We start from the raw sequence: 144,179 nt of genomic DNA, 5'->3' as shown, positions 1-144,179 counted from the left end.
TGGGGGTAAACCTATTTCAGAAGACCATACACTCAAATTATTTCAAACTTACATGAAGTGAAGAAAGACTCTTAACTGTGGGAACAGTTCTCAGGTGAAAACAGGCAAACTTGCTATGAGGGATTTTTATGGGAAGCAGAGATCTTTACAGGAAGCCATGAAAGAGGAAGTGTGAAAGGCTTTTGTTTCCCCTTTACAGTCTTCCTCTATAATTTGTGAAGAGGTTGTTTACTGGGAGTTGCATGAGCTCCAGATGTGGCAATGGCTCAGGACAACTGACATGCGTACATCCCTCTTTCTCACTTAAGTGAGAAAAGGAGTATCACAAGTTACTTGTGCACCCTCTTACGACACTTTGTATAATGCGTGAAAGAGCTCTCAGTGAGAAACTCATCAGAAGGGTAAAGGATCAACCAAATGAGATGACTATGGGTATGAATAAGAATTTTCCTCTGGTATTCACTGGTTGATATTGCCCACTGAGGAATTTTTTGCTCTTGTATTAAGTGTCAGTTCAGTATATACCACCAGTAAGTATTGAGGCTGCTGGATGGGATATGGAAAGTATGGAATGGTGAGACAATGAGCAAGATCAGCGAGAAAGCTCTATAATGAATTTGGCTGAACTAAACCCAACAGGGACATTACATTTGTTGTCCATGGGTCTTTCCTTTCAACATCTTCTTTTTTTTTTTTACTCAGGAAGACAACCATTATTCTCAAATATCTTAAAGAACAGCTCTAATTTTAGTGCTTTTTGGTATTTGGAAAGAACAAGGGAGGTAGTGACTGCTGTGAATGACGAATGTTGTATTTTAGGCTCCTGACCCAAATTTAGAAACGTGTAATATATAAAATAAGCTCTGGTCCCATTCTTTTTCTGTCTTGACTTCTGCTTCCTTTATTCTATTCCTTCTGCTAAAGATGGATTTAGCTAATTATTCTTTCTGCTGAACATCAATAGAAGTGTATGCATCTCTGGGCCATTCCCACTCCCCTCACCCCTGAGTCTAACCATATAGACTAGAGGCATTTATTAAATTGCAGCTCTCTCGGGCTCCCAGAGTTACAGGCCAGCCTGGAACAGAGAAGTATGATAAAGTTTTTCAGGTCCTGTTTAGTTAAGGCAGAAAAGCTGGGCTTCAGCCAATATCTCCACCACTCAAGGCTCTTTTCGCAGTCCAAAATTATTTGGCTTAAACATTTCCAACTGTGAGGAGGTCCCATTTCACTGATTATGCAGTCATTCACTTTTCCACATCAACATCAAAGTCATTAACAACTGAGTATTATTGCATTGGCTGGAATTCAGTTAAGGACTAGAGGGATGTTGCTCTTTATTAAGATAAAGCATGGCTTGGTTATGTCACCCATGAAATAATCAATTTACTGTGTTGGTTAATTTCCTCCTCCTTTGATCTGTGAATTAAATTCAACCAATCATTGTTTCACAGAACTGCCACTACAGAGATGGTTTTTAAAATGAATGTATGCATATTTTCTGTGGAGGGTAGTCTCATAAGTAGACTGCTCAGACATTGCCAACATCCTATCAAATATTTCATGTCGTATTTCCCCCCTATTCTTTATTTCAGTTATTTTCCTCCAAAGTTTAAAGGAAACGTGACAAACTCACAGACACGATAGTGGCACATTCTCTCATTTTGGCCTTGATGGCAGAGGAATCTGCCAGAAAGGGAGGTTAAATTTCCACCTGGAATCCACAGTCAAATGTCTGAAGCCAACACTTCCACTGGGGTGGTAGTGGTAATGCTGTTTGGACCCTATTTTTGGATTTGACAGATGCCCACATCCTTACGCAGTTGCAGGCACTTTATGCTAAGATTGGATTTCTGTAGAGGACCCCTTCTATAGTCCGTCCACTATAAAGAAGAAATTTACAACAATGTTTAAACATTACATTTGTATAAAGTAAATACATAAATGCAGCAGGCAAAAGCCGCCTAAAATGCTCACAGTGCATAGTTGAACTGTGGAATTCATTATCACAAGATGTATCATGGCCAAGAATTTGGATGGCTTAAAAAGTAGTTCAGGAAAAAAAGAATGCAGAATAAATCTATCAATGCAATTTTAGGTTATATTTTAGTGATCAAGATTTAATATATATTTTTAACCGCCGCTATATCTGTATTGTCTCTGTTATACCCAATTGCAATTCAATGTATTCCTGTTGTGTTTTATTATTTTCCTGATATTGTAAGTGAGCCGGAACTGGTCTGTGACCATAATAATAAAATTCAATTCAGCCTATCAGTGGCTACTAGACATAATGGTTACCAACCGCCTTTACTTCCCTCACTCTCAGTTACCTGAGTCTTTGGTGGCTGGCTTGCTAGTGAGGGCCATTGTATTTCTCACTAGAAGCCACAAACTTGGTAAGTGTGTTCTGCATGTGCTGAGGTTTTGCCGACAGTATTCCCAGAGCTTAGTCCCTGGATCTCTGGTATCACGTAGCAGGTAAAGGCTATTGCTAGTAGGCATAGACCAGAGATGAGGAACCTGTGGTCCTCCAGATGTTGTTGGACTAAAACTTTCATAGTCCCTGTCCACTGACCATGCTGGTAGTGCTGATGGGAGATTGACTCCAGCAGCATCTAAAGGGTTACAGTTTCCCCATCCCTGTTTCAGAAATGACTTGGCTGGATGGACCAGATGTCACTGTCCTACTCATAAAGCAGTTTGAACAGCGTCCCTGCCTTCCTCTATCTCTATTTTATATCAGAATTTTCTGCATCTACTTGATATGGCTCTCCCTTAATTACAACTGAAGAAAGCAGTCAAGTCCAATAGTCTAGGAGATTTTTCATAGTAGTGGTTTTTGTGTGTGTATACGGAATAACTTCTGGCAATGTTCTTCAACACTGTCAGTAAAAGCATCTCAATTACAGCATATCCTTTTAACAAGTTTGAAGCAGAATATGCTAAAGATATTGAAAAATGTGCCAAGTATATTACGCCCACTGCCAATTTTAGTCCCAGTAAATTATCCACTGTTTGCAAGTCTGAGCCTGTTGCTGTTCAGAGATTGTATGACTCCGATTTCAGTTTTCATTCACTGCTTTTTGTTTATATGAAAGAATTCAGAGTAAATCAGCACTAAAATATTTGTATATATAAGGATTATCCAGACATGAAAGCAACTACAGAAAAAAAGGAAATCTACTTTATTTTTTCATGTGCAAGGTGGTCAGTGTTTTATACAAGGCATGGAAATATTTCATATTTCACTTGTGACATGGACACCATGTGTGTGGGTTTTTAATTTTAATAAGCATCGTGCTCAGAGAACAAACCTAAAGGCCCTCTCTCTCTTTTCCTATGTGTTACAAAATTCAAAAAATAGCAACAAACTAAAGGAGAGATTATGGTTGTGTGCATTTAAAGCACATTCTAAACACATTATTTGCTTAAAGAATTCAGAGCTGTGTAGTTTATTCCTCACAGAGTTACAATTCCCAGAAAACCTTAAGAAACTAATTATTTGAGGGAAAGAATGCCAAACCTTGTATGTGCAAACTGAGTCCTAGAGGTGAGAATTATCCCGGTGGAGGTAACATTGAAGGCTAAAGGTGTGGGTTGTAGGCCCAAGAAGGAGAGCTGATAAACAGAACATCACCACAGACAGACCTGGGGGACAGTGTTAGTCTAGAAGGAAGAAAACAGTAGGAGGAAGTCAAATTAGGAGTTCAGTGAAATTTACTTTCCTATAGAACAGGGTTTCCCAAACTTGGGACCACTGGCCCTGCTAGCTAGGGTTGATGGGAGTTGTAGTCCAACAACAGCTGGAGACCCAGGTTTGGGAAGCCCTGCCAAAGAATATGCTTAGGATTGCACATTAGAAATGGAAGATCATTTCTGAAAATCCCAGAAAGCAACAAAACAAAGCTAAATACCTGAGTTCAGATATGAACCAGAAATCCAATTAAATTTATTTATTTTTCTTTTCATTTCTGCAATTAGTGGAAGAGTACATCTAAATAAAACCATGAGCACCTCACTCATAAATATACACTTCCAGACCTGTATGTCAATTACAAAAAAATGTCAAAAGTGTGAATGCTATTATTATTAAAAGTGTGAATCTATTATTTATACCCCACCCAGAGTAGCTGGGGAAACCCAGCCACTCTGGGCGGCTTCCAACAAAATATTAAAATACAATAGTCTGTTAAACATTAAAAACTTCCCTAAACAGAGCTGCCTTCAGATGTCTTCTAAAAGAGGATAGATTACAACATTTACTTTTACTGTCTTTCTCATAAGTATTTGGGCTTTTTTTTTTTAAAAAAAGAATCCTAGACAGCTTCTTTTCTTTCTTTCTTTTTACTCTCTTCAGAACTTAGAATTGAAGGGTATCTAGAGGAGAAAACTCATCCATTTGACTGACATGTGCCATGTTGATGCTGATGCCTGGGCCAGCCAAGATGAGGACTCACCTCAACAATTATCAGGAAGAGTTTTATACTTAATGGAAGTAATATATTTAAAGAAATGAAGCATTGTAACACATAATAAATGCTCCTTTCTACCATAATTTTACCAACATAAGTAAAAAGACTGTGTCTGCAGCTACTCATGTATGTAGAATCTCCTGTTAATTGAGTCAATGATTTATCAGAGGAAAAAGCATAATTTTTGCAATGGAAGAGATCCAATGCATTAACTTAGTGGCCTTTTATAAAGGGGGGTTTCTTCCTTCCTTTGAATGTGAAATATATCACAAAACGTACCTTATTTTAAAGGGATTGAAAAATGAATACCATCACACTTTAGACCATTATAATTAACATTTAGGGTAATTATGAGCATGATGATTCATATTCCGTTCTTAATTAATGTATATTTCTTTCTTTTGTGCTCAATTTACCGGAAATGCCCTGTTTCCATCCACACACCCTCTGGGCCAATAAGCTGAGAAGGAATTAGGTAAGGAACAAAATGCGATCTTCTGAGTATGTCCAGGGAAAGAAAAACTTTATATCTTATATATGTGGGAAAAGATGTTCATAGAAAACTCACAGATCCTAATAAAAGCAGTTTTCATTTCAGGTACTAGTTAAGCAAACAAATTGCAATGTGAAATCATATGCGTACAATAGTAACACAGCGATTTGCTTACAATGTGTAATACTTATTTAGGAAAAAAGAGTCCAGACTATTGAAAGTTACTAGCGTATAATTGATGCTCTACCACAGTAATCAGACTAGTAACCACAGCCCTTTCATCTGTGTGTTGTATTATTTTTCACTTGCATTTATCATTTTGTCGTCAGCTGGGTGTTTGCCTATAACTACAGAAAAGTGGACATATGGTTAGGATCATGGTAGTCAGCAGCGGAAAAGACTCACTACATCAACAATTTTGGGTCAGGTTTCTCGAGAAAGGAATCAATTAGCTACAAAAATAAAATTGCCAATTGTTTCTGCAGAGAGACAGTGCAATGAAAGGATTCTTAGAATGATAAAGTTGGAAGGAACCTCAAAGTTCATCTAGCCGGCCCACCTGCCAAAGCAAGAAATCTACTACAGCATACCTGATAGATGACCATCCAGCCTCCATTTAAAAATACCTAACAAGGAAAACGGGACGCGGGTGGCGCTGTGGGTAAAACCACAGTGCCTAGGACTTGCCGATCGCATGGTCGGTGGTTTGAATCCCCGCGGCGGGGTGAGCTCCTGTCTTTTGGTCCCAGCTCCTGCCCACCTAGCAGTTCAAAAGCACCCCTAAGTGAAAGTAGATAAATAGGTACCGCTTTATAGCGGGAAGGTAAACGGCGTTTCCGTGTGCTTTGCTGGTGCTGGCTCGCCAGAGCAGCTTCGTCACGCTGGCCAGGTGACCCGGAAGTGTCTCCGGACAGCGCTGGCCCCCGGCCTCTTAAGTGAGATGGGCACACAACCCTAGAGTCAGACACAACTGGCCCGTACGGGCAGGGGTACCTTTACCTTTACCTTTAACAAGGAAAAGTCCACCACTTTCCATGTCAGTTTGTTCCACCCTTGAGCAGCTTGGAGATGAGTGGAGTTTGTTTTGACTCAATCAACTGGAATTGGAGGAAATAGTTAAGAACATAAGAGCCTGGCGTATCAGGACAGCATCTAGCAGAGCAACCTGCCCTCAAAGTGACCAACCAGAAGACCAGGAAAAGCTTGTAAACAGAACCTGAGCACAAAGCACTCCTTTCCAGTGACTTCCAGCAACTGGTATGCAGAAGAATTTACTTGGGTTTCAAATTTCAGTGGTGCTCTGTGCAACACCAACATTTGGTCCCCTTCCATTCCATGTCGATGTGTCCCCTGCAGCGCCCCAAGGCTCCACACCCAGCACTCCCCTAAATCTGCCTATGACTGCTGCTCACTTTTTCATATTCTATTTGAGTTGCCACTACAGGCAAACTCTACAAAGGTTTGCTCTTTTGATTGAGTGGGAGTTGTTCTCTATATTTCCGTGACTATGTAGTGTGGTCTGCTACTTATGCTCTGTGTGGGGCTACCTTTGAAGGTGACCTGGAAACTACAATTAATCCAGAATGCAGCAGCTAGACTGGTGACTGGGAGTGGCCGCCGAGACCACATAACACCGGTCCTGAAAGACTTACATTGGCTCCCAGTATGTTTCCGAGCACATTTCAAAGTGTTGGTGCTGACCTTTAAAGCCCTAAACAGCCTCGGCCCAGTATACCTGAAGGTGCGTCTCCACCCCCATCGCTCAGCACCGAGGGCCTTTTGGCAGCTCCCTCACTGCGAGATGTGAGGTTACAGGGAACCAGGCAGAGGGCCTTCTGGTAGTGGCACCCTCCCTGTGGAACGCCCTTCCTTCAGTTGTCTAGGAAATAAACAACTATCTGACTTTTAAAAGACATCTGAAGGCAACCCTGTTTAGGGAAGTTTGAATGTTTGATGTTTTATTGTGTTTTTAATATTCTGTTGGGAGCCGCCCAGAGTGGCTGGGGAAACCTAGCCAAATGGGTAGGGGCATAAATAATAATTATTATTATTATTATTATTATTATTATTATTATTATTATTATTATTATTATTATTATTATCATCATAATCTTTTAAATATATCAACTTTTGATAAAGGTTTTTCTTTTCTTTTTTAAAGCATTGACAGTTATTTTCCTGTTTTGTTTTCGGTGGAACTCAGCAACAAGGACATTAGTACTGGCAGCCAGAGACAACTTGTCTGTTATGACTACTGCTCCCCTGTAACACCTCCCACCCCCACTAAACTTGGTGTTGACCACATTCAGGGTACACTCTTAGTTGGCTCTGCATATTGGCATAGCCCTCAACTGTCACAGAAAAACTGGTACATCCCCCCACGAGAGCACAGACCTACATTTTGGGTGCCGTGATATCACTCCCCCCAAATTGCTTGGTGGGGGGGGGGTTGATCTTCCACAGATCACGTGACTCACCCTAGAAGATGGTGTCCTGGTTTTTCATTGGGACATGTTGGAGGATATGCATTGGGCAGCTCAACGGACTTCAGCATTCAAGATAGTGTTCCCTATAATGCGTTCTAGAAGCTGCAGCAATGTGCAGGGGTGCCACAACCATCCAACTGACTCATAATGTTTTCCAGGGCCTAGGAATTCAAGCAACCCTGGGCTATGGCGATGTTTCCATAGATATATCAAGGCAACCATTCTATGGAATTGGATTTTACACATCTCTATTTTTTTTAAGCCGGCTTTTTCTTTTTTAACTTGGCAAGAGTTACATTTGAGGGTATTTGTGACATGTGGGATCTCACTTGTAATGTTTGCTCATCCAAAAAAGAAACTTGCTGGAGCACATCCTTAGCAAGAGCGTTGGGGAACATACCAGTAATGTGTGAAATCATACCTTCAGGCTGAACATTGTGTCCAATATCTATGGAGCAGGAACTTGGCAATCCAGTTAAACTGCAAGTATTGGTTGTCTGCCAACTGTACAGCTCAGTGTACCTTCTAGGTGAACTTTAGTCTGACTAGATCAAACGATTTTGCATTGAATGATGGAATACTGTTCTTAGGATAAAGACAGTGGCAGGTCCCTGCAATATATTCTTTTCTGCTCAATGACCTGCATGCTGGCAAAACATTGCAGTTGTCAGCTGTTCTATGTAGTACAAGACTGCAGAGCCCCAGTGAACAGATGGAGGCACACAACATTTCACCAGAAACAGGACACCCCTCCTGTTCCTCTTAAACATTGGTCAGAGGGTTGTAGTGGATGTTGGAGAAGCAAGGCTTGCAAAAGGATTCTACTTTAAAAAAATATGAGGTTTCCTGACAGTCTTTTTTTAATCTGCCTCCTGGATCTTTTGGGTTTTTCTTTCTTCTCTCCTTCAAATACTAGTTATGGCTTTGAATGGAATGATAGTTTGGGGTAGAAGAGTGTTTTGTTCTGTCCACTTTTATTTTTAGGAAAACTGAACTAATTTGCACTTCCCAGACACCATGCCTTTAAGGCACATTTCCCCTCCCAGAAACCTCCTGGGATCTGTAGTTTGCCCCTCATAGAGGTATAGTTTCCATTATCCTTAATAAACCACATGGTTCTTTAAGAGAAGCCACGTGCTTTAAATGTGGCTTTCTGGTGTGGATTAGTCATCAGTATAGGCCAGTTTACGATTTGGACTAGACAGAAACCTTAAAGGTATGGTGTGTATAAGTCATAGGTCATTCCTAAGTCATAGACAGGAATGTAATTATCCTTCAGATTTTGTGCTTCGGATCAAGGGATGGATATCCCATAATTTTTTCAAGCTCTATTAGCTAATTTTAAGAAGCTGGGGGCAGGGGCTAACATTTGGAGAAAGCAGAGGGTGAGGCGTGCAGATTTCATAAAAAAACCCTTCCGACCTGTTCCTTTATAATTTGAGCATTGCCTGCTTGCTTAATGTTGAGCTGCAATTTAATCTTAGTTTTAAAATAGGTGCTGTTTATGTTTTTATGCGTTGTTCTATAATTTATTGTGATCTACTTGTGTATTCTGTTAATGAGCACTCACACTTTACATTGTGGGTGCCCTTTGCGGGATCACGAGTGGTGCTACAGTTCCCAGGGAGCTTACTGGCAAACGGGGCTGGCTTGCCTCTCAGTGTTAATTTTGGAGGTTCATGCCCGGCCTCAGTAATCAAGTTTATTGCTGGGAGGTGGGGCCAGCCCCATTTATAAATAGGGGTGGAGCCGACAATAGCCTTACGGTTGTCTTTGGAGATTCCTGGTCACGCAATGAAAAGACCCTCCGAATGAGCAACCAAATACTATAAGAGAGTTTAGAATTGGTGATTTAAGATTAAAAATCTGTATGTATTTTGGGTGGTGTGTCTTTGTAGGTATGCTGTATTGGCCAGATAATCTTCCTTTGATGAAAGTTTGTAAGGGACCCTTGCAAAGCCGAAGGCTGGATCTACACACAGAAAAAACACATGCTATAAATAAGTCAAAAATTAGATTTTTATAACAATGCAAAATTTGAACCATATAACTGGCTGAGTATAGCTGAGTCCACAGTCTAATCAGATCTGTTTCAGAACAATAGGCTTTCCCCACATTCCTCCCACTGACCTCCCACAATGGGTTGTTGGGGGTGGGCAGGAAACAACACCCCCCCTGAACAGAACACAGGGGAGAAGAAGGGGCGTCTGTCAGGAGGTTGTTGGCTCTTCTTTCATTGGAGGTTTTGAAGCAGAGGTTAGATGGCCAGCTGGCATGGATGCTTTGAGATTCCTTCATTGTAGGGGGTCAGACGAGATGACCCCTGAGGTCCCTTCCAACTCAACGATGCCATGATTTCATCTAGCAACCTGAATACAATTATAAGATTGGTTAAACAATCAATCCCTCTTCCCATATTGCTCTTTGAGAAGAACAGAGGTCTCCTAACAAATCTCAGCACCCTTTACAACTGCAGCTGCTAGGATTCTTTAGGCATGTATTTAAAGTGGTATAACAGGGCTTTCAATATATGGTGCAGATGAGTCCCTAAGCTTGTAGTTTGAAAGACTGTGAGATCTGTATTTTCCTGTGTGATATACACTCTCAATAACTGCCAGTCTCAGAGTTCCTTGTACCTGATAGGACAGACCAAGCACTATAATAATCGGGCCCAATGGTCATGTTGCCGGTGGGATTTACACTATTCTGGGATTATGTGCCCTTGTAAAAAAGGTTTTCTTATAGGGTAAACATATACATACCTGTCAAGTGCCCTGGAAAAAAAGGGACACCCCACTTTTCCGCACAAGATCATGGTGGCCATTTTGGGTGTCGCAATCTCGCACGCTTTTGCCCTAGAAAGATTTTTTTCCCGGGGTGAGAGCAAGGCACGAGTTACATTGCTCATCTGGGAGCAGGTCCTGGAAGACATGCATCCGGATTGGGGCTTTAAAAGGTTGGACGGTATGCATGTATAGGGTTGACACCATACTGCAGTGCTTGACTATAAATCAGGGCAGCTTCTGAATCCTTAGCCCTTTCCACTCAGGCATGTGACATAGCAACCCAGCGTAAGTTAAGTTAGCAAAAATGGTGGTGTAACTCAAACAGTATTTCAAAGGCTGGTTTTCCCTCTGCCAGGCTTAGGCTGGCACAGCCAGCAGACCCTGATCCTGAAGAGAGTTTGGATCTGGGGTACTTTATGCCAGCAGGCTTAATTTACAGCAGGCTTGCTTTACGCCAGCCTCTTGTGAATCATATCGCTCCCTAAGAGAGGAACGAATTTTTTTTTTGGAAGCCTCAAGTCACAACCTGCCCAGTGTTGCTTCTGCTCAAGCACCATTCACTTCCATGGGACCGATTTGAAAGCAGCGCTCAGATGGCTTGCATTTGCTTTAAGCTGCACGATCGGAGAGGGAAAATAATGAATAGTTTAATGAAGCCTGCCTGAAGATCTCTCGAGTATATCAAAAAAGCAGCGTGAGACAGTTCCTTCCGCTTACTGTGTGAATCCCTCTTACATGAGAAATCGTGTTAGCCCTCATAGCACTACATTGCGGCAAACATGTTTTTATGTCACAAAAGCCCAGATTTTACAAGTGAACTTGACCTAGCTTTTCTTCCTCTTGCTTGTTCCCCTCCCTCCCCTTTCTTTCCCCTCCCAACCTTTGTGCTAAGTGTGTCGAGGTAGACAGGGCTTGCACTTCTCAGCTTGGATTCAATTTGACATATTATGGGGAGCTCTGGCAGGAATCTCTGCTGCTAAGTAGGTCACTACAGAGTTCTGATCATTAGCATATTGGAGGGCCGCAAAAAATGGACTTATCAGTCACAAGAGGACAAGCAGAAGACACGGAAGAGAACTGTGGCTTTGGTTTTTGCACTTGTAGCAGAATCAACCCTGTGTTCTTCTACAAGGAAGTCCAGCACATTTTTATTTTTATTTATTTAAGAAAACACACACACACACACCCAGAAACGAGACTCTTTCCCTCCTCTGCTGCAAATGTTTTTAGCCCCGGGCATTGCCTGAGGCCATAGCTAAGGAAAGTTAGCCCAAAGCTCATGATGAATGCTTGCTGACTTCTGTGGTCAATGTTCCTCGGGAGTAAATGGTAAAGAACATAAGGGCTGCACTTTGTGCTTTTAGCTTGAAGGGCTGAGGAAGGGAAGGCAACGAGAGAACAAAAATGCATCTCTTTTTGAAAACATTCAACATCATGATCCTTCAGCTGTTTTTAAAAACCTATTCGCAGCTGTAGAGGAGACAGATGTTAAATGTGTTCTTTTAGAGCAAGGAGTTAAACTCAGGCTTTCTTATCTGGCTAACAAATAGGAAGATAAGCATCCATTTGCAAGTGCAAGTCTAGTCTGGTCTCCTCAAAAGTAAATTTGATTAAGTTCAAGGAGACCTATGTGTATATAGGATTGCAACCTTAGAGAATAGAACCACCCATCCTGAAAATTATGGCTAAGAAAACGGTCTTGGGACCCTTCACTTGATCCTAGAGATTGGCGCAAGGTAGGTATGCAGCAATTGGCTTACTTGATGGCCTTTTCTCTACCATCTTTGTTCATTTTCTAGAGGCCTGCCACTCATGTCAAGTCTCATACTGTATAAGGAAATCTATGTTCATGTAACTTGCATACCCATTGAACCTATTCACCAATACATCTGAAGGAGGAGTTGAAGGTTGACTCTTAATGGCCTAGGGACCAGGTTATCTGAAGGGTCTCCTTCTCCAATCTGAACAAGCCCTGTTTTAGTCATCTTTGGGAGGGCCCCTTCTCCCTGTCCAAGATGAATTTGGAAAGGATGCAAGTGAGCACCTTCTCAGTACCTTCCCAAGGCTTCTCCAGTGGCCTTCCACCAGCAGATGCTGACTTTTATTTATTTATATACAAGCCTTTGTCCTGTAGAGCTTGTCGGTTTCTGTTTGTATTAATTCCTGTTTTATTCTGATTTATCTGCTCTCTTTAATCTCATTTCTTGTGTTTTGTTTTGTTTTGTCATGTTGGGTTATTTTCATAGGATCAGAGGAAGCTGCCTTCCACCAAATCAGATCCTTGGTCCATCTAGCACAGTATTGTGTACACTGAGGGGCTGCACTTCTCCAGGTTTTCAGATAGTTTTCTTCTCCCAGCCTTACCTGGAGAGGCCAGGGAGCCTTGGACCTTCTGCATGCAAAGCAGATTCTCTGCCACTGAGCTATAGCCTCTCTGCAACTTCCTGAAGTTGTTTTTCTTTTAAAAATAAGTAAGTTGAGGCTCCGTTTCATATCTTGGCATACAATGTGAGTTAAATCCAAAGCTAGACATCAACTTCTTGAACTGAAATAAATGAAACTCAGACATCTCATATTTGCTGATGCCACTTCTGGAAAGTCAACTCTTGAAGAAGAAGAAAATCCATTGGTTTAGCTTGAAAACAACGGCTAATGAAAGTTACTGGCAAGTTGCCTGAAAAACTGGCCTCTGCACAGTTTTATTTGCTGGATGCCCCATCTTCTCGCACACCTTTCACTTAGCCCCTTAGAACCCACATATCTTTCCTGCCATGTCTTGGAAAGGAGCTGATGTGGGGAATTATCCCAGGGTTAAGCCCCCAGCTAGATATACAGCCTCCAGAGCTCCAGTTCTGCAAAGTGGGGCTGTACCATTTCTGTGTTTTCTGCTTCAGGACCTTTACATTTTTGGGGGGGAAACAAAGAAGGTTTTACTAGGATGCATCTTGCCATCCATGAGAGAATTTATTTATTTTTATTTATTTTTGAAATCCTCCTCTTCAGCTGGGTGACACAGTAAAATGAGCTTCTGCTTGAGAGTCTCTGAGAAATTCACAAAGAGTGTGTGATAACGCTACTCCAAGGAAGGGCCTGAATCGTCCCCCTTCTCTGCTTCTGAGTTATGAGGCCACATCTCACTCAAAAGATTGCACGTTTTATCTCGCAGGTCATTCCATTTTATTGCAGCATTGCCTTGCTTAACGCTATACTGAAAGTTCTTGTCAGTGATTCCATTACAGACCTCCTATTTTGCTGAATTTATATCTTGGGGCTAAAAATTCCCTCTGGGTTAAAACTTGGCAAGTGTAATGCTAGGCCTTTTTATACACGGAGAGAATTTACCCCCACCTGCCCACCCACCCAAATTAGTCAGGCTGTTTGATGTAGATGTCAGCCTCTAACCATCTACCTGAGATGTGATTTGTTGTAGGCCATATTTCATTTATTGAAATTTCACAGGCAATTAGTTCTTAATACAAAAGACTTCCACATTATAAGTATTTAGAAGCAGGCTGGCACTATATATTGCAAACTGAACAGAGAAGGCGCAAGAGAGGGGGACTTTGTAGCATTTCACTACCTGATATTTCATCAAGTGCACTTTGATGCAATGGCAATCAAAGAGCTAGACTTCCCTGAAATTAATATGGTTTGATTACTTACAGTCTTGTACGGCTTTATATGATAGCAGGCAGTCTTGTTCTGTTAAAAGTATAGCCTGTAGATTTCCAATAAGGGATAGGCAGGTTTATGAGCAATTTCCCTAGCAGGTCCTCAGACACAAACCCTCTTGAAGAGGCACTGCTTAGAGACCCCTTAGGAGACATTGATTATGAGGTGGAGCAGGACGTCCTCTTGTTACGGCCTGGATCCAAACCACATCATGTCCCTTTTTGGCCTATGAGGAACGCCATAGTCCTTTGCTCTTTGGATAGGCCTCAAAGGAAGGTGAGAAAGTCATCCTTGGGGCATAGCTATTCTATTTTTCTTCTTACATTTATATCTCACCATTGCTTCAAAGAGCCCAAGGTAATTTGCATGGCTTCCCTCCTCCTACACTCAAAATAACCCTGCCAGGTAGGTTAGGCTCAGAGACTGTGAGTGGTCCAAGGAAACCCTCTGAGATTCATGGTTGAGTATAGATGTCTCCAGGTCCTAGTCCAACACTTGAACCTGGCTGTACTTGACATTATGAATTCTTAATGGTTCTCAATGAAATTTTTGCTAGTATGTTGTGGGATACAAAGATTTAATTGAATGAAAGAGAGAAAAAAGGTTATCACAAAGTATATGTCACTGGAAAGGGGCCATTGCATGACCAGACGGCAACAGCCCCAGTCCTTAGGTATCATATGGAAGGAATAAAGACTCTGAAAATGTTATATGGAATTAAGATTAAGTCACAACTTTATTAAACTTCCGAATGTAGGAAGAACTTAGCTTAGGCCTTGGGCATGTATCCCTTCCAGTCCCCCAGCCAGGGAGAACTGGGGCTCATCAGGGTAAATGGGATATGGGGATGCTCTGTGAAATGTAAGTGTAGCAGGCAGCCAAGCCCATATCTCCACACACAGGGTAGTTCACTGATGACCTTTCAGTGTAAGGCCAGTGACACCCATATATATAACCCATTTAAGAGGAGGACCCTGGAATCGCTGCTGCAGGGGGGTAAGTCATTATCCTCCCCCCCCAAAAAAAAAATAGGGAAGAAAGGACTAAAGGATTCCACCCAAGGCCATAACCGCCAAAGTTGTGACGAATTGCTACGGGGAAGACAAAACCTGCCAAAGCAGGAAAATTTCTTCCCGGTCCTTCAACAGCAACCAGTCAAAGACTGCACCAGCGCCCCCTAAACAGGAAGAAAAAGTTAACCTGCAAACAACAAACATTAAACAAAGGGAGGGTAGGGACTGAGGCTGGACGTGAACCTCCAAAAATTAACACTGAGAGGCAAGCCAGCCCCTATTTGCCAGTAAGCTCCCTGGGAACTGTAGCACCATGCGCGATCCTGCAAAGGGCACCCACAATGTAAAGTGTGAGTGCTTGCTCATTGTCTGCATTGTAAAGTCCCTCAGATAATGGAAAATGGCCATTCATTTCACTTTTGTACTCTGCTCTTCTTTTAAGTCAAACTTCAGGTCTGATACCAAATGCTGACATTGTCAATGTGTTACTTACATTTTACCACACTCTTAAAGTAGTATATTTGCCTCCAACGCTGACGTAACATTGAAGTTTATGATACTGTCTTCCTGCAGTAGTCAATACAGGCCCTTAATGCTAACGTTTAGGTAGGACCAGTCTATTATTTAAAGTCTTAGCAGAATGGCTGTCAAGGACTGCCTCTCCCCAGATGAACTGACCTGCACCCTGCGATTATCATCTGAGGCCCTCCTTCATGTGCCTTCTCTGCAAGAGGTATGGAGGGTGACAACATGAGAAGGGTCTTTTCTGTGGTGGCTTCCTGTTTGTAGAATACTCTCCACAAGGTGCTCACCTGGTGCCTTTATCACATACCTTTAGGTGCCAGGCAAAAACATCCTGAAGGAGTATACCTGAAGGAGCGTCTCCACCCCCATCGTTCTGCCCGAACACTGAGGTCCAGCGCCGAGGACCTTCTGGCGGTTCCCTCATTGCAAGAAGCAAAGCTACAGGGAACCAGGCACAGGGCCTTTTCGGTAGTGGCGCCCGTCCTGTGGAACACCCTCCCATCAGATGTCAAAGCGATAAATAACTACCTGACATTTAGAAGACATCTTAAGGCAGCCCTGTTCAGGGAAGTTTTTAATGTATGATATTTTAGTGTTTTTTGGTTTCTATGGAAGCCGCCCAGAGTGGCTGGGGAAACCCAGCCAGATGGGCGGGGTACATATAATAAATTATTATTATTATTATTATCCCTCTTCTCCCAAGCCTTAAACCATCTATGGCCTTTTAAATGGGGGTGGGATGGAAGGCTAGTATTGTTTTTGTTTATAACTATGCTATGTATTTTTGTGTTTTTATATTGCAAACCGCCCTGTGATTCTTGGATGAAGAGCGGTATAGCCATGTAATAAATAAAAAATAAAGAAAATACGAAAAATCCCAGGAACATGTTTAAGCCTAATTAGCAATTTAACTTGCTTCACCACCACAGAGTACCTACTCAGAAGTTTGGCACTAGAATCACAAATGAAAGCACTACAAATTAGCTGTGGTTATGTGCTGGATTAGGGTTGTTGTTAAAAGATACTGATTCACTAAATAGAAAGAATATAAGGGCACTCAGTGTAGGGTTAGTTGCTCATATGTACATAAATCTAATAATGAATAAATGAGGACTGCTTTGTTGGGAGATCACTAATCCAGCAAGTTTTGCATCATGCATGAATATACCCTGGTAGCCAGTTAATGTTTTTTGTCACCCCAAAAGATGGAATCCGCTGGGCTGTCCAGCAGTGCAAACATTTTTGCCACCCAGCTCTTTGTCACTTGCTGCCTCTGTCTCTCATATTTATCTTACATTATATCTGACAATGGAAAACATTAAGATTGTTGCTCTTATAAGAGTACAATACAAAAAAAGGTGAGAGATAATTAACTCTGGCCAATTAACAGTGACAAGCCTTGCTTCCCAGCCTAAAATAATATCCAGTGTTACTCTCCCAATTCTATGGATTTTTGAGCCTTCGAGATCAGTTAATCAATGAACAAGTTGTTCAAAAATGAGCAGCATGCTGCAATATGGTACACACACACACACACACACACACACACACACACACACACACACACACACTCTTATTATTTTGGCTGGCATAAATGGAAGTCAGACCAGACCTCAATAAATTATTATTGCAGTTCCTTAAAAGATATATTTATGGTTACATAGGCTGTACATGCAAACGTTTTACTTGTCACTACCAGCTGAATATCCCAAATGTGATGATTTTAGCTTATATGCCAATCTGAAATCTGTAAAGGATATGTTTAATTGCATAAGGTCTGAGAACCAAGGGCATGCAATTCCAGGGCAACATAATTAAGTAAATGAGGGCTCTTTTGTGCACCTATGATTGTTCTTGCTTGGTTAATATCAGTCTTACCTCACTGAACTTGTATGAATTCTGCATTCTTTTTATTTATTTATTCCACATCCCCACTTTTCCCCTTTCCCTCCCACATACAGTGTTCTGCTATACAAGAAGAGACAAGCAGAGGAGAATAATAACGAACTTGAAAATTGTGCATTAAAAATAGCCTTTCATAACAAGGTAAATAGAGATTATTATTTTTTTTTACTCTATTTATGCTGTCATGTGTCAGGAAGAATCAACTGCTCTCTGAATTCTGCTCCTACTGTGCTTCCCTGCTTAAAACATGTTGACTATCGAACTTGGAAAGTGGCTTTGCCCTTCAGAACATTCATTAAAGCACAAATAATGCTCCTCCCCCTTTCCTTTTTCTTTTTTTAATTGCTCCCCCAACGCAACCCGCTCCAGCACCATATAATTAAATGCCCGTTTTAAATGGTTTTCGTTATTTAAAAAAATAATCAGCAAAGGCAGATCTCCAAGTTTAAGACTTCACTTGAGATGTTATTCACTAAACTTATAAATAGAAAAAGTGTCATGTCAAACATTATAGCTGCCAGATGATTTTGCCTTTTACCCAAAGTCATCCTCTTATTAATGACTCATGATTTTATATTATGTTATTTAAATATAATGTAATTATAGATTGTTCTGGAATAATTGGGCATATCTTGCATTCATATCTGTACATATTAATTAAATCCAACATATGTATTTATAATATGCAATGTGCCACCATTGTTCAGGATAATCCCTTTAATCCTGTTTGAATAGCAAGATGTAAAAAGTTAATCCCAGTAACATCTTTATAAACAAATATTTAAATAAATCCATTTGAGTCTTTGTTCTCTATAGCACCTGTTCTGAAAAGGCTGTGAAAATACTCTAGCCCTCCATTAGGAATAAATAATAGGGTGCTTAAGGACAGCATGCAAAATAGGTTCCTGTATATTTTGAGTCATACTGGCAAATACTAGTACCAAGATCGCCCCCCTCCCCTTCAAATTTGCTTAATATAACAATGCTTCAAACTCAGTTCTGTGCAAGAATATTTATGGATCCTAGAAAGATCTTTTTAGAAATCTCTTCAAGGTTGCCTGACAATAGTACAAATTAAATAGTGGAAATTCGGATACATATTGAACTCCATATCCCACAGAAATGTAATTATGGGTCTTGGAACCCTCACGTTCTTTTTATTCTGCCTGGCACCTGGCCAAAATGCTTTAGTCTAAGGAATCCACACTGAATCCACAGTTTTGGATTTGCATGACTGCACTATGACTATGGTTTCTACATATGGCAAGACACCAGGAACTGGGAAAGAAGCAATTGTTTTTCCCCTGCTGTGAGCAATGGAATTGAACATGCCTCACATTGTTTTCATGCTGGGATGTCTCCACCTTCCTGAAAAATATAAGTGCAAGCCAAGCTTATTAAATTCCTTTGGGCAGCAAGAAAAACATAAGCAGGCTTGCATGCACATAGAGTGTCCTTGCAGTCATGACAGGCGATTTTGTTCTACGTTCAGCAAAGAACACTGGGTAACAGTCTACTGAGTACAAATCTGAAGTGAGGATTGTAACACATCTGGTTCAGAGAAAAGTAGTACGGGAAGAATTCGACTGTTACTAAGAAAAATACTAATAAGTCATTAACACTGGACCAGAGCTGGTTAGCATGGTGTCCTTCAGATGTTGGATTCTAACTCCCTTTCTTTGGAAATAATTTTTATTGGTTTTACAAATACAAAATAAAAAGTAATAAAAAGTATATCCATATAAAGATATTCCTCTGAATCTCGGGGCTTCCCCCCATACCCTTCATGGGGTCCCATTATAAGCATTTAATATTCCATATTCTTCCATACTCCAATTTTTATATCAAACCATATTATCCATATACATGGATCATCCATATACAAATGGAAGTCCATGTTGTATCTGAAGAAGTGTGCATGCACACGAAAGCTCATACCAAGAACTAACTTAGTTGGTTTTTAAGGTGCTACTGGAAGGAATTTTTTAATTCATATTATCCATAGTAATTGTTAAACTACTAGTGAAATCAAAATCCTGCTAATGTTTCCATCTGCTTCCAGTGGTCTCATAAAGAACTTATAATCCCCCCCCATTCTTTTATAAAGTTTTAATCTTCTTGGTTTCTGAGTTTTGCCATCTCGGCATAGTCCATCAGCTTAGTTTGCCATTCCTCTCTGGTAGGGACTTTATCTTCTTTCCATCTCTGGGCTAGTAACATCCGGGCAGCTGTTGTTTCTTACATAAAAAGTCTTTTCTGCTCCTTTGGGATATCAGTACAGTGGTACCTCGGTCTATGAACAGTCCTGTTAACAAAATATTCGGGGAACGAACTCCGTAAAACTGGAAGTAGGTGTTCCGGTTAGCGAATGTTGCCTCGGAAGATGAACGGAAGACGAATGGTGGAAGGGCACCGGCAGCGGGAGGCCTCAGTAGGGAAAGCACGCCTCAGTTTAAGAAAGTTTTGGGTTTAAGAACGGACTTCCGGAATGAATTCAGTTCGTAGACTGAAGTACCACTGTACCTGTAATTCCTCCTATCCAGTCCCAGGGATGACAGTGATTCATCTGGCACCAAGGTGTTTGTGTCTGACCCTAGACCATTTGTCAATATTTTATTTGTTTATTTATTAGAAGGTATACCAACCTCTGGCTTAGAAATTCTCCAAGTGGAGTGCTAGTCCAATTATACTTATTTATATATATATATAATGTGTGTATTGCTTTGTCATGAAAATATATCAAAGCAATTTGCGGCAATAAAAGCATAAAACCATACAATAATAACCGGGGGGGGGGGGTTAGTTAAAAATGGACCTCAGTTAACCACTGTGGAAGGATGTATTCTTAATTACCTGCATAGGTCTGATGGAATATAAAAGTTTTTTGGGGGAGTTTAAAAGTTGTCACAGAATGTGCCTGCTGAATCTCTAGTGCCAGAGAGTTCCATAAGACTCGGTTTGTGACGCTAATGGCTCAGTTTCTTGTTGTCGTCAAACGAGCCTCACCGTAAAACATGACTAAAATTCACAGTAAATAAAATAAAAACCCTATATATTAAACCATCATCCAAAACAAAGATAAAACATTTAAAGCAAAGATAACTAAACCATATGCCTGGATAGGCTTTGCTGAAGCAGGAAAGTTTTCAGCAAGCATCCTGCACTGCATAGATATGTGGGGCCAGAAGAAAAAGTGGGCAGAGCAATGAATGTTAAGTTCATCTTTGTACAGTAGGCTTGTGTCACACTTCTATGCATCCATGTAATCAAGAAACAAAGTTCAAGAAAGATTCCAGCCAGGCAAAATACTCAAGGAGACTCCATAACTGGTTGGTGAGGGGTGTGTCCTGGGGAGAGAGGGTGTGGGTGGGCCAGGCTGGTTGGCGTCAAGAGAGACCCAGGGGCCAGGTAGTGAAGTCTGAAGATCCACATTTCATCCCCTGAGGTTTGATATCCCTGCCCTAACTCCATGTCCACCCAATATCAAGGGATTTCTGAGCTTTTAACACTATGTTGGCTATAGCCCACCTCTCCCATGGGTGGACTGGTGGCCTTCTTGCTGCCACCTAATGCATGTTTCATAATGGTTTTTTCCTTCTCCCATCAGGAAGAGTCCAACTCCTCCCTCAAACATGACCAAACTGCTGGTTTGCTTTGCTTGGTTTGCAAGCTTTTAAAACTCCAAGACAATGAGGGGAAAAACTGCTCACTGCATTCCGATATTCATAGAAGCCTTTAGGCGGAATGTCTTCACACATTTGTTTTGATTATTTCCCAAATGTGTATAGAAACCATTCCCTCTCAGTTTTGGTCTGCGAGCAGCAGTAAAACTAAATTTGTATTCTCCATTACGAGATTTTATAGTCTGTTCATCTTCTCTCACTTTCTTTCATTCAAAGACAACACAGAATAGCAAATTCCTCGTCACACCCAGGCTTTTTCAGAGTGTGGTTCCGTTTGAAACAGAGGATTGAGTCGACCTTGGGTGATTTCTGTTCAGACCTACCAAGTCGGGACTACGACTACCACATAATTTTATTCAAGCAACGGTCATAATTCAGACTGGAACCGGCTCTGTGCACCAAATATTTCTTTTCCCTGGTTGTGTTCTAACTCAACCCTATTCTCTAGGTTTGATTCAAGTAGCTATGCTTATAAACATTATAAGTTGAAACTGAATTGGAGTAGGAACTTCATTATAAAGTGCAGATCTCTGGTGGACAGCAAAAACCAGGCGTGGCTGTGTGCGCCCCTCTGTTTATATTTCCTGCACATCTACAAAAGCGGGCAGTTCCATTTATCCCTTAACCATGTTTGTGTACCAGCCCACTAACTGCTGTAACACCATTCCAGAACAAAACTTGTCAAGCTCACGATTAGTATATAGATCACTGCTTTTAGTATCACTCTCTCTTTTTCCTTTGATAATGATGGAGGCAGGGATGGGAGGGGGTTCCTGAGGAGAAAGTACATGCCTCCCACCCCCCACCCCGGTGAAGATACTGAAGTGGGGGAAAGAAATTTCCTCCTCAGTTAATAAGAGCAAATTCCTCAGAGTAAATCACCTCAATGTAAAGAAAATGAAATGCTGTAGCAAGGCCAGCATCTGCTGCGGGAAGGTGAGAGCCTTTCCAAAAAAAGGTAAAAATTCAATTAAAAAACCCCACACACACAGCTGAGTGCCCATCCTCCATCTTTTGTCAAGCTGCTGTAATTGCTACTTATTCCCACAAATCAGCCCAATTAAGCATGTTATACAAAGAATGCACAGTTGAATGCTAAGACCTAGGGGATATAAAATGAACAAATGGAAGGCTTCCATGGAGTGCTTTTGACCAATCATCTCATCGTCTTCAGAGTCTGTCAAGATGCTGAGACAGAGAAAGGCTGAATTCAAGCATATATTTAAGCTGCAGTGACAATAAGTGCTTCTCTAATGACAGTTCCCTTGTGTTCCTGCTCTCTTTCTCCTGGGCCCAGTTGCAAATCAGAAGGTTCCATTTTCACAGGGGTTTTATGGCGAAACATTACTGCTCAATGAATGCCATGGGACACTTCTTAAACAAGTAGCTTTCAGAGGAGCAGAGCCAGTTAAAAGAATACGTTTCCTCCTGATGATCAGCCCCTATGAAATGAACACCTGTAGTGAATGTTCCTGAGCATTACAAAGAGCATGTTGCTTGCTCAGGGAAATGACCTAATAACACTTTCAATGTGTCAGGCAAAATGGGGAAGCGTTGAGTTGTTGGGCACATTTAGAGGCCCTTGCTAACAACTGCTAATTGTATAATGGAAAAGTTGAGAGAGGAATTAAACTTCTGTCCTCTTGAAACATCCTTTAAGTTAGCGGTGCTGGTTGATAAATGAATGTAGTTGATTCATTGGTTGTTCCTATTTTTTTTCACTTAATGAAGCAAATTTTGAGCATAGGGGACATGCTTGTTTATTTTCTAAGGGCCAAACTGCAGGTTAATTGTACTGTTATCCCTTTTTTGGTATTAAAGAAAAGCAGTCACAAATGATTTTGAGGTTGACTGGAGGAGGGTTTGTGTGTGTGAGGGGCTGCCTAACCCTTTCCCTACCATTGATTTTTCTGCTCAGAATTGAGTTGTTTTGAGCAGCAAATAGATGGCATAAAAATAATTAAGCCGTTTTCCTCCCTGAAGTTTCTTTGCACTTATTTTTTTTTTTAAAAAATCTAACATCATGTGCAGTTTGGCTCAATGGCAATTTTAGCTGTGGTGTGCTAACTGGGAGAGTATGGGTGAGCTTTCCAGATCAGCAGGAAAACTGAATATACATTATATAGAGGTGCACACGTACTTCCTACGGCAGGTAGGTAGCCATGTTGGTCTGACGCAGTCAAAATATATATAAAAATGAAAAAAATTGTCCAGTAGCACCTTAGAGACCAACTAAGTTTGTTCTTGGTATAAGCTTTCGTGTGCATGCACACTTCTTCAGATACACTGAAACAGAAGTCACCAGACCCTTATATATAGAGGGAGGGTGGGGTGGGGTTTTTCTCAGGAGGGTAGTAGGAGATGGGTGATTGACTCAATGGGTATAGTAAACCTGTTGACAACTGTTAATGACTGTTTCCTACAGCAGGTAAGTGCTGGTGATGATGAGCTTCTATTAGCCACATTCAGGGATGTGTGTCAATCCATCTGTGATCAGCACAGCACTCCCATGTACGAGAGAAATGTATCATCATATTCAGGGGCACCACGAGGCTTGAAGATCTCCTAAAAATATTGTAAGGGCAGCATACATGCCCCAAAACACTTTAATCCAGGGATGCTCAATTGCCACAGAATTCTGACTGTCTGTTGGGGGGAAAGCCAGAAAACCTGGTCAGAGGGTCTGGAACATGGAATGGAGTATCTTGCAAATGCATGGTTGGCTGGCACTCTCCATGGGAGCACTTAGTTCACAACATTTTGTTTCAATTCCCACTTGTAACAATAACAGTAATAATGGTAAAATACTTGTTTATGTCTAATGATGGTGTCAATGCTCTGTAATATTTATATGCTGCCGTTTGTCCACGGAACATTTCTCCCTAGAGAAAAACACCAAAGACAGTGGAAGTCTAGTTTGAAAAACTACAGAGTCTGCATCAGCTTCAAGAATTTGCCATAAAATGCACAAGATCCTCAGGGCTACGCAGAGCCTGCAGCTGCTTCTGTCTCTGCTTCTATGTGTTACGGAGGTATTGTATTTCAGCATGTTGTAGCCAATGGAAATCTTTCCATTGACAGCAATGAGTTTTGAATTAGGTCCCTAATTATCTGCAACCAGCAGACTGTGCAAAAAGAAAAAAAAGAAAAGAAAAAAAGACCAATCTAATTATATAGTATATACCCAGGGCTCTGTGTAATCTTTGCTCAGGGAGAGGGAGGATACAAATCTGCATTGCCAAATTTCAGACTTTTCTGCTTGCCATGAATTATGCAATCATTTACTTTAGATGACATTGTCTACTTCGAAGACGTAGTTTATGGAAAGTGTACAGAGTGCCTTTGGCGAAGGTGGAGGTGGGAAAGGGAAAGGATCAAAGGTAATGGAGCCATAGCAACTGAGTATAGGGAAAACATCACTTCTGACCACTGGAACACCATCCTGCTTCTGCAGCACTTCTACCTACAACTTTCTAGGCTGTTACATGCAACCTATACGGTAGACCCAACAAACACCAAAGGCAAAAGGATTATCACTCAGGAAGAGCTCCATTCTTATGTGGAAATCTGCATTGCTTGGGCTGAATGTAGGAAGCCTGGTGTGAATGCAAATGTCTATTTTATCAAACTAGGAGGAGAATCTGGTGCAAGAGTTAAGTGTGCTTATATCCCACCGCCTTCATTGAGATTTAAGTATGAGTAACTGCACACTGGATGGTACCCGTCCCTTTGAGGTCTGAGTGTATTAAGAGCAGCTAGGCAATTATCAGCCTCACATAAAATCCCCACTGGTTGTCTCAGCATGTAAGCTATAAAAGAGAAGAGCAGATTTTATTATATATATCACCAGAAGACAATAGAGCAGAAAGCAGGCAAAAAAGAAAAATGGTCACCAAGAAATTTAGTGCTGAGGAACGCGTACTATATTTTTTGCCATTTGCCATATTTATTGAAAAATCAATGACAGATCTCCCACAGTGTGAATGTTGCCTGACAAACTCTTATTATAGGCTAATATTCTATTACCCCAGTTCATTTGTGTAAAACTTTTTGCAAGAGTGGCAAATATTGATAGCACTTCAAGTTGAAAAGCAGTGCCTTCAGAAAGGGAAAGAACCATTTGACAATGTAGCTCATTAAGAAGCACAAAATAAATGTGTTTTGGGTGATTGGTGGGAGAAAACAAATGAGTCAGGAACAGTATTCCAAGGGGCAAATTAATTCAGAATTCTAATAACATACCAAAAAAGCCCAGTGTAATCCACTCAGTATTTCAAATTCACTTTACCAGGTGTAAGAAGTAATTCACATAAGCAGCAGTATTTTTTTTGTTAGCAAGATGTTTTATTTAGATGTTCACTGTTATCAATGCCTGTTTATATCTCTTCTGTGTTAGATCTTTGTGAGGTTTGCTTTTCTGTTTCATGTGGATGGGAAGAAAGGACACATAAAAATAACGCTATCTTCAACCCTCTTGTGTATTTTCTTCTTCCCATGCATCTTGGCTGCTGTTGTTTCCTTGACCTGCTGCTTTTGTGCAAATATGTGTGCTTGTGGTATTATTTTTGGCTTCGTTCTATGATCCCATTAGTGAACATGATGGTTCATTACCGTAACACATAGCCAATGAGATTTAGTTACATGATGTAATTTGCGCAGAAAACCAAAATGCTCCAAATGCCCTTGCTCTGAATGAGGAGAAAGAGGGAGCGCAAACCTGTTACCTGGGAAGCCTGCCTTGATGGTTCCTGCCCACATTTACAGAGCAACCAGGAAGGTGAGAAAAGTGAATTACATGTTGCAAATGGGAGTTGAGTTGTGAGCAGACTACATGGTAATGCAACCACATGGAGATTTCACTGCATAATGCAAGCATTAACTGGGACTGGGAGTGTAGGGCATATTATTACTATATAAGCAGGTACTGTACTAGCCTGGCTAAGCCAGATGAGGTAGCTGATGGGTCTCAAATCCTCGGTGAGTTAGGGACTTCCCCTGCATGTGAAAACAGGCTTCGGTGGGTTGAACAGACAAGACCAATAGTGGGTCAACGGTCAAGAAGGCTGTTTCTGTACATGTGGTACAGGAAAGTGGGGGGCAGATGGGACTCATCAACCTGGGAAGGTAGCCCATCTAGTCTGCCTAAACCTCTGCTGCCTTGCAGAATATCTTTGAGAGAAGAAAAGGCTAAAATTCCAGGGCAGAGTTCCTAAGACGGTTGGATGGCACCTTGTACACTTCCTTCTGACAACTCCTGCAGCCAAGTTGATGCCAAATGTATCACTTTGCTTTCCTCTGAACAGCATCAACAAGGTCTAGTTATCTGGGCAGCCCCGAACCTCCATACACCCTGCTGGGATTGCTCCCCGGGGAGGTCACTTTGGTGCTGCTAATGTAAGGTTACCAGATGTCCCCGTTTCCTGGGGACAGTCCTCGGATTTACAAATCAGTCCCCTGACAAAATCCTATCATTCCTACTGAAGCTGAAAAGCGTCCCCAGATTCATTGAAAAAAAATCTGGTAACCTTATTCTAATGCATTGGGTTGACTTCATCCCCAGAAGCACACTCTATTGTCTTTCAAGACAGATGGATGCCAGAAAAATATTGTTTTTCACACCTTCTAAAAATGTGATCCAGCAAGCCTATCCAGACACATACTTTGGTTGTATATACTTGTTTTTAACAATCGCTGATTTTCTCTTTCTTGAATTGATATTTGTTTTATGTTCACAACTTACTGGAGTTTTTGCTTCGCAATTCATATGTCTTTCTAAATACATAATTTAAAAGCAAAAAAGCAAAATATCATGCCAATCTAAATCTGGCCCCTTCCTTTTCCCAGGCCCTGAGGCCCTGGCAGCTGCCCAAGGCTGCTGAGAGCTGGCACTAGTCCTGAAAGACAGCATAAAATACATGCCGACATTGAAACCTGGAGCTGCCACTAAAACAGAACTCCTGTTGTGTGTCAAGTACTCCTCTCTCTGTGTAACCTCTAGTTCAGTTCACCTGTCTGTGCATCTCCTCTGTGCTTCTCTTTGCTGGCCACATCTGGAGGATATGGGGGAAATTCAGCAGGACCCATCTGAACAAGGAGTACTTTGAACAAGGAACTCCATAACTACAGAATAGGAAAGAAGAACTTGATACAGCGCTGGTGTTTTGGGCAGCAGCACTGAGATCTATGTAGGCATTGGGGAAGAATTCAGTTCAGTTCACATCTAAAGGGGCACTTACATAATTTGCACTTTCTGAGACAAGATGCGAATCGAAACACAGCCATCCTTCGAAATTCACACTTCTCTGGATTTTGCAGTGCAATTCTCCAACTCAGTAATAAGTGTTGTGGAAAGATGCCTCTACTGGGGAGAAGTATGCATATAAATGTATATATCAGTGCATACAAATATGCATTCTGTTAGAGGAAATTGCTTTGCAAAAATGTGTATAATAGGCAAAATTGCATCCAAAAAATGTGAATATTGTGAGAAATTCACACCAAGATGCTGCTGAATTTTCATGAAGACTTAAAGAAATGTCAGTTGATGTGGTGATGCAGAGAACTAACTCAAGATTGGGGGGGGGGGATGAGAAACTGAAACAAAATTGACATATTTGCCCATCCCTAGTTCTTTGTAGCATGTAGCTATAGGTTGTTTAGATGGTATTCTAATACTCCTCCTATGCTACCTCCCAAAAAATCAAGACATAGTTTTTTCTTGATGCTTTGGGGCTATTGCATGAGAGGTACAGAGCAGGCCTACACTGCTGATAATGACAACATATATCTGATCTGAACTGTAATTAAATCATCTAATTTTCTCTGCTGGATCAGCATCTAATGGGGTGCAGAATGCAGAGGTGAAAGATGGATTGGCATGTTTTTTTGGTTAAAAAAGGGAGAGAGCAGCACTTAAACAGCATCCACTAGTCAGTTCCACCTGTGTGTTGAACTACTTTAATATTAAATGCTAGCAGCCTCCCTTGTTACTATCGGGCATTCAAGCTGGTATCCTCCTGACACTTGGAAAGTGGCTTTGACCGTGTTCAACTCCTTTCACTGTGGGGGGTTAATCTCATAAAGATTTCAGCCACACAAGCACTGGTGTCAGGGGTATAATGATCACTTTGAAGTTTGTTTGCTTTCCAGTGCATTGAAACAGTTTAAATGTTCTAGAAATAGGATTAGATGCCCCAGTGAATTCATTTCATTTACCCCCAGCAGTGGTTTTCCAATACTATATGGTGTTTACATGGTATCAATTTAGAGGCATGCTGATTTCTAAGATTCATCCCCTCCCCTGTCAATTTTCTACTATATCTTGCCTTGCAGTTCTAGGGTAAATGGTGTGTGCATGTGTTTTTAAGAGACTTTGGATTGCGGTGAGTTCTTTGTTTTTAGGAATGCTGTAGTGGCCTTTGTGAAACTTTTATGTTATCTAAGCAAATGAGATGAAGGTATTTTTTATTTGATGATGGTTATATGCTGCAATTAAGTCTGTGCCTTCCATGACAGAATACATTGAAAATAAATTCTGAAGCCAAACAGAGTCAGGAAAACAAAACCCAGAGCTCTCTGGAGGAACTGTGATGGTGTCCAGCGAGAAACCTCTAAATCTATTAGGAAATGGGAAATATTTAAGGATATCAAACCATTTAATTGTGGATAGTGCTCCACTGCTCCAGCCTAGATCAGAATCAAGCTTTGATGTTAAGAATATTTAAACCAAATAGCAGAAAGCCAAAAGGTGTTGAAGATTTTAAAGTTTTGTGTTGTCGCTGTCAATTTTAGCTGATTGAGTGTACCAGGTTAATTATTCCCGTATTTCACAAATGACATTCGCTGAAGAATTGATGCTTTTGAATTATGGTGCTGGAGGAGACTCTTGAGAGTCCTATGGACTGCAAGAAGACCAAACCTATCCATTCTTAGGGAAATCAGCCCTGAGTGCTCACTGGAAGGACAGATCGTGAAGCTGAGGCTCCGATACTTTGGCCACCTCATGAGAAGAGAAAACTCCCTGGAAAAGACCCTGATGTTGGGAAAGATTGAGAGCGCAAGGAAAAGGGGACGACAGAGTACAAGATGGTTGGACAGTGTTCTCGAAGCTACCAACATGAATCTGACTAAACTGCGGGAGGCAGTGGAAGACAGGAGTGCCTGGCGTGCTCTGGTCCATGGGGTCATGCAGAGTCAGACACGACTAAATGACTAAACAACAACAAAGACAGTGGGTTGGATCCAGTGTACGTGTGTGTGGAACTCCACTCATAGCACTCTTTCACTTGAGGAAGGGGAGAGATGCTGGTCAGCAATTCCTCCTCCCTCCTATAGCTCTCCATGCCTTCTGAAAAAACTTCTCTGGAAATCTGGGGAAACATGCAGAACAGTGTAGGCGGTGTTGCTGCAGAGGAAATAAATTTCTCTAAAATTGCCTTTCCCCTCCCCATGCTCTGCTTCAACTGTTGGAGGCAGGATACCATTGAATGCACTCTGCATCTATATCTCTACCCCCCCCCAAGTTTTTACTTTATTTTTAACAATATGCAAGCAAAACAGAACAGGAAAAGGGGGAGAACAGTCAATATAATTTATTACATTCAACATAGTAAATAAAGAAATATCCAAGTATTCTCAACAAAGCATATGGATTTAAATTTTTGTTACATTAGTACATGATGAAAAAAGCCATTTTTTCCAACAAAGCAATCATAGTTCTGCCTTCTCTCTCTCTGACCTGGATCATATTTATCATTTTAACCATGGTGGCTATATCCCAAACTTTGGTCAGCTAGCATGGATTTTATTCCAGTTATGGGCAATGATTGTATGAGCTGTACTTAATATGAAGTTCCATCTCTTGTCCTGTTTTGGGGTATGTGTGTGTATATATATATTTTACTCCTTACCACCAAACTCTCATTGTAGTGGGTTATGTGTGTGTGCTCAAATGAATAAGTAAATAGTTGACCTGATTTTGTTGAATAAGTAACTTGAAAATCACTTCTGATTTATGATCAAGTTATAGTCCCAATGATATGGAAAGCTGGGGGAGGGGGACCTCTACTGTGGAGCTTCCAAGGTCATTTAAGGTGGAGTTTAAGCATTCTTGATTTTTGCCGTTGGGATTTAAGCCATCAAGGAAATAGCATTTTAACACTGGCCATGTTTCACAATACCTTTTATGTCTACTCAGAAGTAAATGGTCAATTCTTGGATCTGAACAATGCATAAGAATTAAACAGGAACACTCAACTGAGAAATAGCTTAGTGTAAATAGCTTTGCTCTCTGCGGCATTTACACCACCAATGATTTCTTACATTATAAAACAGGGCATGAATTTGCAGACTCAACTGAGACAGGTTTTTGTGTTATTATTTTTGGGAAGAAAGTATTTTTCGCTTCTTATCACTTCTGGGAAATATTAGGGAGGTCTTCAGTTGCACATGCTGTATGAGCAAACACCACTTAAGCCAGGCTTGGCTTCCTAAACAAGTATTTAATCTCCTCATTAAAGATATATGAAACTAGAAATCAATGAGCACTGGTGGTTAGAGCTTTTTAGCGGAACTAATGGCTACACCTTGTCTAACATTAGAAGCTTCACTTGTGGTTTACAGCTGCTACACATGGAGAAACATGAATCCACAAGAAAAGATCTTAGGCAGTTTTAATAATTGTACTGTGAATTCTGAATAGACAGGTCACATAAATATATAACCAGTACAATAAAACATTTTCAATTCACATTTCAGCATCTTAACTGGATACAGTGAGCTCTTAACCATATGGCACTGGATGACAGGCTGTAAAATAAGCTACACCTTAGATACAAACTTCACAGAGACGTACTATAAATTGTAGAATTATACAGTGCAAATAATTGCTACACTCAGAAAACAGTGGCATCGTGAATTATCCCAAACTGGAAGTCGTTCAACAAGATCTTATGGAGCCCATGAAAAATAGAGGATCTATTTAGGTTCCAAGGTTAGCAATATGGTAAAACAACATATAGCTCCATTGTGCTAATGAAAGACCTCTGAGATGATTTTGGCCCTTCAGCTTTGCACATATCTTTATTGGCAGGGTTGTTGTTGTTGTTGTTGTTGTTGTTGTTGTTGTTGTTGTCGTCGTCATTGTTGTTGTTGTTGCTGTGTCTTGTGTTTCAATGCTGGTCCAAATAATTAATAGAAGTCCAGCCAGCCAGATGATGTGTGTGGGGGGAAATCTCTTCCAATTCTGCCCAACTATCAAGAACTCCTGCATCCATGTGCAGTCACCCCATGTGGCGAACCACTAACTGCCGGTGGCAGCTTCTCAGTGAAGCAACTTTAGTCCCTCAACTGACTTGGCTCATCCAGACTAACCATTGGATCCTTCATCTTCCAGCTGGATCTTCCTCAAGCAACAAGGACTTTTGGGGAAAGGGTAAGGGAGAGAACTGGTAACGTAATCCCGAGCTGAACAGATTACAAACTGTGTCAACATTAGGTACAGGTACATTTGTCCATCTAATTCTGTATTGTCTCCTTTGACTAGAAGCTGTTGCAGAGGAAGAGCAGAGATCTTATTCACCTCTTACTCACTGATCGTTTTCAACTGAAGAGGCCACAAACTGAACCTGCAAAGTGCAGAATGTGTGCTCTGCCACTGAACTAGGATCCTTTCACAAAGCTAAAGCCTAGCACTGTTTTGATCATTGCACCAGACAGAATCATCCTCCCCCTTTCCTCTTCTTCATGTGGGCTGTTCTGGTGCTTCTCCTGATCCCCCAGACCAAGTGGGGTAAGTTGGGGTTGCAGGGGGATAGGCCTGTTGCACAAGCAGAAATCCTTGTGCAGGGTGCGGCTGATGGGACTCCTTAGTTGAATCCCAACCACAGCTTCATTTCCAATTAGTGCATATCCTATAACTTCCCGCTGAAATCCTGTAACTTTTCATACCACAGAAGTTTGGAGGGTTGTCCCACTTTTATGGTGCTACAGTGCAAGGATGCTCCTCCAGATGGCAATAATATGGGGATACTGGGAAAACACTGCTGGGCAACTGATATAACAGGATGTTGTGTGGATGTTCTGGTATAAATCCACTACTAATGTCGTCTTTTGCGATCACTCGGAGCCGAATAAGATCACTCAGAGCTGAATAAGATTGGCTTCCATGAAAATGGCCTTAATGGTAAGTGACTGTGGAGGCCAATTCTGGATCCACATGGCCTTCCACAGTGGGGACATGGGCAAGAGTTGATCATGAGTGTTTGCCAAGCATGCCTTCCTCTTAGCTCATTTTTCCCTTTTGTCCTGAGTTTGAGCATCTTCGAAGTCCACGGTACCTTTGGTAAAGGCTGTTCTCCAATTGAAGCACCATTTTTGCAGAACCTCTGTGTGACACTTGATGTTGCTACAGCAAGAGTCACCACTGTAATGAAGACATTTCTAAGATGAAAACGACATCTTATCTCCTCAGCAGTGGGGACTACTACAGGGCAAGCCACAAAGAAACCTCTGGCTGTATGTCTGTTTCTGGCCCATATTAGTTGTTTGGCCTACACCCTCTCAAAACAGAAGAATAGATTCTAATGTCTGACTTCTGACCCAAGTTTTAATATGGCAATTTACAGATCACTGACTGCATTTTACTGGACGCTTCTGTGCACAAGATAATTTTTTCCTTGGGTGGGGAAGGAAAAATGTTTTCATTCTTGCAAGTCAATTTGTCAAATCAAGTCACATATGTTCAAACTGGCAGTTTCCTGCTAAGGGGAAACAGTAGTCTGGTGCCAGAAATAAGGGTGTTTGTAATGCAGTTTTCCATGGTGACCCTTACTATTTTTCTCCAGCTGCTCTGCATCATGTATCTGTAATCACAGATGCACTACAAATAACATAATTGGTTGCAATTTGTTTTCTAATGATGAGAGAATTCAGGCTGAATCAGGTTATTCTGCCTCTTTCCACTACAGTCATGTACAAAATTGTTGATTGCTCATTCCAAACTAGCTTAATTTGCCACAGTTTGAGTGTAATTATGTTAAGTTTCTGCCAAAATAATCCAGCATGCACTGTGAATTTGCTTAAAGCAAGTCAGGGAACATTTCTGCCTTTCTCTCCTGTCGTCCTGGTGCAATGCTGTCTAAAGTGAGGAGCCAGTTTATAAATGCAGGCATTCTGGAAGCATGACCTCTTGCAGTCTAAAACAAATCACTCTTCCTTCTGCCCTTTCCACTGGCTGTTCACATGCATATCAAGTAGATGGGCCTCTTCCTGTGGTGAAGTGAATGCTCCACACAGAGGTCTGGATGCATGGAGACCCAATTCATTTTCTTTCTAGAACAGATTTGGAGAACGTTTGGCCCTCCAGATGTTGCTGTCGTCCCTGGCCATTGGCTATGCTTGAGAGGGCTGATGGGAGCTGTAGTTCTTTGACTAAAGGGTGGGATACTCAAACAAACAAACAAACAAACAAACAAAATCTGCAAAATGGCTATAATCTGGCCATTGTGAGGAAGATGTAGGAAAGCAATGTTTAGGCAAAGGACTTGAGAAGGCTGGTGGAAGGGAAAGGGCTAAAGTTCACATGCTGATTTGAAATTAACTGCTAATATCAGCAGCACTTAGTTGTAACCCACACTAGACCACCGCCAACATTTCTGTATCTCTCTCTTCCTTAGCGCAACCCTGCAAGAGAAGTTATTTTCCTTTTGCAGATGAAAACCACACAGGAATGCAATTATGCAATTATCCTGTCCATTTCTAATAGGTACAGTTAACCAGAAAGGATTTCTTCTTCAAAACACACACACAAACATAACCTTGAACATAGAAATCTATTAAGATAAATTCATTAAGCTAGTCTACTATTTAAAAACTACTTATGCAAAGATAAAAGCCCCAGTAATGCATTATGGTCAAAATGTTAGAGAACAACTTCCTTCGGTGCAGCTAATGAGAGCTATTGCGGGGGTGGGAGTGGTTTCTTACAGGCAACCCATGCTTCTGTGAACAATGCTACCTTGAAGGATAGCTATTTCCTTTAAAAATTGCCAGAGGTCACAAATTCTGGCAAAGGACAATGATCAAGACGTCTTTCTTTCCTTGTAACAGGTTGCAGGAACCTGTGCCCCGCCCCCAGATGCTGCTGAACTAGAACTCCCAAAGTTATTCAGTTCTTTATGCTTAAGCCAAGAAATTGTTTCTGTAAAGCGTGTTCTCCTTCATGGAGAGCATGTGTTGTGGTGGGGGCCGCCAGGACACTCCAAAGTTGTGGGGCGGGCTAATTGATCGTTGGCCACTGATGCGATTGGGCTTCCCTTGTCGTTGGGAAGAAGTTAATGTTGCCATTTGTTGTTTGACAGCCAGAAATGCTAAAACTCCTTGCATGAGGCTAGGGCTTCCTCTTTTTGCCCGTGCATCGGATTGCCCGTCCCCCCCTCCCTAGAATTAGGGTTGTTCGCTTTGACCTTGCTATGCCTGTCATGGGGTCGTCTGCTCTTGGGGCAGGGACCCAGTAGGAATTTTGTCCATCTGGCTGATTGGCTGGGGTCATTTGGTTTTTGCCTACTGCGTAGCAAATCATCACAACTTGTAAGGTTGCGGTTAGGCATTGGTTTATGGTTTGGTTGGTTGAGGGGCATGGATTGGCTGTGCCTGCTCCTCTAATGCTGCTGCTGCAAGGGATTCCGTTAAAGGAATCAGGGGCCAACTATTGCTTGTCCACTCTGTCAAGGGGGCTCGGGCCATAGCAAGAGCTCCTGGTTGCATTTGGGGAGGGCTGAGGGCAGGTTCCCTGCTCCGTCGCTACCCCCAAGTGTATTCCCCTTTTCTGACTTTCGCATCGTGCAGAATGTCAGTCTGTCCCCCATGGGGGGGCAGATAGTCGCAACCAATGCCTAAGCAACCACTCACATTTTTGTATTTTAATAAAGTTGTGGCCAAAATTATGCCAAAAACCTTAAACAAAAATTTTTGTGTGATGTGTGAGTTATTGGGGTGGCCCTGGGGACCTCGACACGCAACTGCATTTAGCACTAATAGTCACATTAATGGCTCGAGACTACTGAGGAAGCCCAGAAAACTGTCAGCCAACCCCAATAAATTGGCCCTGCCAGGGGCAAAATAGCAGCTCTTCAGCTCTATGGACTGCTAGGGCGAAACGGGGATAGAACGCTGGCACCCTGTCTTCCATCTGCACTTCACAGCTACCAGGAACATCGTTGAACTTACCTACCTTCTTCTTGAACTTACCTAAAAAACAAGAAAAAACAAAAATTGAGTCAAGAAGTTGTAAGAACTTAGTAAAATCTGATACTGCAAGTTCACGTTATCTTAGATAGCTTATAAGTTTTCATGGTGCTTTGTAAGTAGTTGTCTTATTCTCACAAATCTGATAAATGGTGAAAAATTGTTTTTGAACCAGAATATTAATTGTGTGACTAATTGTTGCCTATGTGCTGTATGGGTTGCACAATCATTATTAACGGCACAGGTTGTATTTCTTCAGCAGAACTAGAAATCCCTGGCAATTGACCATGCTTGCTTCTGGGGCTGGTGAGAGTTGTAGTTAAGCAACATTTGGGGTGAGGTCAAAGGTTCTCCCCACGTGTGCTATGGGATCAACTCCATTCCTTCCCCACTGAGTCAACAATGATAATTAGGATTATTCAGTAAGAGATCGAGAAATTTGTCAACCAATAAGAAATAGACAAAGAAGCGATAAACACATTCTTAGACCTTAAACACTAGAACGTGTGGGCATCCAATGAAGCTAATTGTTGAATGTACATCTTCATGTAAGGTAAATGACTCCTGGATGGTTAAGTCCAGTCAAAGGTGACTATGGGGCTGCAGCGCTCATCTCGCTTTCAGGCCGAGGGAGCCGGTGTTTGTCCACAGACAGCTTTCCGGGTCATGTGGCCAGCATGACTAAACCACTTCTGGTGCAACAAAACACTGTGACAGAAACCACAGTGCACAGAAACGCCATTTACCTTCCCGCTGCGGCGGTACCTATTTATCTACTTGAACTGGTGTGCTTTCAAACTGCTAGATTGGCAGGAGCTGGGACAGAGCAATGGGAACTCACCCCGGCGCGGGGATTTAAACCGCCGACCTTCTGATCAGCAAGCCCAAGAGACTCAGTGGTTTAGACCACAGCACCACCCATGTCCACATCTTCATGTAGGGCATAGCTAAACTATGGAACTTGCTTCCATAAGAGACAGTGATAGCCACCAGCATGGATGGCTGTAAAAGTAAATTTGATAAATTCTTGTAGGATAAGGCTTTCACTGGCTGCTATTCATGATGGCTGTGTTCTGCCTCCAGAGTCAGAGGCTACAGTGCTTCTGGATACTAGTTGCTGGGAACCCTAGGGGTGTGGGGGCACTCTTGTGTTAGGGTCCTAATTGTGGGTTTCCTGCAGGCATGTGGGTGGCCACTTTGAAGGCAGGATGCTGGACTAGATGGACCACTGGCCTGATCCTGCAAGCTCTTCTGAAATCACCTAGGGGGTTTCACAATAGGAGAATAAAAAGTGTGCTGTGGAGCAAAGATAGGGAAGACCAAGCCCAGAAGGCCAAATGTGGCCCATCTGGTGTCTCTAGACACTTTTCTTGAGACAGTCTCAAGACTCTTTTCTTGGTTGCTATTGGTAATTTCCATCCAGCAGTTAGCCCTTGTTGTACATTTTAATGGGCTGCGTTATATTTTATGGATTTTACTGATAACTGAAGATCCACTACATACCATTTGTAGTGCTATAGCTGCTGTTTTTCTGGATTTTTTTCCATGCTTCCACATGACATTGTTATCATTCCGTTGCTATTCTGGAATATTTTTCTTCTACTGCCCCAAAGCAGACATTTGTGAAAGATCCAAAATGATTCTGCAATCTTTTCTTTCTGTGGAAGGTATTTCACGCAATTTTGTGTGGCATTCAGGGTGTGTTGTTTAAGCAGCTTCCATTTCACAACTTAATTTAATTAACAATATTTATGTACCACTTGACTGTAGTAAAACTTCTAAGTGGCTTACAGGAAATATTAATATTCCCCACTTCCTCTTCTCATAGGATTATTATTTTTTTTTTGACAGGAGGTTATCCATAGCTCAGGACCAAAACAGTGACCTCCCAAATTTCTTTTCATTTAATCTTGTAATTTCACTCATGAACAGAATACTGGAATACTAGGTGGTTAATACAATACATAACTCCAACATTTACTGATTGAATGAACAAAGGAACAGGTATGTGACTACAGTCACACAATTTTTCTCTGTTCTAACACATTTCATCATTGACGTGAATGGGGAAAAGTGCCGTCACCTTCTGAAAAAAGTGAAATGTGACCAGTGGTATGCAGGGTCCACTACAATTTTGCTCCATAAAATCTGGAGAAAACAGAAACTTATAGCACCTTAAATGGCACATCTTGAAGGGTACTACTGTATGTCAGATGCACTGGAGTACATATGGCAGTTGAGGAAGAAGTTTAAAAGCAGATCAGGACTGTAGAAGTATTTTTTTTTATAAAATTTTTTGTTGGTTTTTCACAGTTTTTATAAACACAAACAAACGCACAAAAAAACATGTATAATTTCATATCCCTTTTTCTTAAACCTTACTTCACCGACTTCCCCATACCTCCCCTTTCTACATCCCAATTTCCAAAATTATTTCAGCAAATCCTAACAGTTTTGTCAAATTTTCCCATTATTCTTTTCTTTTACTTAATCTTTAACAGCTGTAGTCTCCTTTTTTTCCCCTTAAAACCTCGACATTTTAGCATTCATTGATTTTACAATGTTTCTTAAGATAAACTTTAAATTTCTTCCAATCTCCTTCCGCCGTCTCTTTCCCCTGATCACGGATTCTGCCAGTCATTTCAGCCAGTCCCATATAGTCTATCACCTTCATCTGCCATTCTTCCAGAGTGGGTAGATCTTGGGTCTTCCAATGCTTTGCGATGAGTACTCTTGCTGCTGTGGTAGCGTACATAAAAAAAGTTCTGTCTTTCTTTGACACCAATTGGCCGACAATGCCCAAGAGAAAGGCCTCTGGTTTCTTAGGGAAAGAACATTTAAGTACCTTTTTTCAGGACTGTAGAAGTATTGCACGATTTCTTCCAAAGTAAGGAGCTTCATGGCGAAAGTGCATGCAGACTTTCAATGTTATATTTTCGTCCTTTCATCTCAAATCTCTATGGCTGCAGGAAGAGCTGCCATATTGGCCTGCTTTTTAGGCTACATTCTGTACTTGGGATTTTGAAACCTAAGTACATATACATATCATTTATCAAAAGTGTGCAGACGAGCAAATCATTCTTAATCACCCCACTATAAACACACTTTTAGTTTACTCCTTAAATGTAATATAGTGCCGCAATTGACACACAACCATGCACCCTTTGTAACTGCTGCTCTTAGTGGGCATCGTGCACACAGATATTGGAACCCGAGTCCAGTAGAAAGTGTCTCAGAGGAAGCAGCCTTTAGTTGCATTCATTTCAAAGGGATTTAAATTTTACGTAAGTATGCTTAGATTTGCAGCCCCAGGCGATTTTCTGTTGCTTTCTTTTTGCCGTGATTTAAGGCCTTCACATTTCAGTAACACCTTCTCATTTTCAGTCTCTGTTCAACAAAATTGTTTTGCTGATAAGTCAGTTGGCTAATTTTATTATCCCTAGAGATTCTCTCTCTCTCTCTCTCGCCTCCCTGCGTTTTTAATGTTGTTTCAAGATAAAATCAGGATATCAGTCAGTCTCAGTTATACTACATCTCAATCCTATAGTTGTGAGTGAGGTCACTGAACCTATGCTTGCAAACTTGGCATTCAGTATTCTGCAAAGCTAGATCAGCACAGAAAGAAATACCAGCATACAATTAGTTTATATATGTCACTAGGCAAAATGAATCCACAGTTACTGCCTATCAAACCCATGGAAAAGGCACTCTGTACTAGGCATCCTCAACATGGTGGCCTTCAGATATTTTAGACTACAACTCCTATTATCCCTGACTGTGCTAGCTGGGGCTGATAGAGGTTGTAGTCCAACATATCTGGATATTATGTGTGAAGGAGCCACAACTGAGACTCTATTTGCAGTTTAAATTCATATTTCAATATGTTTAAACTGCTGAGAACTGCATATGAACATTTGGGGGAAAATGGCAAAATCTGGTGAATAGCAATGTTCCAGTCCTCCCACCTGGCAGCTGTGGATCACACCATTTTTTCTTGAAATTTGTGAAGATCAAATTCTTAAAGCATCCCTAAATATGCAAGAAGATATAAAGTCAAAACCAGACCCAGTATGCCGAAGTGTTTCCGTTTAGGGGTTTCCCCATAATTTTATTTAACAGCAGTTCCTCAAATGCTTCAAAGTTAGCTTTCAAAGCAGCTTCTGCCGAATTCTGAGAGATGCTTGTCATGTAGCTGAGTTACTTTTAGAAAGGGATTTGGATGAGCCACTACTGTCTGCATGTGGGGCTCAACACTTTGGGATGAATTCAACGTCACTCTAAAAAAGTTGTTCCATTGGGGCAAGAATTGGGGTTTGCCAGATGGAACAATTCTTCATCTCCTCCCTTCACACCCACTGTTCCAGGGGTTCTCCCTACCTCAGAGCCAATTGGGGGGACACGGGGAGCACATGGGGAGAAGGGAGGAAGCCCCACTGCTTAGGCAAAAGTCTTTGCACAGGGCATTTGCTAACAGGACTCATTTGCTGAAACCCGCCCATAGTCCTTGGAGTAACTTGCCCAAGCATCAGTTGAGACGGCAGGGTTAGTATCCCTTGTGAACTTTCAGGATATGGTGCAATGATGCTTCTCAGTTTGCATAGACTAATATTCAGTAGAAAGAGGATGCTTTAAATCACAATCATAATAATAATAAGTTAAACTTGGAAACAAGAACGGAAATGGATCAATGGCAGTTCTTATCTCCTAGCATGGTATTTATATTCATTTTGAAAACCATCCATCCAAGCATTAATACTCAGCTTCCATTCTATTTGTATTTGCAAGAATACCATTCTTTGTTCGGCTTAAGCTTTCAGCAAGGTGACTTTTGTTTCTGACAACATCAGCCTCTGAGAATCACTCGAGATAATACTAATACCCTTCCATCATAAAGAGTGTTGTCAGAAGGCCAGGCTGGCATGCCAGTCTCATGATGGAAAGCAAAACAAACCCAACACCAAAGCATCTTTAGCAATAAGTTTGACCCTGGGATGATCCTGGCACCTGGGTCCCTGGTAGAGCCCCTTGATGTACAGTATCTTGCTGTAGAGCTACCATTGCTGTTTTGACACTGTAATGGGTATGAGTTACTCGTGCATAAACTGGTGCCTTTCTCGGTTAATTTGCCTTGTTAAACCTTTCTGACTGCACAGCCCCTTCTCATGGTGGCTGCCTCAGTCACTGGCAGAATCCGTCAGTGGGCGTTTCTTGAACCTCTTCCAGCATAAAAGTTGTTTGACACCCAGTCTCCTCCTCCTCTCACTGCGCGGGAGTCTTCTGTGTAGGGAAGGCGTGGGTAGCGGAGGACCTGGGCTCTCCTCACTGATGTCCAGTGAAGAGTCCTGGAGCCCTCTCTCCAATTCCCGTGTCTGCCCCCCTTTATCCCTGGTGTTGCACTGATTGGCTTCCCCCTCTACTGAGCTGTTTCTCCCCCTGCTGCTGGGTCCTTCACCAGCATCATCTGGGAGCCTCCCCTTCTCTTCTCGCTCCGATGTCAGTTCCCTGACAGACACAATAGCAATTATCTCGCCCATGCCCACAGAAGCACTCCAAAAGATGATTTCCAGTGCAATCCAATGGCTTCAAGTTACAAGAAAGGAGATGTTGACTTGAACATCTAGAAGACCTTTCTGACAGTAAGAACTGCTTGACTGTGGTATGGACTCCCATGAGAGGTTGTGGACTCTTCTTCCTTGTAGGTTTTTAAGCAGAGTTGGATGGCCTGAGATTCCTGCATTGCAGGGGGCTGGATTGGATGATCCTTGGGCTCCCTTCAAAAAATTCTGTGTTTCTATATGCAGTCGTGCACGGATACCTGTCCAGGGCTGGCAGGTGCAGGGAGAAAGCGGAATTCCCGTTGACCTGTGAGACTTAGTGCAATTCTGTGCCAGCTGCTATTGAAAGTGAGGGTCTTTGGAAACGGCCTCCTGGGCTTAACATTTGCCAGGGAGATAATATGGCAGTAGTTGTGCTGTGCTTTGCTTGCTAGCTCCTCCTGCTGCTGCTGGTGAGCTGGTGATCTGACATCCTGAAAGGTAAATGATGGCTCAGCCATTAAAAGTGAAATGGTTGGTGGCTGATAGGATGTTGTTTGAATGAGACTTTGTCCATAAATACAAAGGGAGAGAAGCAGTAGTTAAAGATTGGAAGCTATGGCTACTTAGGGGCAAATGCTTCCCTCTTTGGGACCCTCCAACTAGAAGCTAAAGAGAGTGAATGTAATGAAAAACAGTTTTGAGGACACCAGAGAGAGTTATTGCAGCTGTATGGCGTTTTTCCCCTCGTACTGCCATATAACTGATACCTGCACTTGAGGCCCTTTATGAGTCTAAGAGGTAAAACATAGGATACTCATAAAACATACACACATCATTTCACTGTGGGCAGTCGTTCCATTCTGGGATCTAGTCATGAACAGAAAAGTTCGCTCTCTCCCCATATATTTTCAGGGCAAGTTAATGTAAATGAAATAAACACTGGAGCTATGTAAAACAAACCAAATCAAAATCACAGCACATTCTCTTTTATAAAAGCAAGCCTGGTTTTTCCCTGCTTAAGACAATTCAGGGCATAGTCTCATGTCACAAAAAGTGACCCCTGATGGACCAGTAAGATAGCTTCAAGTCTGATTTCATGGGCATGAATAAATTCTCTGTTATTTTCATACACCAAGGCTGGCTTGAAGAACACTTACTTTGGACTAATATGTGGCGGATTTCATGATATTAAAACATAATATTATGTTCTTTTTTCCAGTTGCTAAATAGGGTGTGGCTATTCACCTTTCTTTTCTGATCCTTTCATAGTGATGAAGTTTAAAATACTTTTTTTTTAATTTAAAGAAAAAAGATTCATTCCAGATGTGCCTTAGAATAAATCAGTGACAGGTTTCTATGGTTGTCATTTGCTATTAAAATTTGGTAGGGCACACAATGTCAGGGATTCCCACTTCAATAATTCACCTACTAATATTGAACAACTGTTAAGGCTTTGAACAGTATTTGTAATGCTGTTTAAAGTTTCACAGTAATTAAATGTGAAACTTTAAACAGGCGGTCTCCAGGGCCACCTCACCCACAATGCATCACTCTGAGTAAGGACCCTTCCACATCTGGATGGCATGGAGCCCCCTTTAGGAACACCACTAGTCACTTTGCTGCAGCAGTAAATTGACAGCAGTGGTCGCAGGCAGTCACTGCTGGCCACTTCTCCATGGACTGATTTGTGTTTGTCTGAGGGAGGTCAATGGCAGCAAGTGAATAAATGAGTGAATGAATGAGAAAAACAGGGGTGGCAGACAGATCAGGAAGTACCAATCAGCCATTTCTTCTTATCCATCACTTCAGACAAGCAGCTTGACTTGGCTAGGCTAAATGGAAGGTTGGCCCTGGAATGAAGCCTTAGATTAGAAATATAGTTGATCAGGGTTGAAAGGAGACCCCAAAAGTTCATTGGGATTCTTTAGGTGAAGCCATGACTGTTTAAAATAGTTTAAGACTGCTCTAAATATATAGTGCAGATGGAGTCTAAATTAGTTTTAAGATTTGGGAACAGTGCATTTACTGATCAGAGAGCCTTGTCAATCAACATTTTGCAAACTAGTGCTGGTGGTTTTTTGTTGTAACTTGATTTACTGTGGTGTGTTGTCAGTCATTTTTTAATCCAGACTAGTCAAGATTGATGTAAAAAAGGCTTTTTGACCGAGTTTTGTCAGCTCCGTTGGGGGAAAACCCCCTATAAACTGCATAATCCAGTGTAATGGTGAATATTTAAGATCTATTGATTTTAATTAGAAAGTTAAACACAAACTTAAATATTTCCCATTGTAGTGATAAGATTTAGATCCCATTGTAATGATAAGATTCCACTGAATAGATCATTCCTAAATCTTCTGCATTTCCAAGTATGAAGGTTGTTGCCAGATATCTTGATTTTATTATGCCTTATTTTGTTTTTTTTTGTTTGATACGGCGATTCTGTTAAGTTTGTGGAATCATAGAATTGTAGAGTTAGAAGGGTCATCTAGTCCAACCCCCTTAATGCAGAAATCACAGCTAAAGAATCCCTGACAAATGGCCATCCATCTCTGTTTAGAAATCTCCAGTGAAAGAGGCTCCTTCACTTTCCGGGGTAATCCATTCCACTGTTAAACAGCTCTTACTCTCAGGTTGGAATCTCCTTTCTTGTAATTTGAATCCATTGGTTTCAGCAGGAGACCCTCTGGAACAACAGGAGACAAGCTTGCTGCCTCTTCCATGTGACAGCCCTTCTGATATTTGTAGATGCTACCTCCTAGTCTTCTCTTCTGCAGGCTAAAAATACCCAACGTCCTCAACCATTCCTCACGTTGCTTGGTTTCCAGACCTTTTATCATCTTGGTTGGCCTTCTCTGCACACATTTCACTGAAAACAGCAGATCTGTTGTCTTCACAATGACAGAAACAGCTTCAAAATATGAATCGTAAGACATTTAACCCTAGAGTGAAATTATATCTTACAAATTTAAAATACATCTCATGCACTTAATCATGTTTATTAGTGTGAATGGTTCCTGTTGGCATTCCTGAAGTTGCTTTAAGAAGTCACCTGCAGACACTGGGTTTGTGTATGCTAGCAGGATCAGATGAAAGAACAGGGGATATTGACAAGGAAAAAAATGGAAGCATACAAAGGAATACATAGGACAGCTACTTGGAAAATGATATCTACCTTCGATCCATTAAGAGATTTGGGGTGGGGTGAGGAAACAAAATTGGGTTTAATTTCACCATTGCTATTTGATGTTTCTTGTCATTTAACAGTTGAGCATCATAGGCATCTACTACTGATAATATCTTGGGAGATAGAGAGTGCTGCAAGAAAGCACTTTTGTGGGTATTTTGAGCTTAGAAAAACGGGAAGATCGTATAAGCTCCTCTTGCTGGCTGAAAGCTGGAGCTTGTGTCAGGCTTCACTAAGCACACAAGGCTCTGATTTTGTATCATTAAAGACTCATTATCTCTTTTAACTTCTGTTGAAAGCATTCATCCATAGCCATAGCTACCTCTGAAACAATAGAAGCTACCAGCTTAGTAATAATGCATTTTTGCCTGCTTAAAAAGCCTTTAAAGATGGATTGGATTTCACAACAAAGGAACAAAAAGCCCTTGTATAGAAAAAATATATATATGAAGGGTTATTTCTACAAATGACTTAATTCTTTAAAAAAAAAAAAAAGAAAAATTATAGCAGGTTTTTAAAGATCCCTCTAGTTTTCATAGCTCTCAATTTACTTGGCTTATTGAGAGAAAATGGATTTTGTTCTAAGAAGAAAAATATATATGAATGCCTTTTTTTCTAGTGCACACCCATGAAAAAGTTTTTTTTTTAAAAAAAATAAAATAAATAAGAATGAACCACAAATATTATATTGGCATTCCATATTTTTGTCCATTTGTACATAGTCATTGAGCAAGAAACCTCTCCCTTGAATTCAATAGTGGATTATATAAACTGTTATTTCTATATTTACAGGTTTTGTTTATGCATTCACAATACCTCTACTACATTATCTGATGCCATGATATAGTTTTCAATCTTATAGCTACCATAATCTTCTCATGTATTCGGTACATCTGAGTCGGTTTGTTGGCATAAGGGAATTTTGAAGGTTATATTGCAGTACATGAATCAACGGAAAATGAAATGCACTTGAGACACGATCAGCCAGTTTTAATTCATTGCAGAAAGTTAGAGATACCAAAATGCATTTAATGTAATCTGATCTCTTTATTCAAGCCTGAATTTATGAGCAATTCAACAGGAGTAGAATGACAACTTTGTTTAAAAAAATAGTAGCCTACAAATAGTAGCCTACATAGTAGCCAATTTAATATCTCACCAGTATATTTACACATATTGCTCAAGGAAAAGAATATTTAAGGGTAAACACCTCTTTCTGCAGGTAAATGAATTCTGGAAAGTATATTTTGTTTCACTGATTATGTCATTCTAATGTAGGGTTAAAATACAAAAATCTCCAGGAGTACCATAAAGCAGGTCCTTAGTCCACAAGTCAATCACTATTTTATTTGTGGGGGGCGGAGCTTATGGATCATTGACCACTTGCTTATTAATGACCTCTTACTGACTGACCAACTAGTTGTCTATAGCATAGGTTTATTTCATACACATAGGTCTCTTCATACCTAGGGATTTGGAACAGATAATTACCATTCTTCAAAGAGAAAAAGCATATTGTATGAATGTCAGATGTGGAATTTGGGAAGAGAGAACCAGGTTGGTGACATAGCTTTCTCCTTCTTCCACCCTGTTTTTGTATATAATAGATTGCCAGTCATTTATGACACACTTGGTAAATAGTTGAGGTTGCTGCATTGCAGGGGGTGGAACTAGATAACCTTTGGGTCCCTTCCAACTTTACAATTCTGTGGTTCTTTGGTATCACCACCCTAGCCCTATCCCTATCCAACCTGGTATTCCTGGGCTTAGCAGCCCCTTCTTATTCATTTTGCCTTGCTGTGTCTGAAGCCTGGTGTATAAAGAATAAGGTAGGGATAAGGTGGCAGAGCATAACAGTGGTGGAATTAACCATATCACTTCAGACTGCAGATGGGCAAATCACATGCTTAACAACACCAAGGTTCAGCCCCGCCAAGACCTCAAACCTGAGGTCTCCTCAGATGAGGAGCAAAGAGAAGAGGATCCCCCAGCAGATCTCCACCCGGCCAATGACCCTGAAGAGACATTGGATCTGGACAGCCCTGTATTAGGAGTGGAGGTCCCCACACCAGGTACCTCAGTTTTTGGATGACTCTTAGCCAGAAAGGCTTGGATATAAGATACCCATCTGAGCTGCTACATTAATGAAGTAACAACTCTGATCCAAGCTCCAGTTTGCCTGACCGAGGGAAATGGATGGGAGGAAACCAATATCTGGACCTATTTCAAACTGGGTTCTGCTTGGGTTTGGGGCTGAATTAGCCTTGCCCACCCTGCTGAATAACCTTTATTGGGAGGGGAACAGGAAGAATATGTTCCTCTTGCTCTTGCCTGATCTCACAGTGGCTTTTGGAAGCAACAGCCATGGTATCTTGCTGGTAGCAATGGCAGTATCAGTCAGTTTGGTTTTCTCAGTTTCTCATTTTCCCAAGCTTAAGTTCGGTTTGTCACATTTCCACATTTTTGTGTGTGTGAATCTTTCTAAAAGAAAATTCCTCATGAAATTTCACAAGCTTTTTAGTGCACATCTCTCCTGATAGTCACATTTTTGTATGCAATTTTGCCTAATATACACAAAATAGAATATAAAAAATTCTGTTTCCTGTTTTAAGTATTTACAGTTTTATTTCCATTTCTTAATTTAATTTATAGAAACCCCCCTTCCTGCCCCCCAATTATAAACATTCACAATTTAGATCCTGAATTGACTGGTTGTCAGGATACATTTTAAAATAAATAAATAAAATATCACACCCATACTACTGCTTTTCAGAAAGCTTGACAGTTTATTTTACTTCACCTTTAAGGCATATTTAGTCACTGTCCTGTAGGCCACAATAAATGTTGTGTAGTGTTCTACAGTTCATGAATTTTAGCAATGTTCATCTACTTTTGCCTTAAAATAAAATAAAGCAATGCAAATCAGTTGTTGTCTAAGCTAATACACAACTGTTGTCTAGCCCTACTCAATTTTTTTGACATTCTGCTGGGGAATCTGATGCAGCCTCATAATTATGTGTTATCACCTCTTCACCTGTTCTCAGAGCAAAGGTTCCTAACCTTTGAACTGAATGAAATAAGGTTCCCTTAGGGCCTATCAAAGCCACTCTGTTTAAAGTATTCACACATTGATTAAAATATACCTTAATCAATACTGCAACAGTGTTCATACATAATATGAAGTGCTTCCTACAACAGCTCTACCTCAGATAGGCTTTTCTCCTCTAAGAGCTGAATGTGCTTCAATTTTCTCTGTAGGGGTGTGTGTGTCAGTTTCAGTGCAATGTATTTACAGCTCTCTTGTCGAATTTAACGTTTGGAAGCGATGAGTATGTTGCAAAACCTCCTGCAGACCTGATGTCCCAGAAAATCTCCATGCTTCTGGAAGGGATTGTATCTTGGTGTTGCAAGCTGGTGGTAAAAAAGAAATGTTGGAAAGCACAGAGGCCATCTTATCTCAGCCTGCTTGGGATAGTAATTGGAAGAAAGAATGAGGGCCAGACAGGCTCCACAAGTCTGCCAGTACAGGAATAAACAGAAGTATTTGTTCCTAATGAATGCTTTCAGTATCTCATTTGGATGAGAGAGAGAAAGAGAGCTTCTTCTACTTCTACACTGCTTAATATGTGGTGTAAAGTCTAAAAAAAGAAGAACAATTCTTTTTTTTTAAAAAAACCCCACAACCTAAAAAAAGATATTGAAAGCCTCGTTATCACCTCATTCATCCATTGCCCTGCCACTGTGGCAGTTGGCCTACTTGCTTCTACTGCACTTCACAACCCCCCCCCCCCATTACATAACTGCTTACACACACATCTTGGCCTTGACCCCTGAAGTAACTGGGTATGTTTCTGAATGGAGGTAGTGCTGGTAAATGCAATTTTTCGGTCTAGGTTTATTTTTCATTTCAAAATATTCATTTAAACAACCTTAAATCAAGGACTTCCTTTCTTCTCTTTCCGTGGTTCATTTTGCATACGATACATCCCTGCATATTTTACATGAACTAAACCATTCAGTAATCCATTGTTACATCCATCAAAACTGATTTACACTGTTGAATTTATCTTAATGCTACCAGCATTTTTAAATGAACACAGTTTTCACCCATATATTCATTCAGTAAACATTTTCCAGTCTTCTTTAAACATACATTCTTCTTGTTCTCTTATTCTGTATGTTAAATCTGCAAGCTGCACGCATTCCATCATTTTAAGTTGCCGTTCTTCTTTGGTTGGGACCTCGCCCATTTTCCATTTTTGGCCTAATAAAACATGGGCCACCACAATGGCATACATAAATAGTCTTTTTTGACACCTGGGAATTTCCCTCTGAATTATCCCCAACAAAAAGGACTCTGATTTTTTTGGGGGGGAAAGGTACTTTTAAACATTTTTTCCAATTCATTATATATCTTTATATATCATTTCCTTGGCATTTTCACCCTGCAGAACTGGACTTTCTGGGTCAGGCAATGGTATTGCACGTTATGCCTTCCTAGATAACCCGTTGCCGAAAACAACTTTTGCTGCTGCTTCATCTAGTTTCTGTGTATGTTTCTTTCTCAGCTGCTCTTGAACTACGCAACTTTAATCACTGCCAGGTGCTCTTCAGCACTCAAGTGCTTCTTCAGAAATCCATAAAAAATAATTTTGCTGTTCGCAACCTCCCTCAGTTCCCAACATAGGTTTGCTCCCTGGCTTGCAGGTGTACCTGCAAGGAAAAAAAACAGTACATTGCTCCCTCACCTGGGTGTTTGCCTGGTACTGAGATACACCCCAAGGCTAGTGGAGCTGGATTCCTACAGCTGTTTAGGAAGAGGTCAAGAACTGATCAACTCTGAAGCCAGCATTCTTGCACACTGTAGTGCTATTTTGGTTTGCTGATAGTCAGAATATTGGGTTCTGGTCCTATTTTGTTCATTTCATGCAGTTTCACTTGTAATGGTATTGTTTCATTTCATTTCATTTTTTTTAAGGCAACACTTGGGCCAATAGCTGCACAGGAAAAAATATATATAATGTCTGGCTCGAGCCTTAGCTGACAGCTCCAACTGTGCAGTTTAAAAGGCAAGTGGACCCCCTTACTGTCTTCCGTCAATCAAATGTCAGTCAGCTGCAGAGAAACCTACCCAACCTTCCCATCACTAGAAGGAACAGGCATGCATGGCATCTCCTTAAGTCAATATATAGCATAGCAATGATTCTCAAAGTGTCAGCCATCAGCATTTCAGTAATTCAGATTCCTACCTGCTGGAAATCCACGTACAGATTTTACTATGTCCCTCTATTTGTAAGCCTTGTGGAGAAGGCTTCGTGCCATTTTAGTTCTCCAACATTCTAGAAATAGATGGGCATATCTCCACTCGTCAAAATGAGCAGAACAAAGGCAGTCAGGACCAGGATGGGCCTACCCTTGAGGCAAGGTGAGATGACCACCTCAGGCGGCAGGATCCACAGAGGCAGCAGATCCCAATGTAGAGCTTTATTTACCCTTTGTTCCTTTATTTCACCCTTTCCCCCCCGGCAGGAGGGAGGGATTTGTCATTTTGTGGCTTGCCTCAGGTGTCAAAATGTATTGGGCTGGCTCTGGTCAGGACTACAGTGTTTGTAAGGCCCAAAGTACATGGGATGACAGCAGGCTCTAGTCCTTAGAAAACAGAGCTGCCATTACAGAGTGGGGGCTTAGGTGGAGTCTTAAAGGGCTTAAAGAGGCATGGGCAGTGTCAAAGTAATGCATCCCGTGAGTGAGAGGCTTTCTACTTGCACAACTGAACTCCCCCCTCCCCCTGTGTGTGCCCACACTTCCCCCAAGTCTGCTCCAGATGGCTCCTAGAAGTTCAGATTTACAAGGCATACTGGGGAAGGGAGGAGTCCAGTTGCACAAGTGGGAATCTGGTTGCCTATAGGACATGTTACTCACTGATACTTTGGACACAACCCTATGTTAGTGGGTAAGGCTGGATGCTCTTTCCACCCATTCCATCTTCTCAGGATCTGAGAGAAAGAAAGTGAGCTTAGCTGTGAGAGAAGCACTGAAGTGGGAGCCACAGGTATTGACGGCCAGCCTCTCTTGCACACATATCCTAGAATCATAGACTTGTGGAGTTGAAAGGGACCCTGAAGATCATCTGGTCCAACCCCTTGCAATGCAGGAATATGCAGCTGTCCCATACAGGATCGAACCTGCAACTTTGGTATTATCAGCACCACGCTCTAACCAACTGAATATCCAGGCCATCTTTTGGTACTTTGAAATGCCATCCACGCCTACTTCGTACATAAAGGGGATGCCTCAATGCTTAAGGGTACAGGTGGACATGTAATTACTTTTTGCAGTAAAGTAAATTGACACACGCAGTAGGAAAAAGCAAAGACTTGCAACATCTTGTTCTGAGAAAATCCCATTCAGTTACATTAAAACTGCATTATTATTTTTTTAATAAAACATTCACTAGCATGTTTGTAGCAGTGTGTTGCTCAACTAACCAAGTCAGCTTGACTTGTTATTGGCATCTGTCTGTCTTGGAAGACAATGGAGGAGTGTGCCTTTGGGGGTGAAGTCAAACTGTTGGAAGGTTGCAGCGCCTGCAGACCAATATGGGAGAGATATGCTTTGTTACAGCAATTAACCAAGCAATCATTTCGAGCAGTATTTTTTTTTAAGGAATCAGCATACAATCTTAAAGGTGCGACCCAACATTCCTTGGCAAAAGTGATCTGGGGTAGTATGCTGGATTTGTACACAGCCCAAGAGCTGTGGCCCAATATCATATATGAAATTTCATGAGTCTTGGGGGCTTGAATGGGGAAGGCATTTGGGGCATAAAACGTCCTGTTAATTCAGGCAATTCTGCATCCTAGGAAGTCAGCAGTGGAAACAATAAATTGAAAAAAAATGAGTGCACAAAGAATTGAACCAAGAAACGGAAGGCATTGAGAAATCAAATTATATGGGGAATACTTGAGCAAAAAAATGACTAGGCTGGATACAGCACATGATGGATACCAGATGATGATGAATGGAGCACAGCAGATATGAGAGAGAGAGAGTGATAAAGAAAAATATGTACCTAGAAAGAGGCAGATGTGGAAATCCTGAGCTTAAGAAGAGTCAAAGAGTCATAGAGTTGGAAGAGACCCTGAGGTTCATCTAGGCAAACCTCCCGCAAGTAGGAATATGGAGCTGTCTCTTATGGGAATCAAACCTGTGACCAACACCATGCTCTAACCCACTGAGCTGGCAAACAAGTAGATAGAGCAAAGAGGAGTAGTTGCCCTCCAGTTCCCATTATTCCCATGGTCCTTGGCTGGGATAATGGGAGCTGTAGTCCAACAACATCCAGCTAATCAGGTTCTCCATCTGTGAGTTAGAGATATAGGGCATGGCACTGAGAAATACGATGATTAAAATAATGTTCACGAAGAAAGAAGAGGTCTGAGCACAGATGAAAGTAGCTTGAGAAAAAAAAGAGGGGGGAGACCCACTAGCAAGGAGCCACAGCAGTCAACTTGAGAAACAAAGGAGAAGGGATCAATAATTCAGAAACTTTAGGTAGCTGGACAACTCAGATACTTTTGAGGTTTGGGGGATTAGTTTAGAAAACCATGGGCACCAGTGTATGTATTGCTCACTTTCTCCTGCAGGCATGCATAGTATCTGTGAATACTTCCCCACTCCGGAACACTCACTTTTTCTTTTTCTTTCCAAGCTTAGAGTGGTATTCATCTTGGAGGAATTATAATTCATAGCAATTATATACCGAGATATCTCAGAAAGGAGGTTAAATGTAATGATACCACTGGTCTCAGGTTACTGAACAGACTATAATTCAGTTATTTGGGATTTGAAGACAAGAATATGTTAGCAATAAAAAATTGGCTTCCAATGTACACATTCTACTGTACCTCAAGAGGAAATAGGAATTCAAAATCAAATATTAAGTTGTAAGCATTGGATTCTGTATACAAATTCTTGCTTAGGATAGAGGTGAATCTGAAGGCTTGGAAAAGGACCTAAGGTTTTCTTTTCTTATTATGATGATTACTTTGATTCATCTGATTTGCCACACAGTATTATTTTCCAGTTTGGTGGGCTTTCTCCGTGTGGAAATCCCGGGCAATATATTCAAAGTTCCCTTCAGAATGATTTGTGCAAAAGAATGGATCCTAGCCACAGTCTTGTATCCCCAGCATCTGAGAAAGTTCACTGAGAGCACAACAGCATGGAACCGCTGCCTTTCTCATGAAAAATCCTATGCAGGCCTATGATCCCCTCTCAGGGACCCACAGGCATTTCTAAGGAGCAACGATTTTATGAGTGCAGCTTGAACACAGCTGTCTATGGCTCTCTTTTGGTCTATGGCTAAAAGACAGAATGCAACATGAGATTTTTAAGCATTCCAGAGCCCATCTGCCATGTAACCCACTTATCTTTGTGGCTGTGAGTTTATTATTGATCCAAAATGGTGAAAGAAAGAGGCAACAAAGGGGAGAAATGCAAGGGAGAATAACCATAAATCCATTCTTTTGTTGTTCTTCCAGCAGCATCTGTGAGCAATTGTCACAATTACTATCAAACTGTATTTGACTGGTTGCCAACATGAATTTTCCCAAAAAAACCAAATGTAAACAAACTCTGCAAGTGCTTCCTCATTTGCCAAGCTAGTAATTATTTACTTTGTTTGGGGCTAGCATTACTGTCAGCTCAGCTTTACAGCCCTGTAATGTGTTTGCTAATGAAACCATGAGGTCTAAAGCTACATATTAACCTTGTCACCCTTCAATTTTGATCTCAATAAAGTTTCACCATGGTTTTGTAAACTAGTGTTGGGGGGACAGGCAAGTGATTAATTATATTTTTCCGTTTTCCTTTATCCAAGCAAATTGCTAATCCTTAAACCTGCCTTGCCTTCGAAGGTTAACTCACTAAATCAGAAGCCCTCATTTACAACTGTCAAAATTACAATCTTTACTCTGGAGCTGAAAGTTGGCAAACATACCTACTAATAATGAACACCATCAACTAAAAATCCCATTCCACATGAGAGTTGGTAATACACTAGAAGCATACTAAAGAACGCATCTTGTCTCAGGAACTCCAAAGCTTCCCTTGAAGACCTCGGAGGCTGAGTGAGGCCTAGTGAGCTATGATTCATTGCATGTGGCTTTATTTCAGAATCACTTTCTGTCATAGAATTGATACATGTAATGGCAATAGGGCTTGCCAATCAGAAGGTTGGTGGTTCAAATCCCCGCGACGGGGTGAGCTCCCGTTGCTCGGTCCCTGCTCCTGCCAACCTAGTAGTTTGAAAGCACGTCAAAGTGCAAGTAGATAAATAGGTACCACTCCAGCGGGAAGGTAAACGGCGTTTCTGTGCACTGCTCTGGTTCACCAGAAGCGCAGAAGCAGCTTAGTCATGCTGGCCACATGACCCGGAAGCTGTCTGCGGACAAACGCCGGCTTCCTCGGTCAGTAAAGCGAGATGAGCGCCGCAACCCCAGAGTCATCCATGACTGGACTTTAAGGTCAGGGGTCCCTTTATCTTTACCTATAAAGCCTTTGGGTTGGCCAGGTCTTGTATAAATACTGAGCCCTTTGCTGAGCCTAGTCGGAAGAGATGTATATGCTTATGACTGTACTTAAGGTTTCACCTAATGGTCTATGAGCTTGAGAATGCATCCTCTGTGTCTCCATTTGAATATAGCTGTCCAAGGTCACTTTCATCCTGTAGAAAAGTTCTCGAGTCTTGGGTATGACTGGTTCAGGACTCTTTGAGCTCAACATAAGGGATATGCCAACCCTCACAATACATGCCTAGTTCTGAGATGTGAATGTGGTGCCACAATTCCTCAATTGTTAACAGCCCCTACAGAATCAAGTTACTGTATGTAATTTAACTAGACAGCTGATGAAAACAGAATGAGCTTTTACTTCTTAAAACATTTAAACTTGGACACAGGATAATCAAAGCACAACTTTACCCTAAAGTCTTCCTGTGTTCAGTACCATAAGGTCACAAATTCAAACGCCAGATCCCTCATTCCAGCTATACTGAGCTCATCTTAAATCAGATGGGTTTCCTTCCCCCCAAAGCAAGAAGCATTCACGGAGATCTGACTAGAATCAGAGTTAGCTTGAAGGGTATTAGAGCAATTTCCCACCAGCCAGTAGGGTACAGTAGTGAGCATGTTGGTTTGGATGCAGAAATGGTAACTGCAGATTTCAGCTCATTCATAACATTCAGAGCAGGGGAGGTTTAACTCGACTATGGTATGGTCTATTTATTTTTAATGGAATTCCTGTGACCCAGCAAAGCAAAAGCACCTGTAGAGTCTCTTGATAGGCATGGGGGTGGGGTTGCCGTTTGGGCTTCTCTTTAGGCAGCAAAATATCTTGAGCCAAAATGCCTTGAGAAGTGCTTGCGATTAGCTTAGCAGCCTTAGCTGATTTCTGTTGTCCTTGTATCTGCACAGTGTCCTAGTCTAGTTTTGTGATCTGGATTGTTTCAGAGATTATTTATTAAGTTTGTTATTCACTTTATCTTGCACAAGGCTACTCAAAGTAACTTACAGGGCTCACTCCAGAGCGGGGGAGGCGATCTTTCCTCAGAGAATACAAAATACTGTTTAAACAGGCACTTTCTAGGACCACTTTACCCACAATGCCTCACATTATTATTATTATTATTATTATTATTATTATTATTATTCGTACCCCGCCTATCTGACTGGGTTGCCCCATCCACTCTGGGTGGCTTCCAGCATACAAAAATATAATAAAACATCAAACCTTAAAAAGCTTCCCTATACAGTGCTGCTTTCAGATGTTTCCTAAATGTTATATCAGTGTTAGACACTGAGATCTGAAAGCTAGGAGCTAAATGGCACCTTAAACCTAGGTTGTGGGTGCAACAATGGAATGTCCAGGCATGCTTTTTTATAACAAGAATACAAAGCTGAAAAATGAATGAACTGCAGCTAAAATATCGTGTTCATTTTTCGCATGGTCTAGTTCTTCCCTTGCCTGCCCACCTCATATTCTTAAAAGGGTCTCTTCTCCAATCTTCAGAGAGTAGCTGGAAGTGGGGTGGCAGAAAAGGATATTCTTTTCCTTCCACTCTGCAGTTTTAATCAGAAATCTTAGGCGCACTACTGCGCTCAGAGCTCAGAAGCGGCTCGTGCTAATGAAATTCCCTGTTGCAAAATGTGCCCAGAACAATGGGACTTTTGAACACTGTGTTATATAATTACTCATCTCCTTAACATCTGATTGGAGGGAATTCCACAGGGTGGTGCCACTACCAAAAAGGCCCTCTACCTGGTTCCCTATAGCTTCACTTCTTGCAGTGAGGGAACTGCCAGAAGGCCCTCAGAGCTGGATCGCAATGTCCGGGCTGAACGAAGGGGGTAGAGACGCTCCTTCAGGTATAATGGACCGAGGCCATTTAGGAAGGTCAGCACCTACACTTTGAATTGTGCTCAGAGACATACTGGGAGCTGATGTAGGTCTTTCAGGACCAGTGTTATGTGATCTCAGCAACAGATTACATTTCTTAGATCGAGACATTTAAAATTTACAATTCTATGATTCTATGAAAACTAAAGGAGGTTATTGCTCTGGGCAGTGCCTGAAAGGTGATGGCAAGTTCTGGCTGAAAAAAAGCCCTGGCTCTGGGTTAGATGGGCCTGGGTGATATGTGGAGAATTATATAAAGAACTAATCCTACTGTTTAGGTCAATGGTGTCCAAACTTTTTTCAAAGAGGGCCAGATTTGATGAAGTGAAGAGGCGTGAGGGCCGACCAAAGTTGCTGACCTTTTTTGAGAATTGTTGTTGTGGGTTTTTAAGGATTTTACCCCAGGAAATAAACTGCCACAGGGGCAAGATTAACCAGATTAAACCAACCAGTGGGGCGGATTAGGCCCCCGAAACGGACTTTGGACATGCCTAGTTTAAGTGAACCAGGAAGCCCTTATTTCCCTTCAGGGCTCCATCATGAAGCAACAGATACTCTTCAGGTCCTGAATTATTTTGTGAATGGTTGGAAACCTTATTTAGCCATTCTAGTGATTTCATTTGCTACTTTCTCAGCAGCCCAGTCCTTCCTGGCCTTGCTCCACCCCCCTTCAGCTTTTCCCCAGTGTTTCCTGTTATACTTTCTGAGCTACTATCCTGCAGACGCCACATGCACCTTCACGCTGGTGTCTTCCTACTTGGCAGTGAAGCTCAGATACAGAAAAGGACACATTTATCTCCATAAACAACATTCATTTTGAGAGGAATATTGGCAATGATGTTCTTTTTCAACAATCCAGATGCTTGTAAAATAGATTAATGCTTGTGGCACTTCAGAAATCTCACACTGAATAATTCAATTTCATAAATCCTTTTTTTAAAGGAAAGATATTGAATCCTAGGAATGGTAACACCACGTGAGATGGCACCCTACCACATCCATTTTAACTTCCTTTTAGAGCTGCAGCAGTTTTGCTGATGGTTGGATTTTTGGGGTTGTTTCTTCCAGCTTGTTGATAGTTTTTTTGTCCTCCAGATTGATAGCTGGCCAAGACAAGGAATTTGGTAGCATCACTAAAAAGTCCCACTTTCAAAAAATAAATAAAAATAAAAATAAAATAAATGGTGTGGCAGGAAAGTAACAAGAAGCACTTTTGACTAATTGGTTTGTTATCACTCCCCCCCCCCCCTGCCTTCTACCATTCTATAAGAGTCCTGCTGGGTTGGGCCAAAGGCCCATCTAATCCACCGACTCATGCCCTGCTTACAGATTTCCTGTAAGATCTGGGTCCCCATTGTAGGAAGTCTGTAAGCAGGGCATGAGTGCACCACTTGTGATTGCCAGCAACTGGTATTCAGAGGCATATTACCTTCGACTGTAGAGGTAGAACATAGCTACATAATGGCTAGTAGTCATTGATCCTTATCCTCCATGAATTGCATCAGTACAGAGTGTTTGGATATGTCTTATGCTGCATCTTATCACCACGCATAGGGCCAAATACAGCAAATCCCCAAACACAACTTGTTCCTATGTATTTATCGGAATTGTTTGTTATTTCTGTATTTTGTGCCTTCAAAGGCTTGTGAGATTGAGTCTTCAAGTTGCATTTTTGGTCACGGAAGCCTTCCTAAGAAAACGATGTGTGACTCATTTAATTTCAGGCTACAATGTATTACCTGTTGAAATGGTCATTTCCTTTCATCTTCTGAAAAGGTGCGAATAAATCTCCCTTAAAGGAATAAGTTTGTTTAGAGTCAGAAAGCAATGGTTGGGAGTGACTAAGCACAGGAATTTAGATGCATTTTATATTGAAATCAATATGAATCATGGAAGCAGTCTAACATTTTGTTATACTATAAGGGTTTTATAGTTGGCAGTAGAGCTATGACAATCTGTTCCACAGTACCTATACTACAGAAATAGCAGGTTATAAGAATCATAGAATTGGAAAGGCACCCCAGAGTCATGTATTCCAACCCCCTGCAACGCAGGAATCTCAGCTAGGTCATATATGGCAGATGGCTGTACAACCTCTGTTTAAAACCACCCAAGGAAAAAGCGTCCACCACCTCTCAAGGGAGTCTGTTCCATTGTTGAACAGCCCTTACTCTTCTCCCTGATGTTTAGTTGGAATCTCCTTTCTTGTAACTTGAATCCATTGGTTCAGGTCCTAGCCTCTGGAGCAGGAGAAAACAAGTTTTCTCCAACCTCCACGTAACAGTCCTTTAGATATTTGAAGATAGCTATCAGATCTCCTCTGAGCCTCCTCTTTTCCAGGCTATACATACCCACTTCCCTCAACCATTCCTTATAAGTCTCAACATGTCTACTTAGAAGTACACCTACTCCCAGGAAAGTATAGGATTGCAACAGTGTTCAAAGCCTAATAGCCTCCAAATATCTGAAAGACTGGTTCCTTCCCTATGGACCATATCTGGTGCTAAGCTCAGCCGAGAGGGACCTCTTGGTAGTTCCACCTCCTGCAGAAATTCCATGGGTGATGGTCCAGGTGAAGGCCTTTTCTGTGGCCACTCCTAGGGGGAATCCAAAAGCAACCATAAAAGGGGCAAGTCTTCTGGTAAAAATGGATGGGGCACTTATCACTTTTGAGTGATGGGTCCTCTATTCTTCTTATGGTTTCTGCCATATGCTGAAGACACACCTCAGGATCCAGCACCAGCACACCCATGAGATGAGGCAAAGTGGTGGTCTCAGATGGCAGATCTGGGCCTGACGGATGTGTTGCTTGCCTCCTCCTGCCACACAGGTGTGCTTCCTCCTCCAACATGTTGTTGCCACAGCAGCACTGCAGCACACGGATGGAGTGGGTGGCAGCAGGGGCATGGCAAGAGCATGCTGTGTCCACACTCATGGCAGCTTGCGCCCATGCCCATGGAGGGCACATGAACAGCAGCAAGGGTTTTTTGTCTCAAGTGGCAAAATGGCTCAGGCTGGTCCTAGCCTGGCTTTTGATGAATGAGATGTCTGTTTTCAGGACCCACCACTGTATTCCTCTGGTTGCAATATGTTTTTAATATTGAATTTTAAATTGTTGCAGCCCACTCTGGGACCTGATGGTGAAGGGCAGATGATCATTTGGAGTAGGAATAATGATGATGATGATGATATATTTATTGCATTTATATCCTGCCTTTTTCTCAGATGTGTCTAAGGGTAGTTTTCCACCTACTAATCTGATCCCCACAACAAACCCATGAGGTAGGTTAGGCTGAGAGGCAGTGACTGCCCCAAGGTCACTCATTGACCTTCATGTCTAAGTGGTGATTTGAACCCAGGTCTCCAGGGTCCCAGTCCAACACTCTAACCACTACATCACATAATAATACTAGTAAGAAGAAGAAGAAGAAATTTATTTTTAAAGGGAAATCTGCACTCTTATTCTTGTGTTCCTCCTCACTGCACACAATGCCAACCAAGGGGGTCATTCGTAGCACTTTCTTCCCCCACAAGATATCATCAGAATGCTTCGAACAGAAAACACCAACTTTCTGTTCAGCGGAGGGAGATCCTTGGTGGGGATGTGTAAGTGGTCACTCTTGCCGTGAGCATTCCGGGAAGCCCAGTTAAAACAGCAAATGCTGAACCCACCCACTGTCAGAGTTTTTAGCCTTTCTCCCTCTGAAAGCCTCCTCAAAGAAAACGGCTTGGCAGTGATTCCAAGCAACATTCAGGCTTTGGTGAATCTGTGGGGTGGAGATTTGACAGTTGGGGGAAGCTGTTGAGAACCACCTCTAAGCTGGCATGTGCCTGGCATTTTCAAGAGTGCTCTCAACTGATCTGAGGGAGAATGATAGGACAGGAGAGGCAGTGATCTCCTAGGTATTTAAAAAACGTGCAGGCAACAGTAGCTGACTGGAAATCGTACAAACAGCCTGTTCTGTGACGTAATTCCTCCTGTGCTTTTTCATGAATTTCTTTTTGAGTATTTTCCAGTTTGTAGGCTGAAGTTTGTACAAACAAATCCTCCTCTGAAACACAAATCATGGGCAGAAGCTAAATTTGTTGTAATTGGATTGAGCTATGAGCTTAAAGATGAAGGGGACAAAACCATGTCCCAAAGCAGTATTTGATGCTCTTAGCGTCTTATCGTTGGATGTTTTATACCAGGCATGAAGACTGTTATTTGTTCACAGTGATTTGTACAATTTACAGTGACATTTTATTTCAGCTGGAATCATGTAGACAAGCCATAACACACATCTACATTTAGTTGTTTTCTCTGTTGCTTTTGATGAGCTATCACAGGAATACCTCTGCTGAAGACGATGCTTGAGAGGCAAGGATTTACTATATAATGCCAAGATGAATTTTGCAAAGGACTGAGGATAAGGGACTACAATAGAGAGCAGCAGTAGGCTTGAATCAGAAGTAGCTTATAGAAGAGTAAAGCTTCAGAAATCCTGGTTGCAGGGTATTGGGATCAGTCATTTGAGCTTGCATACATGGCACAGAAGGGAAAGATTTCTCTCCCTCCCCCCCCACCCCAATTTCAAATAAACCATCAGAAGGTTGCAGAGAAGGGAAGCTGTAGATAAATGGGGATTTATTTTTTTTAGTTCCACGCTTAATTCTTAATAAACATGCCAACATCATAACAAACAAAAATAACACATTTTTTAAAAAATATTTAAGGAGCAATAGTATGTTTGGAAACTAAAATTAAACGTTAACCAGTTTTTGCTTTCTCTTCCATACAATTTTAGCTTGTGTGCGAATACTGACAATATCAACCTCACATATCTTTCTTAACCCCATATCTACTGCTGGTTGACTATGACTGTTTCAGCATTCAGTCTAGCACAGTTGAGTTTTTAAACAAGAATTTTTTATGTATAATTTAGACAATTTATATGCTGCTTCATCCTTCAGAGAAGTCGCTGGATGGTTTACACAATAAATGCATCACAAGTAAATGCAAAATAAAAATTCCACATTTTAAGTAACAAATAAGATCCTCTTAAATCTCATCAACACATAGAGACCATAATGACAAAATACAGTGGTACCTCAGGTTAAGTACTTAATTTGTTCCAGAGGTCCGTTCTTAACCTGAAACTGTTCATAACCTGAAGCACCACTTTAGCTAATGGGGCCTCCTGCTGCTGCCGTGCCGCCAGAGCCCGATTTCTGTTCTTATCCTGAAGCAAAGTTCTTAACCTGAAGCACTATTTCTGGGTTAGCGGAATGTATGTAACCTGAAGCGTATGTAACCCGAGGTACCACTGTATAGAAATACAGCGGAGACAATCAGCCTGTGTTGTTTTACCCACCAAATAGAACAGCATGTATCTATAGGTAGCACTCTCACTTCTGTTCTTATATCGCCGAATTAAGCTTGCACAAAAATGTGGGGCAAACTTTCTCCCCAAAGCTCTCTCCTCTCACCAGGGAGCACCCACAACAATATTTTCTCTCCCCCCCAACCTATAAAAAACAATAAGAATTGGAGTGGAGCCCTCACCCCTTGGTGGAACCCCAAAGGGTGATATGCAGCAGCACTGATTTTAAGTCTACAGGCTGGGCATGTTCCCAAGATATGTGCCTTGGGACTTGTACTTGAACTTCACCCAGCACACATGGCCACCAGCTTAGTGGGCTTCAAAAAACAAATTCATGGAGGAGAAGGTTATCTATGGCTTTGCTCTGCCTCCATAGTGCTGGAAAGTATTGCTAAAGATAAAATCACCAAGCAGATAGAAGAACAATGCTTACTTAGGAGAGGGCTATTAATGGCTACTAGCAACAATGGCTATGCTTCATCTCCACAGTTGGAGGCAGTGCTTCTGATTACCAGTTGTTGGAAACCACAGAGGGGAGAGTGCTCTTGAGCTCAGATCCTGCTTTCAGGTTTCCCACAGGCACCTTAAAAACAAGATGTTGGATCCAGCAGGTTCTTCTTATAGTCTTATTTCTCCAATCATCTCCTCCCATTTCAGCCCAAGCTTGTCACTGCCCAGCCAGCAAGGCTATAATCCAGCAGCAGAGAGCCACAGGCCAAGAGACCTTATGCTCCTGCCTCAAGCAAGCTGTGGGACTTAAACAGTTGAATACCTGGAGAAGGAAACAAACACAAAACATTCAGGCGGAACTGCCTCAGGTGAAACCACTGTCTCCCCAGATGTTTTAACCATCTTCTCATTTGCTGCCATAGTAACTGGAAGACACCAAGAGCCTCCAGCATTGTATTTGTGGTGGGCAGTTTCAGAGAAAACCACAGTGGACTGTGGGTGGCACATAAAGGAAATGCACTGAACAATGACCCTGCTACTTGTTCTCCCTCAGCTATGTGGCTTGGTGCTCTGCTAGAATCATCTGGAGGTATTTTGCTTGGACTGCTCTCTGACTGAAGAACATTGCAATCTGGATTTGCATATTTGTGGGTGGGTGGTCCTCACTTATAGAAGGAAGAGATATTGCTCGCTTCACAAATAATGTTTTCAATGTCCCCATCAAACACTCAGAAAGGTTCTTCAATCTTTTGCATGTTCAATATGGACACTTTAATAACCCCAATGTATCCATTACTCCCCTTCCTAGCTTATTCCCACAATTTCCCAAGAATAGAAAAGAACACTCCTCCACCCATAGTTCTTACTTGAGCCTCTGTCTCCTTTTCTATGCTTTACCGTCCCATAGCAAGGATACCCTAAAATGCTGATCACTGTTCACAGGGATTATTTTCTTTTCTAAATTTGAGAACTGGTATGGTATGGAAATGTGGAGAAATCAACTGAAGATTGGGGAGGGGGATGGGACGAGAAGCTGAAAGAAATCGAAATCGACAAATTCATCTACCCACATGGATCACCTTAGTTTGCTACCCCCACCCTAGTTAGAGTTTCCATTTCAATTAAAAACAGCAGCAACATTTTGAAGTTTGAAAGCTAACACACTTCCACCAACTGATGCTTGACCAGTATACCTGCTAAAGTTACCCATTTGGACTTGTCCTTCTCTGGGACCAGAATGGCAATTATGTAGAGTATATAAACCCTGATGGTACTTTTGGACTTCAATAATTCATTTAGCAATACGTTCCAGAATTTGTGATCATTCCCTTTTAAAAGGGATATTAACAAATGTGTATTATAAATGGCTCCCCCTCAAAGAGGGAAATGGTTATTCCCGCATTTGATTTCCCTTTCTGAAACTTTCATAAATAAAAGAAATATGCCATTCAGTTACATGATTAGCTTGGGGATATGTGGGAATTCAGAAACTTTGGAAACCTTCAGTAGAATTTTAATACAGATTTCCTGCAGTTAAACGAGTGCAGGATGCCAAGATCTTTATTTTGCCTGCATTTATTTATTTATTTCATTTTATTTCCCACCCAATCTCAATGACTCAGAGCAGGTTGCAATATATCGTCATCTGATCTTAGCCTAAGAACAAAGGCGTGATGCCCTTCGTTCCAATTGCAAACATTTATAGGCACAGCATGGATAAGTCCTTCAATGTGCTTTCTTAAAGCCATGCTCACTTCAAGAAATAATTTACTAAAGAACATGTAAAACTAAAGATGAGCCAAAATTTCCCTCCCATTTCGTTCATGAGCTCCAAAATGAGGAGTTTGAGTTATTATTTGGCAGGGAGACAAAATGCAAATGAAATGGTTGGGAATTTCTAGCAGTGGTGGCAAGAAGATTTCTTCTTGGTGGCTGCCAGCTAGTGGCCACCATACCTCCCCAAGTAATCAGATTTGCTTGCTATAGTTGTAGTTATTCAGCCTTTCCATATATCCAAAGGCACACTGTTTAAACATTACTTCCCTTCTTGTAAAACTGAGTCTTAGAATTAGAAATGAGTTCTGGAGGTAGATCCTAAACAGAGAAACAGGGATTCAGAAAGGGCAAAACCAAACAGTTTAGAGAAGAGATAGGGAACCCGTGGCCCTCCAGATGTGGTTTGTCTACAGCTGCCATCATTGCTGGCCCTAGGGCATCCTGGCTGGTGCTGATGAGAGCTGGAGTTCCACAACATCTGGAGGTGCAAAGGTTCTCCATCTCTGCTTTAGAGAGTGGGGTTTCTTAACTCTGTCTTGCTATTCTCCTTGAAGATTTCTTCAGTGAAGGCTGGAAATAATAAAGGAAATCTATGAGCTAAATTCAAACTTCTCGCAGAAGATTTGAAGATCTTTGATGATAAGTGAGGGAAAGCAGCAAGGGGTGCCTCATATTTTGGGGGCACACTGGAATCTGTTAATAACTTTGTTATCCTGCAAACTGATGATTGATGCAAATATGTGGGTGCCACAAAGACCCAAGCCCCCAGAAAGCAATTTACAGTGTAGACTTCTGCCTCCCAAGTGCACTAATGCCACAAAAAGAAACTCGGAACCCCCCTATGCAGTTCCTTCCACTCGATCAGCAAAAAAACTAATACAAGCACTTCCATATGGAGAAAAAGTCACTCCAGCCAAAACAAATTGTTCAGCTTGTTACAATCAGTATGAATCAGTTCATTGAAAAATTTGGCATGGCTGCATTTTCTTTTATTTAAAGGAACTGATCGTGTTTTGATCTTCCTCATTTAAAGAGATCTTTTGAACACATAAAAATAATGGATGTGTGAGGCAGTAAATAATACTGTGCTATGTAAAAATACAGATGGATGTGAGAATTTCTAAATTTGGTTGGGTGGGGGGTGGAAATTAGAGAGGAAATTCACAGCTCTTGTTTTGTTTCTTCCAGAAGGTACAAATGTCTTCTCTTTCCTTCTCAGATAATTCCAAAGCGTCTTATGTTTGCTATATGACAGTAAAGAGTGAAATACAACATCAAGAAAAAAGCAAACAATTTCTGCACAACATCCTGAAACAAAAACAACCATTGCAAATTACATGCCTAGGTGATAAAGCAGAGAGATGCTACCAGCCTCTTATGATCTATCTATGCGCAGCCTCTTATTATCAGCTTGCTTTGTGGGTTTGTCATGTAATCAGAATGAAAGAGAGGATTTCTTGAAAGAGAATTTATTATTCCCATTGGTAGGTTTGGACTTCATATATCCTACCTTAAAAGGGGCTGCAAAGTAGAGGTAAGGGAGAAATTCATTTCAGTTTGCTCTTAAAGCAAATTTATCAAATTTGCACTTTCCAAAGCAATATCAGACCTGATACACAGACATTCATCAAAATTCGCACTAATATGAATTTTGTGATGCAGTTCTCCAGCCAACAGATGTTCACAAAAATGCATATATTGAGGGAAGTATGCTTAAAAGTATGCTTAATATAGTTGTGAAAATAACATACAAGAATGTATTATATTGGGGCAATTGCTTGCAAAATGTAATCCTCCGTCCTGTAAAGGCTGTTAGGAGCAGGTGTCATGAGTAGGTTAGCAATAAAAAAAAAAATGGTGTCAGTGAAATAAACTCTATATTCAAAGAAACTAAAACAGCACAGGCCTGGTGATCACAGCAATTCTGCCCTGTAGGTCTTGCCCCAATGAGACAGTTGGTCCTTCCCACTGTTGTCTAAGGATCCTCCCCTGGTTCCTTCCCCAGCTGCCTAAGGCTCTGTTGTCTTGACTCTCGTTGCTCTGCCCTAATCATTTCTTTGTGTCTTCTGGGAAACCAGGTGATAGGGAACTGGTTGCAGCAGGAGGGGGAGACTCCCTGGATTCTGCAGCAGCCTGCCTTCTCTCTATCAGCTGCTTGCCCTCTCCTGCTTCTGAGTCTAGAATGCTCTCTGCCACAGCCTCTTCCTGCTCACTAAACCCTGTTGCCTCTTCAGCTTCCGACACCTCCTTCTACCAGTCTGCTCCCTCTTCTCCCTCTGACCCCTGGGGGTTCCCTTGAGTGTTCCCCAGCTGGCGCCTCTCACCACCCCTTTGCATCCAGTCAGTCCACGACACCTCCCTACGCAGTACAGACTTTGCTAGTTGCCTGTTTGGGGGCTGAGTAGGATTTTTTTAGGGAGCCAAAATTGGGATTGGGACTCCTCTCTTTTGCCCACTTCATCCTGCTGGGAATCCTGTTATTGGAGTGGTATTTTTAATTGGTTTAATCGGCTTTTATTCCGGGCAGGAAATACATGTTAAGATCTGGTGGGGGTAAATAACTGAGGAAATATTGCATTAAGGGCACTCTCCACGTTGCCTTGCCATTGGGCCCTTTAGACTTGGTGAATGCTGACCCAGCAGGGCCACAGTGTGCTTGTCAGGCTTGCATACTTAAGTTTCTTACGTCAAGAAGGAATAATTATTTCCAATCCTTTGCCATGGAGCTGTGGGTAGAGCCTGTAAATAGGCCCATGGAGGAACCCAATTGATCCCACCTAAGGGAACCTCCCTGTCTTGACTATATTTTAATCCAGGTAATTGTTTATTTGGTTGGAATAAATACAACCTTTTCTACCACAACTATGGTTTCTTGAGTCTTCCTTAAGAGTGTGCTTGCTATAAACTCTTGTTTATTGTGACCTCTGAGCACAACCACTATGTGCTCCTGATCTAACACTACAGTTCAAAAATGACCAGAACAGGACTGAAAACTGACGCCATGCCCTACCAGTCTAATTCCAACTGTTGGCCAGAGCAAGCCATGTTTACCTAATGTGTGAGAAGTAGAAATTCGTAGATATCTTGAAGTAGTGTATGGGGAATCCAGCGCAGGCCAAAGAAGACATCTGGCTAAATTTCAGACCCAGGAAAGATTTCTGTGGTTTGGGATATCCAAACTGAATGTGAAGTTTAATTTCATCAACAATTTTAGCTATTGCCTGGGAATGGGAACTTATCATTAAATGTCTAGAATTTATCGTCCTGCACCAAAACCTGTAAATCATGAACCACAAGCTCTGTCAGTTCTCACTGAGTGCAGTACTTGATCTTATTATGGGCTATTTACTGAATGCCTCAGTTCTTTTCTTATTAATATCAACTTTGGAATGTCAATGACTTGTCAAAATGTGTAAAAGATGTGTGGCATTTATAAGGATTATACCTCCCAAAATCTGATGAGAAACACTAAAATATTTAATATTGTTGGACCTTTTCCTCAGAGGAAGAAGCTAACATTTTTCCCCCCTGGAGCAAAAAGTAAAGAAATGACATACGTAGGAAAAAACAAATACTTTCTTTATGGGATGTACCATATTCATCATAGTCTAAAATTTCACGCCAGGCAAAAATGTTTCTCTATTTCCAGGCCTTTGTCTGATTAACATTCTGTGGCCTTTTAAATGTGTTTTTTTGGGGGGAAGGGGGTTATTGGTTTGTTTTTGTTTTATTACTTATTTTGTGCTCTCGTTTTGTATTTTTATGTTGTGAATCGCCCTGTGATTTTGAAATGAAGGGCAGTATAAAAAATTAATAAATAAACATGATAATGAAGTGTGGAACTGATCTACACATTATACCAAGGGCAGGGAACCTATGACCCTTGATATATTTTTTGGATAAGACTACAGTTCCCATAAACACTGGATGTTGGCCATGTTGGCTGGGGTTGAAGGAAGTTGGAGTTCAAGAACTACTAGAGAACTACAGGTTCCCCACCTCTGAATTATGCTGTCAGTGGTCCCCTTCCTACCTCATGCTGGCAGAATGGGAGTTGCTACAATGAGGCTCCTCCCTCTGTCACCAGGGTAATGTCATAGGGAAGGACTGTGCCTCAGTGATAGACCCTCTTTGCATGCAGAATGTCCCAGGTCAAGTCTCCAGCATCTTCAGGTTCACTGTCTGAAGCCCAGGGGACAGTCAGTGAACTAATGGTCTGACTCAGTTTTAGGCAAGAGTCCCAGGCCATTTGGAAAGATGAGGACCCCATCCTACGGCTTTTCCTACAGCCAATGCTGCCCTTTCTAAAATGCGGGCCTGGGAAGAAATTGCAGTATGGGCTCCTCCCACATTATTCACATAAGAATAAGTTGCATCGAAGCACCTTCCACATCACTGGTATGATGGAATCAATCCACTAAGGGTAGGGGAAACTGTTTCTTGGTGGCTCCTTCCCGCCATGTTGTAGAGCTGTTGCTCATGCTTGGGGTCACCTCAGTTTAGCCACAGCAGCCATTGTGATAGTGCAGAAGTTTCTCTGTGTTCGTCAGCAACTGAATTAGAAATTGTGTGTGCAAACAGGTCCCGTGTGCACCATTCCTGCTCCAATTCTGTAGCACAGACCAGAGCAGATGCGATCATCACTGAGAACATTGATTGTTGGGAAAGCAGGAGAAGACAGCTGTATTCAGCTCCTGGCCCTGAAACTTGTTGAAAATGTACACTGTATTAATTTATCAAGGGATACATGCTCTTAGCTGCTGTATATGCCACCAGTTGGGCTAGGGACATGCAGTAACTTCTTGTCACTCCAAAACATGGTTCATTTTGACAAATTTCAGTCCAGACTTATTTGAACTTGAAATTCAGCTTGGCAACTCTCAAGAGTATGATTCACAAACCAGTTATTAAGATGAAGCACTTGGATTTTAGCCAGTTAAGTGGGTATGTCTTATAGCTCTGGAGTTGAGTATTCTAATGGATTTTCATCACAATACTTCATTTCTGTTTAAAATTGCTACAGATTTCTTACTACTACCTGGCAGATAGAGCGATGGGGAGGTTGCACTATTGTTTTCTGGGATGAATGGATAGTTTTATTTGATGGTTTCATTTGTGCCCAAATTCCTTCCTTTACATTGGATGATAAAAACCCCATGATTTGAAGTTTTCAAGACCCTAAATATTAGTGAAGCTTCTTTCTAACTATGAGCCACATTTGGGTTTGAATTTGTATGTTGGGTTTGAACTTGTATTTATTAATGTATATTTAATATTAGCTCACCAGCAGAGAAGATCCTATGGCTTCTTAGCAATGTAAACGCTTCAGTGACTCAGAAAGTTGCCCTTTTTGCTTTGGCGGCCAAAAATATCAGAAAGAAGACCCTGGACCTTAGCAGTGAACTGTAAGGGACACACAGAGATCTAAATAGAGGCCATTATTTGTGGCACAACACCCCTTTTGCTTGTATTTATTTTTGATTCACATTTGCCATGACCAATGGATAGTACAATAAAGTTACTTGGATTGGATAGTTAATATTCTTTCATGCTTTATTTGTTATGATTGCTTAATTTATTCAAAGCCATTTCTTAAAAAAAACTTTTTTTTAATTAAAAATTTTTTTTCCCCATGGAATATGTTAGAGCTTCCCAAAGTCGTATTCAGCAAAGTCTTACTCTGGGGAGACCCATTGGATAGCCATGACTAACTTAGGTCCATTAAATTCCATGAGTTTACTCTGAGAAAATGTTATCTGAATACAACTCTCTCTGTTTTGCAGGTTGGGTTTTTTTTAATAGAAACTATTCTTAGCTCTAATGTGAGATTTGTCTCAAACATAGATGGAATACTGTGCTAAAAATAATGTTAAAATACCACAAAACAAAATGTTGGCTTATTTAAAACACAGTACATAATTATATTAAGTGGTAGACATAATTTATTTTTTTATTTTCTTTTGTAACCTACCTCTCAGCAAACTTGTTTACACGTATTCTAACACAGTCATTTTTCTTAACCAACTTAGGAGAACTGCAGTGTGAGCACAGATGATTAAATATGCATCCCATTAAGAACTATATATCTTGTGTCTAGACATTTATTATGTTATGAAAGGGAAAGATGAATGGGTGGAACTCTAAATCAATGCATGTGTCTGTGAGTCAGGATTCCCTTCTAAGTCAAGGGAGCATCTTAAATTAGATAGTTCAGTTCAAAAAGATGGTCCTAATATTTCTGAGGTTTTGAAAAAGGGAATGATCTCCCTCTTTTTTCAAGTAATATGTATGTCGGTCTGTCTATTGATAAATGTGTGTAAAAAGACATACACAATAGATTAAAGGTTTTCTGCACAGAGGCGGAGGGTTCTGAGCTTAGTTTTCCTTTCTCAGGGGGTTACCCCTAGTGTCCATCTTTTGTCCTTCCAAACTCTTGAACCTGGATGGGGCAGTGTGGACCGTGAGCACCTTCCAAAGACAAAAGACACAGTTCTGGTGGTTCTGGTGGTTCTGGTGGTCTGATGCTAAGGTTAAACCCATAGCTCTCAATGTGGTGGTAGCTGGCCCAGTCTTGGCCACTGTCTGATTTCCTTTGTCTGCTGACAGGACCATGAAAATGAGCTTTTGGCTTATTTGAGGATGAGCTCCTCCAACTATTTTCATCCATGTCCAGATAACTTGTTCTGGATCCAAGCAGAGATGGATGGGTAAATCTAGACAGGATGATTCCAAATATGTGGAAATAACTTAGAAAAACCCTGACCCAATTAACTTTTCAAATGTCAGGCCAGCTGCCAGGAGCTGGATAATGATGTGGCTGATGGACCTCTCTTGGAAGGTATTCCTTAAAATAGGTCCCACAAGAGAAAAGGCCCTATCCTTAGTAGTAGTAATAATAATAATAATAATAATAATAATAATAATAATAATAATTTATTATTTGTACCCCGCCCATCTGGCTGGGTTTTCCCAGCCACTCTCTGCTCAGTGTGTGAATAGATCTATAGTAATTTTCAGGACAAATATCTTTCCTACTACTGTATTAGATTTCCCTTCTTTTTATCAACACACCAGTGTCTCCGTGGATTGAAATTAAACTCAGTAAGAAACAAGAAGCAAATAAACAAAACGAAGCATCTAACCAGTGACATCTTGGATCCCTGCAAAGGCGCAAACTGTGGATAAGGAAAGGAGGCCATGTTTTATAATTCCTGAAGTGGTCTTGATGTCTATGCTTCAACCTGTTTAATGGTTATTTAGACTCTGTTGATGTGACACAATAAATTATGGCTATGGCTATGGGGGGAAAAAGATTTAAAAGGGGAAACCTAGATGTTTCTCAAATATATTTCATTGTCAGATTGGCAGTTGGCATGAATTTTAACCCATAATTAATCCCCCCCCATCGGTGAGGAAATGATTACTCTCTAATGATAAATAATAACTGAATTCCTGCATCACTGCAGTATATCCAGGAGTTCAGCAACGCTCATGTGTTACACTGAACTGGAGGGGGAAGCTGGATTAAATTTGCTATTCCTAGTCTCCATGAATTCATAGATCCTACAAATATGCTGATGTATGAAGGGAATATATGAAAAATAGTTGAGAGATGAAAAAATTCAGTGAATGCTGAAAATCTTTATTTCCTCTTTCAGTAAAGTCTGTTTGGGATTTCTGAGGGGAAAGATTCCCAGTTGTTGTTTTTTAACAAACCAAGTTCAGATATTTGTTAGAGTTTATCCTTCTCATATAAAGTGGGATGGACAAATACTGAAAAATTACAATATGCTGCGTTTCGAAAGGTGGATGTTAAAAAAATCTGTCTTTTGGATTATTCCCAATTACCATTTTACTTTTTCCCAATCGCTATCAACTTTCCTTAAATTGGTTTAGGTTTATACAAGTGCTATATAGCTAGCTATCTTGCAGTTATCTGGTGTGATTATCGTAAGAAACAACCAGTCCTAAAATAATGGTGATGTTAGTGGTAGTAAGAAGCAGGGGATATATATATATATATACATATATATATATTCCTATATAATCCTGTAGGGTTATACTTGTGGTTGTTTTTTACTATGAGCTAGTTTGCAGGGTGGGCAAAATACATACCGGTAGTTTGATAGTTTGGGTGTAACAACAAGCTATGGCTGCCACAAATTAGGAAGTGACTAATTCAACTGGAGTGCATGAATGGGTGGCACACAAGGGAACATGGAAGTCTGAGGTTTAAAGCCAAATTATGGTTTTGGCATTTTCTATGAACTGGCCAAATCTGTACGGTGGTGTCCCGTTGCTGCCATATTCCTGGTTCTCACGTTTATTTAAATACTAATGTACTAATGTACAATTAGAACCTGAAAAGACTTCCTATATGTTTTCATGGGCTTGACTCTAAACAGGTATACCTATTGAAATCAGTGGGGCATAAATTAGTCAGTTTCAGTGGGTCCACTCTATATGTGATTAAACTTAGAGCCAACCCCATAGTTTGGGAGTATGTCCATCACAGTTATGAATAGTATATTTGGATGTACTGAAGCATCTGGATCAGTTCATTTAGATGGTTGGTAGGGATTTGTTACCTGGGACGCGGGTGGCGTTGTGGGTAAAACCTCAGTGCCTAGGACTTGCTGATCGCATGGTCGGCGGTTTGAATCCCCACAGCGGGGTGAGCTCCCATCGTTCGGTCCCAGCTCCTGCCCACCTAGCAGTTCGAAAGCACTCTTAAGTGCAAGTAGATAAATAGGGACCGCTTTATAGCGGGAAGGTAAACGGCGTTTCCGTGTGCTGCGCTGGTGCTGGCTCGCCAGCTGCAGCTTCGTCACGCTGGCCACGTGACCCGGAAGTGTCTTCGGACGGCGCCGGCTCATGGCCTCTTGAGCGAGATGAGCACGCAACCCTAGAGTCGGACACGACTGGCCCATACGGGCAGGGATACCTTTACCTTTTAGGGATTTGTTCTGGCCTTAAAAGTTATTCAACATATTAGTTTGATTCTGCTGAGTAGGAATTCTATAGACCTAAGACTTCTGAAGACAGATCTCATACAAAGGAAATCTGAAATCACAGCAACATTAAGCAAATATCTATCACCTGTCATCGTCCGGCTTTCCATTAATTAGTATTAATTCCATTAATTAATTAATTAATTAATTAGGTCATCAAAAAGTTCACAATATACTTTTAAAAAATCCTTGCGCATCAAAATGCATAAGTTGAAGGACTTGCTGCTATAGTCACTATGTTACATATTTTTATCACATCCAGTCACTTAATTTTTACTTGCTCAATCACATTTATTGATCAACACCTTTCTATTACAGCTAGAGCCATGTAGGTTTAGTACTTTAAAATGTAGTAATTGAACTATACACTGTGATCATCTAATTATATATTTTATAGGTTGAGCAACTTATATTGATGATCTCAGTAGATGATACGGCAATTTTCTAGCAGATCTGCTTATTTTGACCGGGCTGAATATCACTGAAGCCATTAATTTTGGAAACTGAAGTTCTGTGTGGTCATTTAATAATTTCCCATGAAGTTGAAGAACTGAGATGGCAGTGGGTTTGGGTGAAATGCCACATGCCTTCTTGCCAAAGGAAACAAACCTGGAAAGAAGAGGCCTAAAAAAGAGCTATCTTGAGGAATTAGAAATATATTTTATTTTATTTTATATATTTTATTTATTTTAAATGATTTATTGGCTGCCTTTCTATGCAAAGTGGCTTACATAGTACAATTAGAATATCAACAATAATATATTGTTGATATTGTAGCACCCACTGGAGAATTTGTAGGGCCTCATGACAAACCTGAATTTGCATGAACAAGGTGGACTAAGGGAGCAGGCTTTTAAAATAGCCATGGCCATAGCATGGGATGAGAAGGAGGGGGAAAGTGATGATTTGAGTAGCACAAGGATAGAGATGGAAATCACAGTTAAATACAATAGCATAAGTTTGAGTAAAGTACTATGGAATATTTGAGGGCTCTGAATTCTTCAACTCTGTCATATGAGGTAGTCAAAGCATTGAAGAGGGAGGCGTTTGAGTTCAGTGAGAAAGGAAGAAACAATGAAGGGGGGGAGTTAGTGTTCTAAATATCTGCAGAGGTTTGAGTAAAACAGGGATGGGGAGATACTGAGAGGAAAACAACTGTTTCCATAGTACCGTATTTTCCCATGTATAACACACCCCCATGTATAAGACGACCCCTATTTTTTTGGACCGCAACAAAAAAAAATGGGGGGGGGAATTGCCCACAGTTGTTGAGCTTTTTTGGGGGGGGGGTCACTGCCCCAAATTGCTCTACAGCCTGCCCAACAATGAAAATCCCATGCATTGTTGCGGCCACCAATTGCCTGCACTCTAGCCAACAAAAGCCCACCTGCACACTAAATGCAACCATAGCCGATTGCACACACACCTCGCCGAGGCCGTAAATTGACCGCCCAATTGCCACAGCTTCAGCCAATCATCAGCAGGCCTTGCAGCAGACTGGACCATTAGGTACAGTCGTGTCCGACTCTGGGGTTGCGGCGCTCATCTTGCTTTATTGGCTGAGAGAGCCGGTGTACAGCTTCTGGGTCATGTGGCCAGCATGACTAAGCCGCTTCTTGCAAACCAGAGCAGCACACAGAAATGTCGTTTACCTTCCCGCCGGAGCGGTACCTATTTATCTACTTGCACTTTGACGTGCTTTCAAACTTCTAGGTGGGCAGGAGCAGGGACCGAGCAACGGGAGCTCACCCCGTCACAGGGATTCGAACCGCAACCTTCTGATTGGCAAGTCCTAGGCTCTGTGGTTTAACCCACAGCGCCACCCACATCCCTAACATTTAGCATATTTCAATGCAATTATTTGGAGGAAGGAAAGCTGACACTGGACCGCATTCAGACAGCCCCTTGCAAAGGGGGTTTAAATTCCCTCTGATTCCCTTCTCCAGTTACAGCCCATCCTCGTTGCATACCATGCTGTTCTTGACACTCCGCCAACCCTTAGCAATGGTGTTTCAGGGACAGAAGGCGCTGAAGCCAGAACAAAACAACAGAAACCCCTGTTGAATGAGTGGAACTCCATGAGTGTTTCTTTGGATCTTCCCAGTTGTAAAGGGCTTATCAATTAGCCATTTAAACATGAGCAAAATTGGTCGGCCATCAGCCCAGCAAGTGCTGAACCTCTTCCCCGGTATCAGCTTAAATCCTCAGCAGCAAATGTCAGTCAAATTAAGGGTCTTAGGTTGCATCTGCAAACTGCAAATCCTCTGAGAGCATTTGAACTAATTTCCACTGATTTCCTTGGGGCAATGCCCCCCGCCAACCTATAGTCAAGCTTGAGTTGATAGCAGAGACCATTGTGATGCTGTTTTACAAACCCAAGGAAAGAGGCTGGATAAGACAGAGGGGAAGATTATGGGATGCAGAGGGCGGAGGGAAGATTGGCATGTACCAAATGCCTACTTGCCTTTATTTACAATATTAATATTTCTAGTTCCACAAATCTGATGAGAGAATCCAAACTACCAATTGGCACCAACTTTCTGTAGGGAACTGATATCTATAGGGTAAACTGTGGCTTTTGCTAGAGGCCCCTGTCCAAAAACGTTTATATGGAGACTTTCCAATATCTTTAATCTCTATTGGCCGAAAACCTCATTGAAACTGCCAATTTTGCTTCATTGAATTTTTCCAGGCTCAAATGGATGACTACAAGACTTAAAAAAAGAAAAAGAAGAACTACCGTCTGAAATAAATTATTAGATGCTAGGCTGGAGAAAACAATCCACTTTATTATTCATACATATTTGAACTGTTAAGGGGGGAAAAAATAAAAGACACGAAAAAGTAGATAATCATTTTATTTCAAAATCTCCTAGAGCAGCAAAATTGCTAAGCGTAATACTTTTGTACCAAAGGCCAGATTGGACAAAGGCAAACGATGTATTAGACGTCTTATGAAAGTGCTGAAAAAGTACACACACTGAAAATAATAATAATGATGATGATGATGATGATGATGATGATAATAATAATAATAATAATAATAATAATAATAATAATAATAATAATAATTTATTTATACCCCGCCCATCTGGCTGGGCTTCCCCAGCCACTCTGGGTAGCTTCCAACAAAATATTAAAATACAGTAATCCACCAAACATTAAAAGCTTCCCTAAACGGGGCTGCCTTCAGATGTCTTCTAAAAGTCTGGCAGTTGTTCTCTTTGACGTCTGGTGGGAGGGCGTTCCACAGGGTGGGTGCCACTACTGAGAAGGCCCTCTACCTGGTTCCCTGTAACTTGGTTTCTCGCAGTGAGGGAACTGCCCAAAGGCCCTCGGCGCTGGACCTCAGTAGAACAATGGGAGTGGAGACGCTCCTTCAGGTATACTGGGCTGAGGCCATTTAGAGTTTTAAAGGTCAGCACCAACACTTTGAATTGTGCTTGGAAACGTACTGGGAACCAATGTAGGTCTTTCAAGACCGGTGTTATATGGTCTTGGCAGCTGCTCCCAGTCACCAGTCTAGCTGCTGCATTCTGGATTAGTTGTAGTTTCCGGGTCACCTTCAAACTACATAGAGCACATTGCAGTAGTCCAAGTGGGAGATAACCAGAGCATGCACCACTCTGGCGAGACAGTCTGCGGACAGGTAGGGTCTCAGTCTGCGTACCAGATGGAGCTGGTAGACAGCTGCCCTGGACACAGAATTGACCTGCGCCTCCATGGACAGCTGCGAGTCCAAAATGACTCCCAGGCTGCGCATCTGGTCCTTCAGGGGCACTGTTACCCCATTCAGGACCAGGGAGTCCTCCACACCTGCCTGCCTCTGCCTCCTAAAAACAGTACTTCTGTCCTGTCAGGATTCAACCTCAATCTGTTAGCTGCCATCCATCCTCCAACCACCTCCAGACACCTATTAATGTCAAGTCAGGAACTGGTGTGTCATTTTGAGAGGTTTGGGAATACTTTTGAAAGTGTTGGTTCTTAAGACTGCAAAATGTCCTGGGCTGGCACTTCCCAGCTTCTCTGTTCTTTAAGAATGTAAGATGAGCTTGCAGGATCAGACCAATGGCCCATCTAGTCCAGCATCCTGTTCTCACAGTGGCCAACTGGATGCCTGTGGGAAGCCTCCAAGCTGGACATTAGCACATCTGCATTCTGCCCACCAAGGATTCCCAACAACTGGTATAATTTTCATTTCCACACAACCTGAGGCAGTGACTCCATGTCCCTGTCTTCACTCAAAGGGCTTCTCTGGTGACCAAATGATAGATAACATTGGGTTGTATCCATTGATGCCTTTCCATTAACAGAAGGCTCTTTAATCCAGCAGAGGCTTCCAGGAAAGGAAGGGAATGGGAGGTGGTTTTCACAAATACCTCCTTTTTCCTGGAGTCAGACTCTCTGAGGAAGGGGCCACATCAACATTGACATTGCTACATTTTAACAGCTCCCCATGTCCACCACCCACCCAAATCTCTCTAACAAAGGCAGTTTAGCTTCATAAAGTTAATGGGGAAAATCACCTAATGAAATCCATTACGGAGGGGTACTTTGTTTTGCCATGACAAGATGAGCAGCGATGCTTGCAACTGCAGACATTTTAGTTCCATCAGGCTTTCCCAGCTGGATGAATAGGTCGTCTCTGCCACAGCTGTCCATTTTGTTTTGCTTTTAAACCCACCTTCTGTTATTTTTGTAGCTGCTTTGTTAGTTTTTAGAGCTGTTTTTACATTGCCTTGGGACATGTGTGGAAGGCAGTAACTAACTAACTAACTAACTAACTAACTAACTAACTAACTAATTAACTAATTGCAGCAGCCCAGCCATAACCTGGCCTACCAAGCTGTCCTCCAGGCTCTCTGCTCCTTTCACCACCATATTCTGATCGGCTAACGGAAGAGAAGAGGAGGAGAGCAGTTTGAATTTGACACTACAAACAGAGAGGATGGAGAAAGAGCGTTCTCCACTTTCCAAAGTTTTGTTCTCTGATGTTTCCAGGGGTTAGGCCATCATTTCTTGAACATGGAGACACTTTCTGCTGGCAAGTCATGTGAATATTATGATAATGGCAATGCCTGAAATTATCTAATTAGACATTCTTTTAACTGGGGCTGTGTTTGTGTATCTGTTTCTATATATGTGTATGGAAGTCTCTGCTGGTTCAAAGAGCCCTCTGTGAATGGAAGAATCCTAGCCTGAAGCCTATTTAAAAGTTGGCTGCAAACACTTTAAAGAAAAGGAAAAAGCTCTTTATTTTTTTTAAAAAAGTGGGAGATGATTTCTGGTCTGGACTGTGTATGCACGTTTGCTTTACAGGACAGTATTTTTTCTTCCTCGAGTGTGACTGAAGGACTGGTGTAGGAAAAATATTTCTCTCTCTGCCATGTGAAGTTGCCCCCACCTGTCCTCCAAAGAAACTTTAATTGACCAAAAGCAAAAGAATGGAGTGGTGGTCGGGGAAAGAATCCTTTAAGAGAAAGAGGGAAGAAAAGAAACTCAGCACAAAAGCTTTCTGCTCTCAGATAGGCCTGTCAATAGTTGTGTATTACTCTTTGAATGAAAACTGCAATGTAAGCAACATCCTGACACATATCATATTTGAACTAGGCCAGAATGGATGTGAGTAATAAAGTATCAAAAAGTATAGCAATCCTATATTGTAAACTCACACCCTGCAGCGAGAGATAATAAAGTAGTATGATACATCAGCTCTCTAATCCAGGTATTTCTCTGGAATACCTCATAATTATCGGACCGGACAAGGAGATTGCAGGATTGACAGGTAGTATGCATCTCTCTGAAGTTTCCCCCCTCTTTTTTCCGGAGTGTTGATACGTGTACGCTTGTGCTGATAAGAGTGGTGACTGAAACAGAAAATCCCCAACCGCTTCAGGGCATGGAAAAGAGGACTGGGTAGAAACACCTTCCTCTCTCTGCCCTTCTTCCCCGTGCAACATATCCCACATCAAAAGGCAGAAAGAGCTTCTCTGTTCTCTTCACAGCTAGCCAGAATTCCTTTTCACTCATCTCAGAGAAATGCCCCATCAAAGAGTCACCCCTCCACTCCCAAGTCTGTCAAACAGAGTTGAAAACTTCAAATCAGCATCCAAACCTTTTTTTTAAAAAAATAAAAAATAAATAAAAATAAAATCTTTGGAATGTCAGAAGTTTTCATTGAAAAAGATCTATGAAATAGATTTCCCTCCTAACAGCTGTGTTTATGGCAAATGCTATCTCTCCCTATCTTCTTATAAGCCAGGCATATAAAACCTTTCAGACGGGTATTACTCAGCAAGGGATTAATCTTTTCAAACATCACATCCTCGACCTGAATGTTTACTTTAGCAGAGGCTATAATGATTACTTAGCTTACACTGTGTCTAAACAGTCTTAGATGCATATTCAGGACTTCTTGGCATGGTGACAAATATGTGTGTCAGGTAATAAACATGTATTTCCCATAGGTTAAGACTTAAAGGTATTAGAACCTTGTAATATATCTGAGCATGAGGCTTAATTTTTCCTAACCAGGTGAAGTCTCAACATAGGGTTCATTATTATTATTATTATTCACCTCAAGACACCTGCAATAACATTCTTCACAGGGGGACAGAGAGACAGGTTCTTGAGAGAGGCTATGACATCTTATAGGTTTTACTCCAGCAAATTCAGTGCATCTGAATCCCAGAGTCCATAGGTAAAGGTAAAGGACCCCTGACAGTTAAGTCCAGTTGCGAACAACTCTGGGGTTGTGGCGCTCATCTCGCTTTACTGGCTGAGGGAGCTGACGTTTGTCTGCAGACAGTTTTTCCGGGTCATGTGGCCAGCATGACTAAGTTGATTCTGGTGAAACCAGACCAGCACACGGAAACGCCATTTACCTTCCCGCCGGAGTGGTACCTATTTATCTACTTGCACTTTGACATGCTTTCGAATTGCTAGGTTGGCAGGAGCTGGGACAGAGCAATGGGAGCTCACCCCGCCGTGGGGATTCAAAACCATCGACCTTCCAATCAGGAAGCCCAAGAGGTTCAGTGGTTTAGAGTCATGGCTAAAATACAAAGCCAAAGAAAGAGTTTCAATCCAGGATGCCTTCGCCTCAAAGCTCCAATGGCAGAAAGGCCTCTAAGCCAGCACAGTCTCCTGAGCCTTTTGTGGGAGTAGCTCATAAATTGTTATAAGATCTATGCAAGCCACAAATATGCTGAAATAATATACAATAAAAATGTATCATGCAACTATCAGTTATGGGCAATGTGTTTGGCAAAGCAATATATTTTGACAATTTGGTTTTCACGTTTGCTTTTGCATTGTGATTTTTCTTTTCTTTTTTTGAAGTATTGTCCTGTCACATCTTTGTGTTCAGATTTCCTCTTCCTGATTTGCTCATGGAACAGCTAGAACTGCAGTATGAAAAGTGTCCAACAACCTGTGGGTTGTCCTGGTGGCGTTGGTGTGCTCCAACCCCCATCAGCCCCACTTTATATGCTACAGCAGAGCTTTCCAAACCAAGTGTCATGACACGTTAGTGTGTCAGCTGCAGTGTGTAGGTGTGTCGTGCAAACACTCCCCATGCTCCTCCTAGGGCTGGGAAGAGTTTGGTTTAACCCAATGCTTTTTTCTGGGGGGATGTAGGGGTATGCATACCCCTAAACATTTTGTGAATCTAAGTTTGGCCTCATTGAGGGGCAGTATTTCAAAATGAGTAGGAAAATGGGAGTACCCTTAAACATTTTTAAGGGGAAAAAGGACTTGTTTAACTTCCGGTTTGCTAGTAAAACTGAAATACTGTGTTGCGAAATGATGTATGTCAAAAAAGTGTGTCACCAACATGAAAAGTTTGGGAAGCTCTGTGCTACAGGGCCATATAAAATAAGAGGGTTTAAGTTTAAAGATTCAGAAGGAGCTCCTAGACATAAAAGCAGTTCCTCAGTTGAAGAAGACACCTAGGGAAATGGAAACTATTTAATGCATGTTTTACACATGTATTTTTATTATTTATGTTTATTTATATTATTACAGTGGTACCGCTGGTTACGTACGTAATTCGTTCTGGAGGTCCGTTCTTAACCTGAAGCACCACTTTAGCTAATAGGGCCTCCTGCTGCTGCCGTGCAGCTGCCACACGATTTCTGTTCTCATCCTGAAGCAAAGTTCTTAACCCGAGGTACTATTTCTGGGTTAGCGGAGTCTGTAACCTGAAGCGTATGTAACCTGAAGCGTATGTAACCTGAAGTGTATGTAACCCGGGGTACCACTGTACTTGACGAGTACAGAATCATGTGCTAGCCTGTGTAGAATGATTCATGTTTCACTTCACACCACCTCAAGCACAATTTTTCCCCCCATTGGAATGGATTCACAGATTCAGAACTGTGTCAGGCAGAGTGGGGACAAGAGCGCTGAGCTATGCCTGCCCCAGCTCCAACTTCCACAAGAGTTGGAGGCAGGCATCTATGAGGAGCAGCTTGCTCTGACTCCCTGCACCATCAAGGTTCTAAATCACATAGGAAACCTCCATGCGTAAAAAGAAGGATTTCTGCTTCAAAGGTTATCTCTGCATCTTGGGGAGATGAGGGATGACTGGAATTTGCTACTGCAGGAAGCAGCAATGGCCGCCAACTTGGCTGGCTTGAAAAGAAGATGTGATAAATTCATGATGGCAAAGGCTATCAGTGGCTGCTAGCCATAATGACAAGGCTCTGCCTCTGGAAACCAGAACTCTTTTGCTCTGGTCCTTCATGCAAGTCTCCAATAGGCAACTGGCTGGCCAGAATGCTGGACTAGATTTTTTAATTTTATTTATTTATTCAACTTATACACCGCCCTATACCTGGAGGTCTGAGGGCAGTTTACAAGACCGCAACATATAAAATCAAGCCAAAAGCAGTAACCCAATACCCGCCCTCCAAAAAGCCACACTCTAAAAGGGTGTTGGATGTCAATAAGATTGCCTGGTGCCTAAAGGTGTATAATGAAGACGCCAGGCAAACTTCCCTGGGGAAAGTATCCCATAGGGAGCCGTTGCAGGGAAGGACCGTTCTCGTGTTGCCACCCTCCTGACCTCTCAAGGAGGAGGCGCACGAAGGAGGGCCTTAGAAGATTATCTCAGGGTCCAGGTAGGTTCATATGGAAAGAGATGGTCCTTGAGGTATTGTGGTTCTGAGCCATTTAAGGATTTATAGGTCAAAACCAGTACTGTGAATTAGGCATGGAAACTAACTGGTAGCCAGTGCAGTTGGATCAGGATTGGTGTAGAGTGGTACCTCTGGATGCGAACGGGATCCGTTCCGGAGCCCCATTCGCATCCTGAGTAGAGCGTAACCCACGACTGCGCATGCGTGGTGCGCGATTCGCCACTTCCGCGCATGCGCGTGACATCATTTTGAGCATCTGCGCATGTGCGAGCGGCAAAACCTGGAAGTAATGCACTCCGTTACTTCTGGGTCACTGCGGACCGCAACCTGGAAATACTTAACCTGAAGCTACTTCAACCTGAGGTATGACTGTAATATGCTCAAACTGTCTTGCTCTGGTGAGCAACAGGTCCGCTGAATTCTGCATTGGCTGAAGTTTCTGAACCGTCTTCAGAGGCAGCCCTACGTATAACACATTGCAGTAATCTAACCTTGAAGTTACCAGAGCATAGACAACAGTAGTTAGATGGGCCATTGGCCTGATCCAAGGGTTCTTCATATGTTCTTATGATGATGTGGGACTACCATGCCAGTGCTCATAGTGCTAATTGTAGCCCTGAACCATTTGGGCGAGGGATGGTATCCATACAGGATAAATATGTAAAGTTACAGTAGTCGTTAAATGGTACACTAGAGGAAAGCATCTTATATATACCTTTTCAGAACGGTGTGGAATGCACAAGGAGTCTTATCAAAATTCTAATGGCTTCTCTTGAAAACCAGTTACTTGCAGGTGGACATCAGGGCCCTCCAAATGGTTGCAACCTTAACCAAATAAGAGTGAAATCCATGCATTTAATACACAAAAAAGCCAGTCAGATTGGATTATATGTACTGTGGGTGACAGCATCAGGGAATGAATTCAGCTGCTAGTGCTCGGCTGAAAGGATAATTATTTAAAGCCTTAGACTTTATTAGCTGTTAAACTATTTGAGTCCCTTCTATAATTATAATTCTTCTTTAAATAAAGCTGTGCTTGACATCCTGGTTGCGCATTTTATAGTTTTTCCAATGAATTTTAAAGCCTCACCTTTTCAGCGAGAGGAATGTAGCCGCCACACCAGGGAATCTATGGCTGCCAGCCTCTCCATATGTTCTGTCATTCCTACACTTTTAAGCCCAATTGCAGCATTGCTTTCATAACAAATGTAAATACAGTTCTGACTGGGAATTCTCTTAGTTGAATAAACTTCAAAGGATGTGGCCCCAATGAAGAAGCTTTTTGTTCATCTGCCGCTGTTCACCTTTTGAAAACGTCCCATTTCTCAGTGTAAATTATGCAATGGTTGCCACTTAAAATTTAAAAGATGCACTCATGATAGAGTCGGCATATGGTCTTGTAGACCACAAAGGACCAGATTATGCTCTTCTTAACATAAAAGCCCAGTTTACATGTTATGGTGCCAAGTGCTGGCTGCTTTGCATTGCCCCATGTGGTAAAAATGAACTAATCTGCAAGGTGAGTCATTCCACTTGGACATCTCACCACCTGGTTGGAACTTCCACGCAGGAACATAGGAAGCTGCCTTACAACTGAGTCAGACCAATGGCCCATTTAGCTCAGCATAGTTGACGCTGACTGGCAATGGCTGTCCAGGATTTCAGACCAGAGTTTCTCCCAGCCCTATCTGTTGATCTCAGAGATTGAACATAGGACCTTATGCATCCAAGGCAGATGTTCTACCTCTGAGCTGCAGCCCTGTTTGAAGCAAGGACATAAATCCATAGCAATCTTCACAAAGCAACCAAAGTGTGTGGGGAGAAAGAAAGGCTTTTGAAAAGAATACTTCTATGTTCTTCGGTTCTCACTGTTGTCTCACCCAACAGCACCCACAAGGAACAGCCACCCTATGATAACTTCCAGTCAATCTGTGGGAAGGTGGTCATGTGCCTGCCTGCACTGGCATAAGCAGGATATACCGTATTGGTATATACAGTGAGAGCTGGACCATAAAGAAGGCTGATTGCCAAAGAATTGATGCTTTTGAATTATGGTGCTGGAGGAGACTCTTGAGAGTCCCATGGACTGCAAGAAGATCAAACCTATCCATTCTTAAGGAAATCAGCCCTGAGTGCTCACTGGAAGGACAGATCGTGAAGCTGAGGCTCCAATACTTTGGCCACCTCATGAGAAGAGAAGACTCCCTGGAAAAGACCCTGATGTTGGGAAAGATTGAGGGCATAAGGAGAAGGGGACGACAGAGGACGAGATGGTTGGACAGCGTTCTCAAAGCTACTAACATGAGTCTGACCAAAATGCAGGAGGCCGTGGAAGACAGGAGTGCCTGGCGTGCTCTGGTCTATGGGGTCATGAAGAATCGGACACGACTAAACAACAACAACCGTATTGGTCCGAATATAAGCCGCACCTGCAAATAAGCCATACCTTTAAAATTTTGTGGCTTGGGGGAGTCTTGGGAGCAGTGGGTGGGCTGGGCACTGTTGCCCCAAGCTCCCTGGCTGCTTCCTGAGAGAAGAGTCACACCGCTTTGCCAGCAGCATAAGGTCGCGAATATAAGCCACACTTTAACTTTTCAAGATCGGAATTTGGAAAAAAACCTGTGGCTTATATTCAGGCCAATACAGTAGGTTGGGCATTAAATGTGGGTTAATGGTGAAGTGCCATAAATTGAATTCAGGTTGACTCCTGCATATGCTTGCAAGTTTACATGAGTAAGGTAAAGGTAAAGGTACCCCTGCCCGTATGGGCCAGTCTTGCCAGACTCTGGGGTTGTGCGCTCATCTCACTCTATAGGCCGGGAGCCAGCGCTGTCCGCAGACACTTCCGGGTCACGTGGCCAGCGTGACGAAGCTGCTCTGGCAAGCCAGAGCCACACACGGAAATGCCGTTTACCTTCCCGCTAGTAAGCGGTCCCTATTTCTCTACTTGCACCCGGGGGTGCTTTCAAACTGCTAGGTTGGCAGGCGCTGAGACCGAGCAATGGGAGCGCACCCCACCGCGGGGATTCGAACCGCCGACCATGCGGCAAGTCCTAGGCGCTGAGGTTTAACCCACAGCGCCACCCGCGTCCCTACTTACATGAGTACCTTGCCATAAAAAGACATACATGGAGCACAATCTGGGCTTTAACTTTTCTTTGTGGCTGCCCTTGGTGAATGTGGTCAGGAGTCCGAGTTTGTATTTGGGTTACACTTTACTAGACTAATTTTAGATCAGGTAACCATAGACTCTTAATGACTGAGTGGACCCAATGAACCATCTAATCTAATTTCCTGGCCCAATATAGTATATCTTGTCACAACTGATCTTCTCCAAAGTGTTCTGTTTCCTTTTACACAGATTTCCAACAGTTTGCTCAGTGGATGAACGGCATGAGTGGGTAAGTAACCTTTCTAACTATTTGATATGGCTTTCACTTTTTAAATACATTTGATACGGCTTCTCAGTTGAAATAGTGAGAGATTGTCTTGATTCTTCTTTCTGAAGTGTGCATGCTACAAAAGAGAATAAATAGAATAAAAATTAATCTTCCATTGTAGGCAAACAAGTATATTTTAATGAATTATGCTGGGAGTAGGGTTTTTAAAAATGCATATACAAAGCACAAAACTTTTCACTGTACCTGTAAAGTCCACAGCCACTTCTCTTAGGATGATTTCATCCCAAATTGGTAGTGACAGATTCAGGATAAATGGCAAATAAGCAATGGCATGACATCAATAAATATTGCATACGACAATGTTATATGTTATTGTTTAAGCAAACCAATATATCACAGTTACATACCCATTCCTGGTTAACCGTGATAGTGCACATGAAAACATTATTCAGTTCAATGAAACTTGGGAGATAATGACATTTAACAAAGTGCATTCATAAAACCAAATTTAAGCCACTTGCCTCTCTTTGAAGGAAAAGAGGCAGTCCTAATTTTGATTATACCAACTCATCTAGATTGTGGGCTAGGGTGTTTCTCATGGCCAGTAAATGTGATAATTTCAGATGTCCTATATCTAAATGTACCCTGAGACAATTAAAGGAAAGTGCTGTTGGTTTCTGCTTCTGTCTGCAAGTGCTATACACCTCTAGGTAATGGTAATGTGAAGTTAGAAGGGTTGCCTTTAACCTTAATGGCAGGATGCTTCCCTCAAGTGCCTGCTCTGGTTATGGATGGACAAGACAGTGGCTGTAGCCTGTTGGAAGTCTGGCTCCGAGTCTTTGCTTACTTTCCAGTTGTTCATCTCTGATGCATTAGAATCTGTGCATTGATCCACAATTGTTCTATTAGAGCTACATAGGCTCTATATGTATAAGGTCTGTCTTATGGGACTGGCCTCTTTTCATGGTATGTTTTCAATGAAACTGGAATTAAAAATAAGACATTTTGGGACTGTCAAACTATAAATTATGGGAAAGCAAATTAAAGTTATGATGAGAACTGCTCAATTCTCTTTGAAAGGAATTAATTAATTGAATCAATTAAAATGCCTACCTCTATTTCCATTAGAACAGGGATGTCCAACAGGTAGATTGTGATCTACTGGTAGATTGTGGGGGGTCCATGGTAGATCACGGGACCCCCGACCCCCCCCAACTAAAAAACAGAAAGAAGCTCAACAACTTTGGTAGATCACTGCCAGTTTTTTTATAGTGAGAGTAGATCTCCGTCTCTTGAAAGCTGGACATGCCTGCATTAGAATATTGCAGGTACTTGCCTTTTTAGAGGGTGAAACTGAATTTTTGCAAATTTCTTCAGCGAGGGGTAAGACCTCACTAAAGACCCCTCACTGAAGAAATTTACAAAAAAATGCAATTTTTAAAATAAAAAAGACACCTTCCTATTAACAGACTATTTCATTATTTTAACAAAACATTTCTAAGCTCACTTCTTTACAATCCGAAGAAAATATTTATTTCCTAAGAGCTGAACGATATTTTATTATTTTAAACCAAATGTGACAGCAAGATTCTCCCAAGATTTCCTATCACTGTTAACTGGCCACGTGAATAGATCACAAATGCTGTTTTTTTTCAGAACTAGGCACAATTTCAAGATCTTGAATCCAACTATGCTTCCTCCATTTTTCCTCATGACAAACTCCTGCCAGGTTCTACTTAAAGTAGCTGAATTTAAGTAGTATTACTACAATTGTCTTCAGCTGAAATCTGCTTGAAGTCGTTTCACCTCAACCAAGTTGTTGACTGGACAATGGTATCCTATTCCAGCTTCTGCTGAGAGAAGCCACGCATGACACCACTTTCCCGTTGGTCAACCACATTGCCAAAATCCAACTTACCCCATCTGTTTTTCCCCCAAGGATACACATTGACACATCCTGGCAAATGTGCTTATAAAACCCTGAATTGTTTTTTTAGTGAGGCATTTATTTAATAAATTTTTATCCCACCCTTCCTCCCATCTAAGAACACCTTAAAATGTTTTAAAACATTAAGAATGGACTAAAAATGGTCTGACCTCTTCATTATTGACCTTAAACTTGATTGCACAAAAGCCCTAAAAATATTATTTGCATATCAAGAACAAAAAAACTCCACACTTCCTGTATAAAACCTGTCTGAAGTTTCTGGCGAAATACTGCAGAGTAGTGTTCTGCAAGTGCAGTCCTTTAATAATACCACACTCACGTCCTCACGTTAATATTGGCATGTGGCTGTTTTAATTTTGTTTAATTTTGTTCCCTTACCTACAGTAAAAATTTCCGATAGATCTTTATTTTAAATGTCTAGCAATATTGCTTCTGTCAAATGTGAATAGAACTGCTTGATGGTTTTATCTGCAAAAGCAGATGGTATGTCAGAATGCATTAATGACCAACGTTTTCATGAGAAGAAATCAATTGCTTGTTTTAGCAAAATGTGAGCCTTTGCACATTCACTTATCCTAATATGAATTGCCATGGATTTACTGCTAAAAGTATATATGTTTTTCTTTTAGAAGAACTGCAGAAACAAAACAGTTCTACTCTTTTTCCTATTGTTTCAAAACTAATTCATACTGCCACTGGCTTACTCACAATGGTCATCTAGTCTAACACTCTGCAATGCAGGAATTTAAAGGCAAATTCTCACTTAATGAAAAAATTGTCCTAGCTTCTCCCCAGCGCATGCAGACATTGTTACTCAGAAGTCCAAGATGAGTGAAAGCCACATTTCCAAAAGGTGTATACAGTGGTACCTCAGGTTAAGTACTTAATTCGTTCCGGAGGTCCGTACTTAACCTGAAACTGTTCTTAACCTGAAGCACCACTTTAGCTAATGGGGCCTCCTGCTGCTGCCAAGCCGCCGGAGCACGATTTCTGTTCTCATCCTGAAGCAAAGCTCTTAACCCAAGGTACTATTTCTGGGTTAGCGGAGTCTGTAACCTGAAGCGTCTGTAACCTGAAGCGTATGTAACCCGAGGTACCACTATATCAGGCGAAATTACATAGGAAAATGTGTATATTAGGAGAAATTTGCTGTAAAATGCTGATTAATTTTCAGGATAGCCTTTTTAAAAAATGCGAACTGATGAGGAAATGTGGAGAATCAGATTTAAGATTGGAAAAATAAGAAGCTGAAACCAAAATTGACAGATTGGCCCATCCCTAATGGGTACATGGGATGCTTCGTTAAGTGGCCAAAACCTCAGTATCTCCAGCCCACAGAGAATGTGGCAACTGTAACTGACTCCTTTCCTTAGTAGCTAATGGACTGTCTGTGAGATATACTTGTGGCCTGGCTCATTCAGGTTCACTGCACAGTTTCTTTGTTACTTTATGATAAATTAAGCATGTATATTATAATGTATATTATAAATATTAATGTTACAAACAACATGATATTGGAATGAATTTGCAGGGAAACAGTAAATTAGGATATTTGTGGCACTCCAGAGGTTGTTGGACTGCCATCTTCCCTGACCATTGGCCATGCTGACTGGAACTCATGGAAACTGGAGTCCAACATTATCGAGAGGGCCACAGATTCTCTAGCCGTGCTGTAAATTCAAGGATGTTGCAGTAGATTTCCTCTGTCAGTAAGGGACTGGACAGGATGACTTTAGAAGTCCTTTCCAGCTCAATGATTCTATGAAACTATGCAACCTGTTTTGATGCTATTGTGTTATTTTATACATATAAGTTGCTTCTGAAGCAGCAATTTCTCTCTACAAAATTCTGCCCCCACTTTTTTGATAGCTTTACCGTGAGAGGATGTGATTTCTTGCCTCCTTTCATTTCCCTGAATGCTAGATGAGGGAAGAATCTCACGAGCAGAGCTGTCTGAAAATAATATTTTCAACATCTTCTTTTTTTGTTTTTGTTTTGAAGAGAAATGTGTCCCAATTATCAACCGAACAAGTTCTTTAATGGCCAGTGAATAAAAGGCTCATCAGGAATTTCAGCTGAGAGGAATCAGGGTTTCACCTGAACAAGAACAATTAATTTGCTTCCCTACAGATCATTGCTTCAAAAATGCAAATGCCCTGCCTCTTATTTTGCACTTCCCCAGTGAATTCCAGCTTGAATTGCCTACCGAGGAAGGGAGGGTATTTATCTTGATAACAGGTTATGCAAAAGTCTATATGCTATAATTAAGTTCACTGCTGGATGAGAACACAAGCCGAAGCAATTTCTACTGTTTGTCTTGGTGCCATGGATATAGTATATGGCATGACCTGAGTACATTCCTGATAGCTCTTGCATACGTGCAGTTTTGGAATTCTTCTAGTTTATCAGGCTCATAAATTGAAAGACACACAAAAAGAGCAGATGAGAAATGCATTCTGTTTGTCAGCCAATCTGAATGACATTTCTTCATGCTGTTCTAGAAATTTAGGCTCAACAATGTATAATTACAACAATGTAATTTTCCACATTTTTCATTCTGATATTTCAATTGCATGAGGATAGAAGTTCAAGACTGCTAGTTTCAACACTTCCCTTGTCAAAGACCATGGAATGAAACAATGAAATGGGTACCTTTTCAAATGATTCAATTTAGCATCCCGTAGACAATTTGCTGAGAAGATAGCATGCATGGAAACATTTTTATTTAACGGAAAAGAATTAAATTTCACCCTTCCATTTCCATGATAATATTCATGGTATTTGACCTATCTAGCAAGGACCATAGGTCAGATGTAGAGCACATGCTTTTTGGACACAGAAAATCTTAGGTTCAATCCTGGCACCACCGCATGGAGTGAGAAAGATTCCCATTTGAAACACTTGGTCCACACTGACTGGCAGCAAGGTTTCATCTGACAACATCTGGAGGACCGCACGTTCCTTATCCCCCGTGTATACAGTATTGAGCCAGGTAGACCAATGAGGAGGAGTTTGGATTTGATATCCCGCTTTATCACTACCCGAAGGAGTCTCAAAGCGGCTAACATTCTCCTTTCCCTTACTCCCCCACAACAAACACTCTGTGAGGTGAGTGGGGCTGAGAGACTTCAGAGAAGTGTGACTAGCCCAAGGTCACCCAGCAGCTGCATGTGGAGGAGCGGAGACGCGAACCTGGTTCCCCAGATTACGAGTCCACCGCTCCTAACCACTACACCACACTGGCTCTCAATGGTCTGATCTGGTGTAAAGCAGCTTCCTTACCCATCGAAAAGCAACTTTCTTTTGTGTTGGAGAAAGTGAGTTACATTCTGTATACAAACCAAAAATACTATTATGATGATCAATTTTAACACAGAAGGGCATAGGCACAGCTTATGTGGCCGCAGAAAAAGAAAGAGAAGAAATGTTCACCTGTCATTGCTTTCATACTTTCAGTAGTGAAAAATTATTTGACATGTAACAGGATTTTTAAAGGCCTCTGATGTGACTTAAAATGGAAAGAATTCAGTGGACTAAAATATGGATAGGTGAACAATCCAAGCTGTAATGCCTCAGAGCATCACCACGTTCACAAATCAAAAAGTTAAAGATACAGCGAAGTACACATTTGGAAATCAGACACTTGCTCAACTGCTTTTCTTGACTAGCCAGAGAAAGGAAAGGCTTTTTTCCAAGTTCATAACTTACAAAAATGACAAGTAAACAACACTCCTTTGGATTATGGTGGGCCAACTGGTTGAAAAGTTCAAATTCAGTTATATTCTCAGATTTGTCTTAGCACAGAGATTGCTATTTTATCTGCACTTTTTCTGAAAAATATAAACAGCAGGCAAACTTCGCGAGCTATGACCTTATATCGAGTTAGACTATTTGGTTCAGCAGAGCAGCATTTTTTACACTGACCAGCAGCTCCTCTCCAGGGTTCCCAGCAGCTTTATTCTACATCTACGCCTGGAGATGCCAGGGGTTAAACTGCAGACCTTTGACCTAAAAAACATGTGCTCTGCTACCGAACAATGGTTTTACCTCCATGACAAATTCATGGAGGATAAGAGTATCAGTACCTACTAGTCATGGTGGCTATATGCTAACCATACAGGATCAGAAGCTGCATGCCTCTGAATACCAGTTGCTGAGGAACAACATGAAACAACTGCTATTGTCCTCACCTTTGTCTTGTGGGGTTCCTAGGGGCATCTAGTTGGACACTGTAGGGAACGGGATCCGACCCAGCAGTACTCTTCTTATCTTTTTCATAGCCAAAAAGTGCTCTTTCGCTGCGCAAGTGGATTCACTCACAGAAGGTTTCTGCCCATCCCTTCTCCCTATTGCAACCTTCATTGCCCCATCCTGTTCCACTCTGGAGAATTTCCCAACCTTTAAGTACAGCTTCCGGATGGCTGTGTGTTTGAGAGGGCAGATAAGACCTTTTGCACAAGTTTCTTTTTTTAAATCGCCAAAATTAAAAAGCAGGGCTAGCCAACCTGGTGCCCTCCGGATGTTTTGGACTACAACTCCCATAAACCCCAGACAATCTGATGAGAGTTGTAGTCCACAACACCTGGAAGGCGCCATGTTGGTTGCTGTTGCTTAAAAACATCTAACAAATGCTACTGATTCCTTGAAACATACCAACAATCTTCTTCTTTGTTATTCTGTATATGCAGAGGAAATATCAGCTAGATGTCAGGTAGTCAAATGTCATGAAGTTCTGAAAATCCATGCCAGCTATATTCCCCAGAGTTTGTTTATCCCCCTGACGCCATACACATTGCCCTTTACATTGCTACTGCGTTGGGAGTCTGTAAATCATATGCTGAAAATCCAGATCTGGAGTTTTGTCTATCCGTTGCCCAGCTCTGATATAATTCATGGCAGCGAATGAAGTCAAAAGGTCTGATATGCCAATATGCACTTTCTTTTTCACCCCTTAAAACTCCCCTTGCCAATGAATGTAGAAGCCCTTTGCACAGGAGGAAATTGCAGGCAGCCTAATGCATAAGCCCTGCTAAGCCGAAGGGCTGGTTTTGCACCACTTAAGCTGACTTTCCTCCATTGTTTTGCAGCCTGGGTTATAAAGAAGGTTCAAGTCAGTGATGATTCTGGCACAGACAATCTTAATACAAACAATTATCCAGAATATCCATCTCCGTCACTTTTCATGGCCTCTCTTTCTCTCAGTTGCCCACCAGACAGTAATGTCCTTAGATCAAATATTCTCTATAAATTGAGGGAACATTTAACTGATTTATGAGGCTTTTAGCTATTACCTACTTACCTATCCAATAAAAGTGGTTACATTATATGACACACACATGGTACTCCCATAGCTCTGAGCTTCACTCATAAAGTGACACATGCATCAAAGTGTAATGAGTTTTCCTGAAGCAAATCTATCATCATAGGACAAAAACAACAAGCCTTCTGCAGCAAATATTCTCTTGTTCTTTCATTAATTGTGAGAAATCTTGTCAGTATTTTTTTCATATGGTTTTCTGCACACAAGAAAACTTCTGTTCCAGTTGCTGTTTGTCTGAAGAAAGAATTGTTGAAAAAAATAATAATCTAAAAGCAAGACGAATAACAGGCTTTCCTTAAAAACCAAGCATGCTAATAATAGCAAGCCTTCCCCTGCTGTTACACTTTGCTTTTGAAGTGCAGAAAGTGCTAACTGACAATCACCTAGGCAAATAATAATAATAAAAAAATATCAAGCCAAACCAAACCCAGTTGATTCAAACCTGAGGGTTTGGGAACCTCAGGCCCATGGGCAATTCTTGGCCTGCCAGGTGGTCCAATTTCCCTGTGATGCTATTTTCATCTAACCATCCACATCAGCTTGCATCACTGGTGACATCAAAACCTTCTCATTTAAGCAAGCAGTAGACAAGCAAGGTAAAAAGAACATGCACAATACAGGCTTTTGGGGGCCTCCCATCCCACTGTCTGCTTCAAGGGGAGAGGGGTACACTGCATCAAACAGCGCTGCACCTGTCAATCCTGCAATATCCTAGTGACACCATGTGATTGACAAGTGGATTGTCCACCCACCTGTCCAAGTTAGCCTACGACATGGGGCTAGATAAAGTTAAATATCTGGTCCATGGATGTCTTGTAGTACTATCTGGATAGGCATTTGGGTTCAACCCAGAAGACTAAGCAGGAGGGGTCTCAAATGCAGGATCACATTTTGAAGTTAGTAAAGTAAAACATATTGGCATCTAAAGTGCCCTTCACTTGTCACCTGTAAGACCATTCACAGTGCAGTCCTAACCATGTCCTAACCTGAGCTTACTCTCAGGAAACCGGAGTTAGGATTGCTGCCTAAGTCCAGAGTCTAAAATTACCAAATTGCACCCTGTACATGCTGGAGGGAACAAGTACAACAATATGCAAAACAAAAGGAGTAGCAGCTGCAATGGTATCCCATCTGTAGTTTGAAAATAAAGATGGTTTTTAAGATGGTTTTAGCAGTTAGCAGCCTCCTGTATTATCCTTAACAGTAGGAACTGGGCTGGCTACAAACCCATCTATTTTACCAGAAACCACACATCTTACAAAAATGGGTTGGCATGGTATCTTCAATTCCTTTGCAGTCCAACTTCCCCCTCCTTGCTTGTAACCTTTCCTTTCCTCTCTGACCCAGCCCTTAGCCTTTCTTGGTGAGCTCCAGAAAAACTAACCATAGAGATCCCCTCTCTGCTGATGCTGCCCTGCCTGTTCCCTTGGGGGAAAGGCTCTTCCGAGGCAGATCAATAAACAGATAAATCAAGCAGAGACATGCATAGACACATCAACAGTGGGATTTTTAGTCTAACTTATAACTTCTCCTGTCCACACAAACTAGCTGTTAATAGTGTTCGATTCTTCTTCTGCTACAAAATTAAACATTAATTTTTAAATGATAGTTCCAGACAAATCGGGGGGGGGGGGGAGTATGTGTTTGGGGGAGGGCAGGAATTGGCAGCACATCATTCTAGGCATTTATTTTTAAAATTGTTTTCCCAGTCACAGAACAGGGCTGTTCTGTATATTAATAAAACTATAACTCAAATTAACAAGGGTCACATTAAACTAAATTATGCTTTGAAAAGGGGAATTTCAAGCTGACAAATATTGGCTGCAATTGCTGCTTGGTGGTTTTTTCCCAGTTTTCTTTTTGCATGTTCAACTCACCTTTACAAAGTGACCATATGTTCCGTCTATGCTTCTTGGCAACCAAAAGAGATACAGGCAGAAACGTTCCCTTGCTGAGACTCTCTTTTCATTGCAGTGCCTCTGTCTTGAGGCATCATTTAGTGAACAGCTGTAATGGTGTTATTAAAAGCACTACAAGTATTTTAAAACAAAATAGCAGGCATATGTGCCTACTGTCAAGGCAGACAAGTCTCTCTAAAATGTCATGTCGAGTGCTGGTGCGGCTGGAAAACAAAGCTGCTTTCTTCACTCATGTTGCTCAATCCAGCTTCCAATCTGCCTGTATTGTGCCTCGTGAAGTGTGATTCCATGAAGAGCAGGTACTAGAGACCGTAAGTGAAATATACTCAGAGTCGCAAAGTGATTTCATGCTCTTTATTCAACTCATAGTGGTGAGGAGGAATGAATAATAGTCCCCTCAAAGTATCTGCTTTATATACATTATTTACACAATGGGCTGCACATGATTGGTTAATTCTGGAATTCTACTGTAAGCCAATCAGGTTGTTGATTCTTGCAGATGACACCAAACTGGGAGGGGTGGCTAACACCCCAGAGGACAGGATCACACTTCAAAACGACCTTGACAGATTAGAGAACTGGGCAAAAACAAACAAGATGAATTTTAACAGGGAGAAATGTAAAGTTTTGCACTTGGGCAAAAAAAATGAGAGGCACAAATACAAGATGGGTGACACTTGGCTTGAGAGCAGTACATGTGAAAAGGATCTAGGGGTCTTGGTTGACCACAAACTTGACATGAGCCAACAGTGTGACGCGGCAGCTAAAAAAGCCAATGCAATTCTGGGCTGCATCAATAGGAGTATAGCATCTAGATCAAGGGAAGTAATAGTGCCACTGTATTCTGCTCTGGTCAGACCACACCTGGAGTACTGTGTCCAGTTCTGGGCACCACAATTCAAGAAGGACACTGACAAACTGGAACGTGTCCAGAGGAGGGCAACCAAAATGGTCAAAGGCCTGGAAACGATGCCTTATGAGGAACGGCTAAGGGAGCTGGGCATGTTTAGCCTGGAGAAGAGGAGGTTAAGGGGTGATATGATAGCCATGTTCAAATATATAAAAGGATGTCACATAGAGGAGGGAGAAAGGTTGTTTTCTGCTGCTCCAGAGAAGCGGACACGGAGCAATGGATCCAAACTACAAGAAAGAATATTCCACCTAAACATTAGGAAGAACTTCCTGACAGTAAGAGCTGTTCGACAGTGGAATTTGCTGCCAAGGAGTGTGGTGGAGTCTCCTACTTTGGAGGTCTTTAAGCAGAGGCTTGACAACCATATGTCAGGAGTGCTCTGATGGTGTTTCCTGCTTGGCAGGGGGTTGGACTCGATGGCCCTTGTGGTCTCTTCCAACTCTATGATTCTATGATTCTATGATATGATTCTATGATATCTGGAGCATGATTGGGTGGTTCCTGTCAACCAATCATACTGCTGCATTGTTCTTGGACCAATCAGACTGCTGCATTCTGAATCCTATTGTTCTAGGACCAATCAGACTGCTGCAATTTGGATCCTATTCAACTCAGTACATAACAGTAAGAGTAGCGAAAGAGCTCAGCTGGGTAAGACCCGTCTAGGCCACATTCACATTTCTGGTTTAATCATCAATCCTTCTTCACAGGGAACTCTGGGAAATCTAGCTTTGTGAGGGGAATTGGAACTCCCTTAGCAGACTACAGCTCCCATAATTCTCTGGGGGAAGCAGTGACTGCTTAAAATGGTATCATGGTGCTTTAGGTGTATGGTGTGAACGTGGCCCTAGTCCAGCAACCTGTTCTACCATTGACCTAGGTCTCAAATATAAACCAATGGAATGGTGAGTCCATCACTCTGAAAATGTTCATCCCTCTACTCTCTTTTCTCTCTACTGTTCCACTGTTCTACATCTCCGTGACTGGGATGGCCCCCTGCATGGAACAGCTATAAAGCTTCTATCTTGGGTCTTTCTTATGGAAGAAAGCTGCCTAGTACCAAAGATATCTTATGGGGATCTGTGGCTCAGTGGAAAAGCACATGCTTTGAGTACAAGATGACCCGGTACAATCTCTGACTAGGGAAAAGGGATGGTGAGAGATGCATATGTATGATTGTGAGTCAATGTAACTGGCATATGGCTCAATAAGATGCCCTCTATTTTGCACAGTGCCTTCATCATATCTGGACACACACACACACACACACACACGATTACTGCTGTCTGGTGGTTATTGTCCCAGAACATCATTTGATCAATCTCTCCTTCGCCAGTCTGCATTGTGTATACGCTGCTAGGTAACACCAGCTGTAATTGGTGTGGAGGAATTAGGAGGCTGCTGAGATGATGGGACGTCCCCTTGCGTACACGCATGCACACACACACACACACACACACACACACACACATACTTGTTAGTCTTCCGTTGTCAAGGCCAGGCCTAAGATGCCAACTGTCAACCCTGTTGTGAAGAATCTACTGGCTACTTTCCACATCATGGAAACATCTGAGTTGAGCAAGGGTTGGTCTTCCATCTGCTTACCAACAGAGCATTCCACAGATGGGGAGCCACCACAGAAAACGGTTTTATCAGGACAGTACCAATTCATGAATGAGCATAGGAATCCTACTCATTTCCCATCCTGTCTTGCCAGGCCCTCACATTTGCCCAGCCTTGGCTTGTGCTGGCAGAGACTAACCCACATAAGCATGAAACCAGCACTAGCTTCCTGCCCCTGCAAGGATATTGCCATTGTACAACCCCTTAGGGTTAGGAGCAATCTCTCATTCTGCCTAGCATTATAACTTGAGGATAGGATCACTCCGTACATTTTGAAAGCAAAATATTTAAACCAAGGGTAGCCAACGGGGTATCCTCTGGGTGTTGTTGGACTACAGCTCCCATCATCCCTGATCATTGGCCTTGCTGGATGGAGCTGATGGGAGTTGTAGTCCAACAACATCTGGAGGGCACCACATTTGTTAACCCTGATTTAAATAATCTTCCACCCCCTGCTTTACTGCCTTCTTTCTATTTCTTTAATTAAAAAATAGTAATAAATGGAAAAATGCATAAAATAGATAAGATACATTTTTTTAAAAAATCCAAATTTTTGAATGCTCCATAGCCCTATGGGATATTTTTTGCTCTTTAAAATGAACAGATTTCAGTTTAATGGTGTTTATTTTTTCCCCTTTAGAATATGCCAAGTTCATTAGTTCTCCTCCCATGTATAAATCTGGTCCATCAAACCACAATTTGCACTGTCAGCTCCTATGAGTGAAATCTATTGCAGCTACAGAGCTGTCCCGCTTTTGCCTTTGTAGCAACTTTTAGACCACAATAACCATCATCACTTTAAAAAAGGCAGATCCATTACATTTCCTCTGTTCCTGCAGCCCCACATTAAGCTAATATTATCTATTTCCCAAGTGAAAAAACCCCTTCCAGTCCTATCAATTATTAATTCCTTGCTTGCAGCTAATGTTTTGTTTGAATTATTTAAATGCATCTTCATTTATCAATAAACATAAAATGTTAAACAAAGAATACTGATGAAGGGCATTATTTAAACCATAACATTTTATGAGATTATTTCAAGCGCCTTTTTTGATTTATTAGCACAATATGCCTTATAATTATTTTTCCATTTCTTAAAACAAAAACAATGCCAAACACAAAAGCCTGTGTTTCTGGGTATCACCAAGAGATCTGGAAGTTTACTGAGTGCTTTCAGGAATGCTACATTCTTGCATGGCTCCTTAAAGAGAATATAAAATATAATATACAGCAAAGTCCCAATCCATTTGCAGAGAAAATTCAAGGCATCGTTAAGATACGAGATGCCTATGATTTACAACGGCAAACCAGCTGCAGATTCTGACTGCAGTTTTTCAGGCTAAAATCTATATTTTTTACTAAATAGTCTGCCTGTGTAGTTAAACAAATTATCAACGCTGCCGTCATTGTTGCATAGTATTTATTATTATCTGAGATGTTGTGTGCTCTGGCGCTGCAAGAAAAGAAGGGAGTTAATCTATTTAATGTGAAAAGATTAATGCCTCTAGCTTAAACGAAACAAGGGCTATCAGAATGCTTGCTTCTCCCATTGCGTCCCACCGGTCTGGTTTGCGCATCAAGATAAACCAAACTATGGCTTAGCACGAACACATGAGTATGTAAGTTCTGGGAAATGGGATTGCAGCCACTTCACGGCTCTGTGGTTGTTTGGCTGCTGCATTTCACTAAACTAAGGCATAGTTTGTCTTAGTGTATCACTGTGGTTGCAGCTTGTGATTAGTCTGGGGAGACCTAAACCAAAAGTCTGGGGTTCATATGACTTTGCTAAGGCAAACTATGGTTTATCACAGCATAGCAGAACAGAACAACAAGGGAGGATAGACGCAGCCACAGGTTCCTCTCCAAGAGCCTATGTACTAATACGTAGTCATGGTTTGGCCACCGGTTTACTTTAGTGCTTCAGTGGCGCTCTGTGTGAGGTCAGAATTCTGTACTGCCTCCAACCTTTTGCCTTCCATTCTCTATGTGCACCATGTCATTGTTGTGACTGTCATGGAAATTCTACTCAGTATTGATCCAGAGCAGAACACAGATGTATAGTTAGCAGAGTAAAAATTTAAACACATTGCAGATTTCCAAAAATAGACCAGAAGCAACTGTATTTCATCCAGCAGAGCTTTACTGCTACTGAAGGCAAATGAGCATAATGGTCACAAATCCAATACATTTAGGATTGGCACTGTCCATAAGAAATCCAGTTGCAGCAGACTTAAATTAAACTGACAATACCTTATAATAAATCTAAACCTTAACACTATAGCATGCTATGTACAGAACACCACACCAGAAGGAAAAGAGATAGAGAAAATGAAACCCAGGCTCCTTCTGGCCTATTTTTATAATCAGCATGACCTTGACTGAAAGAGATAACAAAACCAGTTGAAACCAGCTGTAATCAGCTTCTCTGAAGATATAACCCAAACATCATGAACCTTCTGCTTGTTTCTTTCACGCAGAGAAGCTTCCAGAACCCTCTTGAAGAATAGGAAAGATCTCTACACATCAGATCAATACTTTCTGCACTAAGAAATGCAAACTGACAGTGACGCCCTGCACCGCCCACTTCGGCTTGGTGCCCAGTGCGGAAAAACTGGCCTGCTCTAAATCCACCTCTGGTTTGGCTTAGTACCTTGTACCAGGTTTTTGTCTGAAAGTTTGTAGCACATCAGGCATTGGGAAAGAATTTTGCCGTGGCCCAGCTGTGTATGTGTGAGCAAGACACAGCAGCATAATTACAAGTGCCAACTGTACCAGTGAGCAGTGGCTTGGTTAGGGCTGGTCTTTGGGGCCCAAGTCCAATGCTCCACAGCTTGGGGTGCTGCTCCCAGATGACTACCATTGGCAGTTGATGCGGAAGTGGTGGTGCCAGGAAACAGGGCATATGGGAGACCGTATGCTATGGCTGACACCACTCACTGCACATCTTTTAACCCCACACCACACCAAAGAACACTTATTCAGTGTCTGATGTGGCTCCACTCATCCCAACCATCTTCATCTAATTATGGTAACTTACTTATGGAACTTACTCCCAGGTAAGTGGGAATAGGATTGCTGCATGAGTCAATGTACAGAATAAGGGAAGGATGGAAACACCCATTGCAAAGAAGCCTGCAAATATTTTGGAATAAACCTCAGCCAGAAAGGGAATGATGGAATAAACAGAACAGTGGATTCTTTGGAGAGATGTTGCACCATAAAGTGCAGGTGAGAATTGTTATGTTACAGCATATATTTTCCTCTGAAACTGGGTTTTTTAAAATTTGAATTTTATCAATACATTTTTCCAGGTACAGACTAGCATCATACACAAAATTGCAAATGTAAAAAGAAGAAGGTCTTGAGGTAGTCTTAGTTTGCAAGTAATTGTATATAATTTATATATTGGTTGCACATAATTTTAAGGCATTGCCCTCCACCCTACCCCCAATGAACATAAGGTATAAACTTGTACAGTCGTGAAAGAGGTTTGAAAGGTTTTTTATGTGTATTATGTACATTACTGTTGCAAGTGACATGTTTCAAACAGCAGGAGAAAGCCAATATCAAGGTCAAATCTAGCCTTCCTGCACATTCATAGAATCATAGAATTGAGTTGGAAGGGACCCAAGGATCATGTAGCCCAAGCTTCTGCAATGCAGGAGTCTCAGCTAAAGCATCCATGACAGATGGCCATCCAGTCTGTAAGAGATTCTGGATATGGTGTTAATTTGTAATAGTAGCAGCAAGAGAATAAGTGTGATGGCTCTTTAAAGATATACATGTCAGCCCAGCAAGTATGATGCATTCACACACATTCCTAACAAGATTGGGACCTGTGTGCATGAAGGGTTTAGCGCATTCATGGCTTCCAGGCTTGGAATATGTTCATTCAGTATTCTGGGCTGTATGCATGTCCCTGCTGTTGTACCTGAGACTGGCTCAAAAATCTCCTATGCTATCTTTGATACACAACATTTGGGAGGTGGAGGAACTAGATCCAGCCCCATGTTCCTCAAACTAGAATGCTAAGGAGATCCAGCAACAGGAACAGGGAAATACAGTGGTACCTCGGGTTACATATGCTTCAGGTTACAGACTCCGCTAACCCAGAAATATTACCTCGGGTTAAGAACTTTGCTTCAAGATGAGAACAGAAATCGTGCAGCAGCAGCACAGCGGCAGTAGGAGGTCCCATTAGCTAAAGTGGTGCTTCAGGTTAAGAACAGTTTCAGGTTAAGAACAGACTTCCAGAATGAATTAAGTTCTTAAACTGAGGTACCACTGTATAGCAATTTCAATATCTCTGCTTTTCTCATTTCCCAGTCTCCAGTTCTCCACATTTCCACAATATGTACACCATTCAGCATTTATTGGTAAACTCTTTCTTATGTTTTCATATGGTTCCAATTGTCCAAAATTGTTTCCCATTATAATTCTTACTTTCCCATTGTCTATTATTATGGGTAATTTTCACGATTAGAAGTCATTTTTTGACTATTTGTATATGTTTATTCTTTGAATGTTTTGTAATCAAAGTGCATTCTCTAGTTATTAAACTGTTTACCAAAATGTTAACAAGTTGTTTAACTGTGCAGCCAGGCTATCTTAAGGTATAATAAAAGATAAGGCTGTCGTCATGCAACCGTTTGCAGCCAACAAGTAGTGCTGCAACCTGCAGCGTGATGACAGACTTCTGAGAACTGCTGAGCAGCAGCATTGGAGGGTGAGATGAAGGCAAGTAGAAGAGGAAGACAGAGATTGAGGCAGGTGGCTGGGTGGCTAAGGTGAGCTGCAGAGAAATAGTCAGAACCAGCTCTTTTGCAACCGCTGCTTGTAAATTTTTACATTGAAATTTTTAGCTACTTTGTTGTCATAGATTATAAGCATCATGTGTCTTGACCATGCCAGATCTGTTCCAACAAAGTTGTTGTATCAAAAATTCATAGAATTCGAAGGGACTTCAAGGATTATCTGGTCCAACTTCCTGCTGGCACAGGAAACCCTCTACTACAGCATCCCAGGATAGGCCATCCCACCTCTGCTTAACAACCTCTAATGAAGAGGTGCCTGCACCTTCTGAGGTGATCTGTTCCACTGTTGAGCAATTGTTACAGTCAGGTTTATAGGTCCAACCTTCCTGAGAGGGAGGCAGGAAACGACCTCAGGCCAAGGGCCACATGTAGGCCTCTCTATCTGTGGTTTAGAATCATCCCCATGCAACACCCCTCACTAGCCTTGCTTTGCATGTTGAGAGTTTTTGCCTAGCTACTGTGTATCCTTAAACTCTGATGATTCCTTTGATTGCCTGGATGGAAGATAGAGAGGAGTGTGTGAGTATGTACAGAAACCAGCCTAAACATAAAACTTGACTTTCTGGCTCACTTATTCCTCTGGCTCCCCACTCCACCAATGGCACATGGCCCTCAAAAGGCTACCCAGAAGGGTTGTGCCCCTCGGGTTGAGAAAGGTTGCCCGCCCCTGCTATGTAACAAGTCTATGTGACAACCATTCTAATATTTGAAATAAGCTACTGTCTCTTTTCCAGGATCCCCTGGATTTATCTTCCCACTTTCTCTCCCACCTTCAATACTAGCATGCACATGCAATGCTGGCATGCCTTGTGCTGCTATTTTGCTGCTGTTGGAAGATCTCATCATAAGTAGTGGCCCAGTAATTCCTAGGATCTGTCCATTAGATTTCCCATTTTTCTGTTCATGTGGTGTGATCAACTGGATGCAGGAGTTTATCCATGTTGAACATCATGTTAAGTTTAATTGTTTAGTTGCACACTGAAATGGAATGCCTCTATTGTATATTGCTGAAGGGTTTAACATTGGAAAATGCCATTTGAATATACTAAACTAGAAGAGAGCTCTCTGAACTCTAGCTGGGTTGATAATTAACTGTTGTTCTCTGCTAGCTTTCACATGGTGTTTAACTTTAGATCACGTGAGGGTATGCAGCTACAAATCTCTGTCTTGAAGGGAGTTGCCCAGTCTTTCTCTGGATGCCACGGGGAACAAAAGGATGTGATAATGAAGTCTCTCCAGGAGCTGCATATCCTTAGGCTGGATGCAGGCTAATGCAGGCTTTGGGGAAAACAGAGTTTTGATTTTTGCTCTGATCATATTTATATTATATATTTAAGAGGAAGAACATTTGCTTTAGTGTGCATATGCTTTATTTATTTCTTGAATTTATATACCGCCCTATACCCGGAGGTCTCAGGGCGGTTCACAGAACAAAATCAAAATATAAAACCACAAATATATAATCAAAATAAAAACAACAACCCAATACCACCCCCCAAAAAACCCCCACATTTTAAAATGGCATAGGATGTCCTTTATACAACCTTCCAGATGCATCATGGATTGTTTTGTACCTGTTTTTGAAGAAGTTCTGGTCAGTAAAGCTTTGAATCATAATTATGGGCCTGGACAATTTTTATTCAAAAGGGAGTCAGTTTTTATGCATCAAATTGCTTCGCGCTGCACAATATTAATATCTGCAATACGTCAGTGTGACCTGCAAAATGCTCTAATCCCGCTAGCATTTCCCTCAAAGAACTAAATATTTTAAAATGTTTGTTATCCAAAGACCTATGCACAAGTTTCCGCACGTGTCCCCTCCCACTGCCTCCGACCGCAAGCCCTCTCACAGCATCGTAATTGGGGCCGGAAAAATGAAATTCATAGAAAGGGGCATTAGCGTGAAATTTGATGCCTTACAAACAAACAAAGACACCACCTATTTTGAAGGAGCTTTTAGTCCTGCTTCTCCTTTCAGAAGTCATTTTTGTATATCTCCCATGGGCAACAAGTCTGAAGATGCTGAGTGGTCTGAGTGTGTGCTGGACTCTCCAGACTGCAGCAGACAATAGAAGGCATCATCGTAGCTTATTATTCCATTCCCAGAAGTGATAATATACCATATCAATATTTCCTGGAACAGAGCTGCGCTCTACGACGAGCTGATTGGCTGTGTCGGTGGGGCAATAACTCATGAACGTTGCAAAACTGCAGTTTAGCATACCCACAAGTAAAGGGGTGGGAGGTAAATGGGCTCCTTTCATCTCGCAGTCCAGCTACGAGTAGGTAGAGTCATGTCTAGCCCCATTTAAAAAGCTTTCAGTGTTATTTATCAATTTAGTCACTCTTTAAAACAATGGTACATTAGTTAATTCTGATATTACAGTGAAATTCCAATGGAAGAACATATTACAGCCACATTAATATCACATTAGCTCATCATGATTAATGCTATTGCAATGAATGAATTAATAATGATTTGCTTCTTCACCAAGTTCCCCCCACCCTACCTTGACATGAATAGGATCCATGGCATTGATTATCACAAATATAATGGATTGATCCGTCATTTATGGGAAATGAGGATACTCTTCCCATCAAGCTCACTCCTCCCTCCCCTCCCCGGCTTCAATAGATGTATTATCTTTGGCAGGAACTCAAAACCATCCATAGATCATTCAAAGAAGTCAATTATTAGCATCCAGCACCATGCCATGAGTAGTAGGCTTCTGCTGGGAATGTATATAGAAATGAATGAAAGTTGGGCAAACCACAGGCCACATCTGAGTTGTAGAAGGGAGGCATCTTACTGCAACCCAAGCCAACCAGGCTCCACTTTCAACTTGCTTCCATTCTACGAAGTAGCAAACAAAGCTCTTAGGTACTGGGTGGCAAGGCTCTTCCTCAACCCACAAGCATTTCTAACAAGCTTCAGCAATTCTGGAGTTGCAACAAGCTCTGTTTCATCTTTTCAACATAGCGCCAAGTAGATAGATTCACCAGTGCAAGGATTTCTCTTTCTACAATGGAAGGATCTAATGCTCTTGTCTCCCTGTGCCACCCTATATCTGTTCTGGGGGAAACTCTAGAATAGATTTGGGGGTGGCACAGGGCATGTGTAGGTAGAGGAGCATGGTGTGTGTGTGTGTGTGTGTGTGTGAAAGAGAGAGAGAGAGAGAGAGAGAGAGAGAGAGAGAGAGAGAGAGAGAGAGAGAGAGAGACCCCAATTTCATACAAGGCCAGAGTTGTTAAAGAGAAGTGGGATGGTTTTAGATCTGTTTGAAAAGAGGTGAGGAAGTATCGGAGCACAGGTTAAATGGTACTTGTAAGAGGCAGGTGTATTGGTTCAATCTAGCGCTTAGCAATGATTTAGATTTTGAACTTTGCATTTCCCCCCTCAGTCCAAGGAGATTTCAGTGATACTGCATTATCATGTCCTGGGTGCTTTCTGTTCATATAAATGCTTTATCACGAATTCCTTTTCATTCTAATAAAGAAAGGAATCATTTCAGAGATTTTTATTCTCTGGAGAGAACATAATTAAGGTAGCATCAAAATATGTATGAGGTTCAAGCATACCCATTTTTTAATTTTTTTAAAAGAAGTAAAATATGTTTGAAGAAAGTGTGAGTTTCCATAATGTCTACAAACATCAGAAAGCCATATGTTCACCCACACTGCTAATGTTAACTGTGAGTGTTATATAAAAACACTTCCAGTTTTAACTGGGCGTTCCAGAACTCACTAAAAAGCTATTAAAATGTAGTGCATAGCACCTGAGGATTAAGCATATTGTCAAGGTTTGAAATTTACATTTGCAGTTGTGTAGCACCCCATCATAAAACGAGGAGTTGGGAATCTTGTTTCTATGACCAAGGCATAAAGCAGAGCTGAGCAGAAATAATCTTTTTGAGAAAAGTTCTGAGTTTCTCCCTACACTTTGCCTTGCTCCAACAGAAAATGAAGACGTCACAGAATTTTTACCTAAGATTTTTCCTCCATATTTTTGTGGCAGCTTCTATCCCCCCTCCCTACTGCCATGGAATAATAGGAACACTGGAAACTGCCTTACACTGAATGAGACCACCAGTCCATTTAGCTTACTATTGGCTACACTGACTGGCAGGAACTCTCTGGGGTTTCAGGCAGGGCTCTCTCCCAGCCCTCCCCGGAGATTGAATTTGGGACCTTCTGCATGTGAGGCACAGGCTCTACCACTGAGCTCTGTTGCTAGGCCTGGGGCAGTGTAGAGGGTGAAAAACACTTGCAGTGGCAGCACCAACAAAGAAGACAGTGGGGGAAAAGGAAGAAGCTGTGCTCCTGCCAGTGGTAATGGTGAGCCCGATCCCTGAGAAAGCTGTCTTCTCCCTGGAGAAATTCAGTAAAATTTATCTGCCCATAAATGGGGGTAGGGGTGGGGGAGTGAGAGGCCATATGCAAATACCTATAATAGAAACCAAATACAATTTTGTTTCTTATGCAAATTTTAAATTCTGTGTAATTCATCCACAATAGAGGTTCTCAAATCATTTGATAATGTTTTAGGCAAGGCAGAATGCGCTACAAAGAAAAAAAATGAGATAGTCTTAAGGTCACCATGAGAACTAGAAACTTGATTATTAAAAGGTGGTTTGCTGAACAAGAGTGTGGCATCTTGAGAATATTAGCAAACAACCTCAAGGTAAGCAACCAGAGAGCTAGGTAGAGGTCCCAAGAAGAAACTCAACTCTTGTGAGGTAGTTACAGTAGTAGAGAACAGATTTCTAATCATCATCATCATCATCATATTTTAGGGCACCCATAGTGCTTAGAACACACATTTGTTGTTGGCAGATCAGTGGCGTAGCGTGGGGGGTGCCAGGGGTGCCAGCCGCACCGGGCGCAACATTTTGGGGGGCGCGTTTGGCCGGCCCCCCTCAAGGAAGCGGGAACCTCTCCAAGGCACAGCGTGCCGTCGGTAGAGGAAAAAAGCCGAGCAGCAGCAGCAGCAGCAGCAAAGTCGGGAGGAGGAGGAGGTGGAGCGAGCCTGCTAAGAATTCCTCGCAGCTGGCCATCCAACCTCCAGCGAAGGAGGGCCCCGCTCCACCTTCCGAGGGAGCCTGCTAGGACCCCCGGCTCCCTGCAGGTGGCTCACAACCCCCGCTAGCCCGGCCGGGGCTCGGGGAGGATGGGAGCCGCCTGCTGGGCTGGCACAGCTGCGTGTGAAGGCGCGGAGGGAGGCGCTCCCAGGGCTGCCGGCGGCCTTTCCCCGCACGCGAAGGAGCAAGGGCGGCGGCGGCGGCGAGGCTGCGCAACAGCCGCTGCGTGAGAACGAGCCCTTGCCCAGCCCGGGGGACGATCCGGAGGCCCTCTCCGAGCGCGTCGCGTGTAGCCAGCCTGCCTGCCAGGGTGGAGCAAAGCGGCGGAGTGGGGAGAGGTTGCCCTTCTTCGCACGCCCCCCCCCGTCACGCCTTAAATCCACCCTCCCACAAACTAGGAGCGAGCAGCTGAGAGGGAACAGCTGAGAGCCACGAGCAGCTTTTTCTGAAAATGCCCTTTTAAAAAAAAAAATCCTAAAATTTATAAACCGCTTGACAGCTACAAAAGCGGTTTGCCAAGAGAATAAAACTGCCAGGAAACAGTGGTGTAGCGTGGGGGGTGCAGGGGGGGCCGGGGGTTAGGGTTAGGGGGCGCAAATCCACGGGTTAGGGGGCGCAAATTACTTGCCTTGCCCCGGGTGCTGACAAGCCACGCTACGCCACTGTGGCAGATGAAAGTGATGGACTATATGACATTGGCCGAGATGACAGGCAGAATCCGTGACCAAGGAAAAGAGACGGCGGAAGAAGAATGGAGAAAATTCAAAAGTTATCTTAAGGACTATTATAAACTTGATGAATGTTAGAGTGTTGTGGTTTTTAGGAACAAAGGGATACAGTGATATAAGGTCAGAATACAGAGATGACTAAGATGACAGAGGTTGGAAAGCAACAATTGGGAGTTGCTATAAAATTATGGACATTGGGATGCAGAAAGGGGGGGGGGTATGGGGAAGTCCCAGAAAAGAGGTTTATGAAAATATGTTATGAAATTATACGTGTATGTATGTCTTTTTAAGTGTTTGTTTGTTCTTTAAAATTCTGTAAAACCAATAAAAATTTTATTAAAAAAAAAGAACACACATTTGTTGTTAATGGACAGACTTTGCAGTATACAGTTGACATGAACATAATGTACTTTGCCAAATTGTGAGTCACATCTGTCAATCCCATTCTGGATGTGACACAATACATTACTAAGGCAGTCATGAATTTTCTTAAAGACTGTGAGATAGAGGTTGATGCTGTGTTTATATTTACATCTGTGGAAATACTGCATAGTGAGCAGTGTGGAGAGAAAACAGCAGCTACAGACCCCCAGTATCCATTATGTTACAGAACTGTGTGGAAAGACTGCATCTGTCCCGGACGGTACATGTTCATTTATATATTAAACATTAATATATTTGAAGAACTTCTTGTTGTTTTGAGTTTAGGGTTGCCATAGGCCAGAATTCCCTGGACATATACGGAATACTGTAGTTGCAAGCAGTGTCCGGATGGAAATCGGCTAAATGTCCTGGAAAATCCAAATGTATAGCAGACCATGTTCACAGTGTCGTTTTTGCCAATTTTCCTCAGAAATAGCTCAATTTCTTTGCAACTTTGGCCAAAACTGAAAAAAATTCAACAACTTTTCTGTCCAGATTTTCACTTTTTGAAATATGGCAACCCTATCTTTACGTTTTTAGCATTTCAGCTCTGATTACTACCTCCTCCTGGGGGAGAAAAAGAACTAATTTCAAGACTGGAGACACAACCAGCATCTTTCTCTGCTAGGGACATGGAGGGTTAAACTAGAATCCCTGTGATCCCTGGGAAGAAATGCCAGTGTACCATTCCTTCCAGAGATCACCAGGTGTTGTAGTTCAACCCTCGTAATCCCCTGCAGTGTCTTCACTTCACAAGTATGGTGGGTTTTTTTTTAAAGCATTTATTAAATTCACTCTGTAAAAAATCTGACACACATAAAACCAATGACAGATATGGAAAGTGACCCCACCGAAAGAAACTTTACAGTACAAATTTAAATCCATACAATTTAAATTGGCTTAATCTTGAAGTGTAATTAATAATAATAATAATAATAATAATAATAATAATAATAATAATTTATTTGTACCCCGCCACTCTGGGCGGCTTCCAATGAGAAGGAAGACGAGACACTTGAGGTCTTGGACCTTCTGGATCCTTGGACTGATTTACCGTATTTTTCACCCTATAGGACGCACCGGCCCATAAGACCATAGTTTTTTTGGGGGGAAATCAAGGGGAAAATTTTTATTTCCCCCCCAGGTTTGCGCAGCCATCCCCTAGCTAGAAGAGGGAGACGGAGCGCTCCGTCTCCCTCTTCTGCCTTCAGGGACAGCCTCCCTAGCCTCTGTGGGGCAGCGCACTCCGCTGCCCTGCAGAGGCTTTGCGCAGCCATCCCCAAGCTAGAAGAGGGAGACTGAGCGCTCTGTCTCCCTCTTCTGCCTTTAGGGACAGCTTGCCCCGCTGTCCCCCGAGTTTGTGGGGCTGGCGGGGGGAGAAGCAAGCTTGCTTCTCCCCCCCGCAGCCTCTAGATCAGGTCAGGGAATAGCGGGATGGCGGCGCTCCGCCTCCCCGCTATCCCCAGAGCTTGTGGGGCTAGACCAGGTCTGGGAAAGGTGGGGTGGCGGTGCTGTGCCTCCCCGCTGTCCCCCGAGCTTTTGGGTTGCAGGCTGCTGCCCGCAAGCCTTGCGAGCCCGCGGGACATCCCGCCGGGCTTGCAAGACTTGCGGATAGCTTCTGAAGCCTGGAGAGCGAGAGGGGTCGGTGCGCACTGACCCCTCTCGCTCTCCAGGCTTCAGCGAAAGCCTGCATTCGCCCCATAGGATGCACACACATTTCCCCTTCATTTTTGGAGGGGAAAAAGTGTATCCTATAGGGCGAAAAATACGGTACATCAATAAGAGAACCAATTTTTGAGGTGGCAAAAGAGATGTGTTCATCACCAATTACAATTTCAAGCTCCTGCCGGCCAACTCTGTCAGGAGGCGGCCATAATGCATCATCTTCTTTCCTGTTTTGACTGCCATCAATTATCCTCTTTAGCTTTTCCATCACACTTTTGTGTACGTAGGCTTCTTTTCTGATCATGACATCATTTTTATAATTGCTGTTGTTTCCTTTCTCAGTTTCCCGTCAGGGCAGAACTCGAACTCGAGAAACTCATGGCTGAACTTCCCCTTGTGCCTAACGTAATAACGCAGATAGAAATCGCTCACCATGGCCCACTTCACAAGTCGTTGGGAGGCTCAGAGGCTCAGTAGGCCTCTTCTGTCTTAGGGGAAGCTGCCTTGGTTGCCTGAATTTCCTGCCCCTTGGGGACGATGATGGGCAAGTGAACAGCAGATTTCTTGTGAATGCTGACTTGTCCAAAGCAAGTAAGTGAGCCTCTGTGTGCTGCAGCTCTCCATATACCATGGCCCACTGGAGTTATGTCTGCTGGTTGGTTGAAGATGTCCCCCTACAGTGCTAGTTAAATGCATAAGCCTATTACTTCCAGTTGGAGGAAGTACATGGCGGCAGTAGTGGCTTTTAATGCTTTTAAACCATTCCCTTTCACTAGAAAGAAATCAAATTGCAAAATCAATTACAATAATTAAAACTTCCCAGCCTTAGCTCTTAATTAGGCAAGACTTTAGTTACGACTCGCTTCTGAAAACAAAATTTACAGTCCAGTTATTCAGTCCCTCAGAGTTAAAACCCACTGCTCTATAAAATCCGGTGCTCTTGGGATTATTTTTGTACATGTCAATGACTATTTTAAACATGTACCAAGATTACTGTGATAGGAAGCCACTACAGTGGTACCTCGGGTTAAAAACTTAATTCGTACTGGAGGTCTGTTCTTAACCTGAAACTGTTCTTAACCTGAGGTACCACTTTAGCTAATGGGCTCTCCCGCTGCTGCCGTGCAATTTCTGTTCTCATCCTGAGGTAAATTCTTAACCCGAGGTACTATTTCTGGGTTAACGGAGTCTGTAACCTGAAGTGTCTGTAACCTGAAGTATCTGTAACCCGAGGTACCACTGTACTCAGTGGCGTAGCGTGGGGGGTGCAGGGGGGGCGGCCGCACCAGGCGCAATATCTGGGGGTTAGGGTTAGGGGGCACAAATCCACAGGTTAGGGGGCGCAAATCCATGGGTTAGGGGGCGCAAATTACTTGCCTTGCCCCGGGTGCTGACAACCCACGCTACGCCACTGACTGTACTCATTCTCCTCTATTCCACTCTGCTCTCAACCACCCATGCCACTCCATTTCTCTTGTTCCAGTTAAAGGTCTATATTTTTCTCGTTGAGTTTTTCATGAAAAGGACCGGTTCTAGTGCTTTCCATTGCTGACATAGGGTGGCCATCCTTTCCAGTTGCTTTTACATGATTGTTGGGTGGTGCCCTGAAATAATTATGCCAGCTGTGACTGAATCAGCTATTCAACACAGATTATTGAAGGTTGTACGCAGTGGGGTCTTGCTCAAAAAAACCCACCTATCCATTCTGTGGAATGGTTCACCTGAGAAATCCAGCAGGTGAGACATGTGCTGGTATTTCACCCTGTTACTAAAGACTTACTTGTCCAGGCATTCCTGGGCCACTCAGAAGTCTAGAACTCAAGGTCATCCAATGAAGATTAATGTTGAAGATTCAGAAGAGAGAAAAATAATTCACTCCCATAGGAAGTAGTGATGGCCACCAATTTAGCTCGCTTCAAGAGAGGATTAAACACATTCGTGGAGAGTAAGGCTATTGATGGCTTCAAGCTAGGAATATACTTCCACTGTCAGAGGCGAGACATACAGGGTTGGCGCATCCCATTTCACTGCCTGAAGCACAATGGGGAGGAGCTACCCCTGTTGTTGATCCCCAACTGCTGCCTCCCGGAAATTGTGTGGCTGTGGTGGTAGCTTCCAGGTTCCAGCGAGATCTCACGAGAGCCCTGCAAGATCTTATCAGAACCTGGAAGCTGCAGCTGAAGCTGAAGCCACTTCTTTTCACTTCTCTGGTGGTGGGTGGGGTGCCCATGATGCCTCCATAGAAGCAGGAAGAAGAGGCAGCAGCTTCTGGGGAGATGCCACAAGATTTTGCTGGCTCTCGCAAGATCTTGCTAGTAGCCGCTGCTGCAGCCTCTTTTCACTTCTGCATTGGTGGTGGTGACCATGATGTAGCCGCCCTCTTGGATTTTGCTGCCTGAGGCGGCTGCCTCAGTCTGCCTCATGGACAGGCCGACTGGCCAGCCCTAGGCCCAGAACATGTTGCTGGGAATTGTGGGTAGTGAGAGTGCTGTTTCACTCAGGTCCTGCTTGTGGGCTTTGCTGAGGCATCTGCGTGGTCCCTGTGAGAACAGGATGCTGGACTAGATGGGCCACTGGACTGATCCAGTAGGATCTCAAGGTCTGCAAAGTATTTGAAGAGAACCTTTCTATTTTCAGAAGCTACATTGTAATTATTCAGAAAAAAAACAGGAGTAAAGGTGTATAAAGTTACCATAGTCCATAAACTACTTGCAGATGAAGCTCTATAGATAAGAGATGCAGAAATTCAAATCAATATTTGCAGATATAAAAGCCTTTATTTTAAAGCTACCTTCCCTTTATTTGTGTAAGAACTTCATTGCAGTTTAATAGCTCTTTCATCACATGTTGCTTTTTGGCTCAGCTTTCTATTTTTCCTCTCTCTTTATTTTTTTTACACACAGAAACCATTTTTATAGCACATTACATATGTTGTTGCATTTTTTAAAAGAAAAAACCTTGATTTTTCAATGTGTATTTAAAAATGTATATATTTATCTTTGATTTTATTTATTCAAGAAGCATGGCAATCTATTTTGGGAAATACCAGCAAAGCTAGAATTTTTGAATCATATTCCTTCGCATATGGTATTAATATATCTCTGTCTTGCATTCATGCAATGCACCAACAGATGTCAAACATTTCTGTTTTTTAATAGGCCTCAGATCTTATAAGAGTCCTTTTCAAGAACCAGCAGCAATATGGTTTTTAAGCTACAGTGCATTTACAAGTTTGTCTCTTCTGAGGTTTATTTTACTAATGATGAGTGTTTCATCCATTTTCCAAACAGAATTAATTTTGTATAGAAGGTTTGCACTGAAAAACAAAAGGAGGAATCTTATAATGCTTAAAAGTTCTCAGATTTTAAAAGATTATATTAAACTAGACAACAAAGTTCAGTTGTGACCTATATCCTCTAGTTTAAATGCAGCAGCTTACATAACTGTTTACAGATGTACAATGGAAGGGATGAGGTTATTTTTCTGTAATCTATGCTTACATTTCCAACTGTTGAATCTGAAATGGGCAATATCTTAGCACAGTCATTTGTGTGTGTGACATCGCTTGTGTTTCAAGGCTTTACAATTCAAGCTTTTTTCATGTGAGGCACATTTAATAGATGTTTCTGCTGGCAGGTTGTAATGGCATCATAGTTCCTCCTTGCCCATATGGGGATGGGCAGACTTTGCCCTGACATCCCAAAATGCATTACATTTGGCATCTTTCCCCTGAATTTTCATGTAGTGTGGATATAACCGTGCATCCACCATTTACTGTAAAACTTCCCTGTAGTTTGTTAAGGGTGCTGGGACTTGTAGCTCTGTGAGGGGGAAACTGTAGTCCTTGGGAGTCTTTGGAGGAAGTCCTGAGCTTTAGATGTGCATTGAATCTGCTTTAAACATGTGGTTTGCATCTACCACCATCATACAAGTCTTCCATGCACACAGCCAACCTGTAATGTGGATGCAAAAATTCAAGATGGATTCTCATCTGTGTTTGCTTTCACCCTGCCTGAACTATCAGATGGCACTTTGCTCTTTCTTTCTGATCCAGGGTTTTCTTCTCAAGCACAGTTGGGGAGTCTGTATAACGACAAAACAGTCAGCTACGGGTTGCAGTGATAGCAACAGCCCATGCGTTAATTCCCAGGCCTCCTACGCCGCAAAAAGGATTAGCAAAAGCACGAGACAATAATACCAGGCTGATAATTATATCAGTCTGCTTTACCTTGCTGAAAATGGCAATCAAATAGAATCTACACTTGCTAAGTTTATATGTTGGCGTGCAAAATCCTATTTGCCTTCATTAACAAGTGCTTAGGGCCAATTTCTCAGCTGAGATCATACTTTTTAGCCATCCTTCATGCTGTGCTTTCATCAGTGTTATGTTTCGATTTGAAAACACCCATAGAAGGCAGGGATGTGGTGTGTGTGCTTTGATTCTTTTTGATTGAGTGCCTTAATTAGGTCACCACCACCAGCACCAAAATAGTGTGTTTTAATAACCTATGTCATTACGGAGCAAGAGGGTGAGATTTGAGTTCTGCTGTAAGGAAGCCTCTCCTGCCTCAGACATCTGTTCTGAAACTTAACATGGCAATATACTCACTGAATTGCAAGAGCAAATTTGATTAGTTGGAACTTCTGGGAATATTTTCCAGCTGATTAACCCAGGGACCTTATCATTAAATATTGGCATTGTATGGATTGACCAAAATCCAAGCGAATGTCAGATATTAAAGACCATAATTGCAAGTTAACTAGAAGATGAAGGAGGCTTAATCTAATGATGACTAGGGTGAAATATTGCTAGAATTACCATATTAACATGACTAAGCCAGCTAATTAATATGGTTATCCTATACAAAGCCAATTTGGCTGAATTTCATCAAAGATTTAAGACTTCTGCGGAAACTGTCTTTTATAAATGCGCTATGTGTGAGGATGTTGCTATTGTTTGGCTTTTTCTGCTAGTGCTAAGGAGCATGAGGTAAAGATGACCTAAACACTACAAGTGCTTTGCTTTTTTGCTTCCCTCCCCTCCTTTTAAAAAAGGAAACATAAATAACAAGGCAAGTGGCAAATTTGTGGATACCTTTTTCAGCCCACCAATGGGGCCCTGATGCGCCATATACTTTAAAAGTGGCATCACATTGTAATGAAGTACATATGGAGACCCTAAAAAGGAAGGTTGCTTTGGAGAATCATTAAAAATAGTGTCGGGGTGGTGGTGGTGGTGCTCATTTAAATAGGAATGTGGATCTTCTCACAAGGGAACTTTTCATTTTACATTAGACAGATTAATGCTTTTGAAGATCAGCAGACTCAGGGCTTATCTTGGCTATCCCAGGATGTGCAGGTAATATGTATCTGTTCGTTTCTACCTTTATTAGAACCAGCTAAGGCTGCAATCTTGGCCAAACTTACCTAGGAGTAAATTGCTTTTAATTCAATGGGATCACACAGGTAGCCAGCCTCACAATGACAAGCTGTAATGGCAGACTTACCTCTCACATCTCCATCTCTTTTTAAGACCATCTAAAAGTCCCAAACTATTGAGTCAGCTTTTGTGTTTTTCAAACCTCTCCCTTGGGGTCAATATTGAATCTGAATTAACTGCTGGTCTTTAGATTTTCAGAGGTGGATTTGCTCTTGCTTCTTTGTCCTGGTATAAACACAATTCAACCGGTATTCTTTAGCATCAGGCGCGATCCAATGAAATTAATCTGAAAAGTGTTTCTTGCATAATAATTATCAGAATATATGATGTCAATCCTGTTCACCTTCAGAGCATCTCAGGGGAGACATGACAGAGGTGTCTGAAAATATGTGTGCAGTGGAGACAGTGAGTAGCAAAGACTTCTCTCATAGTACTAGAACTTGGTGTCAACCATTGAAGCTGAGTACTGGAAGATTCAGGACAGACAAAAGCAATCACTTCTTCACACAATGCATAGTTAAACGAATTCAATATTGTAGCCTTATTGGAGTTCACCGATTGGGTCTGTGTTGCTCCCAGACGGGAGGAAGGAAGTCAAATGACACAGAGGTTGGTTCAAAGAAAGAGTTTATTCTGCTCTCCGGATAGCAGAAGGCACTTGTGTGGTCAGTCCACAGCAAGTCCAAAGAAATGAGAAGTTTCATGCAGCATATATATCCTCCAGGCACCCTCTCCCTCCTTCCCCAGGAATCCAACCACGTCAGCCTATGTACGCAGGTTGACATCACATATGTGTCTGCTCTGGTATTCTTAACCATAAAAGGGTATTCCTTCCTGTACTTCTAACCATAAAAGGATCTTCCTGTTCCGACTCTTATCTTGGAGCAAGAGGTCACCATCTCCGAGAACACACTCTGGCGCTGTTCCCAGACTGGGTCTGTGCGTCTTTGTGGTCAGGACGTAAGATAAGGCACAGATGTGTCTTCTCTGTTCTACTGGTACAGTCAAGGTTATCCTTGCCGTCACAAACTGATAAAGGAGAGGGCTCTGAGCAATTGTTTATACAGCTGGGTTTTGGCTCAAGAGCTCAAGTTTACAGTGGTACCTCGCAAGACGAATGCCTCGCAAGATAAAAAACTTGCTAGATGAAAGGGGTTTTTGTTTTTTGAGCTGCTTTGCAAGACGATTTTCCCTATGGCTTGCTTCGCAAGACGGAAACATCTTGCAAGTTTGTTTCCTTTTTCGTAAAACCGTTAATACAGTTGCAACTTGACTTCGAGGAGCAACTCATAGAACGCGGTGTGGTAGCCTTTTTTGAGGTTTTTAAAGACTTTGGTATTTTTGAAGCTTTTCCAAAACTTTCCCGACACCGTGCTTCGCAAGATGAAAAAAATTGCAAGACGACAAAACTCACGGAACGAATTAATTTCGTCTTGTGAGGCACCACTGTATGCATTTTAGAAATGCTAAGAAGAAAAGGGGGGCTTCGAGACAGTTTTAAACTGACTGCACAGAAACCCATTCCTTCAATATCACAAGATGCAGTGATGGCCAGCAACATGGGTAACTTTAAAGTAGGTTTAGATAAACTTTGGGGATAAGACTATTGATGCATCTGAAAACCAATTGCTTTTGAACCAACACTCAGGAAAACTGCACTACTGAAAACCTTGTCTAGAGAGATTGCAGTAAGCAGATAAAGCAATGGGCTGAGCACTGTCAAGAACTGTAAAACATGGTATTTGTCACAGCAATGGACAGCATTCATACTCTGCCTGTCTTGGAAGAGCTCGACAAGGTGAGGAACAGCATAAACTCTCAGGCATGTGGGGAAGCCTCAGGACAGGACAGAATCCCATCCAAAGTGCTAGAAGCAAGTGCCAACTCTTCTCTCATGATGATGCACTTCCATGACCTCCTCTTGCAGTGCTGGGGAAAAGGATCCATGCCACAAGACATGCACGACTCCGGCATTGTGACCATTTACAAGAACAAAGGTGCCCACCATGAAATGACTACCATAGACTCTCCCTAGTCCTGCGGAGTACGATGGGGAAAGCCCTCACCTATGTAATTCTCAACAGATTACAGTCACTTGCTTACAGGGTTATCCTGAGTCGCAATGCGGATTTAGAGCTCAGAGGTCAACAGTTGACATGATTTTCTCACTGTGCCACCTTCAGGAGAAATGCCAAAAGCAGAGACACCCCTTGTACATGACCCTTATAGATCTGATGAAAGCATTTGACCTTGTCAGCCGAAAAAGAAGAAGAAGAGGAGTTTGGATTTGATATGCCGCTTTATCATTACCCCAAGGAGTCTCAAAGCGGCTAACAATCTCCTTTCCCCTCCTCCCCCACAACAAACACTCTGTGAGGTGAGTGGGTCTGAGAGACTTCAAAGAAGTGTGACTAGCCCAAGGTCACCCAGCAGCTGCATGTGGAGGAGCGGGGATGCGAACCCGCTTCACCAGATTACGAGTCCACCTCTCTTAACCACTACACCACACTGGCTCTACATCACACTGACTGTTCAAACTGCTCAACAAGATAGTACGCCCACCTAAGCTCCACAAGATCATTTTGTCCTTCCACGAGAGCAGGCGCTGTAACTCTCCAACAGTTTGACTTTACCTCCAAAGATGCACTCTTCCGTTGTCTCCCAAGGCAGATGGATGCCAACAATTGATTTATTGATATTGTGTTATTGATATTTAACTGTAACTTTGATATATGATTATATGTTTTGGATTATAATCACTACTCATTTTGATATGTTACAAACAACAAACTTGTAGAGAAATGGCAAGTCAATGAACATGATGACAATGCTGATTTTGCATTACCATCTTGCTTCGATCACCTGCTCCCCCGCCATGGATCAATATTGCACCCTAAATTCTTTTGCAATGGCAACATGCTGGCAAATCTATGGGAAAGGTATTGAAGGGTGGGCACACATTTAGTATTTATGGAATATGGCACTTGGAAAGTATTTCAAGAGAAAGGAAGGCCTAAGTAGTTATAGACAATGCATGCGCACACATGCAGCTTTCGTGGGATTTCACAGTATTGGCCCAAAGCCATTGCGTGCTGAAGACCATAAGCCCAGCTCACTGCTGGACACCCAAGATGCCTGTAAATTCTAGGTGTACGCACATATTTTTTAATTGCAACTCCCACACACAACTATTTCTCTGTCTTGTGCTGAAAGACTGCCCTGTTGTAATGTAACCTCTTAATCCCCAAGCATAACTTGTTACCAATAAACCATTTTTTCCATACTAACTTCTTTATGAATGTTTTAATCCCATGCTGACAAAGCACCTGCAACCATTTCACTCTTGGTAGAATAAGGCTCCATTTATTTCGCTTGACATTTTTGTACATCTCCCTTGCCACATCAAAGATCAGAACCCCACAAAGTTTATTTTCATCACTCACACAGAGTTTTGAAAAGCGCGAAAAGTTTGGGAAATGTTTTAACTTTCAATTACACATTTCAGTCCAGTTGACAATTTGGTGCTTTCACACGTGGTTACTGAAAAGAATCACATCTTTTCAATCTGAGAATTATTACTGCTGTAAACCGCCTCATAGGGAGGATGAGATCATACACATTCACACTTATGCAGGAGTTTTGAGTTTTCATAATATAACAACACAGCCCTACAGATCTGTTAACAGTTATTTGTCAATATTGTCAGGAAATAAATCATCATTTTTTGCTATCGTTTCTACGACTGTATATATTTCAGAAAGTGCTTAATGTCTTTGGTATGCATTTGAACACCTCTCAAGGTATCATAACCAAATTTTGCATGAAGGTTCCTGAGATTGCAGAGCAGGTTTTTGTCTATATTTGAATGCAGCTGGATACCTTTTTGAATTAAGATGGCAGACAACATTTTTCACTGCACTGATTTTAACCAATGATTTCAATTCTCAACATTCCTGAGGCTGCAAGTAGTATTCAACTTTAAAATGGCTAGGCATTAAATTTGTGGGGTAAGCAATACAGAACATACTTTATTTATGTTTCTGTGGCGTTATAATTATGAGTGAAAGAGCTACAACAAATGACCAGTTATGGATATGATAATGTATAAGGCAGACAAAAAGAGGTTGAGGAATTAAACAAAAATTAAGACTGTGCCAAAATCCATCTTCCAGCCATGCTTCCTGAAAACATCACTGAACTATGAAAACAGGGCCCAATTGAATTCTGCTATCTTGAGGTGGGAGAAGCATCTCAACAATATTTGGGAGGGGTTGTTGCTTATCTTACTGGGTCTCAACAGGAACTGCAACTGTATGTAAGATGTGTGTCGGTACCACCTAGCTCAGTGTTGTCTACATTGACTGACAGTGGCTCTTCAGGATTTCCGACCAGAAACTTCTCCAGTTGAAAGGTACGCAACACCAGTCCTACCAGATAGAAATTGAATCTGGGACCTTTGGAATGCAAAGAATGTGCTCTAGCACTGAGCCATGGCCCTTGACTAAGAAAAAATTAAATAAAACAGAGGCAGGATATAGTGCAGGGGTGCACAACCTGTGGCCCTCCAGATGTTGTTGGACTACACCTCCCACCATCCCTGATCACTGGCTATGCTAGCTGGGGCTGATGGGAGTTGTTGTCCAGAACATCTGGAGGGTCGCAGGTTGTGTCCCCCTGGTGTAATGTATAAAAGATGAGCTTGTATAGAGTTTTATACAAGTGCCTGTGCAAACAGAGTTGGGAGAAAGGATGGAAAAATATGTTAGTTCCGTTTCTCCCAGTGTCTCATATTTCCAATATTATGTTCTCTACACCTCTGCGGCAATTGGTGAATTTTTTTTAAAGGGTTCCTCATGAGAACCCAGCATTTTAGTTCAAATTTCTCTAATCAACATATTTCGGCATGTAGTTTTGACTAATGTGCACATTTTTGCATACAATTTATCATAATATAATGCATTTTCGTATGCTATTTTGACTAATATAGTCATTTGTATGAACATACATGGTCTTTTTTGTAAATATTGCTTGGAGGACTAAATCCTAAAATTCAGATAAGTGCAAATTTCAAAGGTTGTCTGTTTTGCTTCCTGTTTGCTTGCGAAACATGGACATTTGAGAGATTCAGCCTTAAACGAATCCATTTCCCCCTTCCATCCCTTAGTTGGGAGTGACACCACACATCAGTCTTCCACTGTCAGACCCCATCCTTCCATGAGTGAAAGAAACTTTCCGCTAGAGGAGTGGTAGGGAACCTCAGGCTGCTCTGTGTGGCCCTTGAGATGCTCCACAGGATATGCCTCTTTCCCTGGCCACACCCTCCACTGACCCTAATCCCACACCCTCTTCAAGTTCTTTTGCCTGGCTGGCATGTGCCCTTGGCTGGAGAAAGGCTCTTGTTCATCTGGATGGAGGATGGGGAGGTGTGTGTGTAGGAACCTCTGACTTTTCCATGGCTGGAATGCAGCCTACTGTACAAACCTAAGAGTCGCATCCATTGTCCTGCCCTCTTTTTTATTATTATTAACCTCTGACTGATCTCACCCACCATTGGCAACCAATCCCCTTGGAATTGCCCCCAAGAGAAGGTAGCCCTCAGGCCGAAAAGGGCTGCTGGCCCCCGGACAAGATGAAGAGTGACTCCAAATCCAGCCCCTGATACTGGTCTGTTCTCAGTAGAGATGGACACTGCCCTGGGTAGATTAATTGTCCTGGACACTGGTGGTTTGCATATTCACACATTTACCCTCTCACTTCCATTCTTAGCCGTTTCCTATTTGACACACAAAAGACTATTGTCGGTTGCAGGGTGTGGGAGACACGGAAAGTGTGTACAAATTGAAGAGATATTATGCTAATTGCTGCTCAGAAATGAAACAAAACACCAAACCACTGTTTTTTTGGGGGGTGATTCTGTCTCCTATATCATTTTTGTAAGATGCAAAATAATTGATTCTTCCTTTTATTTCCGCTAAGTGAGTGTATCTGTGAATTGCACCAGACAACGCTAATTAACAGCGTGAGAAGATCTCTCACACATATGCACACACAAAAAGGACATTGACAGGAGAGCTACTATCACTAATTTATTTGTCTTTTCTCAATTCACTCAGAAATATCTTTGGGAGTACAGCACGTCAGCCTTGTCAGACATTACACTGTAGCTGTCAGCATTTTGACTGATGTAGAAGCACTACCTGCTCTTGTTTGCCCTTCCTTTCACTTGAGTGCACACAGGTAAGACAGCTTGTTGGTAATTTTTATTTAATGCTTTCAGTATCAGTGGCTGCTCCTTTTTTTTTAGTATTGAGAGTTCTGACAATAAGAAATTCCACTCCCCAAGATTTTCAAGATTTCGACTGCAAGCACTTCACTTAAAGAAGGCTTTCCTCTGGGATTAGAATACTCTTTACATTATTCTGTGATGCCTTGTGCTCTCGGAGACAGCAGTTTAGGTTGTTTGATTTAGAGGGGGGGCGGGGAGGGAGAACACACTTTTGGAAAACCAGTGATGAAGAGATAAAAGTGAGAAAAATAAAGGGTGCAAATGGTAAGGCAGTTGTCATGGGGTGGTCTAATTTCATTTCCAAAAGAACTTGCCAATTTACTGGTCTTCCATTAGTGCACAGAATCATAGATTTGGAATAAAACTACCGTATTTTTTGCTCCATAACACTCACTTTTTTCCTCCTAGAAAGTAAGGGGAAATGTCTGTGCGTGTTATGGAGCGAATGCCTACGGATGGCGGGGGGATCTGCTGCAGTCGTGAGCAGAGGATCCATGGTTCCCCTTCCGTCCCTCCTCCATGGCTCTCTTTGAAACAGCAAAGCGGGAGAAGAGCCGCGGAGTGGGGAGGAGAGAGGGACAGAGAGCCTGGTTACAAAGCACGGATCCACATGGATCCTCAGGATTTTTGCACAGGGTCACCCCAAATTCACAATCAGATCACATAGCATGTCCATGGCTACAGCTTGCACCAAAAAAATCACACACACACTGTTGCCTGGGGCCGCAGTGGCGCAAAAACGTGGTTACAAAGCATGGATCCACATGGATCCTCAGGATTTTTGCATTGGGCTACCCCAAACTCACCGACAGATCACATGTCTGTGGCCACAGCATGGACCACAAAAATCATACATCCACTGTTTCGTTTAGAATATATATTTTTTTCTTGTTTTTCTCCTCTAAAAACTAAGTGCGTGTTATGGTCGGGTGCGTGTTATAGAGCGAAAAATACGGTATATAACTTCAACCTTGGATAAGGTTCAACCTTGTGGGCTCCTATCCCGTGCAAGATACCCAGAGCTAGAGCATCTCTCAAAGATATTTTACTATCCTCTGTTTGAAGACCTTCCTCTGGGTAGTTAGTTTCAATATCAAATGGCTATGACCATTAAGTTCCTCCTAATCTTTAACTGTAACTTAAGCCTGTTAGATATAGGGTGTATCAACACTTCCTCTTCTCCCTTTGCTTCCCCCCCAGGAAATAATGTTCTTTAGTGCAGTCAGAGCAAATCGCAATTTGGGTTTCCCCCAGATTGACATTTGTTCTGAGCTATCTCTAAAGAGCAGATTTTACCTTGGAAAGGAGCGGGCCAAGGAGAAAACTGCTTGGACCCATGCTTAGAAAGTGTTGGTCAAGAGGAAAACCACTCAGACTTGTGCTTTCCAGGAGCAGGTGGCTCTGTGGTCTAAACCACTGAGCCTCTTGGGCTTGCTGATTGGAAGGTCGGCTGTTTGAATCTGCGCAACAGGGTGAGCTCCCTTTGCTCTGTCCCAGTTCCTGCTAACCTAGCAGTTCAAAAGCATGCCAGTGCAAATAGATAAATAGATACCACTGTGGCAGGAAGGTAAATGGCATTTCTGTGTGCTCTGGCATTCATCACAGTGTTCCGTCGCACCAGAAGCAGTTAAGTCATGCTGGCCACATGACCTGGAAAGCTGGGTGAGGACAAACACCAGCTCCCTTGGCCTAAAGTGAGATGAGCGCTGCACCCCATAGTTTCCTCTGACTGGACTTAACCATCCAGCGATCCTCTACCTTTTTTTTTCTAACCTCCAGGCCCAGCAAAAGTGGAAGTGTGGATGAGCTTTTTGTCATTCCCTCTGGTGTAGCTTTATTCTTTCTATGTCACAGCTTTTCAGGTATTTGAAGAATTCTATCATGTCCCTTCTGAGTCTTCTCTTCTTCAGACTAAAGACACACATTTACTCATAGGACATTCCCCATAGGACTTGTTTCCCATCCCCCTGACCATCTTTGTTGTCCTCTTATGAACCCACCCCAATTTGTCTACCTCTTGTTTAAAGTGTGGGATCCAGAACAGGCCGCATTATTCCAGATGGTGCTGTATATGCAGATTAAATTGCATTAACCTTTTAGCACAGCTACATTGACTACAAATTTGAAATCCTTTCACTCATTTTATTGCCAAGCCAGGCATTCACATCCGATAATGTTCTACCCCCCTTCTTTTTTTGCCCAAATGCAGAATATTACATTTGTCTCCTCAATTTCATTTTGCAAATTTCAGCCTATCAAGGTCATTTTGAATCTTATTCTACACTTCTGAGGCATTAGCTATCCCTTCCAATGTTAAGTCTTATGCTGTTTTGATTGGGGTTCCTTCCATTTATTGATCTAAATTATTGATAACAAAGATGAAGAGTATTGGATCCAGGATCCTGTGGCACCTCACTTGAAATGTCCCTCAAGTTTGAGGAGGAACTATTGATGAATATTACTTGAGTATGGTTCTGCTAACAGTTGTGGATCTACCTGCATTCAGACATTTTACTACTTTTGTAGACTGTGTTTAATCAATTTTCACACCAAAATATCATGGGGAACTTTGTCAAAGGGTTTGCTGAAATCAAGATATAGTAAAACCACAGCATTCCCACAATCTACTAAGATTTGTTCATCGCTGCATTATTATCAAGGTACTTATATTAACATCTTTAAAAATCTGCTGGAATAATTTCCCTGGTATCTAACTCAAACTAACCATTTTATGGTCCTTCCTTCACTACTTTTTGGCAGGATGGTCTCCAACGCTGTGGAATCTCATCAATTTTCCAGGATTTCTCAAATATGATGAATGAAAGTGCTGAGAGTACACCAATAAGCTACTTTGGTACCAGGATGCAATTATGGCGCTGACTTCAACAATTTAGTGAATCAGTTTGTGAGCAGTTTAGTTTTGAGAAGATTGTGCCTCATTTTGAAATAATCTATGCGGGAAATATTTTGCTAGCGCTATTAATAATCTAGTTGGAGAAGCACACAAATCAGACAGAATTTCACCATGTATGATGTGGACACACAGTGAAACAGGTGCTTTCCATGTAGGAAATTTATCTCATTTAAAGTGTCCCTTAGCACTGAAAGTCTATAGCCTTTGACTTTGATTCTGATCCTGAGGCAGAACACTTATTTTGACTTACATGGATTATAGAAATATCCGAATACCTGGAACATATAAGAAATGATGAGTTTAGCAATGACAGGTGTAATGAAGTAACCATATGCCCCAGTTTTTCCTGGAACAGTTCTAGTTTTTCATATCATGTTCCAGTAGCCAAAAACATTATTTTGAATTTTGAAATATCAAGTTCTTTTTTTAAAAAATAACAACAACATTGAAATAATAAAATACATATTTATGAGATTGCATAAAATTACACTATGTATTTTACTCTAGCTCAAGACATGATGCTGTAGGAAATGGAATAAACCCAGTGTTTTCTAGCACAAGTATGTGACATTCAATATTCAGAGTACAGAAAAATCTGACTAATACATATGCTATTAATGTTCACTTTCGTATCCAATAAGGGGGATCGTTCATTCAGAATTTCATGAGAAGGTAGCTCTTACTATTACAAAATTGATTTTGCAATTGTGCCAGTATTGCTTTCATGTGAGAAGTAATGATACTGCGGCTGCAATCATTACCTGGGAGTAAGTCCCACTGAAATTAGTGGGAATTATTCCTGAGTAGATCTGCATGATATTGTGTTGTAAATCATGTTCCCTGATTCCACCCCACACTGCATTTCTCTCCCCCTGCCCTCCCCTCAGAAATATGCTGTAAAAATTATGAGAGCCTATGAGACAGACAAAATAAAATCATAATGTTCTTATTAAGAAAATCATAATTGCATAGGTTTGGTTCCTGGGGAAAATAATAGCTTCTGTATACAGTTACACCTCGGGTTGTGAACACTGCGGTTGCGCATTTTTGGGTTACGGACGTGCCAAACCCGGAAGTACCGGAATGGGTTACTTCCAGGTTTCGGTGCTCATACATGCGCAGAAGTGCCGAATTGCATAATGCGCAGGCGCAGGCGCGGCGGGTTGAGAATGCTGTAGGTTGCGAATGTGCCTCCCGCACAGATCACGTTCGCAACCCGAGGTTCTACTGTACCTGTTTATCACATATGAGACCTTGATATGAGTGAAATTAGCAGGAACTCTGGGGAACACTGACTACTGGAAAGCAGGAAAACTATGGTGTTCCCCTGGAAGACTCTGCTGGAGCTGTGCATACTCTGCTGACCACAATGGTCAAAGTATGGCACACTAGCAACAACAGCTTGTGTGCCCAAGTCTAACATGTTATGGGCCAACTGACTAACACAGGCCTTCTGCTTTGCTCCTATCTCCCTTGCCCTTCAAGCAAGGGAATTCACCTTGCAACATGAGAGACAATCAAGACATTCCACACCTCTTCTTTCACTCAGAGCTAATAATGTCTGCCTCTGGATATGGTTCCTTACTTTCTGCTTTCCATCACTCCACCTGCTTTTTAGTATCCTTAGAGATGGAGGTGGGGAAAGAAAGAATTCCACAGTACCTCTTCTCCCAGATTCCCACCCAAATTAGGACAGCAAGTGTCTCATTTTCAAAGACCTGCTGTGTCAAGAGCTATGAAAAGTGTCAGCAGATTGTCAGTGACAGGCAGTGGTTAGCAGGGTTGCCAACTTGAATGAAATATTGAAGCAGGGGACACAGGTAAGCCCCGCCCCGCATAACTGATCAAATGATGCAGTGGATGAACACCATTTGAATGGCAATGCCCATCAACTTTGGTTAGAGTGTCAGACTAAGACCTCAGATGTCTGGGTTTATATCCTCAGTCAGCCATGAAGCACACTGGGTGACCTTGAGCTTGAACTGCTATCTCTTGAGGCAGCTAGACTGGTGACTGGGAGCGGCCACCGAGACAATATAACACCGGTCCTGAAAGACCTACATTGGCTCCCAGTACGTTTCCGAGCAGAATTCAAAGTGTTGGTGCTGTCCTTTAAAGCCCTAAATGGCCTCGGCCCAGTATACCTGAAGGAGCGTCTCCACCCCCATTCAGCCCAGACACTGAGGTCCAGCTCCAAGGGCCTTCTGATGGTTTCCTTACTGTGAGAAGTGAAGCTACAGGGAACCAGGCAGAGGGCCTTTCCGGTAGTGGCACCCGCCCTGTGGAACGCCCTCCCATCAGATGTCAAAGAAATAAACAACTATCTGACTTTTAGAAGACATCTGAAGGCAGCCTTTTGAAGGGAAGTTTTTAATGTTTGATATTTTATCTTTTTTTATTCTGTTGGTGACTGGGGACCAACTGGGGAGTGACTAGGGAAACCCAGCCAGATGGGCAGGGTATGTATGTATGTATGTATGTATGTATGTATGTATCTATGTATGTATGTATAAATAATCTCAGCTTAATTTACTTCACAGGGTTGTCTTAGCCTAACCTGTTTCACAGAATGTGATAAAATGGAAAGAAGAGAACCCTAAATGCTGCCTTGAACTCCGTGGAGGAAAGGCAGGGCATAAATGTGGCAAATAAAAGGCAAACACAAATTGAACTGGGGCGTCAGAAGAGTGACACAATGCCTGTTTAGGCATTTCCCCTTACACAGCTAATATTTCCTATAGTTACAGATTTCCTCCCTCTCCCATTTGCTGTTGAATGAAGTTCTCTAAGCGTAAAACACTTTTTGGGGAGGGGGATCCTCTACCGCCATGACAACAAAGATAAAAATAAAAGAGGCTTTAACTCGAGACATTTAATGACATGAAGAAGAGTTTTAAAGTGATACTTTAATTCATTGTGATTGCTTTTATTAAAGTGCATTTGTTGTCATGTTAATGCTTCTGAACTGTGCTGAAATGACAAGTATAAATGGAAAATACCTATTCAAATCAAACAGGAGAAGCAAAATAAGGTGCCTGTACTTTCTTGAGAAGGATGCACAACACATCCGTGTTGACACAGGAAGGATAGATTTGCATATTATCTTTGCATAATAAAAGTTTGTTGAGTTGTTGTACACTTCATTTTTCCTACCACTTTGGGTTTCCTGCGGCAGCAGTGCTGCACAGATCTTGGAAGGAATTAAAAATGACTATATTTTTGGATGTACTATTCAGTCAAACAAATTATCTTAACCCATTTCATTCTGGGTTCAGGACTGGTTATGGGAATGAAGTGGCCTTGGTCGCCCTGATAGACTATCCTTATTGGAAGCAAACAGTGGGGTGCAACCCTGTCACCTGATCTCTTATCAGCTTTATATTTCATTGAGCATAGTATCTTTTTGAGAAGAGTGGGATGGGTATTGGAGGCACTGTTTTACAGTTATTCCAATCCTATCTCCAGAGCATTGCATTGGTTTTTTTTCTTTTGATCCCGTGGCAATTGTGTGAGGTGCCCAAAATGCCATGTAAGACTCCTATGTAGCTGTTGAGAGTGGACATTAGGAGGTTTGGGGCAAGGTGTCATCATGCCCAGCTCTACTTCTTTGTAACCTCTGAATCAGGATAGACCATGCAAGCCCTAGACTGGTGCCTGGACTCACTGGTGGGCTGGATGAGGGTCAGTAAATTGATTCTGAAGCCTGGCAAGATGGCGGTACTGTGGGTGAGTGGTTCTCAAGTCTAGATAATTGGTTCATTGCATGCTCCCGCCGAAAGATCAGGCGCATACTCTGCAGGTGCTCCTGGAGCCACCTTTGTCACTAGAGGTCCAGGTGACCTCAGTGACTAGGAGTCCATTGTTGTTTTTGATGCCGAAAATTACCACCTCTGAACATGATGGACCTGATCCAGTTCTCGTCATGAGCAACTGCATCCATGTAGCAATTGGTAACTTAGATGAATATCTCATGAGCAACAAAAGATGCATTAAACTTGTTCCATGGGGAATTGATGGGTGGTGCAATGCAAAAAGATCTCCTTTGTTGACTTAGGGCTTATTTATTTATTTATTTATTTATTTATTTATTTAACTATTAGTTTAGCAGGGGTTTTTTAATTTTAAAAAATGCATTGCTCACATAGAAATGGATTCCTCTCATATGCAAAACAGCAGTTCCAACACTGAAGAAGAAGAGTTTGGATTTGATATCCCGCCTTTCACTCCCTTTAAGGAGTCTCAAAGTGGCTAACATTCTCCGTTCCCTTCCTCCCCCACAACAAACACTCTGTGAGGTGAGTGGGGCTGAGAGACTTCAAAGAAGTGTGACTGGCCCAAGGTCACCCAGCAGCTGCATGTGGAGGAGCGGAGACGCAAACCCGGTTCCCCAGATTATGTGACTACCGCTCTTAACCACTACACCACACTGGCTCCACCACACTGAAGGCTCTTTGTGAGTTGGTCTGCTGGAGATTTTATATATTGCTGAGTTATGATCGAGGGAAGGAGGACCAGAAACCCCTATCATGAGGCAACAGTAGAAGCATGAGGACTGCACACTCAGTGCCATTCTGCTCTGGAACTCCTGTGTGGCTTGCAGTGACCCATGGACCATGATGTCAGGAAAAAGGAATGGGGACTTGCGTGTGGCCAGATTTCATCCATGCATCATCACATCTATTAGCTCAATTGACTGCAGAATTATCGTCCCAATAATAATTGCAACTTAATGTTTTCTCAGCAGTTAGCAATACAGGATACCTATACTGTGTGGAAGAATTATGCCATCAAAATGACTCAACGGGAATTTCTATGTATTTAAGAAGGAGTTCTTTCCTGTGAAGCAGTGGGGGAAACCCCAAAGAACGAACGAACGAACGAATGAGTGAATGAATGAATAAATAAATAAATAAATAAATGTTGTAATAGTGTTACTGTACAGTAATGTGATTTCATTTAGATTTCAAAACCAAGTCTCATATTCCTCCTTTTGATCACTGGCTTATTGAATGCTTACCAGGCCATAAAAGTGTTTTCTGGCAATAACTGCAACAGTTGCTAGTGGAATAAGGAGACATAGACAGCCTTTTAATAAACTCTTGCTCTTCATTAACTTCTGTTGCCGTAGTGTGTGTGTGTGTGTGTGTGTGTGAGAGAGAGAGAGAGAGAGAGAGAGAGAGAGAGAATTTGAGTTTCTGCTCTTGAACCATTCTTGTCTTCTGTCAACAAAATCCTGTCCTCTTTAGATGAAAAGCTACAAGGCACTGTAAGCACCTGAGAGCTGCTGGGGTCATAAGGATTACAAACAAATAATGCTTGCCAGTTCGCCTTACTCTATATTTGCCCATATGCCTGCTTTGATCTGCGTAACTGGCACTGTTATAGGCAGTGCTTCCCCCCCTAAAAAAATGTTTAGGGGTACTCTCATTTTGACTCAAGAAAATCACCATTTTATAGTTCAAATCGGCAAAAATAAATACAGTAAATGGACAAAAGTACAAAGATTCACAAAATGTTTAGGGGTATGCATACCCCTGCATCCCCCCAGAAAAAAGCACTGGTTATAGGTGCTACATAATACTCATTGTGCTACTTGTAAGAAATCATTTCTTTACAGTGGCAGTACCTGTGCTTTGGAACTTCCTGCCTATTTACACCAGACAGATGCCTTTTCTGTACTCTTTCAGCACCTGCTTAAAACAGGTTTATTTAGGCAAGCTAGTCCAGACATGTTTTATTATTTTTAGCTAATTTTAAAATATTTTTAATATACATTTTAACTGGTCTAATTTCAAATGTTTTATTTTAGATTGTTGTAAACTGCTTAGATGCTTTTGGGGAATATTTTTTTTAAAATCAAGTAGTATATAAATTTTGTAAAAATTAATTAATATTCTCAAATTAATATTCCATGGCCTTTTAAATATGTTTGTGGAAGAGGGGAGGGGGTCATGCTTTTGTTTTAACTATTTATTTTGTGCTTTTATCCTGTACTTTTAATCTTGTGAACCACCTCGAGATCTTCAGATGAAGGGTGCTGCATAAATTTAATAAATAGAAATGTAAAATAATAATAATAAAAAAATAAATTACCGAAAAGTGCTATACTTTACATACACACTTTCCTATATTTAATACTTAATCCAAATTACTTGGCAGATTCTTAACTTTTGATTGTTGTAACCTGCCATGGGACTTCCCGGTGAAGGGCAGGTAATGCATTTTAATAACGATGCTGATGATGGTGCAGTGACTGAAAAATACATGGCCACGTTTGTGCCAGGATTAGGCACTCATCAGCAAAGTGATACCAGCTCGGAATTTAGGCTATGCCCTATGAGGATTTTACAGCATACGGGGTTCTCAGAGAACAGCTGTGGTAGAGTTTATAAAGTGCTGGCTTTAGACAGGAAAACCTGGGTTCAGCTCAGCTGGGATACTCAACTGAGTGACTTACTGCAAAAGTTCTGTTTAGCCTGCCAAATATTATTTCTGTGAGCCGAAGGCTGCAGTCCTGTTCCCACTTACCTGTGACTCATTGGGAGCTTATGTCCATGTGGGGCTTATGCTCAAGTGGAAATGTATAGGATTGCACTGTTAAAGACTACTCTTGCACTCCCCAGAAAACATTATGATACAAATTTAGAAAATAAAACAAATAACTTTGCATATGAGGATTTGCTTCTCTCAAGGATATACAGTAGGAATCTCAGCCAAAATGCCTCGGGCAAGACAGCAGATGTTCTGGCAGCAGAATTAGGAACTTGAGAGGAGATTGAGTTGAGGCAATTCTCTTCCACTGGCACCATGCAGTCAGAATTTGGGGGTAGTGGTAGCATCTTAAATAATCAAAGGGCTGTTAAATGAGATCTGTAGGCAGTGGTTAAGAGAGAGAAACATGCAGCCTTCAAAAGAGATGACTGGTAAGAAGCTGGGAAACATTAAAGCGTTGTACATGCACAGGGTTGCGTTAAACAGAGTTGAAGAAATGGCCCTTAAGTATAGAAAGAAACAATCCCCAAGTTTTTCAAAGCCCTCTTGAAAGTGCACATTGTAACTGTATCTATTAGAAAAGCCTTCTGCCTCCAACCAGAGCGTGTTGATGTGCACATAGGAAGGCTGCAAGAATGTGTATGCATGTAGCTACTGTATACACATGGTGACTGGGGTGGGGGAGATATCAGGTGTGACCCTCCTATGCCACCCACAGATTCAATAAATACCACTTTTGGTGGTCTAGAGAGGGCTGAACATCTCTACAGCTATAGCTAAACCATGGATTTAGTTAACCAGAAAGATATGTTACAGATAGGTAGCCGTGTTGGTCTGCCATAGTCAAAATAAAAAAATTCCTTCCAGTAGCACCTTAAAGACCAACTAAGTTAGTTCTTGGTATGAGCTTTCGTGTGCATGCACGAAATAGACTGGAAAGAGAAGCTGCTGAATTGCAACTCATTACCAAACTTAAAACCATGGAGAGACCTGGTTTGAACAAAGACATTGGATTCTTATCTCATTATACATGACTAAGCCATTTCTCACCTTCTCACCTCTTGCTTTTTCCTGTAAGACCTATTGCAGTCGTTAAGAGTCGTCAACAGGCTCATCTCAGCTATCTGCCAATCTCCCATTCCCACCACCCTTCTGAGTAATACCCCTCCCCACCTTCTCACTATATAGAAGGATCTGGCAACTTCTGTTTCAGTGTATCTGAAGAAGTGTGCATGCACACGAAAGCTCATACCAAGAACTAACTTAGTTGGTCTTTAAGGTGCTACTGGAAGGAATTTTTTTATTCAGAAAGATATGTGTTAATGTCGCTGCATGAATATAGTTGGACCAAGCAAAAGCCATTGGTTTCGGGAACGCACCTTCCTTCAAAACCCTCACAACATAGAAAACAATATTCACTTTGCCAGTTCTACAATGCTATAGGAACCCAAGTATGGAATAAATATGTCTCCTGCAAAAATAAGAAGGGCCCAGGATATGAAGAGATCACAGGTCTACCTAGTCCAGCATCGTGTTCTGCACAGTGACCAATCACCTTGGCAATACCTTTGATTATGATATGTTGACCGTTTTATTTTTGATCCCTTTCCTAACGATCCCTTATGTAGAAATCCACCTTTGACACGCTTAGTATGGGCTGTCATGGTGGCTGACTGAGACTGTGAAGAAGGAAGTTGAAAGGCCTTCAAAAAATTTATGGGAGTACAGACAAGGAAGAACTGTCTTTCATAGCATTTGCCATTTAGTGGAGCTCTGTATTGCTCATGGCATGAAGTGGGAGAGTTGGATCTGGTGTGAGGAAGTATTGTATCAGTGTGAGACCTGGTGCATGCATGCATGTCTCTTGCACCTCCCCAACACCTTATATGACCACACAATATCATAAAAAGCAAACTTTGGGTATGCATGAGAAATATGAGGGACCACAACTCAGAGCACACGCACACAGATTGTTACAAGTCTGAATCCTGACATCCCCAATTTACACCATCAGAAAGCAGGTTGTGAGAAAGAGCTCTGCCAATCATCTTGGAGAGCCTCTGCTAGCCATATTGGACTAGATGCATTAAAAGATGACCTGCTTACAGCCGCTTCCTTTATTACAAATATGCAGTGCTGCCATAGTATTTGGGATAGGGCAGTTCCTCATTCTCACAAAACCATCCTACGCCTGGATGTGCTATTCGGTTAAATTAAACAGGACAAATCCTCATTCCCAATGAATTCATTTCTCTAGAATATTTTTCCAACTGCAGTCTCCAAAGCAATTGGATTATGCATTAAATAAATATTTTAAAAGCAGAAGAAAGAGAAAAGAGAGAAAGAAAATACAATAAACTATCACGTGTACGACATAGAAGGGAGCCTCTGCAGATTTTGGAGAAATATTGACTCAGATCTCTTCTGCATACTTTCATAGAAGCTTTTTAAAAAGCTCAGAGGGATTTTAATTAATTTAGAATAATCTCTGAGTTGTGGTTTCTCCTGTGTGTAAATTCTCTTATTGGAAGTGGGTATAAAGTAATGGCAGCATTGTTTGTCAATGCCCTCCAGTGATTGTTAGCAGTGGATTCTTGCACATATTGTTCCAGACAAAAAATTAGTATTTTGCATTAGCAGAGGATAATTAGGCAATAAGATACAAAAGAGAGAAGGGTTATCATGAGATAAACACACACATGGGGTGTTATGAGCCACAGCCAAGTATCTGTAATCCCCCCAGGGTATGATTATCTCATGATAACCACACACACTGGAGTTGTCTTATTGCTATTATAAAATATCTTTATTATAGGAAGAAATGTGCATTTCTGTGCTGAAGGAAGATGGAGCTGGCAATTTAGAATGCTGAGCAGCGGTTTCGGCTGAGCTGTGTGTGTGGTTTACATAGATTAATCTATCCCATTGGAATGTTTCCTCAGCCAAAAATAATGTTCCCTAAATCCAAGCAGCCGTCCTCATCTGTGCTAAGATACAGCTATTCACAGTATTTGCAAAAAAATAAAATAAAAACCTCCACCTTGGTTATTTTTGCTGCTCACTTGATTGCTGCAGCGCATGTCCATGGATCCCTTCAGATAATTTAAGGTTGGATCCAATGGAATGGTTGCACAAGCAGAATGGCTTTAGAGTTGAATTCAACCAAGTCGTCACATGAGCAGAACAACGTCCACAGATTCAAACGTCCTCCTCCTTCTCCTTCTCCCTCCAAAAGAAATTGGCTCTGTGGGGTTGGGGAATCCCCAGAGCAGATATGAGGAAGGTGCAAAGGCACACAAGAGAGGAGAAGAGGAAGTTTCACCACCTGTCAAAGCAGTGCCGGATTTACGTATAAGCTAAACAAGCTATAGCTTAGGGCCCCACTCTCAAATATACTTCTTCTTAATTATATTTGAGTTCAACAATTACTTTGATAAAATACATATTTTGTTATGTGCAAATGGCTTTAGATAACTATTAGGTCCATAAATTACCATATAGCTTATATTCAACACAAAAAACAGCGACAATTTGTTGTTGACCAAGGACAGCTGGACATATAAAGGGCCCCATTAACTTCAGTAGCTTAGGGCCTCATCAAACCTAAACCCGGACCTGTGTCAAAGTTTTCTGCTCATGCAATAACTTAATCGGCTACATGTCTTAAAATCACCTTTCGGCCCTAATACCCACCCAAAAGTTTTATAATATGACAATATTTATCTGTCTGCATTTGTACACAGTGTCCCACATGATGGAGTCCTAGCAGAGACCGATGTGGTGGTGCAGAGCAGTAAAACCACTTCTGACCAGAGACTGGGCAGAAGTGGACAATGGCCTTTGTTGTTGTTGTTTATTCATTTAGTCGTGTCCGACTCTTCGCGACCTCATGGACCAGAGCACGCCAGGCAGTCCTGTCTTCCACTGCCTCCTGCAGTTTGGTCAAACTCATGTTGGTAGCTTTGAAAACACTGTCCAACCATCTCATCCTCTGTTGTCCCCTTCTCCTTGTGGACAATGGCCTTACTATTGCACCATTGCATAGCGCAGAGGTTTTCAACCTTTTTGAGTCCACAGCTCCCTTAACCAACTACATTATTTCTGTGGCACCCCTGTGGCACTCAGGAGCCCAGTTATATCATCCCTTGCCTGCAGTGCTGGCACCTCCTCACCCTTTTTTGAACACCCTCCCTTGTGTAGTGTTCCCTCAGCCTTCTCTCCTCTCCCTTCTCCTTGGGAGTCTCCAGGCAGTTGTTGCTGCTGCCCCTGGTCTCTGAGCTGCCTCCCCCTCCCCACCCCAAAGAGAGGTACCTTCCAGAGGCACCATTCCCTTGCGGAGCTTATAGCCAGGGCTGTTGCAATAAACAGCTGTGCAAGAGACTTGAGAGGGCATCAGAGAAGGAAGGGGGGGGGAAGGGACAGAGGCTATTGTTGCACGCGGCACCCCTGACCATCATTCAAGGCACCCCAGGGTGCCACGGCACACTGGTTGAAAACCACTGGCATGGTGGTATCTGGAGAAGGAACAAGGGGAGGAGCCTTCAGTCCTCACAAGTACTTCATTGGGACAAGACCTCCTGGAAAGAGTTGCTGAGACCATGCTCCGCCACCACCAAGAAGTCATTCCCACTATTTTCCATGGGGCTTACTCATAGGCAAGTAACTGAAAATCATGGTTATTAGTAGCTAGGGCAGAAACTTGCTCTAAGAAAGAGAGGCTCAGGGTTGTTGTATCTCAGATTGGTTTCTGATTTGCAAACTATGGTGTGGAGCCAGAGCTGTGTCTGTGTCTAATTCACCCCATTCACATAATGCTTCTGATTGGACCAAAGGCCATGTCACATGAATGAGCAAAAGCATGGCACTCAGGCAGGATTTTGTTTCCATACATTCCCACCGCTATTGAACAAATCTTAGTCAGGAATTAGCATTGAAATAGCCTGTAAATTGTGTGTTAAAATGTAATCAATATTTGTATTTGTGTTTGGGCAGCAAAATCTGTGGAGAAAGCTTCATGGGATTTATTTCCGCTTAGATACTTGAATGGTGGCCTTCAAAACGTGTCAGTTGTAATTTAAGATTGGTGTTTAATATGGAATATGGAGATCAATCCAATTGATTTCATTGAATAAAAAAGTCCTTGTAAGGATATATGGGTACACATTTTTTAAATGCAACAAGCCCAATAATTGGTTTAAATGTAAAAATAAATTGTGTCTAGAGATATCCAGCCCAGCTATGGCTGATGCTTTATTGGTTTTTACATTTCACTAACTGATGGGCTTTCATGTAAAATCAATATTATGCAGTCAAATATATTTTGCTTTGTTATGCCGTAGGTGCCGTTGGCTGAAGCACAATTTTTACATAAGATACCAAACCTTTATCTTGCAATAAACTTGCTTTAAAATGAAGGGAAAATTTAAAGGGTCACTTTTGCCTGCTGCATATTCCAGAATTTTCTTTGCAATAATGTATGGATTTTTTTCACGGGGTTCTTTGCAGGTTGTTTGGTTTGGGTCTCTCTCCCCCCCCCCCCTTGGCTAACTCCCAGCCTTTTAATTAAGTCCCTGGCTATTCCATCCTTTAAAAGCAATTGCCATCCATTAGATGGATGCCACAAAAAGGCAGTGTTGGCATACTTGAGAAGCAGAGAGGAATGAGACTACGTTGATCATGCTACACCTACACTGAAGCTGACAGCAACTTCACATTGTTTCGTAATGGTGTGGAGGGGCATGCGTTTTGTTCCCTTTGGGCATTTTTGACAGTTTTAATAGAAGTGAAAGGCAGGGTGTGTGTGTGTTTTTTCTATAGTAGAAGGAACCATTTCTTTTCTTTTCTTGAAATTGTAATTCGTAGCTCACAGCGGGGGAGAGTCGAAGATCAAAGTGTAAAGAAAACTCGCCACATCCGACTTGGTCTTGCTTGGAATGTTACCCAAGTGCGTTGAGCCGAACTCACTGTCACAAGAGAAAGACCTTGGCAGGGTAATGTATTTGGACCACAGACATGGAAAGAAATAGTAAATATAACTCATTTCAAATGGCCTGAAATGTCAGCCCTCCCTTCAGATGGCCATAGCTTTTCATATTGCAAAATGGCAACTTTTACTTGAGGGGGGAAGGATCGTGTTCCCATGACTGAGAACTCTAAAGGCCTTTCAGTACTTTGTGTCTAGGGAGGGCGATGGATGTTTTTGTGAGGACTCTGTACAGTGAAAGAATGTCTGGAAACAGTAGAATTCTCCCTTCTGTCTTTTCACTTTTCTTACTGACTGAATGTCACAGCCCCAACAAAATATATTTCTCTCCCCGCCTCTGTCCCCCCCCCCGATTCTATCCTTCCACAATAGTCTTGAAAGAGCAGGTGCAATTTTACAGTCATCTGAATTACAAAGCTATAATTACTGGGCAAATTTCACATTTTCATGAAAAAGAAGTTTCTTCTGCTACAGAGTTCCCAAACTGAAAATTGGCATTTCAGACCAGCTCCTTCTCCCAACCCTACAATTCTAAAACACTCAAAAGGTTAAAAAAATAATAGACCTAGAAAATAAATATACATGCCGCTTATTGAATTCAGCGAAGCAGAGAATTCTTCTGGACTTGTGAAGTCAGTCAGAGACCAGCTTTACACTTTTTTAGTCATGATTTAAAACAATTGAGCACACGCCATAAGCACTGAGTCACTGGAAAATGAAGTCTGATGAACCATTCAGGACCCAACTGAACTAATATGTTAGAATATTATCACTTCAGAATATGTGAAGTGAATGGTAAGTCTGGCTCGCACAAGCCATTTGGGCTGAGCAATGACTGAAAGCATTTACATGAAAATGCATGCTTTTGTCAAACCAAAGATATATTTATCGTACAATACAGAATAGTATGTGACCTAGACACAGCAGCAAGGGGCAGGGGGAACATGTTTCATGGAAGTGGCCCTCAAATCTGCAGGATCCCTCTGTAAGCTGCCTTATACTGAACTGAACCATCTGTTTATCCAACTCATGATTGTCATTACCGGCAGCAGTATTTTAGGGTTTCAGACATGGAGTTTTCTCCAGCTTTGCCTGAAGATGTCAGGGAGTAAACCTGAGTCCATCTGCATGCTGAGCATATGCCCTACTACTGAGCGATGGTCCTTCCCAAAAGTTTACTCAAAAGCCTTCTATGGAAAGGCTTGGCAGGGGGTTGGACTCGATGGCCCTTGTGGTCTCTTCCAACTCTATGATTCTATGATTCTATTCTATGATTCTAACTTTTTATTTCTGGATACAAACTTTCATTTGTTTTAAATTGATTTGTTTTCATTTTAATTTTTTGTAAGTTAGAACCCAATACTAAGAACTTGTCAAGAATGTATAATTTGCTGCTGAAATGGAATACACAAGATGAAACAGTTAAATCAGCTATGATTAAGTGGGCACAGGACATTGGTCATAACATTATGTTTGCTGACTGGGAATGGTTGTGGAACACCGGGATAAAATTCACGGCATGTAATGCTTTAAAGGAAAATATTTTGAAAATGATCTATAGGTGGTATATGACCCCAGTCAAGCTAGCAAAGATTTACCATTTGCCTGATAACAAGTGTTGGAAATGTAAAGAATCTGAAGGTACTTTTTACCACCTTTGGTGGACGTGCCCTAAGATTAAGGCCTTCTGGGAAATGATATATAATGAAATGAAAAAAGTACTTAAATGTACCTTCCCTAAGAAACCAGAGGCCTTTCTCTCGGGCATTGTCGGCCAATTGGTGTTAAAGAAAGATAGAACTTTCTTTATGTATGCTACGACAGCAGCAAGAATACTTATCGCAAAGTATTGGAAGACACAAGATCTACCCACCTTGGAAGAATGGCAGATGAAAGTGATGGACTATATGACATTGGCCGAGATGACTGGCAGAATCCGCGACCAGGGGAAGGAGACGGTGGAAGAAGAATGGAAGAAATTTAAAATCTATCTTAAGGACTATTATAAACTTGATGAATGTTAAAATGTCAAGGTTTTGAGAAAGAGAGGGTTACAGCGATACAAGATTAGACTGAAGGAAAGATTAAGAGGACATATGTTTGACAGAACTAATTTAGAAGTTGCTGGAAAATTTCGGACATTGAGATGCAGAAAGGGGAGGTATGGGGGAGTCCGAGAAACAAGGTCTATGAAAAAAAGGTCATGAAACTATACGTGTTTGTATGTCTTTTTATATGTTTGTATTGTTTTAAAAATTTTGTAAAACTAATAAACATTTATATATATAAAAAAATAATTTTTTGTAAACTGTCCCAAGAAGCTGTTAAATTGTATACTTGCTTAAATAAAGAATTAAACACACCCACCCAGATAACTCCAAGTGGCAGCAATGGTTTCTCAAGAATGCTGCAATCCCATGCACACTTGCTTATTATTTATCTGTGTACTTCATCAACAGATCTACACCACTTGATTCACAATAAATCTTTAAAATAAAACACTTGAAAATTCACAGCAAAAATGACTATAACGCAGACACCTCCATGTCTGGGTAAACTTGCCTTAACAAAAGTGTTTTAAGCAGGCACTGAAAAGAGTACAGTGAAGGCACCTGCCTGATGTCAATAGGCAAAGGTCCCAAAATGTAGGTGCCGCTACACTGAAAGATTGATTATGTTAGGTTATAATAAGTTGGACCATCAACAAAAGGAAGTAGCTGCTCTTGTTTGGGGATCCAGGCAGCCCTCTACTGTATGCCCTATCTTCTACTGCATTCCAACCCCAATAGCCAATCTGTGTTGTGCAGCCACTGAGCATGCTGGGACCTCATTGGTCTGTCCCCGCCCCCCCCCCCCCCCGTTTGGGGTTTTGTTAAGATTCTTTTTTGGGGGTACTTCTGTGCACCTTGGTGTTTCCCCTTGGCCAAGCTAAATAGCACAATCTTAACCATCAAATTTAATGGGGCTTACTCCCAGGTAAGTGGAGTTGGGATTCTCCCACTGAACTCAGTAGGACTTGCATAGGGTTACAGCAGCAGCAGCCCCAAGTTCTACAAAACCACACCAAATCTTTACTCAGCCCTTTCAGATTCCTGACAAGTTGAAAAGGCATGGATAGTAAATGTAAAGCAGACGTTCTGTATAGGCATGGAAGCTAAGGGTGCCTCCCTCCTGATCCCACCATTTCTTCTTGGATGCTCCTTCCCCCATTTCCTGATTTGTAAACTCGAAGTGAAACATGAACAGGAAAAATGTTCATAGAGATAGAAGAGAGAAAAGAGTTGCATGCCCATATTTTGACTAAAGTACAAGTTTACTCAGTGATTCCACATGTGGATTGGATTTGTATGTGCCTAATGGTACACAGCATGGTATCCTTATTAGGTAATGGAAGGAAGGAAAAGTTAATAATTTCATAGAAGCAGGAGGTTAAAGAGAATGATTTGAAGGATATTATGGAGGTAACATGGTGCAGTTGGTGAGGGCAATCCAGCGGCAACTGCCTGGAATGTACAAATGTACAAAATGTAGCAAAGAATGAGCAAAGTTTATATCTTATTTGTGTTCATTCAGAAATGAGATCACTTATGGAGAGAGACCATTTTGTAGGTTTGCCTGTAGAGTGGTCAACTATGAACTACCAGGCTTTTACCATGAATATCTGGACTTAAAAAATAAAATAAAATAATCCTGCAAAGCAAAATCCTTGATATTCCACAGATTGCTAGTGCAACCTGTGATGTAAGAATCTCTTTTGATTTTTTTAGTCTTAGATACCACTCCCGCAAAAGGGGGTTGCTTTTTAGTAAAATATTTTTTCTCTCTTGTTACAAAACTAGACATCAACAATTGCCATCAGGGAAATGTAAAACGACTGCTACTTGTCAAGTCAAATGTGAATTTAATGGATCCCCCCCCAACCCCCACCACCAAATTTATTCTGAAAAATTGGATATGGCTGATGGCGGCTGACAACTGGAGGTCCACTTCAGCAATTGGCAAATACCATCCCAATCTTGCTAGACACATTCGATTGCCATGCCTTCAGAATATTTGAGCGCTATGGAACTATTCCACAATGTGATGGATAAAATAACAGTGATCCAAGCAAATGTGCAACTGTACAACCCAATATAAACACATTCGCTTAGAGCGAATCCTGTTGATTTCAGTACAGCTTATGCTTAAGATTGAATCCCTAGAGCTGCCTCACATTCCACACATATGCATTGCCTGACAACTGCAGTAACAATTGTTCGTCCCATGTATGAATGAAACAAACACGCAAAAATCACAGGCAGAACATTTGCATTACTGTACTGTGAACACCATGCCTGTTCATGGACGTAATTCACACATTCAACTAGGAGTCAGCAGTTGCTGAATAACTGAGCATGGTAAGAAAACAAGCTTGGCCTGTCATATTTAGCTCACTGGCTTCGTTAATAATACCCTAGAAAAATCAGTAGATCAAAAACATTCAAGTGAGAAAATAATTGCTGTCTCAACGAGGAAATAAACAGTTTTCGCTGTGGTGCAATCACAGAATAATAACAAAGCATATTTCATTAAAACTGTTTAGAATGTTCAAAATGTAGCAAAGTGCACAACGGAACAGAAAAACGTCTCTCTGTAAATCTGTAATATCCTGTGCATTAATGAGCCATTGTCATGACTGTGTGCATGCATATAGCAGGACAGGGTGAGGAGGAAGGAGGAGGGGCTTGGCCTTCCCATCAGCAACACTGCTGTGCTTACCAGAAGGGTGAGACATTGGGGATGTTGGTACAGTGAGGGCGCGATGGCAGGACCAATCCAGCACTCCTGCCACTTCGCTGCACCTCTCTCCCTTCCAGTAAGTGCTGTCTATGGAAGGCCAGGTGGATGGCAGCTCCCCTCCCTACTGGCTTATCTTGGTATAAACCAAATGAGGAGGAAAACCTTGTACAATTACACAAAATGGATACCATCCAGTGACAGGATCTATATTTGCAAACAGGTTTTAGAAATCTTCATGATAGCAAGTACTGACAGGTGATTGCAAACATTTTCAGTTGGTTTATATGCTTTAAAAGGCTTTTAAAAAACGAAATACGAGAGAGAGAGAGAGAGAGAGAGAGAGAGAGAGAGAGAGAATATCTCAGGGCACCTGTTTCTGCGTGCAACTGAGAAATCTCCCTATTTTGGGGGCCTTGAATAACTTTCCCCTTCTTTTGTTTTCCTAGGACAGGAAACCAAAAAAGTCAGCTCTGGAGGCAAGCATTGGAAATCTGGCATCTTGGGATCAGTCATGACCTAATTCAGATCTGTTCCATCCATCTCTAGGGTGTGTGTGTGTGTGTGTGTGTGTGTGTGTGTGTCTTGACTGTGGCCCAAAGAAGTCAAAACCACAAGCCTAACTCTAACATGTTTTTTTATTCTTTTGCTTTATATTATATGGTATATTTCTGTTTCCTTCACTTCTATAGGTTTAGCAGAAGAAAACCTTTAAAGTTCATCCAAAGACCACTTACTTTGACATGTGGTATTAATGTTTTATGACTGAGCTCCATTGCATATCCTATATTTTCAGATGGAAACTGAGCCAGAAACATTTTTTTTGGAAATGAAAGTAATGTGGGCATTTGGCAGCACACAATTTTCAAAGAAAACTGTTACCCTAGACCGGAGATATCTGAAATGCAGGTAATTTTATTACCCATGAATTACCCTTTGGTTGGTGTTTCACTGCATGCACAGCCCTACTCCAAATGTTTTTCTAATATCATACGAAATTATGGTTTACATTTACGTTTAAGTTGTCAGTTAAGCATGATGCTACAGACAACAGTAATTAGTAGTGCAGCTCAATTAGATAACAGAACAAAATATCCTGTTGGCATCCAGTGAAAGTGATAGTGAACAGACAGCTTGAATATCACCTGCTATACATTGACAGATTTCAGGGGCTTTTTTTTTTTTTAAGTGCATGACAACAATTAAATCATCAGAGAGAAAAAACATGCCCTTTTCAAGAATTTAGAGATATTGATTTAGAGTGCCCATTATCTGGTGTCAAGCTGGAAATATCCAGGAAGCAATCTATGCTCATTCTATGACATTACTCTGAGAACAATGGTGTTTTGAGATAATAATGCCTTAATTATCTATCATTTTCTAATTTTATATTCACAGCACTCTACCTGATGGATGACCTTTATACAGAACAGGACATGGGAAGTGCAACGTTGCTGTATTACTTTCAAGGACCAGCTCTGTGCAATGGGAATTGGGGTCCCCTAGCTTCTCGGGCTTGCTGATCGTAAGGTCGGCAGTTCAAATCCACTTGACGGTGGTGAGCTCACGTTGCTCTGTCCCAGCTCCTGCCAACCTAGCAGTTTGAGAGCATACCAGAGTGAGTAGATAAATAGGTACTGCTGTGGCAGGAAGGTAAATGGTGTTTCCGTGCCCTCTGGCATTCATCACAGTGCCCCATTGCTTCAGAAGTGGTTTAGTCATACTGGCCACATGACCTGGAAAAGCTGTCTGCAGAAAAATCCCAGCTCCCTTGGCCTGAAAGCAGAGAGGAGACCACACCCCATAGTCGAATTTGACTGGATTTAACCATCCAGCAGACCCTTACCTTTTTACCTTTTTTTTGCTTTGTGATTCCAGTCCTACCTATAGGACTGAGTCCAGAAAGCAGCATTGGGACTTTGCTTTTTCACTGTCTGGCAGTTATGCTATGAAGTGTTGCAGGCCAGTACTTTACCTTCAGTGCTATGTGTTTAAATACATACATACATACATACATACATACATACATACATACATACATTTCCCTGATTTAGAGAAGCTCTTTTGGTTTCTGATTTGATCCTGAAATGTCTTACTTTTCCTTAAAGGTAAAGGTAAAGGTACCCCTGCCCGTACGGGCCAGTCTTGCCAGACTCTAGGGTTGTGCGCCCATCTCACTCAAGAGGCCGGGGGCCAGCGCTGTCCGAAGACACTTCCGGGTCACGTGGCCAGCGTGACATCGCTGCTCTGGTGAACCAGAGCCGCACACGGAAACGCCGTTTACCTTCCCGCTTGTAAGCGGTCCCTATTTATCTACTTGCACCCGGGGGTGCTTTCGAACTGCTAGGTTGGCAGGCGCTGGGACCGAATGACGGGAGCGCACCCCACCGCAGGGATTCGAACCGCCGACCTTTCGATCGGCAAGCCCTAGGCGCTGAGGCTTTTACCCACAGCGCCACCTGCGTCCTTTTCCTTAGGATGCCCCTATTTTCATAGGAGAAATGTTGGAAGGTACAGTTATCCAACCCCTGAGCCTTTTGATGGCAGTCCTGTACAGGGAAGTTTTTTAAATCTTCAATTTTAAATGTTTTATGTTTTTATATATGCTGGAAGCTGTGTATAAATAGTTAAATTATCATTATGGAATAGGCGTCCCTGTTTTCATTGGAGAAATGTTGGAGGATATATATATATAGTCACTGGGAGTGGTCATTCAGAATTTGGGGGCAAGTTTCCATCAGTACGATGCTGCTGCTCAGCTCTATTTCTCCATAATCTCTGAATCAGGAGAGATCATGTGGGCCTGGACCAATGCCTGGAAGTGGTGTGAGGGATGGATGAAGGAAAATAAGCTGAGCTTGAATCCTTGCAAGACAGAGGCATTGTGGGTGAGTAGTTTTCATGTCTGAGAAACTGGTCAATTGGCTACCCTGGTGATGTTGAAGGAGCAGATATGCAGTCCAGGGTTGCTTCTGAATCTAGCTTTGTCACTGGAGACCCAGGCAGCCTCAGTACCTAGAAACACCTTTTATCAGCTGTACCTGGTATGGTTGATTTTGCCATATGACCTGCACAGCTTCACAGCAGGATGAACACGGGTTTGTAACATCATGTCAACAAAATGTGGAAGGTATTTTCTTTACCAGTGCTCCAGTTTGTTTCCATTAGAAACCCACAGAACCATAAATTGTCACTAAAAGCAGCCTTGAGAATTAATTATTCAGATTAGGAATAAAATAAATTCCTGCTTCTGAGT

The sequence above is a fragment of the Podarcis bocagei genome (genome assembly GCF_964188305.1).
Source record: "Podarcis bocagei genome assembly, chromosome: 1".
NCBI lineage: Eukaryota > Metazoa > Chordata > Lepidosauria > Squamata > Lacertidae > Podarcis > Podarcis bocagei.
Note: the sequence above shows the minus strand (reverse complement) of the source record.